Genomic DNA, 116,194 nt, shown 5'->3' on the forward strand with positions numbered 1-116,194 from the left:
CCTATTTCAGTTTTGCCCCAATTGAGCCGTATAATTTAAAAGTTAACTAATAATAGACTTTATTAACATCCTGAGAAATTTAATACACCCTAATCAGTTACGGTTTAGGAAAGAAAGGAATAGAGACAGGCAATAATATATTTAACTAGTTATATAAATCAAGCTCTTGATAAAGGTTACCAAGTTGCAACAATATTTTTAGACATTATTAAAGCTTTCGATACAGTTGATCACTTTGTACTTGTTGAAAAATTGAAGAATTCTCAATTTGATTATTAGTTTCCGTTGTGGTCATTTAAAACGAACAAAAATATATGTCTCACTAGATGTGATGTACCCTCAAGGGTCTATTTCAGCCTCTCCATTATTGTTGATTTACGTCAATGATCTTCCTTTTTCACTTCGGTCACTTGCAAATAAGGTTGCAGACTTCACGAAAAAAGAGATAAATATTTTTCTCCCTGTGTTTGCTGATGACGCAACTGAAGTTGTGTTTATGAAAACGAATTAATTATTGGTTACTTCGTTGTTTAATACAATCCAATGCATCATCTGACTCAATTACCCGACAAAGGATGACTGAATTTTTGGTTACTTCGTTGCTTGATAGAATTCAAAGGATTACCTGGGATGTTGCCAAGAAAGATTTAAGGGAAATCGTAACTTCCTGGGAAGCTCTAAAGGCGGAGGCTTTGGATAGATTGGGATGGAGGAGTGTACGTAGCTATGGCGGCCTGGTGCTGCGTGAATTTTACTAATAGTAATAGCATTCAAAGGAATTCCACCTGGATAAGGTGCAATAAGATCGCTATTAATTATAATAAATCTAATTTTGTAGTTTTTGACGGACTGGTAATTTTCAGGGTCCCCAATCTTTTTCTGAAATGATTTTCCAGGACATTTTAAAGACATTTTCTGCTGCTAACTGGCTGCAATACCAGTCAAGCTATTACAAATAGGGCTGGACGACAAACCAATATTAATGGCATAAATTAACTTTCTAAGTTATTTTGATTTGTCACATCTTTGTAACAGGTATTTTGCTGAAAAATTTTAAAGCTAAACGTTAAATGCTAAATTTTTGGGTTTAAAAAGCCTCTATACATTTAGTATATTCAAAAAAGGGAACATCTGGCTCTGTCTGGAGACATGTAAATTTTACTCAGAGTTTACTCAAACATGTCTCCTAACTTTAGTACGTTTAAACAATCCTCTTGATCATTAAAATTGAATTTCATAATTAATCTATAATTGAATTACATAATTACATTAATTATAATCAATCTCCCTTTAACAAGTATCAGTAGTAGCCTATCTGGATCAGGGGCGGATACAGAATTTTTTTTAGGGGAGGGGGCGCATAATAGGTTGATCCGAAAAAATAAATTTAGGGGGGGTGGAGGCAATATAGGTTGATCCGATAAACTTGCGTTAGGAGCAAGTTTAATTAACGCCAACTTGAGTTAATTAAGTAAATTACACTACTTTAGACTACGCTGGGGGAGGGGGGGGGGGCTCCCCCTCGTTTCCCCTCTGGATCCACCACTGACCTGGATAAATGAAATAAGGATCTGGAATTAAATTATCAAAGAAAAAATATTATTTCTGGAATAGAAAATCGATTCAGAGATTTAACAGCAGGATTATTTTTTGTTCTTCATCTATTTCTCCCAAATTTGATCTGTTTTAGGATTTACCATCTAGGTAAAATACAGGACTGCCAGAGAGGGTCATTTTGACCCTCTCCTACCACAGCAGAAACATAATAAAGATGTCCTTTACAGAAGCTGATCCTTTATCCACCAAAGCTTTTTTGATCATTCAGAAGTAGACAAAGGCTAAATAAATAATTAGATGGTCTAATTAATTATAGTTTGTGATTATTTCAAGCTCATATTTCAAATAAAAACAAATTATACAAGATAGCATCTTACAACATTCACAACTCAGCTAACAAACAAAGTGAAATATATTTTTGATTTAGGTATATTTTTTCAATCAATTATTTTGGGGTAAAAATTAAGAAGAAAAAAGTATAATACAATGCCAGGGTAAAAAAATAGCGCTTTAGATATCAGCTGATACTTATTTATTTGCTGATAGACAGCTGATTCATGTAAACAGCCAGGTAAATGCTAGAAAATACAATAAAAATATTAAAATATTTGTTAAATGATCAGACATTTACGCGTTAAATATTTAATTCGTTTGCATTCATCCACAAGGAGGGAAGATTATTTTCCAGGACAATTGAAACGTTTCCAGGACATTTTTCCCCATTTTCCAGGAACCCTGAATTGTTGTCCATACATTGAGGATGGGGGCCTTTCAACATGGAGGGTGTTCAATATCTTGGCATTATTGCGGATGAATCAATTTCATTTAAAGGTCATATTAACAAAATTTCAAATATTATAGCTAAAAATGTTGATATAATTTCAAACTTAAACACTGATTCCTGAAGGATGTAGTCCGTGTAATATAATTTAGTTTGCTCCACCCCTATATTTTGTATTTTAGGTCACTATGGCTAGGGACTTTCTCCTCAATCCTTCGGCCGGTCTGAATTTTGCAAAGCATTGTTATTAGAATACTTTTTAATATAAACCCTTCTGAATCGTATAGTGAGGCTTATGTTAAATTAAAAATAGTAGCAGCGGCTGCTCGCCGTGATTTTTATACTGATGTATGTATGACTGTGTCAGAGGTAAGTCCGCCTCTTTTCTAGATGTGTTCACACATGTTAATGAAGCTTATTCCCTTGGTACAAGGTCGACGAATAAAACTTACGTTTATAATTTGGTTACGGCTAAGGTTGGGGGTTTCTCTTGGTTTCATAGAGGCTACGTTATGGTATTCGTTACATAGGGATATTAAAAGATGTTGTGGCGTAAGTGAATTTCAAAGGCTGTTGAAAAATGGATTGTTTTCAGAATATTTTAATGATTAAATTTATTGATAGAATAAAATGATATTAAATCATTAATATTAGCATTTTTATTTTGATTAATCTGTGTAAATGAAGGAGTTGAGCGTTAAGTTAATGATAGCAGAATAGATGATGTTGTACTTATGTTTTGTTTTTAAAACCCCTTCTGAGGTTACTGTAATTTTTTTGTGGATTTGTTTGATTATCCCTCCTCCATATCAAGTCGTGGCAAGTATGTTTTTGATAATAATTGGTATTAAATAAATATACAAGTCCTGTCGGAAACCAAATTTACTGGAGTAGTTTTTTAATGGATTTCCAAGGTGCATGCAATGAGAAATTGACCACTAAAAACAATTAATATAACAGCTTTTTTATTCTCTTACAAAAATCCACCATGGGTAATATTACTAAGCAACACATAACCAACAGACTACAGAATTTTCGTTTTCTTTGTATATGAAATCAGATTTCCCCTGGAAAGCGAATAGAAATTCACTGGAAAGAGAATAAAAATTTATAATTTGAGATTGACTTAAATCTACCAAAGACTAGAATTCCAACTGCTATCTAGTAAGCAAATCTAAGTTTCACGTGATAATTCAACTTGTCAAGGTTTGGAGTGCAAGCAAAGTTGATCATTGGGGGTGGTCCACACATCAAAACTAAAGTGTCACTGTATGGAGGGTACAAATGCTCAGCAATCATTTCAGCGTTGACAAAACCAGAGCTGAATTTCCAGCCTAAAATATAACAAATATTATGATAATGAAAGTGAATTTGTCACAGGTATATTTGTCACAGACATTGGAGAAAACACCATACGTTTCTGCCACTCAGAAAACAATCTCTGCAATGGAGGTTTCCAAGATGGTAGATAAAAAAGAAAATCCAAGTTCAAAAGTATTTATTTGTTTGTCTATATGATCATTAGATGTATAAACTATTATAGACTATTATAGAAGAGTGAGGAGGATTAGCTAAATTACAAATCAGATTAGAAAAGAGCAGTAACACCAATGGGGCAGGAAAGGGGGATTTTGAAAAATAGCTCTTTTTGGTATTTTCATTATAAAAGTTAATATGCCAATAATTCCCTCCCACCACCCTCTCTTGTACTTTGAAAAATATATGTTTTTATATCTTCATGTAAAAACTTGAAGAAAATCCATGCCATGTTTTCGTGCACCGACCCGTCCTGGAGAGGAGGATTAGATGCAAAACTTTACCCGAGTTTCCCTGGGGAAGCCGTCCACTGGGTCAATATTTGAGAAGAGTTTCTCCTTTTTTTAAGGCACGGAATGTTGATTTATGATGACATATAAAATTCAATAAGCCAAAAATCACCTACACTACGCCTAAATTTTGACAAATTAGAAAAAAAGAGAAAAATACTTGATTTTCAACCAACTAATAGTAGTAAAATCTAAAATAAAAGATAGAATATACAAAAGACGGAAGTAAAAAGTATAAATAGGCCTACATTTGCTGCTTAGCTAAAACGAAGAACTTTAATAAACTCAATTTTGAGCAATCGGCTATTTAATGAAGTCATCTATCTTATCTATCAAATAAGTTTTATTTTCGTTTCGCAATCTAAAGCCATTTAAAGTCACTAATTATCAGATAGTTACTGTCACAGATTTCTATCAAGTGACAGGATTGATTGGGTCCTTCGCGACCCATCACATGTCTAAATAGCGCATGTGCAGAAGCAGCAAATTCTGGCAATAAACATTCAATGAAGTCATCTCCCCCTCCCCCCCGGCTTAAAAAACGTCGGTAAGTAGTTTTTGACAACTTCTAAGTGAGGTATTGCTCCTCTATTCAGGAATGTGGTCGATTAAATATTCGATATTAATAAGATAGAGACACTATGAAAAAAAATTAAATAAAAAAAGAGACGTCTTTAAAATTCATAAGTTCTTAACTTGACATAATTCTACGAACAGAAAATTATAAATAAAAGGAACCCAATTTTAACAATTTCTCCTATATTATGTAATTGAGGAAGTTTGGTTCAATTTCGCATTTTAATACCATTTTTAATTGTGGTACGTCTTTTTTCTAGAGCAACAGAATTGATTGAATACTTCGCGACCCACACCTTCCTAAGCCTAAAAAGTGCTTTTCAAGAAGTGGTAACTTTTTGTGACAACAACTCAAATGAAGTCCCCTTCTGGACCAACTAAGGTTTAAGTCCCATATATGTATATACGTATATATATATATATATATATATATATATATATATATATATATATATATATATATATATATATATATATATATATATATATATATATATATATATATATATATATATACATATACATATACATATACATATATATATATATATATATATATATATATATATATATATATATATATATATATATATATATATATATATATATATATATATATATATATATATATATGTATATATATGTATATATATATATATATATATATATATATATATATATATATATATATATATATATATATATATATATATATATATATATATATATATATATATATATATATATAATTCTATAATTCTATTCTATATAGCTGTAATTTGTGTAATTCGATTCATTATGTTTGAATCAAAACCTTAAACTTTTTCTTAGAGACTGATATAAGTGAGCATAAAAATTATACTATTTTTGCATACTTCTGAAAGCTTTTCAACGTAGCTTTCATTGTAAAAACAATATAAAGCAAATTTCAAAACCTAATTATTTGAATTACTTCAAATACTGAAGTTATTGAATGATAGTAAAATTGTCAGGTTACAATTTTAATTAAAATTAAAATCATAAGATTGCGGCAAAATACCATACCACAAATTTTTGGAATGAGCATAAACTCTAAGAGGCGTTTTATTTGGGTAGTAGTTTAAAGAATTTCTAAAACCAAAGTGTTTTTTCTATTCAGATGCATGGTTAACTGACTCCTTGATATTTATATCAAGGAAAACTACATAAAAAGACTGAGAAATTTTTTATGGTAAGGATGGCAGTAAGGATCCCAAAATTAAAAGGGTTTAGCATTTGCGAATACTTCGATGTGTTGTCAATTTAAAATAGTTTAGAAATAAAAAATTTAACAAGAAATGGCTGAAAAACGTTTTGGGGGAGATGGGATGACTGTGTACTGTATAATACATAAGTGATGTTTGGATAGTGTTGTCAATTTAAAATAGTCTAACGTTATACTATACAAAGAAGTTGATACTAAGAGGGATGTAGATGATAGGAAAGGAATTGCAATAACAGATAGCTTTACTTCTTCGATGGGTTCCGTATAATACATATGTGGTGTTTGAACAGTGTTGTCAGTTTAAAGGTCTTAGTTTTTAATGATGCTCCTTATTTCTAGTTGAAAATGCTTATTTTTTAATTTAAGGGGGCAGCTCACTTCATTTACGGGATAATTTGCATTCGTCTTAGTTTTTAACGATGCTCCTTATTTCTAGTTGAAAATGCTTATTTTTTAATTTAATTGGGATGAAAATTCAAAGTCTAACATAAAGAACAAGGTATTTCGGAGGGGGTAGCTCACTTGATATACGGGATAATTTCCATTCGTCTTAGTTTTTGACGATGCTCCTTATTTCTAATTGAAAATGCTTATTTTTTAATTTAATTGGGATGAAAATTCAAAGTCTAACATAAAGAACAAGGTATTTCGGAGGGGGTAGCTCACTTCATAAACGGGATAATTTCCATTCGTCTTAGTTTTTAACGATGCTCCTTATTTCTGGTTGAAAATGCTTATTTTTTAATTTAATTTGGATGAAAAGTTAAAGTCTAACATCAAGAACAAGGTATTTTGGATGGGGGAGCTCACTTCATATACGGGATAATTTCCATTCGTCTTAGTTTTTAACGATGCTCCTTATTTCTGGTTGAAAATGCTTATTTTTTAATTTAATTGGGATGAAAAGTCAAAGTCTAACATAAAGAACAAGGTATTTCGGAGGGGTTAGTTCACTTCATATACGGGACAATTTCCATTCGTCGTAGTTTTTAACGATGCTCCTTATTTCTAGTTGAAAATGCTTATTTTTTAATTTAATTGGGATGAAAAGTCAAAGTCTAACATAAAGAAAAAGGTATTTCGGAGGGGATAGCTCACTTCATATACGGTATAATTTCCATTCGTCTTAGTTTTTAACGATGCTCCTTATTTCTGGTTGAAAAGGCTTATTTTTTAATTTAATTGGGATGAAAAGTCAAAGTCTAACATAAAAAACAAGGTATTTTGGAGGGGGCTCGTTACTGATTTTGATATTAGTGCGTAAACTACAAACTGACAAAAATATCCAGAACTTTTTTTTCTTATAGCCTTGACTTTGAAGACATTTCTTTAAAAACCCTTATTAGATCAGATTTTTACGGCTAAAAACCCTTATTAGCTCAGATTTTATAGAAATAGTTTTATTTTTCGATCCGAAAATAGACTAAAGTTTCAGATTTGAACCAGAGAATTGTATTTTCCATAATTTTCTTACAAGAAAAAACTAGTTTACGGTCAAAAACCCTTTTTAGCTCATATTTTATATAAATAGTTTTATTTTTCGATCCGAAAATAGACTAAAGTTTCAGGTTTGAACCAGAGAATTGTATTTTACATAATTTTCTTACAAAAAACTATATTTTATTATTATAAACTTTTAGTAGCTCAGATTTTATAGATATAGTTTTATTTTTCGATCAGGAAATAGACTAAAGTTTCAGATTTGAGCCAGAGAATTGTATTTTCCATAATTTTCTTACAAAAAAACTCTAGTTTACGGTCAAAAACCCTTATTAGCTCAGATTTTAAGCTCAGATAGAAAATACAGTGGCGCGCCACTCTAAGTGAACCTAGATCAACCCAACTTTTTGGATATATCTCTCACTATGACTCTGTTTGTGTGTCGTGTCTGTGCGTGTGTCGTCTCAATGTGTGTGTCATCTCTGTGGGTGTGTCGTCTCTGTTTTTGTGTCTTCTCTGTATGTTTGTCGTCTGTGTGTGTGTGTCGTCTCTGTGTATGTGTTGTCTCTGTGTGTGTTTTGTCTCCGTGTGTGTGTCGTCTCTGTGTCTGTGTTGTCTCTATGTGTGTTTCATCTCTGTGTGTGTGCGTGTCGTTTATGTGTGTTTGTCCTCTCTGTGTGTGAGTCGTCTCTTTGTGTCTGTCATCTCTGTGTGTTTGTGTCTGTCGTCTCTGTGTGTTTGTCCTCTCTATGTGTGAGTCGGCTCTATGTGTGTGTGCGTGTTGTCCCTCTATGTATATCGTCTCTGTGTGTTTTTCGTCGCTGTGCGTGTGTAGTCTCTATGTGTAAGTCGTCACTTTGTGTGTGTCATCTCTGTGTGTGTGTGTGTCGTCTCTGTGTGGTTGTCGTCTCTGTGTGTGTGTGCTTTCTCTATGTTTGTGTGTTGTCTCTATGTGTGTTTCGTATCTGTGTGTGTGTCGTCTCTGTGGGTATGTCGTCTATGTTTTTGTGTCTTCTCTGTATGTTTGTCCTCTGTGTGTGTGTGTGTCGCCTCTGTGTATGTCTCGTCTCTATGTGTGTGTCGTCTCTGCGTGTGTGTGTGTCGTTTCTGTGTGTTTGTCCTCTCTGTGTGTGAGTCGTCTCTTTGTGTCTGTCGTCTCTGTGTGTTTGTCCTCTCTGTGTGTGAGTCGGCACTCTGTGTGTGTGTAGTCTCTGTGTGTGTGTCGTCTCTTTGTGTGTTTAGTATCTGTGTGTGTTTTGTCTCTGTGTGTGTGTCGTCTCTGTGTCTGTGTTGTCTCTATGTGTGTGCGTCGTCTCTGTGTGTGTGTGTTGTCTCTGTGTGCGTGTTGTCTCTGTGCTTGTTGTCTTTGTGTGTGTGTGTCGTCTCTGTGCGTGTTTTGTCTCTATGTGTGTTTCGTATCTGTGTGTGTGTTGTCCCTTTGTTTGTGTCGTCTCTATGTGTGTTTGCCGTCTCTGTGTGTGTGTCCTCTCTGTGTGTGTGTCGTCTGTGTGTGTGTATCGTCTCTGTGTGTGTATGTGTGTCGTCTCTGTGCGTGTGTCTTCTCTCTCTGTGTGTGTGTGTGTGTGGTCTCTGTGTGTGTGTGTTGTCTCTGTGTGTGTGTGTGTGTTGTCTCTGTGTGTGCATTGTCTGTGTGTGTGGGTTGTCTCTATGTCTGTTTCGTCTCTGTGTGTGTGTGTGTCATCTCTGTGTGTGTGTGTGTCGTCTCTGTGTGTGTGTGTGTAAGTGTGTGTGTGTGTTTGTGAATATCGATGCTCAAGGTAAAAGTTTGAATCAAACACTTTTAGCATATCGAGTGTCCTTACTGAAAAACTACTGTATTAAAAAATAAATTAAATTTATCATACGATCTAAATTATTTAATTAGATACGCCAGCACTCATAAATGATCCTTTTGAAATTCTGCTAACAACATCGATTCTCAAGGTAAAAGTTTGAATCAAATACTTTTAGTATATCGAGTGTCCTTACTGAAAAACTACTGCATTAAAAAAAAAAAAAATTTATCATACGACCTAAATTATTTCATCAGATATGCCAGCACTCATGAACGATCCTTTTGAAATTCTTCTAACAACATCGATTCTCAAGGTAAAAGTTTGAATCAAGTGCTCTAAGACACCCCGCTCCCCTCCCACCTATTTTTAAGAGCTAGGATCGCAATGAATGGTACCAGTTATCAGACAAAAATGTCAATTGCCAAAAAAAAAATAGCGCACGCCCTGCTGAATGTGCTTTCAAAAACCCATCTGGTCGAAAACACGTTTGTTATCGTTAACCATTTTCAAAGATGTAAAAAAAACTACGGAAAATACAATTCTCTGGTTCAAATCTGAAACTTCAGTCTATTTTCGGATCGAAAAATAAAACTATTTGTATAAAATCTGAGCTAATAAGGGTTTTTGGCCGTAAACTCTAGATTTTTGTGAGAAAATTATGGAAAATACAATTCTCTGGTTCAAATCTGAAACTTTAGTCTATTTTTGGATCGAAAAATAAAACTATTTCTATAAAATCTGAGCTAATAAGGGTTTTTGTCCGTAAACTCTAGTTTTTTGTAAGAAAATTATGGAAAATACAATTCTCTGGTTCAAATCTGAAACTTCAGTCTATTTTCGGATCGAAAAATAAAACTATTTCTATAAAATCTGAGCCAATAAGGGTTTTTGGCCGTAAACTCTAGTTTTTTGTAAGAAAATTATGGAAAATACAATTCTCTGATTCAAATCTGAAACTTTAGTCTATTTTCGGATCGAAAAATAAAACTTTCTATAAAATCTGAGCTAATAAGGGTTTTTGGCCGTAAACTCTAGTTTTTTGTAAGAAAATTATGGAAAATACAATTCTCTGGTTCAAATCTGAAACTTCAGTCTATTTTCGGATCGAAAAATAAAACTATTTCTATAAAATCTGAGCCAATAAGGGTTTTTGGCCGTAAACTCTAGTTTTTTGTAAGAAAATTATGGAAAATACAATTCTCTGATTCAAATCTGAAACTTTAGTCTATTTTCGGATCGAAAAATAAAACTATTTCTGAATCATCTGAGATAATAAGGGCTTTTGGTCTTAAACCCTAGTTTCTTGTAAGAAAATTATGGAAAAATACAATTCTCTGGTTCAAATCTGAAACTTTAGTCTATATTTACATTGTAAAATTAAACTATTAATATAAAATCTGAGCTAACACAGGTTTTTGGCCGTAAACTCTAGTTTTTTGTAAGAAATTATGGAAAATACAATTCTCTGGTTCAAATCTGAAACTTTAGTCTATTTCCGGATCGAAAAATAAAACTATTTCTATAAAATCTGAGCTAATAAGGGTTTTTGACCGTAAATTATAGTTTTTTTTGTAAAAAAATTATGGAAAATACATTTCTCTGGTTCAAATCTGAAACTTTAGTCTATTTTCGGATCTAAAAATAAAACTATTTCTATAAAATTGAGCTAATAAGGGTTTTTGGCCGTAAACTCTAGTTTTGTGTAAGAAAATTATGGAAAATACAATTCTCTGGTTCAAATCTGAAACTTTAGTCCATTTTCAGATCGAAAAAAAAACTATTTCTATAAAATCTGAGCTAATAAGGGTTTTTAAAGAAATGTCTTCAAAGTCAAGGCTATATGAAAAAAAAAGTTCTGGATACTTTTGTCAGTTTGTAGTTTACGCACTAATATCAATATCAGTAACGAGCCCCCTCCGAAATACCTTGTTCTTTATGTTAGACTTTGACTTTTCATCCCAATTATATTAAAAAATAAGCATTTTCAACCAGATATAAGGAGCATCGTTAAAAACTAAGACGAATGAAAATTATCCCGTATATGAAGTGAGCTACCCCCTCAGAAATACCTTGTTCTTGAAGTTAGACTTTGACTTTTCATCACAATTAAATTAAAAAATAAGCATTTTTAACTAGAAATAAGGAGTATCGTTAAAAACTAAGAAGAATGGAAATTATCCCGTATATGAAATGAGCTGCCCCCTTAAATTAAAAAATAAGCATTTTCAACTAGAAATAAGGAGCATCATTAAAAACTAAGACCTTTAAACTGACAACACTGTTCAAACACCACTTATTTATTATTCGGAACCCATCGAAGAAGTAAAGCTATCCGTTATTACAATTCCTTTCTTGTCATCTACATCCCTCTTAGTATCAACTTCTTTGTATAGTATAACGTTAAACTATTTTAAATTGACAACACTGTCCAAACGTCACTTGTGTATTATACAGTAATCAATCAACCCATCTCCCCCAAAACACTTTTCAGCCATTTCTTGTTAAATTTTTTTATTTATAAACTATTTTAAATTGACAACACATCGAAGTATTCGCAAATACTAAACCCTTTTCTTTTTTTTTCCCCACCTTAATAGGATCAAATTCTCAAATCCTATCTACCGACACATTTATATCAAACTATTGTTGGCTAAAGGCAATTCTCCAAAACAAATCAGAAACTACTCTTGATAGCACAGACTTCAAAAATGGAACTGTGGATAACACATGGGCGATAGACAGCTTTCCCTGCAAAACCATTCCTAAATACGCAATTTGACAATTTCTAGTTTTCGATTAAAAAAAAAAAAAAAAAAAAAAAAAAAAATAATAGCCTTATCTATAGTTAAGCATTTTTTATAATCGTATGTTTACCCGAATATTTAACACGTACCATTTTTCCGTACCACACACAAAACTCAATTCCTCCTTGAATTATTTAAACATTAATTAATATCGTTCATAGTGTCCAATTTGCGAATTCTTTATCCCTTTTTGCAAATGTCAATCAAATAATTCCGATTGTAAAAGCATGTTTTATCACGTTGCTCTGGAAAGGTGCCTTAATCCTTGCCAACTAAAAAAAAAAAAAAAAAAAATGTAAACGTCAAACTGTGTGAGGGAATTCTGACTCTCTTTGAAAAGGTGTAGAGCTTCTATAGAAGTATTACCTATATGCATGGGGCTACTCACTCTCTTTGAAAAGGTGTAGAGCTTCTATAGAATAACATGGTAATTCGTATAGCTTCTATAGAAATGGTAGGTACTACTCTACTGGTTTTTCTATTTTAAGTTAATTTGTTGTTGTTTCTCTTCCCTTTTCTTCCCATAAATAGAGGCTTCCAGGCGCAAAGCTGAAATATTCGAACTTTTATCGCTACTAGCAAAAGAAAAGTTTTTTATGACAATTCTCAATTGTCTTACTATTAAACCCATTTTTTATATTTTTATTTAGTTTTACTTGTAAATGAAAAGGAAGTGTGGTCCAAGAAACCATGTTTGTCCTAACAATGAAATGAAATGAAACCTTTTAAATTCAAATACTTTAAGTTAAAGCGCTGGAATCTTTCCACGAGGGGGAAAAAGGAGAATTTCTAAGAGGAGACAAGGCGCAAATGAATTACAAAACACCGTAAAAATATTGATATTTCTGAATAGAAAGAGAGAGGGGGAGGGGTCAGGCCCGAGCTCCACCCCTTTTGCAGGTTAGTATGCTAACCTGAAATTAATATAAAAATTATCTATAATAATTCTTCCAACCGCTTTATTGCATTACAATTTTATTATTTTTATTCCATTTTTCGCAAAGACGCATCTGAATTTAACTCATATAAATAGACGTTCTTGTTGTATTTTTATTCACAGTGGCTAAAAAAAAAAAAAAAAAAAAAAAAAAAAAAAAAAAAAAAAAAAAAAAAAAAAACCCTCCAGATGTAAACTGTTTAGAAATTACCTTCAGTAGGCCTATTGACGGTGCACCATACATTATTAATATAATAATAAATATTTTTATTTATGGGTAAAAACAAAAGAAAAACAACAACAATTTAACTTAAAATAAACAGAACATATAAAGAAAAGGGGGAGACACAAATTCTTTACAAAACAAAATGGAAACCAAACAGTTTGATAGTTCTGATTGTTTTTTGGACAAATTCTGACAGTTTGATTATTTGATATTTCTGAATAGAAAGTGAAAGGCGGGTTCAGGACCGAGCTCCATCCCCTTTGCAGGTCAGTATGCTAACCTAAAATCAACATAAAATAATCTAATAGTAATTCTTACAGCCACTTTATTGCTATTTAATTTTATTCTTTTTATTCTATCTTTTGCAAAAAGACTTCTGAATCTAACTAAAAAAAAAAAAAAAAAAAAAAAAAATTTAAACAGCTGAGGGATTACCTTCAGTAGGCCTGTCGACGGTGTACCATACTCTTAGCCTGTCGGGATTCTCCTTTTGAAGTTTCTCAAGTTCCTCTTTAAGAAGGATATCTTGTTCAGATTGATTTGCAAAGAGCAAGGCCATTTTTAGGTCATCTTCAGGATCTTTCAAAACTTCTGTGATAAGCTGAAGCATAGGAGTTATCCCCGTGCCACCTATAAAAAATTATATAAATCTAATCTGAATTATATAAAACCTAATGTAAAATTAACATAGATCTTAGTACAAAAATGATAGTTAATTAATTATTTATTTCGTATTAATAATGTTAATATTTGATTATATTAGTTTATAAAATATAAGACTTATAAAATTAATAATATTTTACATATAAACTCTTATAGAATTATACAGGAGAGGAGGCTTGCCTTGTGTCAAAAGAAAATTTTAAAACATTCTCTAATTCTCATATTCTCAAGGTAATTCACGCACTTTGTGCTATTTGGACTTTGTAAAAAAAATAATAATAATAAAATATTTTACAGACCATTTAAAAAAGGATTTGAATTAATTTCCCTTTGAGAATTTTTTCCTAGAAACTTTTTCAGGACTAAGAAATTAAAATATAAAAAAACTCTTGATATCAAAATGCATTCTTAGGACAATAAACAAGTAGAAAAACAGCCTCCAGAGCAATATTTTACATCTTCTTTTAGACTTAAAACAAAAAAGCCAAAAACGCACTTTCTGTCAGAACTCAGTACAAAGATTTATTTTAATAAGGTTTCAACATCATTCATAAGGAGTTTTATCAGAAAAACAAAATGCTGCTCATATCTTCGGTTAACCGAACATGACGTTTTATCATATTCGGTTAACGGTGAACCAAATTGTACTTAATCGGTTAACTATAAAAACTCGTTTAACCGATTAACTGAATATGGCATTTTTACCAGTTTCCAAGGTCTTTTCCTATTTTAGATAAAGTTTAATTTTACCACCCTCCTCCCCCCCCCTTTAATAATGCTGTGTAAGGCAAAACTTTACCATGAGCAAAAGAATATTCTACTAAGTAGCTAAATACTTGTGAACTATTCAGTAATTCAAGAGCCCCCCCCCCAGGGCAGTATCCAGGATTCTTTTGGAGGGTTCTTTACGAAATATTTTTTTCGGGGGGGGGGGGGTTACACAAAAACCCTCAAAAACACATAAAAAATTTGTTTATATCCATTTTTGTTACGTTTTTACCAGTTAAACAAACATTTCGGGGAGTGGGGGGGTCCAAACCCTTAAACCTCTAGCCTAGACTCGTACAAGATATTTTTGCTTTGGATTCTTCTGTGACCAGATTCGTTCATCAGATTTTTATAACAAGGACGGATCGAAAAATACAGTTTCAAAGGTAGAGCAAAAAAAAAAACGAAAATTTTCCTCCGTTATAATTTTGTCCTTATTTATAAATCTGCCAACTGGTAGACTTTCCTCGGCCTAAAAATTGTTGTCTTGTCACAATCTTAATCGAGTTCTTTTTACTCTGTTCCCGAACAGGTAAACCTTCCTCAATATTTCTTCTCCAGAGACCCTTTTGAGAGCTTCCATTAGAAGTCTCATTACTGCTCTTGATATGAAACTCTACCACATCTACATCCACACTAAAAAAGAAACTTTGAACCAAGGGAAAGAATATTCTTATCTATCCTAATTGCTTAAATCTTTTCAGCACGGTATAAAAAGATCTATTCCACGGAGAAAATTTAGAAGAAAAAAGAAATAAAAGGACTGAGCTTTTTGGAATGAACCAAAAAACATTACCTGAATATCCCTTAAATGGCTTAAACCTATTTGTGTCCAACAATTAAAAATTTTGTTTTAAAAGATTTGTTGGGAGGTCCTTTAACTTGAAGCTTGGATTGTAAATTCATCTGTTTATAACAAGGAAACAATACGAACGCGGTTTTTAACCTTTATTTTTATTTTTTTTAACACGTGGGATTTTTCAAACATCTGCATTCAATTTCTTTTTAATTTGCGTCGAATCCCCTTGTGTATTAGTTTTTACTACTACTACTACTACTAACAACTCACCGCAGCACCAAGCCACCTGAGGCCAACACAGCTACGCACGCTCTTCCTCCATCCCAATCTATTTAAAGCCTCACTTTTTACATCCGCCCACGAAGTTCCCATTTCCTTTAAATCTTTCTTTCTGACGTCCTCCCACCCCAGACGAGGACGACCTGCTTTCAGGTTAGCCCTATACGGTTGGCCAAAAAGAACTATCTTCAGCAATGTGTCATCCTTCATCCGCAGAACGTGCCCTACCCACCTCAACCTTTATTTCATTATATCCCAAGAGAGCGGTATTGAACCCCATTTTTCGTATAGCCTATTATTTTAAATACGGTCAGTCAGCCGGGTTCCCAGAACAATCCCTATGCAATTTCTCTGGAAAACATCTAGCATTTTGCTCACACTTTCATCTAGGATGCTTAAATCATCAGCATAATCTAAGTCCAGGGGACTTTTTCCTCCCCATTTGATTCCGTGGTCTCCCATTACCTTTCCTGTGCTCTTTAAGACCAAATCTATCAAAATAATCCATATAAAGGGGGATAGAACACAACCCTGCTTAACTCCTGATTTAATACGAAACCAGCTGCTAACCTCATTTCCTACCTTAACCGCAGCAGTGTTATTCTCGTACATAGCACTAATCAATTTAATGTATTTGTCTGGTATACCAAACAAGGATAAAACCTTTGCTAAAGCTCTTCTATCAACGGAATCGAACGCTTGCTCATAATCTATAAAAATGAGGACCAAAGGTGTTTGACAACTCAGGCACTTCTCAATTATTAGCCTAAGAGTTAAAATTTAGTCGACACATCCTCAACCTTTTCTAAAACCGCACTGCTCTTCTCTTATAACTTTGTCTACGGCATCTCTCAGTCTAAAAAGTATCTTATTACTAAGTAATTTGCTACCTACAGTGACCAGACTGATACCTCGACAATTACCACACTCACTCTTATCACCTTTCTTATACAGTGGCTTAATTAAGTTTTTCACAAAATCACTAGGTACTTCCTCTTTTCCAAAAATCATATTCATAATATTCAGCAACTTATTTCTAACCTCAGAACCACCATATTTAATAAACTCATTTACCACCCTATCAGCACATGGAGCCTTATTATTTTTTAATCTCTTTAGTACTGTCGCTAATTCCTCCACACAAAACAAACTTCCTTCACATCCAAGGTATCACAATTTTTTTCGTTTTCTTCTATATCTTTTACTGCAATACTATCTCGGTTAAGCAAATTCTCAAAATGTTCGGCCCATCACTCTTTAGTTCTTTCCTTATCGCTAATTGTGGCCCTATTCCTATCTTTTACTGGGCCAAGTCAGGATTGATTACTCCCTCTCAATTTAATAACATGCCAGTACAATATTTTTCTATTATGCCGTCTAGCTACATCTTCTACGTCCTCGGCAATTTTATCCAAGACCTCCACTCCACATCACCTTTGTTCATATTTTACTGCTTTCTGCACTTTCTTTATGTTCTCTTTATTCTTGTATGATCTATCACTAGGATAATTCTTATGAAAGCCCCTTCTCCTCTCTATTAAAAATAAAGCCTTTTCTCTAATATTCTTAGCTGCAGTTTTGGCTTTCTTCCCTAAGACACCTTCAGCAACTTCACAAATTGTTTTTCTAAAATTATTCCAACCATCTTCCACATTATCAAATTTCAAACTCTCAAGTTTAGTATTCAACTGTTCCTCTCAAATTCTCGTCCTGGAGTCTTCCAACATCATAACTTCCCGGGAGGTAGTTACCCTTCCGATATTTCAGCTTTAAATTAACCCTTGAAACTACTGGATGATGATCTTTACTTTTAACATCAATAACAGCACTCCTATATACCCTAGTATCTTGTATTGATCCTGCTAGTCTTCGATTTACTATAACATAGTCAATCAGGTTTGCTATCTTACCATCACGTGAGTACCATGTTAACTTATGAGCCATTTTATGATAACACGGGGTTTATAACAATAATAATAATAATAATAAAAAAACAAAAAAAAACGATGAACTCTCCTTAAGCTTTCGCTTGTTTGGAGTCAGGGAGTCAGAGTATATAAACCCCTTAAACATACATAATGTCATTAAATAAGGCAACACATTAAGCGGGAGAAAAACAGAAAGCTGAAATCAGTACCAGTTTTTTTTCGTAAGATCTAAATGAGTAAGATCTAGCATAGATTACAATTGCTGCGTCCGCTTTGGTCATTTTTGCTAGAATTCTTCTCTTTAAGCGGACTTGATACTTCCAGATGCTAACTTACCAGCAATCATGTTGACTTTCTGAACAAACACCGTATCTGGTGCAGCTTTCTTTTCACGTTTAATAGCAAAAGTTCCTTTTCCTTTGTATTCCAATAGTCCAGAAGGACCTCTCACATCGATTGTTTCCCCAATTTTCATATTTTCAAGGTACTGACTCATCTTGCCCCCTTCGGGAAATTTGGGATGAACATTTTTGAAATATACCTAAAAGATAGTCATGTGAGAAAAAGTACTAGAGGTATAATAAACAACCGGAATTATACTTTAAGATGTTCAAAATTATTTGACAAGATGTGTTAGACTCAAAAACAGACTTTCCTGGAGCTCACGTCACGAAGGTGAAACTCTCCCTGTTGGAACCCTTGGTCCCAGTTTGTTTTGATAAATGTCCCTCCCAGATTCCTTTCTTTTGGCCCCTTAATTATTTTCCTTCCCCGAGTAATAAATATTAATTTTCTTTTTTGTGACGCCAATTTGGGTCCTCTTAATTGCGTAGTTGCTTAATAGACCACGAAGTAAGAAATTGCGCAGTTAGGGAGGTTGACCGGTAAGTTAGTAAGTCCTAGGATTGACTGGAAAAATTCATTTACCACCCCGTACCCCATGTCACAGACACGCGGCTAGCGGAGCGGGCTGGGAGAAAGAATTCCCTTTTTAAGTTCAGTCTTGTATAGCGTGAATTGAATACAGTAAGACTTTTTCTTATACTATGTACTCTTTTAACTTTTCAGCCTAGGTCGAGTCTAAAGAGATAGTTAGAAATCTTATCGGTAAACCTTGGCTTTTAAAAGTGATCCTGGACCATCCGATCACGCGAGTAGATACAGAACCGTTGAAGTAACCGCAAAATCCCACTTTTTGGGCCGACGAGGGATCTCCCCCTCCAGTAAGTGGCATAGCAACTCTTTGCGCCATTTTTGCCTTTAAAAGTGGTGACCCCCGTACGATAAACCACCAATAAGTGGTGGCAGCGGTATAAGTTACTCTCCAATAAGTGGTGGCAGCAATTTAAGGTCCTATCAGTAAATCTGATAATAAAAGAATTCCGCGTTTTCGAAGAGACAAGTAATTTAGCCTACAAAAGTAGCCTATTGTGGTTACATATATAAAAAAAAATCGCAAAGAGAAATTTTTATCGTAGTTGTGCCTAGTCGGATACCAATAAGTAATAAAATTTAAAAATCAATAAATCACGCGAATAATTAACTTGTAAGACAAGGAAGGCTGCGCCACCCACGTAGAATCAGCAAATTAAAAGGAAATAATTTTTCACGAAAGGATAAAAAGAGATATTGATAAAAGGACTTTTATTTGGACGGAAGACCTTAAGTAAACCTTGAAATAATGGTGGACAAACGAAGAATTCAGACAAGATCTACCGCAGTAAAACAAAAATCGGATTTAGACACACAAATGTATGCGACTCCCGCTTGAAATACCCTAAGAAAAACACCATCAAATAGAACCATATATCACTCAACAGTTGAAATAGACATTTCTGGGACGTGTGAAGAGGAAATCTTCAAAACAAAATCAGTAATAGAGCGATCCCCAGTACGAACTAGAGAAGAAGAGAAAAGTCTAAGACAAATGCAGAAAGAATTATTCGCAGATAAAGAAACCCGAAAAAAAGAAACAGTGGCGATAATACATGAGGAAAAATCATTACATGAAATAACGGGTAAAACAAAACAAACTCACCCTTCAGAGAAGGTACAAAAAGTAGGGGAGTTGCGGGGAGAAGAAAATATCATACAACGAGCAGACTCAGAAAACGAATTAAGAGAATATAAAGGCAGTGAGATTCAGAGTAGGTCAAGTAGCAGGAGTAGTAGAATTTCAATTTCTAGCAGGATCTCGATAAAAATCACTCAAAGACACAAAAACTTTTAAATTACATGGAGAAGGAAAGATTAGCCAGAGAACGAAAAGAGGAGAACGATAGGAAAGAATGAGAGAAAGATAGAGAAGAAAGAGAACGAAAGGAAGAGTCTGATAGGATAGCCAGAGAAAAAAAGGAGGAGGCAGACAGAGAGGAAAGAAAATATAGTATGGAAATGATTGCAGGGAGAAATTACCAAGAGCCTGAGAAATCGTCTACAATAGAGGAAATGCAGACAATAAACCTTCAACAATGAAAGAAATGAAGATGTCATTTTCATATACAATTTGAAAAACGGCGGAATTAAGCGGGTTGCAGAGAATTGGGTGACAAGTCGTCCTTAACTCGCACAAATTGCATATAAATTTTATAATTTATAATTTAAATTTATAATTTATAATTTTAAATTTTATAATTTAAGCGTCTACAATAGAGGAAATGCAGGCAATAAACCTTCAACCAATGAAAGAAAATGAAGATGTACATTTTTATATATACAATTTTGAAAAAACGGCGGAATTAAGCGGGTTGCCGAGAGAAAATTGGGTGACAAGAATACAGTCCCTCCTTAACTACAAAGCACAAATTGCATATAAAAAAACGGCGGAATTAAGCGGGTTGCCGAGAGAAAATTGGGTGACAAGAATACAGCCCCTCCTTAACTACAAAGCACAAATTGCATATAAAGTATTACCAATGGAGTACTCAAAAGATTTTGAAAAACTAAAGCAAGCCATTTTTGAAAAATTTCAACTCTTCCCCGAGCACTTTCAAAGAAGGTTTAGAAGCGAAAGAAAACGAGACAACGAAACTTATAAAGAACACGGGTACAAATTGAAAGATATGTGCTAAAAATGGCTAGAGATAGAAAACTATACAATATTAGAAGACCCAGAAGAAATAAAAGATAAGATAACGGGAATAGTGAATAAAACAGCGATGGAACAATTCTTAGAAAATACCCATCCAAATATGAGAATGTACTTAAAAGAGAAAAACCCACAAACAATTGAAGAAATGTCCGAATTAGCAGACAGGCACACTGAAATTAGGAGGGAGGCATTCCCACAAAGAACAAGGTTAGGAGGAAATGGTAGAAAAGAATACCCGTACACAGAAAATAAAAAGAATGCTAGCCAAATATGGGAAAAACACGGATAAGTAACATGCTACCACTGTAACTTAGGCGGCCACTATAGCACCAATTGCCCAAATAAAGACGGTAGAAAATACGGCCAAAAACAGGAACAGTATGACGTTACCTGTTATAACTGTAATAAACGAGGACATTATGCCTCAGACTGCCGAAGCGCGAAAAAGAATTACGACAATAATTAGAGAAGAAGGGAAGAGGGAGCAAAGGGAAGAGAGGAAAATCCGAGAAACGATCCATCCCGAGACAATTGGAAAAAGTCTCAAACGTATAAGAGAACCGCATGGGTTAAAAGCCCGGAGAATATGAAAACTTGCGCAGGTGCAGAATCACACAAAGTATGTGGCGAACTAAATGGTAAATCGGTAGAAATAGCTGTTAATTTCTGCAGCAACCAAACCTATGTACGGGAAGACTTGATTAAGAAAACCGACATAAATTACAAAAATAAAGTGGAATCGCTATGCTACTATGGAGCAGAACATAAATGTCCGACAGCTCAGGTCATAATATAATTAGCCAATAAAGAGGGAAATACGGTTAAAAAGGAATTAAAAGTAGGGTTTGTACCTACTCTTGCAGTAGATGTTTTATTAGGGGGAGATTTTGGAAATATCGAAAACTTTCTTGCACTGAAAGCAACCTCCATGATAAAAAGAGTAAATGCGGTGACACGAAGTCAAGAAAAAAATATAAGGGAGGCTGTGCCGCCCACTAATGAAAATGATGATCAGAATATAAAAAACCCATTTCAATTCAACGACGAGATGTTCATAAAAAATGCAAAACTAAGAAAACCGAAAAGCCAAAAAAGGGCAGATAAAAAGGAATATAACCAAAAACAAGAGAAATTATTGACCATAGAAAAAGAACCAGAAAAGACCAAAGAGGAAACCAAAGATGAACTAACAGAAATACTCGGGGTAACCGCCGAAAAATTCACAGAATTACAAACAAATGATAGAGATTGCGAAAAAATAAAAGTCACACTAACGAATCAAAAGAACCCACAATCTAAACAGTTTTCCAGTAATGGAAATCTACTTTACAAAATAATGGAGACTGGGGAAAACCCTAAAAAATTACAACTTTTGGTACCACATAAACTAAGGAAAGCGGTAATAAAGTTGGCTCACTCAAGCCCAACGGGGGGACACATGGGATCCCAAAGAACAAGAGATAGAGTCTTGCAGTGTTTTTGGTGGAAAGGTTTAAAAAAGATATTATCAACTTTTGTAAACGATGCAAAGATTGTCAATTAGTCGCATACAAAAAAACAAATGAAAAAGTTCCAATGAAAAAAATGCCCATTTTCGGCAAACCATTTGAGAGAATTTCAACGGACATTGTAGGTCCACTTCCGAAATCTAGCGCGGGAAACAGATTCATTTTAGTTATCAATGATCTGGCCACGAGATACCCAAAAGCTCTCCCAATGCGAACAGTAAAATCACCGAAAATCGCAGAAGAATTAGCTAAATATGTCTCGCGTCACGGAATCCCGAAGGAAATTTTAACAGATAATGGAACCAATTTTATATCGACATACATCCGAAAATTATACGAAATTCTCGGTATTAAAGGTGTTAACTACTCCATTCCATCCTCAAACAAATGGAGTGACAGAAAGATTTAACGGAACCCTAATTAGTATGTTGAGACGTTTTGTAAGAGATGATGTAAACCAATGAGACAAAATGCTTCCTTATGTCCTTTTGCATACAGAGAAACTCCACACCAAGCTACAGGGTGCTCGCCATTTGAATTACTATATGGGACAAACCCGAGGGGGGTGTTAGACATTTTAAAGGAATCATGGGAGAACGAGGAGCAAAATGAAGAAACAGTGATAACCCACTTGCCATTACTATAAGAAAAACTGCATAAATACCATGAAATTGCAAAGCAAGCACAGGGGGGATATGCAGAAAAAAAGAAAACATGGTACGATAAATCCGCCCGAATGCGCGAATTCAAAGAAGGGGAGGAAATCCTCATTTTATTACCAGATGGAAATAATAAATTGGAAGTAAGATGGAAGGGACCGTTTAAGGTGAAAAAGAAAAACAAATTATGTAAATTATATGATAGAATTAGAGGGGGCAAGAAAAAAGGAAGAAGTTTACCATGTGAATTTATTGAGGAAATTTAACAAGGAAAATGAAAAAGAAAACCTCAAGGATCCGCAAAAGCGCTGTCTCATGATTTCGACTTCAGAACATGACGAGGAAAGTACCCCTTTAGGTACAATGAACCCGGCAGAAACACATATAAATGCCATTGAAAGAGTTTCGGCCGAAATACATCTGAGCCAGGCTCAGAAATCTCAATTGAATAAGTTATTCACGGAATTTGCACACGTATTAACAGACCAAATCGGAAAAACAGAAAATGTAGTACATACGATACTATTAAAGGTCAAGAAACCAATAAAACAATACCCGTACCGAATACCGGAAGCAAAAAGGAAAGAAATGAAAAAAGAAATTGACCGAATGCTCGAGTTAGGGGTGATAGAACCATCAAATTCAGAATATGCAGCACCAGTCGTATTAGTCTCGAAGAAACATGGATCAATTCGGTTTTACGTAGACTGCAGAAAACTGAATAATATTTCCGAATCAGACGCGTACCCAATACCAAGAATGGATGAAATTCTAGAGTCAGTTGGCTCCGCAAAATTTATATCAATTTTAGACTTGAGAAGGGGATATTGGCAAGTGAAAATGGACCCAGATGATTCAGCCAAAACTGCCTTTATTACTCCATTTGGGTTGTACCAATTTAGATACATGCCATTTGGACTAAAAGGGGCACCAGCAACATTCCAAAGGCTATTAGATTATATTTTAAATTCCTTACCATATACAAGAGCCTACTTGGATGATATTATAGTATTTTCGAACTCGTTCAATGAACAGCTAATCTAAATGGAACAAGTATTAACCAGGCTGAGGAGAGCAGGACTAACTTTGAATGTAGAAAAATGTAAATTAGTACAGACACAGACAAAATACCTGGGACACAAAATAGGAAACGGTATAATAGCCCCATTAAGGGAAAAAACAGAAAAAATTAGAAACGCAGCACTTCCGACCACAAAGAAAAAAGTTCGGTTATTTTTGGGGTTGCCACGTTACTATGGAAAATTCATACCAAATTTTGCAACGATTGCTACACATTTGACGGAGTTAACAAGAAAGGGGGCCGTATACCCCATTAAATGGTCAGAAATTGAACAAAATGCATTCAATAGACTGAAAGATGCTCTTTGTAGCGAAAGAACACTGAGAAATCCAGATTTTTACTTACCATTTGTGCTACAAACTGGAAGTTCAGATTATGGATTAAGGGCAGTTTTATCCCAAAATTTTGAAGATGGGGAACATCCAATCATATTTATATCCAGAAAATTATCAAAAGCAGAATTAAATTATAGCACAATTGAAAAAGAATTTCTTGCGATAATTTATGCGGTCAAAAAACTGGACTATTGTGTATATGGACGAAAATTTACAATAGTGACAGATCACAACCCATTGAAATGGCTAAATATAATGAAGCCAGATAACCGACGATTAGCACGGTGGGCCCTGTGCTTACAGGAATATGATTTCGAAATAAAATCAAGACCGGGGACAGATAACAGAAATGCTGACGGCATGTCCCGATTGTTAAAAAAAAAGAAAGAATAATATAAGTTAAATTAGACGGGTTGTGGCTACCTAATACCATGTATATATATATGAAAAAGATAATAATTGTATATTTTCTCCATTGAATAGATGTCGATATTTTGGGGTAGGCCTAAACGTCTGCCGACGGAGAAGGAGGTAAAAGAAGCCTTTATGGCACAGGACATAGGATGTCTCAAAAATCGGACAAAACCGCAAATGATCCCTATGGTAGAAATGAAACAAAAGCAACCAGTAATAATGCCAGACCGAGTAGTGATGGGGGGACCCCTTGTAGGGTACACAATATTTAAAGCAGACATCGTCGCATGGAAAATTACCCCTCCAGAGGGAAGGCTTGTGGAACTGGCAAAACACCTTCACCGGAGCAGAAATCATCTTGCGGTGAAGGAGATGTTTCACCGCATAAAAGAATATGTGCATGTTCCCAGCCTCAATCAAATTTTAAAGGAATCGGTGGAGGGGTTTGGCTGTTCGGCGTGGAAGGAAGAGTCCCTTCGAAAACGCCAGCTGCCGTCCCATCACAAAGGTAAAAGAGAGGTAGGGACCCACGCCAGAGCAGAAACAAGTAGATCCCAAAACCCTCCACCGCATTCACGGGGAATGAAGACACGTCTGACTGGACGGGGGGCTGTGCCTGAACGTCCATCGTTATTAGGAATAGACCACCCAATATTCAACTACCAAATCCCCCGAAGGCCGCAGGCTGAGCCCGCGCGCCCTTACGTCAACCCTCTTCTTCCCCCTCCAAATCGTAACACCCGTCCGCCCACCACACACATTCACCCAAGCACCACTCCTTATTTACACCCCTCCCCAAATCGTCACTACCAACCGCATTCTGCATCCATTCGCGCCCTAATAAAACCCCACCACAATCCCAACACATCACCAGCCTTATCTGGAGTGGCCCTACAAAGGCAAGCTTCGAAAGGAACGACTGTTACAACCCTAAAACCAAAGTTACCTCCTATATCAGCCACGCCAAAGATTCATTACCCCGCTATGGATATTCGGTATCCTGCTACTGCAACTACAAGCAGTGCAGAGATTAATTATCCCGCCACGGATATTTGATATCCGGCCGAAGAAATGAAACCTCTGCTCCCTGTATCAACCCCCCTAATCCCCCCAGAAAAATTAACTGATAGGGTTCTCCTCGAAATGTTCGTTGACCGTCAGGAGAGTCCCGAGGACGACATCCTGCAACTATTCCCAACGGAGGAGGAAGAGAAACTGCTAAAAATGAAGAAAACTTCATAGTACCCCACACTACTCGGCAAGGCAGAAACCCCCGCATGGTAGGAGCTCTAAGGAAGAAATAAACAGGAAAACCAGAGCAAGATGAAGAAGAAATTTAGTCTTTATTTTAATTTGATTTTATGTCTGAATTTCCAGCCAATCCACCGGAGATGTGGGCCATTTATCTTAGGAGGGAGGTGTTGGAACCCTTGGTCCCAGTTTGTTTAGATAAATGTCCCTCCCTGATTCCTTTCTTTTGGCCCCTTAATTATTTTCCTTCCCCGAGTAATAAATATTAATTTTCCTTTTAATTTGTGACGCCATTTTGGGTCCTCTTAATTGCGTAGTTGCTTAATAGAGCACGAGGTAAGAAATTGCGCAGTTAGGGAGGTTGACCAGTAAGTTAGTAAGTCCTAGGATTGGCTGGAAAAATTCATTTACCACCCCGTACCCCATGTCGCAGACACGCGGCTAGCGGAGCGGGCTGGGAGAAAGAATTCCCTTTTTAAGTTCAGTTCTTGTATAGCGTGAATTGAATACAGTAAGACTTTTTCTTATACTATGTACTCTTTTAACTTTTCAGCCTAGGTCGAGTCTAGAGATAGTTAAGAAATAGTTAGAAATCTTATCGGCAAACCTTGGCTTTTAAAAGTGGCCCTGGACCATCCGATCACGCTAGTAGATACGGAACCGTTGGAGTAACCGCGGAAATCCCACTATTCTGGGCCGACGAGGGATCTCCCCCTCCAGTATATGGCATAACAACTCTTTGCGCCATTTTTGCCTTTAAAAGTGGTGACCCCCGTACATCCTCCAATAAGTGGTGCCAGCGGTATAAGTTACTCTCCAATACTCCCATTGAAGATATCTGGCGCAAAAGGTTGTTTGCAATTTTAGTTCCTTTTTCATCTGCGAATATTTGTTTTTCTCTTTTAAGAATATTGACCTAACTGAAATATAACTCAGGCTAACCTACCACACCATTTAGATGTGGCAAAACCGTGTAAATACCCAAACTGAAAACGATTTTGAAGAAGGGAAAAAATGATTTCAATAGAAGGTTTCATAAGTAATTAGTCGCCGAATTCATGATCACTACTGAATTTCTTTTGGGTAAAAAAATTCGAATTCTCAATAAGCAAGTTAAAACAAGGAAAAATTTACTCAAATAAGAATTCAAACTTAAGACAAACAAAAATTATAGCGAATGAAAATATCAAGCATAAAAAAAACTCGGCTGTTTAAATTGGACACGTGTTAAATTGTATTCAAAAATTAGAAGCGATAATAAAGGTTTAAACAATAATTAATTGAATTTGATAGTGAATTAAAAACAGTAACAGCAGTTAGCATTTATTTCTACGGTTGCTTCTTCATATGGTTCACTTTGACACTGAACACGCCAAAAATTAGCGGAATTCTAATTTGGTCTTAGCACAATTCCGGTGCTGCACATCTCTATAATTTTTCGTCAAAAGCTCCAACAAATTATTTCATTTAGTGCCTCGTGATTCATTTTTAAATGAATCACTTTGACACTGAACACGCAAAAAAATTAGCGGAATTCTAATTTGGTCTTAGCATCATCCTGGTGCTGCACAACTCTATAATTTTTCGTCAAGAGCTCTAACAAATTATTTCATTTAGTGCCTCGTGATTCATTTTTAAATGAATCACTTTGACACTGAACACGCAAAAAAATTAGCGGAATTCTAATTTGGTCTTAGCATCATCCTGGTGCTGCACAACTCTATAATTTTTCGTCAAGAGCTCCAACAAATTATTTCATTTAGTGCCTCGTGATTCATTTTGAAATGAATCACTTTGACACTGAACACGCAAAAAAATTAGCGGAATTCTAATTTGGTCTTAGCATCATCCTGGTGCTGCACAACTCTATAATTTTTCGTCAAGAGCTCTAACAAATTATTTCATTTAGTGCCTCGTGATTCATTTTTAAATGAATCACTTTGACACTGAACACGCAAAAAAATTAGCGGAATTCTAATTTGGTCTTAGCATCATCCTGGTGCTGCACAACTCTATAATTTTTCGTCAAGAGCTCCAACCAATTATTTCATTTAGTGCCTCGTGATTCATTTTGAAATGAATCACTTTGACACTGAACACGCAAAAAAATTAGCGGAATTCTAATTTGGTCTTAGCATCATCCTGGTGCTGCACAACTCTATAATTTTTCGTCAAGAGCTCCAACAAATTATTTCATTTAGTTCCTCGTGATTCATTTTGAAAACACTTGCCAAGATTCCAAATCCAATTTCGGTGATGACTTATAACTACTTGAATTCTTTTCATTCCAGCTAAACTATTTTGATCTTTCAATAGAAACAATTTCCCTTTCCGATTGCTTTAAGGCAAAAAAAGAAAAAAAAGGCAATTGGCACCAGGGCGTCAGTGAAATTGAATTGGAATAGGGCCAATTACCGTCACATGTTATCGTTATCATTATCTGATGCTGTAACATACATGTGTCAGATTTGATCTTTCAATACAAAATTCATCAAAACAAGAACAGAAACAGGTTGGACTGACGAACATTTTGACAACTACGTTCGAATGGCCGTTACTATTTCTTTCGGGGATGTCTTATTTAACTTAGCAGATTAACACTAACTTCCCAAAATATAGACCAACTAGCACACAAATACTACAACAATCACTATTTTTTGGTACCCCCGCTCTCCTGGACAAAAATTCTGGATATGGTCCTAGTTTTGAGCTTGACATTAAAAAATTCTGGGATATAAAAAAAGAATTTCATCCATCATATCGAACTTCGATTTCCTGACGAAAATATTGTTAACTTGTTAAAATCAGAAGCATACAAACAAAGGTAGCAAACATCCCTCTGATTTAAACGAAAGGATGTATGATTTGACAAACCTGTCAAGTAGCTCACAGCAAAGTTTGTGAGCAAAAGGTAACTCAGTTGCTTAAACGCTTGACAACCACTGGTCTATCACTTCAACCTAAATTTTTTTTGTATTTATCCTCGTCGTTTCTTGGTCAACAGGATATATCCACACTAATCCGGAAAAATACCCCGGGAAATCTGGTAAAATTCTTACGCAATCAAAGCGTAAGACAACTTGTCCTAACTTTTATTTTCCCAAAAACTTTTGATAAATAGCCCTGGGCTAAATACACGCATAGTTACGTGAAATTTTAGGATTTTGTACCAGGCCCCAACATGGCTCAACGAGCAGCATATTTTGGAAGTGACGTTGACTCCTGCCTGGTGAGCAGAAACTTTCAATATGGCTGACAAAATTTAGCTGACATAGCAACGTAAAACATACAGAAGTTTAATTTACTGAGAAACAAATATTAGCCAATCTTTGCAAATAATTCATTTCCATTAAGATCAATACCCTGGTCTTTTCGGCTTTCGAGCCCGTTTGACAGTTAAATTTTTTAAGCTTTTATACAATTCAATCAACTTCGTCAAGCAAACTTCGTCAACTGATGATGAAAAACAGAACATTTTTGACACAGCCAACACCCAACAGGGACGCATGCAGTACAGCCCCCGACCTGTCATTGTGACCTTAGTTTGCCCTAGACAAGCAGTCGGGTGTGGAGAAATAAATCTACTTAATATACCACTGAAATGAAGGATAGAGTAAAACAACGCTGTAGCAGCTACCTGCTATAGTACGCAGCATATGCTTTCTTAAGAACAGATTAGTAAGTAATTTTTTTATAAATTATTTCTTTGTCATTTACTTGCAAAGCCTCATTTATAACTCAATACTAATCATTAACGACATTAATACATCTTTGGAGTGCATTGTTGACTCCTGGTAACACATATTTTCTTTATTAGCGGTTCAATTTCGAATATAGACCTTCCTCTCATAGATCACCATATTTTGTTTTTAAGCCTTATGGAACAGTTTAAGAGTCAAAGACAACCACCAAATAGCTATATATTGCCGTTTTCTATACAACAAATTAGAATTGGCTGGACCAAGAGAGCAAAACTTTCCCCAAAAAGGAAACATGCCTACAGTCAAGGCCGTATCCAGGATCTTTTTTCGGGGGGGGGGGGGTACATAAAAAACCTCAAAAAACGCATAAAAATTTGTTTATATCCGTTTTTGTTATGTTTTTACGAGTCAGACAAACATTTAGGAGGGGGGAGGTTCAACCCCCCCCCCCCTGGGTACGGTCTTGCTTACAGTAACAAAAAATTACATCAAAAGCACAATGTAGAAAACAGATTGTCAGTAAAGATTCAGTTTTCCAATATTAGGGACTAAATCCTTTCTAGAACCAAGTTTCTTTTCACTCCAGTTTGGATTTAATTGTTTTAGCCAATCCAGTGCTCTCTTTGCTCGAACTTTTAAATAAATCCAAGTGCCCTAGACATATTTTGCCCGTGTGTACCTGTCCTTTAGGATATACCTATCGAGTCGGGTATCCCAATGTTTACAAAGAACTTGTTATTCGAAAGCCTCTCGTACAATCAAAAACAATGGGTATAAGCACAGAGTCTATTCTTATGACCAGTACATTCCCATTCCCATACATATTTTGCCCGTGTGTACCTGTCCTTTAGGATATACCTATCGAGTCGGGTATCCCAATGTTTACAAAGAACTTGTTATTCGAAAGCCTCTCGTACAATCAAAAACAATGGGTATAAGCACAGAGTCTATTCTTATGACCAGTACATTCCCCGCTTAATCTCAAAAGTTCAAATTTATGCACCAATATGTACCTTTATTGAGACATACCAGAGCAGCTTCATTCCTTTTGTCTACAAGTGCCTCAACAACCGATTTCTCATCTTCGTGGCATCCCCCCTCCCTGGTTCCAAATATTTAATTTTCACATGTGCCTACTATTTTCTATTCGTATGTGTGTATGCTTAAACATGTTTCTGTTCCTTTTTTCCTTTTTTTTACTGGAAATTTGCAATTAGCTGGAAATACAAATCCTGCTCATTGCAGCTTCACTTCTGAAACTTTAACTCATTGTTGGATGCATGATTATCTTATCTTGATCCACTTCGGCCAATAGTATAATATGAACTGTTTGAATGCGACTAATTACATACATAATTATGCAATCTTAAAAAAACGTGAAGAGTTCTGAAAAATAGTCCTTTTCCAATTCCCTCCCTTTCCAGAAAAATTTGTAGGGTGGACCCCGTTCCCCTAAAACATTTATAATGTTGATAGTGGCGGACACCGCTACCCGTGTTTCTGCTATAGTCTCTTGAACGAGGGAACACAAAATCCAAACTGCACCACCCCTTATTTAGATTCGATTTCATGAAAGTTTTAACTGTCCCAATTTTCGTAACAGAATTCAGCTCCTCCTAGTGGCCACCTAGAATTCAGCTCCTCTCTAACAGAACCTCTGGTCTAGGGCATGACGTATCCGGTTTAAAAATCCACTATGCATTCACGTTCGATCCTTTAGTTGGTGACTGGATTATTTCTGTAGAGGTTAACAGAGTGAACTCTTAACCGGGGCTCTTTACCCCACTCGTCGTTATTTGAAATTGTACGTGCCCAAATATCAAAATAGACTAAGCTGGAGGATTGACTATAACCAATAGGGATCTGGGATAACCTATAGGAGTAACCAGTCTGGAAGATGGAGCCGCACGGCATAATAGTAAAATATTCTACTGGCATGTTAACAAATTGAGACGGAATAATCAATCTGAACTTGTCCAAGTTAGTGAGAAGGAAAGAGTTAAAAAGAGGTGGGCAGAACATTTTGAGAATGGTCTAACCTGTGATGGAGTTACGCGAAAACATAGGGAAAAGAATGAAAAAGTTTGTTACTCTGAATGTGAAGAAAGACTTAGATGAGGAAGAATTAGTGACGGTACTTAAATAATTGAAAAATAATAAGGCTCCGGGTGCTGATATTGTAATAATCGAGTTTTTCAATTATGGCGGTTAGAAGTTAGAGATGAGTTACTGAGGATTACGAATTTGGTTTTTGAAAAAAGCGAAGTACCTAGCAATTTTAGGAACACTCTAATAAAACCACTCTATGAGAAAGATAATAGCGTGGTGTGGTAAGATAAAGTGAGTCAGATAATTATAGAGGCATTGGCTTGGTTTCTTTAGGAAACAACTTAGTATGAAGATACCTTTTAGACTTAGAAATGCTGTAGATAAACTTTTAAGAGAAGAGCAGTGTGCTTTTAGTAAGGGAAGAGGAAGCGTCAACCAAATCTTCACTATTAGATTAAAGCAGTCCCTGAGTCTTCAAACCCCTTTAGTCCGGCGTTTTACAAATTATGAGCAAGCGTTTGATTCAGCTGACAGAACAGCTTTAGAGAAGGTCCTATCCTTGTATGGTATACCAGATAATTACATTCAAGGGGTTAGTGCTATGTACGAGAATAACATTGCTGTGGTTAAGGTAGGAAATACAGTTAGTGTCTAGAGTCGAATTAAATCAAGAGTTAAGTAGGGTTGCGTCCTATCCCCATTTATTTGGATCATTTGGTGAAGTTTAAAGAGACTCCTAAAGAGAACAGCAAAGGCAATGGTATAGCACGGAATCAATTGGGGAAGTAAAACTCCTAGACTTATATTATGCTGATGATTGAACCTCTCAGATGAAAATTATAGCATAATGAGTAAATGTTTTGATGTTTTGTGAATTCAAGGTTCAAGAATAGGTTTGAAAATTAATTTTCAGAAGACAAAGGGGTTAAGACTAGGGATAACTGGATGTAGGCACCTTCACTTACCTAAGTAGTAATATTAGTAAAGACAGTGGGTACCTGAAAATGTTAGAAGTAAAGTAGCCAAAGCCCAGGGTATTTTTCACAGTTGAGGATTTGCTAGGTGTTTTCAAGAGAAATTGCCTACGGACTGCTTGGGGTATCTGACTGAATGACCGTAACTCAAACAGTAACTTGTATAAAAAATGTGGTTCAATCCCGCTTTCTAAGGCTATAATGAGAGAAAAGTTAAGATTGCTAGGACACATTCTGCAGATGAAGGATATGGCAGATTTCTAAAGATTGTCGTTCTTGGCCAACCATCTAGGGCCATACGAAAAGCAGGTTGTCCCCGAATGGAGTGGGAGCATGTCATAATGGGAACGTATTGGGAGGATGTAAAAGAGGGAGGCTTTGAATAGATTGTGATGAAGGAGGAGCGTGCGTAGCTGTGTTGGCCTCAGGCGGCTTGGTACTGCGGTGAGTTGTTAGTAATAGTGTTAGCAGCGGTAATAAATTACATGCAATCAACATATTCTAAGCGAATCTTGATGAAAATGCAGCATATAATCATTTGCCTCCATAACTCAGAGGCTGCATACATTTTAATTTCTTCCGCAGCCATTTAAATCAAAAATAATACAAGGACCGTTCAGAAACACGACATACTAAAAGAATTAGAGGAAGTTATGCCACAGTTTTCTTAAAGAAATTTGTTAAGTAAAATCCGAGGCAAAAAGATTTACAGTTAGGGCCAAACGCTACTCTTTGTGAACAGCGATTCAACCCCAACGAATATTTATAGTTAAAGGATAATTTAGGTGGCTGTCATGGGCTTAAGGATGGACAGAGGTTAGATTTCTAAAAAAGAAAAGAAATATATAGCCCGAGAGGTTAAAAAACATTGGGCACTTCAATTTAAAATGAAATAACACTAAAAAATGGAGGACCTGCAGGGACGTTTCTACTTTTAATTATAATACAAGATTGAAAAAAATATATTGGAATCAGTTAGGCTATCTAGTGGTAAATATAGCATGAAATTTGAATTTTTGCTGCAGTAACAATTAGACAGTTCAGTCACTGCTAGTTCTAGTCCGCTCAGTAAATCAACTTTCATTACTTCAAATCTAAAAAAAAAGTTAAGAGTTAATCAAGGAAATTGTTGCAGAGACGAAAGAATAAGACAAAGACATACCTTTACAACCAGATCCATATAGCCTTTGGAGTCATCGCTAGAAACAGGGGTGTATGGGCGAACAATAAGTTGATCGTTGACACGAGCCGAAAGATAAACATGGGCACCAACAGGCAGTCCTATTAAAAAATCACATTCATTATCATAGCCCTACCCGGGGATATTGCCACTCTCCTCCTTTAGTCAATATACAAAACAAAAGAAAAAATTGAGAAAGTACGGATTTCATCGTGAAGAAAGCACACAAAATAACATTTCAGAAAACTTTCAAGCAACCTCCACCTTGAGGAATTTGGAAGTTTCCTTATTAATAAATATTTATTGATTTAGAATCTATAGAAACTCACGATTTTTCCTCTTTGTTACTTCGTTGTTTTTATCTATTCGTCATGTTTACAGATCATGGAAAGATAGTAAATGCTAACAGAGAAAGGCATCAAATTAGCCCAGTTGCCTCCTTGGCTAAAACATGAAATATGGCAAATGTTAAATAGAGAAGGCACGAAGCTCTCAGGAAAAGAGCCGCATCCAAGATTTTTTTCGGGCGGGGGGGCTACAAAAACTTTAAAAAACGGATTCAAAATTGGTTTATATGCATTTTCGTTATATTTTTACGAGTCGGACAAACATGTCGAGGGAGGGGGGTTGAAACCCTCAACCCTCCTCCTGGATACGGCCTTGTTCAGGATATTCATGAATGGCTTAAAGGGAAAATACTTATTGATTGGCTCTAAATATAGCTTAGAAACTCAAAAACTCAATAATTGAGGAATTTCCATAGTTGAAGAATTGCCAGACTTCAAAAATTCCAAACTGGAAAAGAATTTCAACTCCACAAGTCAAATTGCAGTACAGAATTTAAGACTTTAAACCTGCGACATTAGAAGGTTCAATTCGTGATGATTTTTTTATTAAATAAAATAATTCATTACGACTTTATTAATGTATCAGTTTATATATGACTATGTGACAAAATCGACTAAAATACTTTTTAGCAGAAAGCAAAGAGGGGTATTGACAATAGAGCAAAAATTAGCCCTGTACCAAGTAAATTTTAAAATCAATGGAAATAAGTTAGAACTATCGAATTAGAAATTGCCTAGAATTACCGAAAGGATATTAAAATAGCACCCTAAATTCAGAAGACATGCTGATGAACGGTATCACATTCTCCCCCAAACATATATGCAGCATATATAAAGTAAACCACATATACATAATAAACCACTTTTGGGGATTTAGGTACCCCTTCTCCCCCACAAAAAATCCACTGACCTTCCCCCTAACAACTGGTTACCGCACAATGAGTCATTAATAAACGTTATCTTTGTATGGAATGCATATTTGTTGAGAGATGAATGCAGCAGGGCAGTATGGCCTACTTAGATCACTTTCCGATAGTTTTAACCGATTGGCCGTCTCATATTTTCAATCGATAGTGTATTGGCCTTATTTGGGCCAGTATTGATGTTTCGCAGGAAACATGACAAACATCGGTTCTTTGCTGTGATTTCTTCCCATTTAAAAAGGGCAGGAAATAACAACAACATATCAGTGACTATCATTCTCGGGAGAAATATGAAATTTTCTATTTTGTAAATAGGGGATTTTGTAGACAGAGGGCATCCTATCGAGTGCTGTCAGATATTTGATCGTGCAATTTTTATTGAGACTACGCTACTTTTGGGTTTGTTTTCTATAAGTATGCACTTCCTTATTCTAATGCAATTTTGGTGGTTAATCAGAAATTATATAATTTTCAATATTTGAAATTAGCATTTAAAGATGATTTTTTTGAAGCAGATAGTGCTATCACATTCAGTTTGTTGAAGCTTCAGTTTATATTGACGACAATTCCTTTTTGCCTCTTTACACGTTCATTTGCCTCTTTACACGAACAGCTTCATATGCAGCCTCTTTGGATGATTTCCTTGAAAAGCAGTTCCTTAAACCTCCTTATATCCTTCAAATAAGTATAAAGGTACCTCTACAAAAGTCGAACAAGCTCAAGAATAATTCTCAAATTGTACAATAATTAAAGTTCCATAATCACCAACGAAACAAGCTATGGAACTGTTAGTTTCCCTTTGTTCTAAGAAAATACCATAATTACCCATGTACCAAAAATTCCACAATTACCAGCGAAACAAGCAATGGAACTGTTGGTTGTCCTTTGTTTTCAAAAGGAACCATAATTACCCGTAAACCAAAAGTTCCATAATTACCAGCGAAACAAGCAATGGAACTGTTGGTTGTCCTTTGTTTTCAAAAGGAACCATAATTACCCGTAAACCAAAAATTCCATAATTACCAGCGAAACAAGCAATGGAACTGTTGGTTGTCCTTTGTTTTCAAAAGGAACCATAATTATCCATAAACCAAAAATTCCACAATTACCAGCGAAACAAGCAATGGAACTGTTGGTTGTCCTTTGTTTTCAAAAGGAACCATAATTATCCGTAAACCAAAAGTTCCATAATTACCAGCGAAACAAGCTATAGAGCTGTCGGGTGTCCTTTGTTCATATAGTGATAAAATGTGAAACTAGACTAAGAAACTCTTTTTAAGCCAATTGCTTTGGTGAGAAAATGCCGGCTACAAATAAGATTGTAGCTACAACTAGGGATGCTTACTTACAAACCACCACTTGGAATAGTAACTCTCTATTTAAGTGAATACATATACTAGTGTAGATTATGCGTAACACTTGAATGAGAATATAACTGAGTGACGTGAATATTTTTCGCGATCAAGGGTAGGGAAGAACGGTCAAACTGCGAAACACTTTTTATGCCTATAACTCAGATATGGAACATACTAGAAAAGAAAACTCACCAAGAATGTGATTAGTAGATGGCAGTGCAAAACGAAATCTCCGAGTGTCGGGACTGATTTCTTCTTTTTCAATAAGCTTCAATGGATATTTGGCAGTGGGGTCTAACAAGGTCTTGGGCGGCTGGGGTTTTTCATCTTTCTTTCCCCTTGATAACAGAAGCTTTGCTATCACAGCAGTTACAACTACTACAGCTAGGCTTACGGCAAGGGGTAAAGTCTGCAAATTGGATTTAGAATTTACTTTAACGAAAAACGACTGCAAGCGAGTAAACAACGATTAAAAGGGAGAAAATATTCCCTTCAACGGCCCAACTTTTTTTATGGGGGAAGCAAGAAAACAACAATCGCGTATTTTTTACAGATTAATAGCCTTAATAAATGCCAAATAATATGGAAAAAGGCCTTGCAATAAGCGAGCGACTAAACAGCCACCACGCTTCCAACAATAAAGACTGAAATAATTTCAATCAAGCAATCCCTTTAGAGAAGCAAACTTGAAAAAAAGGCTTTGTCTTCTTCAAACCCTTTAGGAGTCTTTGCTAGAAAGATGCTAGATTTTGCAAAAAAGATGAAGCGCAAGGAGATCAACAAGAAAAAAACAAAGCAGAAAAAAATTATTTTCTAATTTAATTTTTATTTGTTAAAGAAAGCCAATAGAGAATAGGTCACGCAAAAAGGAAAAGGCCACGCAAAAAGGAAAAGGCCACCCAAAGTCATTTCTCCTAAGGAGATACAGCAGGAAACAAATAATATTAATCTTTGTCCTCTATCCTTATTTACTGGCTCTCAGCCATGGAGACTTTAATCAAGCTCTTTACAATAGTAGAAGATTGGAAACTCCCAACACCGCAATATATTGCATTTATTATTTAGTTTTGGAGGAAATGTAGCTACTTAGACTAAGCGGGGTCTGTTAACTCTCAACTTCTAATTTGCCTCAAAGTCGGTTTTGGGATTATTCTCATACTGTTTAAAACCCGAAACGATCAATATTCTCTTCTGCGAAGAAATAATTTTTCTGCAATTTAGCATTTTATGAATCGTGGATACAGATTATCAGAGTTATTTCAAGGCTTTCTTGGATCCAAGATTTTGTATGTTAGGTTCTAATATTGAAGGCAGAATTTTAGTCCAAGTTTTTATAAGCTTTTCAATTTTACTGGTAGAGTAGAGAGCTATATCTGAAAGCACTATAATGCGAAAGAACTAACCACGTTGTTTCTTGTGATAGCTAACTTTTGTCTGCTAAAATATGCTGCAAGAGTGGAGAAAAGAACCCACTAGCATAGATCACATTCTAAACAATTTTTGGATTATGCTTCTGACTCTAACTGTAATTAGCATTCTGATGAAGGGCCTTTCATCCCTCTCGCCCGAACATCAATTTTAATATGATTAAAGTTATAAAGAAAAAGAAATCAGGCGGATCAGCTAAACTTTCAACACATGGAACACAACAAGAGGTTCCAAAACTAGCGTATGCGCTGGGGAAAGTCTGGGAGGGGGAAGTTCCCCCCCCCAGAATGTCAAGATCAATGTTTCCCCTCTCCCGTCAAGAACAAAAATAATAACTAAGAATAAAAGGTGGCAAATATAATAAACTATATGATTTACTATATCTTACTAATATAATCATACCTGAGCATCCAGCATTTTGTGCACACGGAGCCTGACTATCAATAAACAATCATAGAAAACACTTTTAGTGGTATCTTATCAAAGGTAATTAAATATGATAAGGAAGGACTACTTGGCACACACGCGATACTCTTAATGAACTTTAGCTATTCAACCGGCCAGAGACTATTACAGTCAAGATCCTTTCTATTAATTACAAAAATATCGACTCGTCTTCAGTAACCAGAAGAAAAAAAACTGGCAACTGGTAAGAATATACTTGTGTCGTCACGGATCAAGTACTTTCTCAGATTAAAAGCCGCAAAAATACTTCTCAGCACTAAAACATGCCGAAAATTACAGGACTTTGTTGTGACAAAATTCTAACTTTTATTGCGGAAAACTGAACTTTTCAGTTTTTTTTAGATAAGTTACATCATGGATGGGTAGTAGATCCCTGCTTCATGAGGGGTTAGTCCAAATTCTGGCATCCAAATTAAGCCTTTCTCAGTGTCTGTCTAGAAAATCGAGCGATTATCAAAGGAAATAATATTTTAGCATTGTAACAATGTCTCTTTTTTTAGCGCTGGCAAATTATTGGATTATCCTAAAATGATGATTAAGGACTAATTTACCCAATAACATATTATTTAGATACTTTGGGCAAGTTCTATATGGCAGGATGTCGGCCATTCCAGAAATATCTGGGGTAATTAGGAAAGTGCTTTTACTAGTAATTTACCGAAAGCATTTTTCAGTGCAACAAATCCAGTTAATGTGTAATAGCAAGTTTTTATTGATCAACCACTTTTCAAAACATCTGAAGGACAAAGACGCACCTTAAACCCTTCCATTCTTTATTCATTGCTAAAAATAATTCTGTCCCCTATCAACTGCCCTTGTATTTGAGAATTCGTTCTTGAAGCATTTAGGACATAGTTCAAACTTCATCGGTAAGAACGGAGTTCTAAGGAAGGCGGCAGCCTCCTCATACACAGAATAACATTTTTCTTCGTTATTAAGTTTTAACGTCGCTCTTTACTTTCGTTCGAAAATAATGTGTTTTTTGATGCTCAGTCTCTTGTCGTTTTTTACCATATCCAGGGTTACTTTGAGTACAGGGAGGGCTGCCGACCTCTAAACTTCTGATTCTTACATTATATATATATATATATATATATATATATATATATATATATATATATATATATATATATATATATATATATATATATATATATATATATATATATATATATATATATATATATATATATATATATATATATATATATATATATATATATATATATATTTAACGTTTTGGAGACGGCTTTGAGTCCTGGTGTCGCTGGTTATTTGGTTTGGAATGGAGATCAGTGGCGAGAGTCCGTAAGTTCGGCCAGAGTCGACCCAGCTCTTAATGGGTACCAGGAGAAATCTGAAGAAGGTAAGCAGAAAGGGTGTGCGAAACCACCAGATGCTGGCCCGCAGCCCCCTATTGCACTTCCCGGATAAATGGCTATAAGACACGTTCGCTACCCGCACACTATCGCTACCCGTCATAACATCGACACGTCATAACATCAATTTTTTTTTCATAACGAAAATCCGTCAGAACCACTAACCGTCAGAACGCCGACAGTCATAACATAGATAGGCTACGTCATAACATCTAAAAACATTTTCATAACGAAAATCCATCAGAACCACTAACCGTCAGAACGTCGACAGTCATAACATCGACACGTCATAACATTTAAAATTTTTTTAGATCTTATGCCGTGACGATGTTATGACTGTCGACGTTCTGACGGGTAGCGGCGATTGTGACTGCCGATGTCCTGACATGTAGATGTTATGACTGTCGATATCCTGACGGCTATGACTGTCGATGTTCTGACGGATTTTCCTAGTCGACGAAATGACGTTTAGTGCACGTGACGGTTAGATGAAATGGTAGCATCCATCTTTTCTGGGTATAGCCTTGGAGTTGTTTTTGTTTGTATCAATTAATTCATGTTAAACATGTACCAGGTGTAAACAATATTGTAAACGAGGTACGCAAAGGATTAGGAAAGAGGAGTTGGTGTTGGTAGCTTGGCCTAGATATGAGTACAAATAAATTATTCCCTCTCAGTCTCGGAATGTAAACTTGGTTTCTACAGTGTTACATGAGTCTCGCTGCAATAATTGAGATACTCTAGAACATTTTGTTTTACTCACGTATTAGGTATTAGTTAGTTTGTTTTTAATAGCTTTAATTCTTATTTCAGTACGAAGATTATACAAACATTGTACTGATATTACAAGTTATAATTTTTTTTGAATTTCTTTTAAAACGATAGAATTAAAAACCATAATTCATTTAAAATAAAATCATGCTCTTTTTTAACCCTTGTATTGTGTTCACTTTGTCTTAAGTATTAGGTACAGGTTATTTTTAGCACTTTTTCCTACATTCACTTATTTTTTTTTATATACATATTTATTAACCGGCAGAGTTTGATGTCTGCACGCTACTCCAACTCTTTTTTATTCACCAGACTCGGTTTAAACCGGTTACACGACGGAATCAAACAGTTCGTGGTAACGTTTAACGTTAACGTTTTCGTGGTAAGTTTCATCAAGTTTAATCTTACCCATCACAAGTTACGCTCCTGAGAAAATTCAGCTGATTTTCCAAAAAAGGGGGGAAGACCCCCTAAAAGTTATAGAACCCTAATGAAAATCACACCATCATATTCAGCGTATCAGAGAACCCTACTGTAGAGTTTTCAAGCTCCTATCTACGAAAATGTGGAATTTTCCATTTTTTTGCCAGAAGAAAGATCACGGATCTTTCCAGTGATCTTGAAAGATCACCCAGTGGTCCTAGAATATCGTAGCAGGGCTCATTGGAACGTAAATTAAAAGTTCTAGTCCCTTTTTAAGTGACCAAAAAAATGGAGGGCAACTAGGCCCCCTCCCACGCTCAGTTTTTCTCAAAGTCATCCAATTAAAATTTTGAGATAGCCATTTTGTTCAGCATAGTCGAAAATATAATAAATATGTCTTTTAGGATGACTTAATCCCCCCCAGCTCCCAGGGGAAGGGCTGCAAGTTATGAACTTTGCTCATGGCTTACATATTGTATTGGTTATTGGGGAGTATACAGAAATTTTCAGGAAGAATTTTTTTCTGGTGGAGGGGGGGGGGGCTAGAGGAGGGGGTGACTCGGGAGAATCTTTCCATGGAGGATGTTTCCTGGGGGTAAGGGACATTTCTATGAAGGGGGCGGCGGATTTCCCAGCATTATTTAAAAGACGATAAGAAATTAAATTGAAAAAACAAGTTTTTTCAACTAAAAGTAAGAAGCAACATTAGAACTTAAAACGAACAGAAATTATTACGTATATGAGGGGGCTCTCCCCCATGTCAATACCTCGCTCTTTACGCTACAGTTTTTTTAGTGCTTTCAAAAGAGCTATCTATTCTAATTAAACAGCCTTTGTGATTCAGGGGTTTGTGAATTAAAAATGTTTTTAACTTTTAATGTAAAGAGCGTGGTATTGACTAAGGGTTTATTGAGCGTGGTATTGACGTGGTATTGACCCCATCATATACGTAATAACATATACGTAATAAAAAAAAAAAAAAAAAAAACAAGCGATACGGCTCAATAGTAATCGAAACTTTTAAAAACGGAATTTTGATGTCAATAAATGTATCAAAAGAATGGGCTTATAATGCTGATTCTGAATATATAAATTTTATTAAGTTTAGTATTACTCATCAAAGGCTACGAGCCTGAGAAAATTTACCTGATTTTTGAAAGAGGGGAGAAACATCCCCTACAAGTGAAATAATTTTAATGAGAATCACATCGTCAGATTCAGCGTATCAGAAAACCCTATTACATAGGTTTCAAGCTCATATTTGCAAAAATCTGCAACTTTGTATTTTTTGCCAGAAGAAAAATACACGAATATAGAAGTTGGTTACGTAAGTTAATTTGTAAATTACGTCAGAACCAAATTTAGAGACAGCCATTTAGCAAAAAAAAACTAAACTTTTTATACAATTTTTTTTTACTTATTCAATGACGGTGAGCCAAAATAAAAGCTGCATTAACTAAAAAACGATCAGAAATTAAATAAAAAAAACAAGTTTTTTAAACTGAAAGTAAGGAGCAACATTAAAACGAACTGAAACTATTCCGTATATGAAAGGGGCTGTCCCTTCCTCAACGCCTCGCTCTTTATGCTAAAGTTTGACTCTGTCTCACAACTCTATTTTTTATAACAATAAAAAACTTTAGCGTAAAGAGCGAGGCGTTGAGGAGGGGATAGCCCCTTTCATATACGGAATAATTTCTGTTCGTTTTAAGTTTTAATGTCGCTCCTTACTTTCAGTTTAAAAAACTTGTTTTTTTTTATTTAATAAAGTTAAGAGCCGTATTCATTTATCTTACCTTAAACCCAAAATAAGGGTGTATTTAGTTCTTTTTTTAGACATTTTTAGTTACAGTGAAACTAAAAAATTAGTAGATGACACAAATAATTAGAAAAAGCAAATTGTCATATTTAATTGTTGCTAAAGACTAATGTCACTAAAAAACTGACATAAATCTAAATCATACGCCAACAATGACTTTTAGACCAACGTCGTAATCAGTAATTCTGTCGACAAAAAATAGTCGACTATAATAATCAGTACTGCGAAAAATAAATGTTTGAAAATCATACTACTTGTTACATGGGTTCCAAGTGTACAGCAATTGCGAAACGTACCTCCAAGAACAACCGTTAATTTTCAAAGGGATTTAAAAAAATTTGAGACAAAAAGGGATCCCTCTCCCAAAAGAAACATAATATGAACTCTGATTATTTTGATTTTGACGTACATCAAAATCAGTCTTGAATTAACGAATCCTAAAGAAAAACGATCAACAATGGGTTTTTTTAAGGCCAACCATTGGAAAACAAAGCGAATACTTCGAGAGGACAACCGTCTCCCTTCTTCGGCGCGAACAGAAAATTTCAAGGAAAATGCCAAAAAATGTGCAAAGACAGACATCTTATTTTATTTCATTAGCATTAACCGAACTTGACTTTTTAGAGAGACCCATAAAATGGGATTGTAACAACAATTTTTTGGTCCCTAACCAGGTTGCAAAAGACAACACCTTAATGAATTACATTGCTTTAAGGAGTATTCAAAGACTAATTTGAAGAGTATTCTACCAAACAGAGTAATTACATTTTGAGTCTGGACAAGAGCCCAAAACCAAAAAAAATCAGAGAATCAACGTGAATAACAAACCCATATAAGCCAAAAATTAGAAGATAAATAAAATTCAATAAAAAAAAATTAAAAGAACAAAAAGCCAAAAACCTAACAAAAAAGAGGAGTCACTCACCAATACCTACGACTAGCAAATAAAATTCAAAAAAGTTTCACTGCTCTCGTTGGATACTAGTGAATGACAAGTATTTTTGATATTTTCGCTGGCCTTAAAAAAAACCGTTTTTGATCTTTTTTTAGGATTTTTATTATGACAGGTCAGTGTGGTTTAAGAAATTATCTAAATCCTGAGTTAACTCAATTTTGTTTTTTCGAGCTTAGCTGTACTCCAGGATGAGGTCAGTAGCTATCCCTGCGTTCAATACCGCTTATTACAATCCACTGCGTCACTGACAGCCAATGGAAACCAATTTCTTTTAAAGAAAATGCTTTTCATTGGGCGTCAGTGGTAAAAATCAATTGCAATAACCTACTTTGAACACGGGGCATATCTTCAGAGCTTACGTCAAAGTATCAGTAGGTCAATATATGGTAACTCGAGGCACATTTCACATTCTTCACTGGATACCTTGTTGTATCTTTTGCTTGTATTATTGAGCCTTCTTAATATTGCCCTTTCGATTATATGGAGAGGGTAGCCATTTCTAAATAAAATATCTTAAACGCGATCTACTTCAGGCTTCAGTTCCAGTTCTAAAGAGAAAACTCCTGTAACTTTGTGAATCAAAGAGGTTATCACAGAATACTTAATAGAGGGGTATATGCGATATTTCGATTAGCACAAAACCATACCCTTTCAAACTACCATCCTACTGTTCATGATAATGAACAAAAGTAAAGAGTGACACTCGTTAGAGTAAGCAGTACTCCGAAAAATAAATGTTTGGAAATCATACTATCTGTCATATAGATTCCGAGTTACAAAGATTGTACAAAGTATCACAAAAAACAACTGTTATTTTTGGAAGGGATCTAAAATTTTTTGAGACAAAAAAAAACGGCCCTGCCCAAAACCATAAAAGGAATTTTAATACGTGTTACGGGGCTTTATTAATACACACGCTTTTCTTTCACTAGACAGCATATTCGACTCTTTTTTCAGTCATATGTCTTAAACAAGACGACACTTCTTTAGTTGAAAACTTAAAAAAAAAGGAAATTGAAACAGGCCTTCAGGAGAAACGTAGCTGGATAATCGAGTAACAATAAAATTAGCCTGAGCACGATATAACAGGTAAAGCATAAGAAAATCATTCCATTTAAATGTTTAATTTCACGCAGGATAAGAACAAGCAATTATAACATATGTTGTTATTGCATAGTTTACATTGGTATTAAATACTGGCAATGGAAATAACATAAAATCGACAATCACAACATTCAGCAAAGTTATCATAAATCAAGGAAAACAAGTGTTTTCCTAATACGGATCATCGTATTCAAGATGTTGTCTGTTTTTTTAAGTGAATTTTGCAATGTTGGACAACTACCCATACACCTGGTAATTATCTGCAATAATTGCCAAGAATAAGGTATATAGTAAATTTATTGATGACACCAGAAAGTTTACAATGAAAAAGAGGTTGGTGAAAGATAATCTACACTAACAAAGCTTTTAACATTTGGTTGTAGTATCTGAGGTCCTAAACAAATAAATTGCCAATACAACAAAATATTCAAACATCGAAATGCGAAGTTGACATATTTAGTTGAATATACAAACACATAGACTTGTGTGGCTGTAATCAGAAGTGGCTCGTGAGTTTTGCTAGCAGTAAAAAAATAAAAAAGATAACATTGATTTATAAGTTTTCTCAGCTAGAGTCTTACCTCGTGAAGCTTACTGAATAATTTGAACAGTAAAACACACAGCAATGAAAGACAATACTGATTACAAGAGGGAGTTAAAAGTTTATCATTTGTATTAGATCTGACGCATTACCACTTGTGGGGGAATGAAAAAGGATTTGGTTCACTTTGTTGGGGTTAAGGTTCGGGAGGATGAGGAGATGATAAATTTAATATCATACAAAGATATGGCAGGCATAAAGATGGGTGTGAGTGCCTGACGATGGGTGTGGAACATAGAGAAAGATTCTTAGAACACTAGGGATAAGGTCCCCAGTTAAATTCGGTTAATTTTACCTTAGCGTCGATTTATTGTTATATGGACGTCTTTGTTTTTGTGACCACGACCTTTGGATTTTTGTGTCAATAAACTATATTCTATACGATAATTATCGTCAACTATGTCTATTATAGATAGAAGTTTCTCTAGCGTCAGAGCCTACACACGAGCCCCGATTTACTATAATATGTTCAGTGCAATCAATACTACCACAACTTCACATTTATACTTGAAGACTTCCCCAACGTATTTATGATCAATTATTTATGACAGGTCAATAGAGCCTCAAGTGAAAATGTGAAGTCACCATTGCCCTTGTTCATAACAGTCACATTGTATCTTCTGACTGACTAGTGGTAAGAACGTTTCTATTTTGGACGGTTAACAAACGCCATAGATATCATAGGCAAAATGGGATACGGAGAAACAGCCTACTTTTTATTGCGAGAAAGTAGAGGAAGAAACTTTGTATTTTCACAAGCAGTTTTGATTTACCTAAAGGACAATACACCACCCATTGAATAAGTCCAAGATAGGGAAAGTCACGTAAGCGATCTTCTTTGTGAATAAAATCAGTCACCAAATAAATTTGATAATAGCTTGAGTAAACATCAAAGCTAAGTCAGAGCTACTTGACCCTAAAAAAACCTTAACAACTTCATAAAAAAGAGACGACTAGAAAATTACAGTATCTGTAACTATATAACCATTCCCATGCTTTAACATGTGTAATATATAAAACAACACTAAGGTGTAGTTAATTTTAATATATTTTTTTTCCTTTATTTCACAATTTGATCGTCGTGGGGATACGATTTTTGCGTTCAAAACACACAATTAAACATTTAATAAACTACCAATTGTTTGATTTAAGAAAAATTTACATATATTCTGAGAATTGGGCGGATTTTATTAACTAAACAGAATTTATTAGGAAACGGAATGGGTATTTTATTTATTAATTAAATTGATATTTGACTTTCAAATGAATGACTAGTAGCGAGGGCAATGAAACAAAAATCAAAAGCAGAACATCTAGGGCACAAAGCCCCAAGAATGGCTATCAAAGAAGAGGACGGTGGCGTAAGGCTAAGTAAGAATATCACCCTTCCAACCAATATTTTGCTAATTTTTATCGTGGGGGGAAATATTGTCCTAGTCCTCTCTGATAAATTATATTCCAGACAGAATATAATAGAGGTGGGAAACGAACACAAATGGACATGAAATTGTTTAAGTCAAGTGAAGGTCAGGGCACCTAACGAGCGAACTAGGGAGTCAGGGTCCTCATCTAATTTCCAAATGACAAAAAAACTTCTTTGAAAGGACTATTCCCAGAAACAATGGAACGATCGCCATGTTTCTGGAGATAACAATTTTGATGCTACCATAACCATTACAATACTACACAGTAGAAATCACAAGAAACAGAAAAACAAAATAGCACAGCATATACGAAAACGACACGCAAAAGACATTAAATACAAGTGTTAACGACAATATGAGAATAATAAAAGACTGCAAGTAAAATAAATCTAAACTACCAACGACCACGAATCTACCAACGAGGTGCTTTCCCTGACAATAAAGAATAAAACAATGTAATTGGCAATGTTCAGGTCTAAGAAAAAATGAATGAAATGGCGCCAGAATATGAAAGTCAATCTAAATAAGTTACAACAATACAGGCATGCTACATATTGAGAGACAACTGGAATGACGTATTTGGGGGGAGGGGGTATAGGCGTTTTTACTTTCTATTGCAAAATTTTCGAAAACAGTTAGAGTTTTTTTGTTGTTGTTGTCGAGCCCCTGACCATTATTCATAAAACACATGATGCGTATCCTTATTATTTGCCCTGCAGGTACTTATTCTGTCAAAATTGATGATTGGAGTAGACATCACATAACAGATGCCTTTTTAAAGTTAGCCCGCATCAAACACTGCTGAAACACCCGACAAGTGGAATAAGTAATCAAAAAGCCACAGCTTGTACCTTTTTTTTAAGGATCGCAGAGTCCCTCTGACCAATCTCAGGGGCCCCTGCCCTTCTCCTCCCTCCTATGTGCAGGCATACACATTGTGCTTGAAAATTTACTACATCATAACCAATAAAAGATCTAAAGCCGGAATGGCCTACCATGACAAGACAAAGAAAGGAAAATCCCAAGAGAAAACAAAACAACAGTTTAATAAAAAAAAAACAATGTTTGAAATTTTTACTGTTTTAGATTTTATCTCTTTTTACTTTCAGTTGGTTATATTTTAAATTATTTCTGTTTTAAGCGCTGAAGACGCCTATACAGGCGAAATGTCCATCGTGATTGACGTCCTTTCTTTTCTTTCTACTGGTCATAGACCCGTTGTTTCGTTTTTTCTTGGAGTTTTTCTCTCTTTGTCCTACATCATAGCCCCAAACTGTAATTCATTGTCTGGAAGAGTCTGCACCTTTAAATGGCAATTGTTTACTTAAGCGTGGATGAAAATTAGTCAACGCGCGACCTGTGCATTACGATGTTTAGCTCTCATAGAATCGAATTTCAGTTTAACACGTTGTTCCTCTTGGAGAAGATGGTCTAGTTCAGGACTACCCTATTTAAAAAACTCATTAGCTGAACAAATTATATGAAGCATGCCTGTATATCATTTACTCTATCAGGAAGAAAACAAACCAAACAAAAAAGTGCACGTTAACAATTCAAAAAGGGGACCAAATTCCAAAAATTGTATTTTCTCCTCTAAAGAACTGATGAACTTTTCAAGGGAAAATAGAGAGGATAAAGACACTCGTTTCTCCCTTCAACACTTTATGCTTAGTTTCTGTTCAACTTACTTCCTGTAAATTATATCTTTCCGTTTGTTTTAAAAGCAAGCTTCCCCTAATTTAAAGATTAAATCTTAGGTTTGAAATCAAGGGGCAAAAATTAAATATGAGAAAAGGCTTTGCTTTCATAAAAAGAAATTAAAAATAATTAGACTATAAAACTTGGTTGAGCATGAACAACAGTTTAAGAACAGTTGAATCCTCAAACAATTTATATTGGTTAATTTATATACTAAAATTTACGCTAAAATTACGTTAATTTACATTAATTATATACGTTAATTTATTAAAATTAATACATTAATTTAAAATTAACATGGAAAATTTCCATGAGGATTTTTCTTCTTTTTTTTTTTACTTAAGACCACAATAAAAAAGGGGCAAACTATTTTGGAATTGGACAACTGAGTAAACATATTATGATGGCCAGCACAAATTTGACATTTTCGATTTAGGCACTAATTTATCACTACACTAACCGATAAAACTCAGCGTATTGCTTCAACCAGTAATGCATTAAGCAATTTCGAGAAATTTCAAGTCATTTTTGTTGTGACCGTGAAAAAGAATACAAATAAAGTAAAAACAAGAGGAAAAAGAGTATATTTCAAAATGATTATTTTCGTTGGGAGAATAAAACATAGGTATGTTCTCTAAAAACATTAATTCTACCATTTCAACTTTTCCAACAAAAATGACTTATATTACAGAATACATGCTCAGTTGAAGCAAGAGGAATTCAAATCTTAATTGTATAATTGTTCTAAAATAAAACTAAAGCTTAAATATTGACAGAGGTGTCATTTCACTAAACAGAACAGAACAGACTGCTTTCTTAAATATTCTAGCTCACTCCAGAGCTAAACCGAAATTCTAAATTTACATTGGTGCCACATCTGTCAATAAACGTAAATGTTACTAATTTCAAATCAACATATAAAATAAGAGACAAAGAGAATATTTCCCGAATGACACCTCTGAATATTGGCACCCACAAAATAGATAAAAACAGGCACAAATTTACGATTTTTGATGGTAATGAATGCCATTTGTCCTGATATCATGCTCAGTGATAAAAGTGGGTATGACTAGCTCGTCCGGATCAATGAATTCGTGAAGATATTCCAGGCCATAGACAGGAACAACTTTCTGTTTGATTGCTGGTGCCATAAACGTAAGAAACCACCATGTCATGACCCTTGTCCAAAAAGTTGGGTGGACTATATAGAAGGACTTCAAGTTCTTTTTATGCCTATACTGGAGGGTGTTGTAGACGTCCTTTATCCAATTCATGGGAGGATGATTATTCATGCCTGTTTGGGAATGGAAATAAACAACAACATAATCACCTCGTACAATCGGCTCCAATAAGTTAATAAGGTACAATAGTGTCTTTTCTAAGTCCAATTCTTCATAATTCATCCACTTACCAACGCATACAATAACTGGTCTTCCACATTTGTCATAACCAGATTGATAAAGAGAGCCTATTCCCTGTATTTCAGATAAGTCTTCCAAATTTGACTGACGGAGAAGACGCTCATAGCGTTCCCTGTGCTGGAGTTCTGCAGTTAATCCCTCTGGAATAATACGCTGCTCAGGATTAAGCAAACACTGACGGTCGAAGTCTTCATTCATTTGTGAAAAGGAGTGTTGCCCAACACTTACTGATATATCATAATTGTTTTCTTCATCTGCAATTGAATCATGATTGTATGAATCCTGCGGATTATCAGTAATTCTTATAATTTTGCCGTTTGAAATCCACCCTGACTTCTGTTGTTCTGCACTATAGCGTTCCTCAGCAGCGCTACGGGGAAAATATAACGGCAGCACTGCTTCATACGTAGACAGTTCATTTTGAGTGACAACCAAAACAATTGTCTTTATTCTTTCTCCTTCAAACTCCAAAAGCTTTCGAATACATTGCATAGTGATATTGCATCCTTGAGCAACAGAAAAATCATTTTCGCTGCTGAAAAGAGAAACCATAGCCAAAGTTGATATGTTATTCTGAAGCATTAAATCAAATACATTAGTGCAAGTTGTTGTTAGTGCACTTTCTGCAGCGCTTTTATACCTGTTATCATAGGCGTTGGCCTGCACATGGATTACATATCTGCATGGTAAGCTGTACCCACTTGAAATAACTGCTTCACCGGGACGACAAGCTTTGATTTCACTCATAACAGCATTGACTGTGCTTGCATCAGCACCTTTAAACATTTGATTCAGGAGGCAATTATTCTTCACATTTCCAACAATATTTACAATTGCATAAGCATTAAGAAGCGTAATATCTCCTGTCCATATTGCAATTTTCTCATTCAAGTCTGGGCGAATCGCATAAGGTGACGATTTTTTTGTTTTATCAGTCTCGCACTCCCATTTGGCAAGTGAATTAGACCATAAAGGCAGTGTCTTTATATCAATAAAATCTTTCTCTGACTGACTTTCTTCTATTCCCTAAAAGAAAAAAAAGCCTTGAATGAGAAAATTACAATATACAGTACTGTATTTCCTAAATGGTGAATAAAATACTTTTAAACCTAAGATTATTTGATATAAAGAGAAAAAAAATTACCCTTAAAAACTGTGAAACTTTTTTTTTATTTCTTCCTACCTCTTCTCCTGTTTTTTGACATAAAAGACAAATAATACATATAAACTGATACAGGAAATTTAATATATTTTTTCTTAATCTTTGATGCTCTATTTGTAGCCCGCAATACGTGCAACAAAAAGCATAAGCAAAAGGCATCCTGTTGGTATCCTATATACATGGTCTAGTATAACGCTGAAATAGGAGCATATTTAGCCTGAATTATCTGAATTGTTTTGCTGCTAAATATTTCATGCATCCACAAAAACGCGTATACAATCGTTTGTGAAAATACATTAGCAAGATAAAATCGAGCAACCCTGTATGTAGTTGAGGAAAAATTCTTCAACCACATACAGGGTGTTCCATTTATTTTGACAATACTAAGTATTTAGAAAACCAAGAGATCAATTCAGAATCGGTTCTTATGCATGTTCAATGCGATTAAAAAGTGGGGGGAGGGGTATTTGACTGCATAAGCTTTAGATAACAGAGGCACTCTTTTCATTGGGATGTATGGGGGTGAGGAAGACTTCAAAAATTTTTCAAATAGCAGCCCCTAGAAGTGGCCCTATACTTGGATTCTTCATAAAAAATAAAGCAGATCTCGTCTGAAAGTCTTTTCGAGAAATGTCTGAGCTAGAAGTTACAATATAGAAAGCAGTCAAAATAAGCCTAGGTTGTGAAAGGCTTGGTTTATATACATAGCCTTGGGCTAAATATTTGAAAAACCTGTGATTAGTCTTTTTTTGAAATTTTTTTGTTACTTTCAATAAGCTAAAAAAGAGGATCCGTAAGGATGCAGAGGGTAACTCATGGACTTAAAATTTCAACCCCTAGAAAGCTATGTGTAGTTACATTTCATGTAAAAAATTCAGCGAATTTTGTATTTTAAAGTTTCTTATATTCCTAATCAAAAATTTTCAGACAGTAGAAATGACACGTGAAAAACCATTAAAACGGCTTAATGCAACTGTCAAGTGTGAGTAACTTTTGAATGGAGCATTTTCAAAAAAAAAAATTTTGTCCTAAACATGCTTCATTTTTGTCACAGAAAATCCTGGAAAAACCAGGAAATCCTGAAAACTAATTAAAGCAATCACCAATATTTTCTTATCTCATTCCTAAAGGTAAATTGCTTCACTTTACCCCATCCCCCTGAAGGATAACTATACAGCAAACTTTGTACATTCCGATTGCATTTTACAATAGTGCATTACAAACTAACATTTTAGAACTGCGGACGCTGCTCAAGCGGCAGAAAAAAGAGTAGCGCTATCGTAAAACACAATGGGGATATATAAAGTGGGCTGCATATTTATCCACCAGGGAGAGAGTAGGATGAGCTGGCGGGGGGGGGGGTGTTGGTAAAGTGAAGCAATACAACCTTAGGAATGAAATAAGCAAGTATTTATGATTGTTTTAAATAGTTCTCAGAATTTTTCAAGACTTCCTTTAAATGGCCGAATGGTCTTAATGAAACCCTTTTTTATTTCACTTAGTAAAGAAATCCCCCTTTCCTGATTGCATCACCTAAGTTAGGTTAGTTTAACCTGTATTCAGTTTTCTCGTAAAATCTTTTTCTTCAATGATGTTTTCAAATGTATCCAAAATGTTAGTAAAAAGAAAATTACTAACTACAACAAGAGACATAAGCTGGATTGGATCTCTGAAGGAACACAGCTTTAAAAATAGGCAAGTTACACAAGAAATATAATATTTCTGAAAACAGCAGAAATCTCAGTATTCTTGGGCCCTTTATCTCAGCATCCCCTTCCCCTTTAATTATTTCACATCAATGAGCCAGCTTATAGAGGAGAAAAAACAATTATTGCAGAATTTCTGCCCTTTGTATATAAAACAAAGCTATGACAGGACAAAACCTGGGTGTCTTCATTTTCCATTTATTTGCATCCTCTTAACGACATGGAAATATTTTTCACTTTTGAGTTTGGCTTTATTTCTGTCATTTGGAAAACAACCTGACATAGAACGCTAGCAAATGAAACCATTGTATCATCATAATAGCATTGATTCCTCTCTTTCATTACTATTTAATCAAGACGAGATGTTTGCACAGGAGTCTGTTGGAATAGGTTCCCAAGAAATCTCGGAAATACATCTAATTTGCCTCTAGTTCCACATATTTATAGCGTTTTATATTTCGCATTTGCCTCCTATGAACAAAGTCTTACATATATCTCTGGCTGCAATCAAAGCCTTCAGAGGTTGAAGGGCCTATTATTGTAAAATAAATAGACTAATATATCAAGCAGTTCGTGGTGTCAAACAGTTTGTGGTAACCAACTGTAAGTAAGGAGCGACTTGGCTCAATAGTAACCGAAACCCTACAGACGAACTTTTAATATTAATAGACACATAAAAAAAATCAGTTTTGGAACTATGCTGATTCCAAATATATAAGATTCATTAAGTTTAATGTTACTCATCAAAAGTTACAAGACTGAGAAAATTTGTCTGACTTTTGAAATAGGGGGAAAACGCCCCCAAAAATACAAGGAATCTTAATAAAAATCACACCATCATATTCAGCGTATCAGAGAACCCTACAGTGGAAGTTTCAAGCTCCTATACAGGAAAATATGGAATTTTGCATTTTTTTTTTTTTGTGGCAGAAGACAGATTGCGGATGCGTGTTTATTATTATTTATTTTTTTCAGGGATGATTGTATTCAAATAATGGTTCTAGAAGATCGAGAAAGGGTGCATTTGACTGGAAATTAAAAGTTCTAGTGGCCTTTTTAAGTGACCAAAAAGATTGAAGGACAACTGGGTCCCTCCCATGCCCATTTCCCCCCAAAGTTATCTGATCAAAATTTTGAGATAGCCGTTTAGTTCAGTATAGTTGAAAGATCAAATAAATGTGTCTTTAGGTGTAACATGACCCCCCCCCCTCCCGCAGTCCGCGGTGAGAGGCCTGTAAGCTATGAAATTTGCCTATTGTTTATGTATAGTGTTTGTTATTGGGAAGTACACAGACATTTTTTGGGGGGTGGACTTGGGGTGGATTTCTATAGGGAGAATCTTCCTTGGGGAGGGAAATCTCCAGGGGAAATGTTACACTGAGGGGACTCGACAGAATTACTTAACGAAATTCTTTTTAATTGTCTTGCCGTCTATTTACGATATTTTACAGTTGGAGATATTCCGGAGTAATTATTCGGGTGCTTTTTTCCGCGCAATTTCCGGGAAATGATTTCCACGGAATGGGGCATTTCGGGAGTTATCGAGAAACCGATTAGAGATTAAAGTCTTATTCAAATGAAAAAATGTTAATGATAATTTTTCAGGCTGAACTGTCTGCAAGCAATTTTACAGGGGGTGGGAATTCTCAGCGACGGCGGAACTGTTGGGAGGGAATTTGACGGGGGGGGGGGGTTGCACTTTACGTTGGATGAAATTTTCACGGAGGAGTTTTCCGTGAGGGGGAGGGGTATATTTCATAGAGGATGGACCAGATTTACCAGCATTATTTGAAAAACCATGGGGAGAGGTATATTTCATGGAGGTTTGGGCCAGATTTACTGGCATTATTTGAAAAACAAACAGAAATTATTCCATATATGAAGGGTTGCCCCCTCCTCAATACCTTGCTCTTTATCCTAAGCTTGACTGTTTTGTCCCAATTTTTTAAGAATGGCTACTGAAACACAAGGGCTGTTTAATTAGAATAGGAAGCTTTTTTAAATGTGCAAAAAGCTTTAGCACAGAGCAAGGCATTGGGGAGGGTGCAACTCTTCATATACGCCAATACGGAATAAATCCGCCAAAATTAATATCCAAATTTTGTTTTAATTTTTCACATATGGTGAGCCAAATTTGGACCTGAATTAGTTGAAAAACATTCCGAAATTAAACAAAAAAAAAGTTTTTTTTTACTGAAAGTAAGGAGTGACAGTAAAACGGAAAACGAACAGAAATTATTCCTTATATGAAAAGGGCTGTCCCCTCCTCAACGCCTCACTCTTTATGTGAAAGTTTGACTCTTTGTCACAACTCTACTTTTTAAAACAGTAAAAACTTTAGTATAAAGAGCAAGGTGCTGAGGAGGGGACAGCCCCTTTCATATACAGAATACTTTCTGTTTGTTTGAGTTTCTAATGCTGCTCCTTACTTTCAGTTAAGAAAAAACATGTTTTTTTTTTATTTAATCCTTTCATAATACAGTACTGATCTACTTCCTCCAATCGCATGGACTGTAAATCCTTAGAAGATTTGGATCAAACACACCACCACATGCTCATATTTCTGCTTTGTAGCTGTTGGGGGGGGGGGGGGTGAGAGGACTCTGGTGAGTTTTGGTGCTTTAACCATACTGATTTGAAAATCTTTGCATCATTATAGTTGCACAACACTGAGGGCTTATGAGCTCATTTTGCACCTCCAATCAAACAGATTGAAAATTACTGTAAATTTCCAATTCTGTTATCCCTTAAACAAGGTGCCATTTGCCTACATAATCTGGCACTGGGAGAAGATTGAGTCCAGCTTGGACATAGCTCGTTTTTACATCAAGTAAGGATTTAGCTCACTTCTGCAAAGAATTTAGCTTTTTTTATCCTTACTCAATGTAATCAAGGATACATTCGAAAACAACACTGCCTTTCCATGAAGATAAATAAAAGTTCAAATAGGGATAAATCCATTTATTAGACTAGGACAACTCACAAAAAATATTGGATGTTTTGGTCACTGCACATGTGACCAAATCCAGTATTTTTTTTGTGAATTATCACTGTCTAATAAAAGGTTGCACCTTTATTTGAACTTTTATTTATGAAAATTTGTTCTAATTGAGAAAGACTCAGTCAAAATTAAAATTTTGAACTCAATAGCTGAGAAATTAATAGAAGCGGAGGAGCAGTTTTTGCTAACTAGGAAAGTTGTTGATGCAGATAAAATTAGATTTCCACAATGAATGAACAGCCACATCAGGGTAGAGGATGTTGTTTTTGGCTTCAAACTATCACTTCCTTCCCCTTCCAGAAAACGTATTGTTTGTGACCTGAGAAACCTTTGCTGCTCTGTGAATTAAACCCCCAGGAATGGCTTTAAAGCCCAAGTTAGGGCATGGGGGAGATTTCTTCCAATTCCCACCCCTGCTTGTTCCTTATCTGTAAAGCTTCAAATATGTTATAAAGATAGGTTCTTTAAATTCTTACAACTAGGGATGGCATCAAACAATGGACAAAAGAGGAGTTTTTTTTACTCCTGAGATAATAATTTAATGTTGGTCCTGCAACTTGTATCTTTTGTCCCTAGTCACTATCCCATTCATTAGATAAAAGGTTTGAAATTAAACTCTCAGTTAGGCCACTTAATTTACCTTTATTTTTAGTCCCTTGCTTGATGCTGTCCATTAGTTGTAAAGATTTAGAGTTCTACCTTCAAAACATTTCAAAATTGGCTTAAAATCTAGCTCAAATGCTGAGAACTGCCATGCCAGGGACTACAGTTAATATCATATGTGGATAAATAGACTTGTTGTTTTCTTCTTCAAATCTTACATATTTATTACATGTCTATTAGCAGTAAGGACAAACCTTATGGACGCCACTCAGAGACAAATGTGGCCCAACTTAGCAGGTGTGTCCCAAGCTGTACACTATAGCTTGCTGCACTAGTCCTTATTGACTGATAATTTGAAGGCTTCAACACTAGGAGACAAGACCATCTTCTGGCTGAGAGAATTCTTAAAGCTAACTGCCCAGTTGGAGGAGAATATCTTTTGCAGTCTAGTGGTGGCAGCCCACCTGTAGAGTATCATGAAGTCAGGCACATATACAGAAATTTCTTTTTTGGAACTGATCCAATAATATTTTTTTCAGGGGGGGATGAAAAATTATCTAATAGTGTGAATCAGAAGTGCTCAAAAATTCAACAAAAATAGCATAGAATGACCTTGTGTTCTTCAGGAGCTGTCCAACTGGAATATAATTGGGATGAAATCCTATTTGCAGAGCAGTTTGTGCATAATTAATGAATTGCCTGGCTTACGTCAATATATGAGACTTGGTAATTCCAGCTTACTGAGTTGGGATGAATGTGGCTTGAAAATCCTTTTAGCATTTTGTGACTTGCTACTGGACTGTTTCCAAAGTTTATCTGACTAGTTTGTTTGACTGGTCAAATCAGTCTCCAATTTTGGTCAAATCAAGCCCTTTAGGAGCTTAGTGATTGTAGCTGGTGATCAACTGCAGAATACTCTCTATACTATACCAAAGGTCTGGTTAGATTTTTCTTCAACAACTCATGCATCCAAGTTGAATCAAAAGTCAAACAATGCTCTCAAATTTTATTCAACTTAGCCATTACCAAGGGGATGCTTTGAGCTGTCTTTTGATTTCATGAGGTTCTAGCACTGGGAATAATTTATTATTAGGTGAATGGTTGTACACTTTTGGGAGTTGAATTAAAATCTCTAAAATTATTTCCACTTAATAAATGCATCAAAGCCAGCTTGGACAAATTTGGTGCATTGAGGGCTGTCAATGGTTCCATTGTAACTGAACCACTGTGTAACTGAACCCCTGTGCAACTGAACCCTCATGCAACTGAACTCCCTATAACTGAAACCCCATGCAACTCAACCCCATTTAACTAAACCCCTGTGTAACTGAACCCCATGCAAGTGAACTATACAACTGAACCACTGTGCAACTGGACCACCATGCAACTGAACCACCATGCAACTGAACCCTTGTGTAGGTATATATTTGCACATTAGGGGGTGGGGGTAAATTTTATTTCTGATGTAAATGAGAGGTAAGTTTAAACTATACCCAGCCCCTGCCCCTATTGTGCAAATATATACCCAGAATTGATATATATATAGGGGTGGGGTAAAATTTATTTCTGACAAAAATAATTATTATATTTGGAAAGAGCATAAAAAAAGGCATCAAGTGGTATGTTTACTTTATTCATAAGTCAATAATATGAACTGCAAAAAATTTTGGGCCATATAATTTAGCTAGGATGAAAGTGAAAACATCATTTGATGCTTTTTTATGGTCTTTCATAATTCATACAAAATACCTTCAGGGCCCCTTTAAGGGCTCAAGATGCAATTTGCACCAGAAACAATTATTGAATTATGAAGGAGCATAAAAAAGGCATCAAATGATGTTTTTATAGCGCCACCTAGCTAAATTAGTGCCACCTAGAAATTTACTGACCGGTAATATAAACTGCCCCAAAATTTGCTTTAGGCCCACGTTAAAAGAACCTATTCTAACTCAGGACGCACTGAAGTTCAATTTTGACTTATAAGCTAGGCATCTTTGGACCCTGTATGTTAGGCCAGCATTCATGATAGAGCCTCCTATCCACAGACCTAGGCTGCAGTAGATCTATACTCTAGGCTACAGTTCTATATACAAATTTAAATAATTTAAAAGTAACCCATAGCCTAGTATATTGACAGCAAAGCTGCCTTTCCCAAATTCCAAGAGAAGATAAATGCTACTGCCCATTCCTCTAATAAGCCAAACTCTAATAACTTACTTTTCATAATTTAAATCCCAAAGTACAGCCAGATAGGCTACTAGTACTAAGTTGTTAAATAACTTACTTTTCCAAGGGAATCAATTTCTATAATTTACTCGTTTCCTTTGGTTATTGGTTAATGTGAAAGTAACATTATTTTGGCCTATTTCGATTTATTCAAGGGCTATACAAAATTGCCATCTATCTTGATAATATAAATAATACATCTACAAGCAATTTTTGACATTTTGCGACCTGGGTTCCCATTGATGTGATTTCATGCAAAGACGGTCATTTTTGCGTGATCCTTCAAATTTCCTACATTGATGCTGCAAGTTTATGCGTCAAAATGGTTCAATGGCTACATTGAAATATTTCTACTGAACTTTTGAAAATCACGTCCATTATTAGAACAGAACAGAATATGGGTTATTGGCTAAAATAGCACTAAAGCTAGCATGAGCATGTCAGAACAATTACAATGATAAAATAGATGTTAGGGGATAACACAAAATAAAAAAATAAATCAATTATTAAAAGGGGAAACAAAATAGGGAACAGAAGAGTTTTTGTATCTTGTGGTCAAAATTTGGGGACACAAGTCAAGTTGGGTATTTGGAACTCTACAAGCATTGAGTCTTGTATTTGGAAGGATTAGAGGATTTTCTTTAAAGGGGGGGGGGGGGGGGGGTAATGCCAATGATAGTCAGAACTAAGGCACTTGTGACCAAACTTCATGGTAAGGATATGATGTAGTGATCCCAATGTAGTAAGTTCAAGTCTAGGCAAAACTTCATTGGATTCAGTGTAGGACCTCCCCAGTATAGTTTTTATTACTCTTTTTTGAATACCTTCAATTTTAGAACACTGGTGTTGGTCAACCAAGGATGCCAAACAGGACAAGCATATTCAAGACAAAGTCTTATATAAGAACAATATTATTTATTTTCAAGTTCTGGATTGATATGGAGAACTGCTTGAGAAGGGAGAAAGATTTAAGGGGAAAACTACCAGATTTCAATAACTGGGAAGCGTAGGACTTCCATTTAAGGTCATTGTCCAATTGCACACCAGGCAGTTGAACTATATTTAAATTTGGTATGCAAAGGTCATTATTTATAGGGGGTATATCATAGGTAGCGCAATTGCGCTGCCTAAGTAAAGAACAATGTTAGCACAATGTATTTTTTTTTTCCTTTAGACCAGGCACTTTGTATCAAAGGAGTTGTCGTAGAAACTTTGAAAAGGGCTCATTCAAGATTGGAAATTGGAGTGGCTTGTGCTATTTTTAATTGTTGAAAGTGATTGGAAGGCAACTAACAGTCCTACCACACCCATCATTTACCCAAACACATCCAATCCAAATTTTGAGATAGCTATTTTGTTCAGCATAGTTGATTTAACAGATAGTAATTATGTTTTTGAGAAGGACACTCCTCCACAGCCCTCAGGGAACTAACACCCCTCCCATGCCCACCATTTCCCCAAACACATCCAATCAAAGTCTTAAGATAGCCATTTTGTTCAACACAGTAGGAAGTTCTAGAAATTCTAGTCTTCAGGGCAAGGGTTATAAGTTTTTCTCTGGCGGTATAAGTTCTATAAGTGGGGGTATAAGGGGATATAAGGTATAAGTGGGGGTATAGTGGGGGCGGGGGGAAGTTCTAGTCTTCAGGGCAAGGGTTATAAGTTTTTCTCTGGGGGTATATAAGGTTTTTATTGAAATCTTTGTAGTAGAAACTTGAAAAAGGGCTCATTCAATTGGAAATTCAAAGGGCTAGTGCCCTTTCTAATAGTCGAAATTGAGTTGAGGGCAACTAATCCCCCTCTCATGCCCACCTTTTCCCCAAATACATCCAATCAAAATTTTTAAATAGCCATTTTGTTCAACATAGTTAAAAGTTTTAGGAATTAAGTTTTTGAGGATGATAACCCTGTCAGAGCCCTTGGGGCCAGGGTTGAAAGTTATTCCCTAGGGGCATGTGAGGTTTTTATAGATAGTGATGTTATAGAAACTTCAAAAAGGGCTGATTCGATTGGAAATTAGAAAGGCTTGTGCCCTTTTTAATAGTCAAAAGTGATTGGAGGATAAACTAACACCCCTCTCACACCCACCATGTCCCCAAACACATCCAATCAAAATTTTGAGAGAACTATTTTGTTTGACATAGTTATAAACTCTGGAAATTATATTTTTGAGGAAGATACTCTCCCCACAGCCCTGAGGGCACGGGTTGTAATTTATACCCTGGGGGCATATAAGGTTTTTTTATAGAAAGCATTGTTGCAGAAACTTCGAAAAGGAATCATTCAATTGGAATGGATAGTGCCCTTTTTAATAGTTGGAAGTGATTGGAGGGCAAGTAACCCCCGCTCATGCACACCATTTCCCCAAACACATCCAATCAAAATTTTGAGATAGCAATTTTGTTCAACGTAGTTGGGAAGTTCTGGAAATTAGGTCTTTGAGGATGACAACCCCCCCTCCCTCAGCCCTCAGGGCAAGGATTGTAAGTTATGCCCTGGGGGCATATAAGGTTTTATTGAAAGCATTGTTGTAGAAACTTCAAAATGGCTCATTTGATTAGAAATTGAAAGGGCTAGTGCAATTTTTAATAGTTGAAAGTGATTGGAGAGCAACTAACGCCCCTCTCGCGCCCACCATTTCTCCTAACACATCCAATCAAAATTTTGTGATAATCAGTTTGTTTAGCGTAGTAGAAAGTTCTGGAAATTAGGTCTTTGAGGATGACAACCCCCTCACAGCCCTCAGGGCAAGGGTTGTAATTTATGCCCAGGGGGTATAGAAGGTTTTATAGTACAGATTGAACAAATAAACTTTCAAATGGGGATAAATCCATTTATTTAGACAGTGAAAAAATAGGTACAAAAGTCCAGAAATTTTGGTCACATATACAGCAACCATCTTCAGTAGAAATACTAACATAATACAATTGAAAATAGCATATTTATATACAACAAAATAAATAACTTTTCAGCTCATTCACAAAATATTGAACTTCTGGATTATTCACTAGATTATTTTCAGAGAGAGTTCAATGAGAAAGTTCAGTCAAACTTTTTGATGTAAGTTTTCATCTTCAATCGTGCCCAAATGTAAAAACAAATTTCCAACGAAGTGGCAAAGCTTTCCGTGATTTCTAATTGCAAACCAAATGTTGAGTTTATAGATGTTTACTGGGTTGGTCTTGTTTCCACATATATACAATGTATTTTCAACATAACACCTTTAAATTAGGTGTTGTTTTCTTAGACCACACTACTGTTCTAAGGCAAACAAATAAACTTTCAAATGCGGATAAATCCATTTATTTAGACAGTGAAAAAACAGGTACAAAAGTCCAGTTTGTCTTAGAACATTAGCTATTTGTTTGTCTTAGAATGGCAGTGTGGTCTTGGACAAATTTGGTGCATTTAGGGCTGTCAATGGTTCCATTGTAACTGAACCACTGTGTAACTGAGCCCCTGCAACTGAACCACTGTGCAACTGAACCCTTGTGCTACTGAACCCTCATGCAACTGAACTCCCTTTAATTGAACCCTCATGCAACTCAACCCTATTTAACTAAACCCCTGTGTGACTGAACCCCATGTAAGTGAACTATACAACTGAAACACTGTGCAACTGAACCACCATGCAACTGGACAACCATGCAACTGGACAACCATGCAACTGGATCACCATGCAACTGAACCACCATGCAAGTGAACCCTTGTGTAGGTATATATTTGCACATTAGGGGGTGGGGGTAAATTTTTATTTCTGATGTAAATGAGAGGTAAGTTTAAACTATACCCAGCCCCTGCCCCTATTGTGCAAATATATACCCTGAATTGATATATATAGGGGTTAGGTTAAAATTCATTTCTGACAAAAATAGGCTAATTATTATATTTGGAAAGAGCATAAAAAAAGGCATCAAGTGTTATGTTTACTATATTCATAAGTCAATAATATGAACTGCAAAAAATTTTGGGCCATATAATTTAGCCAGGATGAAAGTGAAAACATCATTTGATGTTTTTTTATACTCTTTCATAATTCATACAAAACACCTTCAGGCCTCCTTTAAGACCTCAAGATGCATTTAGCCTCAGAAGCAATTATTGGATTATGAAATAGCATAAAAAAGGCATCAAATGATGTTTTTATAGCGCCACCTAGCTAAATTAGTGCCACCTAGAAATTTACAGATCAGTAATATCAACTGCACCAAAATTTGCCTTAGGCCTACTTTAAAAGAACCTATTCTAACTCAGGAAGCACTGAAGTTCAAGTTTTGACTTATAGGCTAGGCATCTTGGTAAAGTTCTACCAAATCATATTATTGAGTTAGGAATAAAGTGAATATACCATTCGATGCCTTTTTTTATGCTGATTACAAATATAATAATCATTTCTATCGGAAATGAGTTTCAGCCCCCCCCCCTATGTATGCCAATTCAGGGTATATATTTCTACATTAGGGGGGTGGGGGTAAAGTTTAAACTTACCTCCCATTTACATCAGAAACAAAATTTGCCGGTCAATATATACGAAATCATATTATTGAGTTAGGACTAAAGTGAATACACCATTTGATACCTTTTTTTATGCTGATTACGAATATAATAAGCATTTCTATTGGAAATTAATTTCAGTCCCCCCCTCTATATCCCAATTCAGGCTTAGATTAAGTTCTATATTGCCTATATAAGGAGGGGGGGCGGAAATTAATTTCCGAATGAAATGCTTAATATTTTTATAATCAGCATAAAAAAAAGGTATCGAATACTTTATTCAGTTCATTCCTAACTCAATAATATGATTTGGTAGATATTGACCAATTTGCCCCCCCCCCTCCTAATGTAGAAATATATACCCTGAATTTGTATATAGGCCTATAGGGGGGGGCTGAAATTCATTTCCAATAGAAATTATTACTATATTTGTAATCAGCATAAAAAAAGGCGGTCAATATCTACGAAATCATATTATTGAGTTAGGACTAAAGTGAATACACCATTCGATGGCTTTTTTTATGCTGATTACGAATATAATAAGCATTTCTATCGGAAATGAATTTCAGCCCCCCTATATATGCAAATTCAGGGTAGGGTAAGACACCCAGTAGTCGGCCACCTGCCTATTCTGGGACAGAATCGTTTATACTATTTTAATAACCAATTTACAATGAGCCGTTTGTATGTCCAAATTTAGGCAGAATTGTCACTTGTTATTAAACTCAAAAATAGGAGGCGCTGTACAAGTGAAACTATTTGAATTAGTAACCTACTTGTTCAGAAATTCTTCAGAAATTTTTTGATACAAAAATTAAGTTTCTAGGTAGTATAATACAGTAATTAGAGTAGTTGGTAAAATTCTACTTTAGCTACTTTTGGCTATCTTGGGAAGGGGTTAGGTTAAGAAAATGAGACTTTCTGGGATGGGTCTACAGGCTAAAGTATGTCCCGGGAAGGTATTTTGAAGTACCTACCTCCACTCCTTCTCCCTCTAAAGGGTCATGAAATTTGCCTACATGACAGGTCTATACCCATTGAAATTATGACAAAACAAAATTTTACCTTAATTTTCAGTTATCAGTTTCTTTTTCTCTGGTTTTAGCTCTGAAAATGCACTTTCAAATATTTGATCAGAATTTTAAGAGATATAAATAGTTTATTTCCAAAATTTAGGAAGTTTATTTGCATATCTTTAAAACCTTATAAATTGGGATTGAGAAAAGTTGTGAAGCTGAAAACAGTTTTGTTGTACTTCATTTAAGGAGAAGATCTATTTTGCAAGGTTACACTTCTATAACTCACATATTTTTAAAGGTCATCAAAGGTCAGGACCGTCTAGAGGGAGAAGGAGTGGAGGTGGGTACTTCAAAATATCTTCCCAGGACATACTTAAGCCTGTAGACCTATCCCTGAAAGTTTCATTTTCTTAACCTAACCCCTTTCCAAGATAGTCAAAAGTAGCTAAAGTAGAATTTTACCGAGTAGTTTAAATGTCAAAAAGTTTTCAAAGTGATTAAAGTGTCCAACTACTGGGTGTCTTACCCTATATAGGCTATTTCTACATTAGGGGGGGTGGGGGCAAATTTAGTTTCTGATGTAAATGGGAGGTAAGTTTAAACTTTACCCCCACCCCCCCTAATATAGAAATATATAGGCCTACCCTCAATTTGCATATATAGGGATGGGGGGCTGAAATTCATTTCCAATAGAAATACTTATTATATTCGTAATTAGCATAAAAAAAGGCATCAAATGGTGTATTCACTTTATTCCTAACTCAATAATATGATTTCGTAGATATTGACCAAAAAGGCATCGAGTGGTATATTCACTTTATTCCTAACTCAATAATATGATTTGGTAGAACTTTACCGGCATCTTTGGACCCTGTATGTTAGGCCAGCATTCATGATTGAGCCTCCTATCCACAGACCTAGGCTGCTGTAGGTCTATACTCTAGGCTACAGTTCTATATGCAAATTTAAATAATTTAAAAGTAGCCCATAGCCTAGCCTAGTATATTGACAGCAAAGCTGCCTTCCCCAAATTCCAAGAGAAGATAAATGCTACTGCCCATTCCTCTAATAACTTACTTTTCATATTTAAATCAAAAAGTACAGCCAGATACAAGTACTAAGTAGTTAAATAACTTACTTTTCCAAGGGAATCCATTTCTACAATTTACTCTTTTCCTTTGGTTATTGGTTAATGCGAAAGTATTACGCTATTTTGGCCTATTTCGATTTATTCAAGGGCTATACAAAATTGCCATCTATCTTGATAATATAAATAATACATCTACAAGCAATTTTTGACATTTTGCGACCTGGGTTCCCATTGATGTGATTTCATGCAAAGACGGTCATTTTTGCGTGATCCTTCAAATTTCCTACATTGATGCTGCAAGTTTATGCGTCAAAACGGTTCAATGGCTACATTGAAATATTTCTACTGAACTTTTGAAAATCACGTCCATTATTAGAACAGAACAGAATATGGGTTATTGGCTAAAATAGCGCTAAAGCTAAAATGAGCACGTCAGAACAATTACAATCATAAAATAGATATTAGGGGATAACACAAAATAAAAAGTTAAATCAATTATTAAAAGGGGAAACAAAATAGGGAACAGAAGAGTTTTTGTACCTTGTGGTCAACATTTGGGGACACAAGTCAAGTTGGGTATTTGGAACTCTACGAGCATTGAGTCTTGTATTTGGAAGGATTAAAGGATTTTTTTTAAACGGGGGGGGGGGGGGGTAGCGCCAAGAATAGTCAGAACTAAGGAACTTTTGACCAAACTTCATGGTAAGGATATGACGTAGTGATCCCAATGTAGTAAGTTCAAGTCTAGCCAAAACTTCAACGGATGCAGTGTAGGACGTCCCCAGTATAGTTTTTATTGCTCTTTTTTGAATACCTTCAATTTTAGAACACTGGTCTTTGGTCAACCCAGGATGCCAAACAGAACAAGCATATTCAAGACAAAGTCTTATATAAGAACAATATATTATTTTAAGGTTTTGGATTGATATGGAGAACCGCTTGAGAAGGGAGAAAGATTTAAGGAGGAAACTACAGAATTTCAATAACTGGGAAGTGTAGGACTTTCATTTAAGGTCATTGTCCAATTGCACACCAAGCAGTTGAACCGTATTTAAATTTGGTATGCAAAGGTAATTATTGATAGGGGGTATATCATATGTAGCACAATCGCGCTGCCTAAGTGAATAACGATGTTGGCACAATGTATTTTTTTTTTCCTTTAGACCCGGCACATCCTATCGAAGGAGTTGTCGTAGAAACTTTGAAAAGGGCTCATTCGATTGGAAATTGGAGTGGCTTGTGCCATTTTTAATAGTCGAAAGTGATTGAAAGGCAACTAACACTCCTTCCACACCTAACATTTACCCAACCAAATCCAATCAAAATTTTGAGATAGCCATTTTGTTCAGCTTAGTTGATTTCCAGATAGAAATTATGTTTTTGAGAAGGACACTCCTCCACAGACCTCAGAGCAAGGGTTGTAAGTTATGCCCTGGGGGCATATATGGTTTTTATAGAAAGGTTTTTATCAAAAAGGCTCATTCGATTGGAAATTCAAAGGGATAATGCGCTTTTTCATAGTCAAAAGTGATTGGAGGGCAACTAACCCCCCTCTCACGCCCGCCTTTTCCCAAACACATCCAATCAAAATCATGAGATAGCCATTTTGTTCAACGTAGTTGAAAGTTCTGGAATTTAGGTCTTTAAGGATTACAACCCCCCATACAGCTTTCAGGGCAAGGGTTGTAAGTTATGCCCGGGGGCATCTAAGGATTTCATAGAAAGCATTGTCGTAGAAACTTCAGAATGGGCTCATTCGATTGGAATTTGAAATGGCTAGTGCCCTTTTTTAATAGTCGAAAGTGATTGGAAGGCAACTAACACCCCTCCCACGCCCACCATTTCCCCAAACACATCCAATCAAAATCTTAAGATAGCCATTTTGTTCAACGCAGTTGAAAGCTCTAGAAATTATACCTCTGGGCAGGACACTCCCCCCACAGTCTTCAGGGCAAGGGTTATAAGTTTTTCTCTGGGGGTATATAAGGTTTTTATTGAAATCTTTGTCGTAGAAACTTGAAACAGGGCTCATTCAATTGAAAAGTCAAAGGGCTAGTGCCCTTTTTAATAGTCGAAAGTGAGTTGAGGGTAACTAATCCCCCTCTAACGCCCACCTTTTCCCCAAATAAATCCAATCGAAATTTTTAGATAGCCATTTTGTTCAACGTAGTTAAAAGTTTTAGGAATTAGGTCTTTGAGGATAATAACCCCGTCAGAGCCCTCGGTGCCAGGGTTGAAAGTTATGCCCTAGGGGCATGTGAGGTTTTTATAGATAGTGATGTTATAGAAACTTCAAAAAGGGCACATTCGATTGGAAATTAGAAAGGCTTGTGCCCTTTTTAATAGTCAAAAGTGATTGGAGGATAACTAACACCCCTCTCACTCCAACCATTACTCCAAGCGCTTCCCGTCAAAATTTTCAGATATCAGTTTTGTTTGACATAGTTATAAAGTCCGGAAATTATGTTTTTGACGTTGGCACACACCCAACAATCTTCAGGGAAGGTCTTGAATTTGTTGCCTGGGGGCATATAAGGCTTTTTTCTTATAGAAAGCGTTGTCGCAGAAACTTCAAAAAGGAATAATTCGATTGGAAATTGGAACGGCTAGTGCCCTTTTTAATAGTTGGAAGTGATTGGAGGGCAAGTAACCCCCCGCTCACGCGTACCATTTCCCCAAACCCATCCAACCAAAATTTTGAGATAGCAATTTTGTTCAACATAGTCGAAAGTTTTAGAAATTAGGTCTTTGAGAATGACAACCCCCCCCCCCCCAAAAAAAAGCCCTCAGGGCAAGGGTTGTAATTTATGCCCTGGGGGCATATAAGGTTTTATTGAAAGCATTGTCGGATTATTCACTAGATTATTTTCAGAGAGAGTTCATTGACAAAGTTCATTCAAATTCTTGATGTAAATTTCCTTCTTTAATCTTGCCCAAATGTAAAACAAATTTTCAATGAAGGTGGCAAACCCTTCCGTGTCTTCTAATTGCAAACTAAATGTTGAGTTTACAGATTTTTTGCGAATGGAATTAAGTTTTCTATTTCAGGTCAACTAGAGGAGGTATGAAACTAAATTAAACACTACTATTTGTGTCCAAATATTTAAAAGGGTGTATATTGTTAAAAATTGCTGAAAATTTTTCTCCAGCATACAGATAGCAGGCCAAACTATAAAGTCTTAAAAAAAAACAAAAAGATTTAAAGTATTATTTTCTTTTACCCTGAAAAGAGTATGTCAATATAAAACGAACAGAAATTAAATAAAAAAAGTTTTTCCATAAAATAAGTTTTCCAATGAAAAGTAAAGAACACCATTAAATCAAAAATGAGCAAAAATAAAACCAAATAAGCTACCATGCGTGAAACTAGCACAGATCAGCATCGATAAATAAATGAAAACCAAAACGAACAGAAATTACAATAAATAAGCGAGTCAAACTCAAAACGAGCAGAAGTTAAAATGAGTAGGGATCAAAACCCCTATGCCTTACCAAGGCCAGAACATAATTTGCAATTTACTAAAAAAAACAAATGAATGTGCATTGTCAGTTTAATATACATATACTGATATTCAGTAATACAAATTTTAATATTATTTGATTGATTAAAGTCATAAAAGTAAAAACATTTATACTTTTTCAGTAAAGTGCAAACGTTTTGGCCTTGGAAATTCATAGGGGTTTTGAGCCCAACTTATGTTAATTTCTGCTCGTTTTGAGTTTGACTCGGTTATTTATTGTAATTTCTGTTCGTTTTGGGTTTCATTTATTTATCGATGCTGATCTGTGCTAGTTTCACGCATGGTAGCTTATCTGGTTTTATTTTTGCTCATTTTTGGTTTACTGGTGTTCTTTACTTTTCTTTGAAAAATCTTATTTTTTTGAAAAAGTTTTTTTAATTAGTTTCTTAAAAAGGAGAATAGCATGAAACTGTTTTTGGGTATGCTTAAGTTGAGTTTATAATTGTCAAGATCAATCTTTAAATTATAATGAGTGAGTCAAGTGTAACGTCTGAAGTAGTTGAGGTTTGACGAAGGTTTATTTCTGAATTAAAAGATTTTTAAGACGATAAAATGCAAGTAACTGAGAAACTAAGCATGTTTATGAGAATTTTTCCATTAATATTTGACAAATAGCATGAATATCGTGTCCTTTTAGTACACAACTTTAATACTCGAAGCCTGGGAGGATATTTCCAGGGAAATGGTCATAAAAGACAGGAATTATATTTTCCATTAGGCATAGCTCCAATAATGTTTAGTTATAGCTACTAAACACGTATTGCAACAAAGGGTACTTAAGTTTTAGCTTTTTTCAAGCATAGAAAAACATAAAAAGAAGATTCAAGTCAAAAACAAAAAAGGCTTGGAAAAAATAAAAAATGGAAAAGGACGTTATAAGAAAATCTTTTTTATATATTATTATTTGAAGATTACACCTTCGCTGTTTTGAAGATTACACTACCTTAAAAGGTGATATATAAAAAAAATTATATGAATAAAAAGAATAAATTATATATGAATAAAAAAGAAAATTATATATATAAAAATGAATAAAAAGAGAAAAACGAGAAACTTTCCCATTTCAACCTTTTATTCCATTTAAGTAATCTATTAATCCCATTTAAATAAATAATCCTATGGTAAAAATAAAGCTCCTAGAGGCAATTCCCATTATTATTAATTATTACCGTTACTGCTATTATTGATAACAGAGAAAAAAAATTGGTAGTTAATTAATTTTAGATAGCTAACTAGAGAATCTTTTTATTTTGTTTGGTTAGATGGCTCTTCTGATCAAGGTAGGTATTTTTACACAGAATTAAAATGGATAATCTGATGAAGAGTAGCTTTTCTTGGCAAATGACCAAATTCGGGTGATTGACAATTAAATTTGGCATTTGGAAATATTTTGCACTTTTTCGATACCCAGCTGACGATATGCCTGACAGACGGAAGAACTGGAAAATACGACGTTGAGCCTTTTCAGGAAACGAAGTCAGAACAGTTCAGGCAGTTGACAAAATTCAGTTGAAGAACTATGGCACAAAAATAAAACAAAAATACAGGTTCTTCAGGATTACACTTGGGGCATTTAAAACAACCCTTTCTTCTTTTTTTTTGTTTTCCTTTCCATTCACTTGCCTGAAATCAAGGAAATGATTAAATATTCTGCCTAAATTTTTCATGAGCATAATCAAACATCATAAATACATAAATCAGGTTTGACATATATGACAATACTGTAGTATAAAATCTGAGTTTAGGGATAATTTTAAATTTTAATGTCAATAAATAATTTCTAAGACCACACTGCCTTTCCATTTACAAAAAACTAAGCAAGAAAAAAAACGGGTTTTAATTTCAACAAAGCAGTGAAACAAAATTAAATAAAAACAAAACAAAACTTTAATTAAAAAATATTCCGAATATTTCGGCCCCAAGTCTGGAAGCCTTTCTCAACGGGAAAAAACCCGAAAAGAACGAAAAAAAAATTGCTTTAAAAAATAGCACACATAGAAAAAAAACATGAAAACTAAACGTGACATCTAATTATGAATGGAAAGGCAGCACCACCTAACAATTAAGGATAAATCTATAATTGAAGGCAAAAGTTATTTAACAGACAGAATGAGTTTATTTGATATGAGTAATTCTGAGTTCCTCTTAAATCTGCGGTGTGTAAGGTGTTTAGCTTAAAAAATACGGCTGTCTAAAGTAATGCTTACACTACCACAGGTTATTTGAAACAAAAGAGCTTATTTAATTATACTCCAAATGCAAAATATATGTTCCCTATATTTTGCCATGCGTCATACTTTTCTTCAAATTGATTTAGCGTCAAAGAAGCTACTTTTTCAAAATGAAGAAACGGAAAAATACATGAAAAATATATAAATTGGGCTATGTATTTGTACATTATAGAGGGGGGGGGGGGGGGTAAGTAAAATGAAGCACTTTTTGGAATAACATAAGTATGTTAGTATTTTCTAAAGAAATGAATCGAACTGTCAGATATATCGTGGTCACCATGCATATACGCCTATCTCCATACAGCCTATCAAGGAGATACAGCCTATCTCCTTGTAGACATACTTGTTTGTCCCAATGCCAAACCATGCCAACTAATCTTTTTACTCTTACAGTAATCAGCCCCAAATCGCCCCTATGTTTAAGAGGAAGAGGCGTAAAAGCTTAAAAAGGTGCCAACAATAATGGTTACAGGCCGTTATAGAATAATTGTGAGAAATTAATTAATTAAAAATGAAGAATCAAGTAGAGAAAGAATCAATAACTAATCAATTATGAACGAGATATATTATTATTATTATATTATTATTATAATGTATATTATTATATATTACTATTTGTACGTAAATTTCGTTTTATCGACATCTATAACTATAATGTGGCTTTGACATAACTGAGATCAATTCAGGTAGGGTGGCGTTTATCTGAAGTTCAAGGGGCGGCTGTGTTTGACCTTCTGTCATTTAACCTTATAATATTTAAGATCAGGAAAGGAAAGTTTTGTTTCACCTAACGCAACAATTTCCCGAACTTCTAAAATAAATCTCCTCTCCAAATTGACAAAAAATTCAAGTCTCTTTCGTGCATTTTAGGTCAAAGTTTAAGTATTGCATCATCAGCCAAATGTAAAGAAAATTGAATAAAAAAAGTAATTGTGACAGATAAAAACAGATGAGAGAAAATGATTCAAGCATCAAAAATTTCCTCACAACATTCGTTCTTAGAAGAACTGTTTAATTATTTGCGACAGCAGGGACTAAACCTGCTGACCTCAGAATCATGGATCTCAGCCTTATCCATCACGCTGTTCAGAGGCACTCTGATATACGATTTTTCTAAGATGCTCTTCACATACTTTTCATAGAATGATCATAATTGCTGCTTTGTCTTTTTTTTTAGGGGGGGGGGGGTTCAGCAAAAACGGAGTTCAAACAATAAAGTCAGAAAAAGGTTACGGTAAATGTATACGAGATTCTGTAATTGAAATATATATCTCCTCTCCACGTAAAAAATAAAATAGTTTCTTTGGAAAATGTGGAACATAATTTCCACTTTACTGGAAAAAGAAAAAATGTTTTTACTTTCATAACTTTAATAAGTAAAATAATATTAACATTTTGATTACTAAATATCTGTATATGTACATTAAACTGACAATGCACATTCATTTGTATTTTTTTCAGTAAAGTGCAAATTATGTTCTGGCCTTGGGAAGACAGAGGGGTTTTGAGCCCTACTCATGTTAAATTATGCTCGTTTTGAGTTGGACTCGGTTATTTATTGTAATTTCTGTTCGTTTTGGATTTCATTTATTATCGATGCTTATTTGTGCTAATTTCACGCTTGGTAGATCATTTGATTTTATTTTTGCTCATTCTTGGTTTAATGGAGTTCTTTACTTTTCTTTGAAAAACTTATTTTGTGGAAAGTTTTTTTTAATTAATTCTGAAAGGAATAGAAAATTTTCTATTCTAAACAGAAAATTACAATCTTACTAGTTTCAGTAATCTCCGGCTTGGACTTTTTTTCTTACCGCTAAAGTTATTCAGACTTTCAACCTAGCCTTACAGTAAAAGAACCAAATACAAAACAATTACTTTATTTATACCTTTGCAGTTTCGTTACATAATAAATTGCACAAGTGAGATGAGTTATCTAAAAATAAAAATTGCACCATAAATCGAATTTAGTTATCTAATACGTTCACAATAGCGCCTATACCACTTGGTAAGAAAAAACAAAATAATTGTGCATAAAGCCTCATCACCGGTAGGTTTCAAATACATACTCAACTAAAGAATGATACAAAATAAACATATGAAGATGGGTGGTGGTAGACTGAAGCCAAAACAGAAAAATAAAAAAGGAAAAATAGGATTAATAATGATTTGGGCCGTCCAGGAAAAAAACTGAAAAAAGGGACAGCTATAACAGATTTTGGGAAATCTTCCTTAGCCACAAAATAATGTTGATGATGGATTTTCTTTTGTATATGTAAATATATACAAGATTAAATAAAATAAATTTCGGACAAAAAACCTGATCACCGGTAAGTTTAAGAAACATCTCCATCTATATTCATATAGAAATTTAACATATGTGGGATAAAAGGGTTTGGGATTTCAGCAAAAAAAAAAGAAAAAAAAAGAAAAAAGAAAGAGCCATTCGGGACATCGACAGTCCGATTTCCTAGCCCCAAAACACCCTGAACCCGAATTGTTTTTTGATATATATATATATATATATATATATATATATATATATATATATATATATATATATATATATATATATATATATATATATATATATATATATATATATATATATATATATATATATATATATATATATATATATATATATATATATATATATATATATATATATATATATATAAAAATATATATATATATATATAAATATATATATATATATATATATATATATATATATATATATATATATATATATATATATATATATATATATATATATAGATATATATATATATATATATATATATATATATATATATATATATATATATATATATATATATATATATATATATATATATATATATATATATATATATATATATATATATATATATATATATATATATATATATATATATATATATATATATATATATACATATACATATATATAAAGAGAGAGACATACATAGATAGATATATATATATATATATATATATATATATATATATATATATATATATATATATATATATATATATATATATATATATATATATATATATATATATATATATATATATATATATATATATATATATATATATATATATATATATATATATATATATATATATATATATATATATATATATATATATATATATATATATATTACAGGCACAGTCAGAGCCCAATTGAACAGTTGTCACAATAGAACGGAAGATAGCCGAATAGTCATTTCAGTTAATATTATCCTTTATGCATTTTACCATCAGGGTACCGAATACTTCATAAATAACAAAAAAATATATAGCCTATCTAAGATATTATAGCAATTAGATACTTTAAAATAGAAGAATAACGGTAAACTTACTACTAATTATGTAAAAGAAAAACAATCCAAGAACGGAAACAGAAGATAAGGCTTAAAAAAGATAAAAAAAAAGCAAAGAAAAGCTGCTATGCAACCAAGTATCTACCTTCTAGCACAAGTTATCACTTTCATAATCCCTACATCAAATTACGAAGCATTTTTAAGGAACGATTTGCTTAGTACAGTAACTTTTGTTCAATACAATGGCCAATTTCATTAATATTACGGTATAGTAGGGGACTAAAATAGTAGAGAAAAAGCTGACTTTAATGTTAAGATATTCGTTTATATATTCGCTTTTACAAATAAACTTTACAAACGAAAATTCATCCCAAATTTATTCGACTAACATTTTTCTTCATCCAAGAGATACTGTCTTGACAGAACTGATATTTCGAAATGTTAACTGGGCTAGGTAGCTCCTTGCTACCAAAGAAGCTTTTTGTCTATACTCAGTTTAATAACTGATTAAGAGCTGAATAATATTTTAAAGAAAAAAAAAGTTTTGCGACAAATTAATTAAGTTAATTGAATTTGATTCACCATGGTAACAATCCTTTAGCCAAAAGCAAGAAATTCCATAACCGTATTTGTAGACATTTTCTCAATATTGTGTCAATAAGATCTATATCGGTAGTCCAAGGAACGATTAATTTAGTTACGAAGTGCCAAACAGGAATTCCACAAGAATCAATAGATTTTTTTCTCAATCCCGATAAAAATACCAAGAATAATGGGATTAACCGTCAAATAAAAAGAAAAACTTATTGTTCTAATCTTTGGGAAACGTCCCTCATTACAATATAGATGTTTTAGGGAATGGGCAGCCATATCCACATCTATTTTAGAGAGATATAAATTATTGTTGCTTGGGTCAAAAAGGATCGTTTTCTCTTTTCCTTAAACCAGAGCCTACACAGGGGGATCTGAAATAGCTAATAGTCTATTTCAGGGCTGGAAGAATTTTTTGAAGGGATACGAGGGGGGGGGGGGTAGAATGCGACTTGACGAATTGCATAGACCTAGATACTTAAGAACAGAATAGCATTAGTAATCAGTACTGGGACCAGGGTTGCCACACTATGAAAAAAGAAATCACTAGATTTTAGCGATATTTTGGTTGATTTATTGATTTTCTTCACTTATTTTTTTTTCAATTTATATACTGATCTAGTGATTTTTTTTTGTTTAGGCAATATAAAAAATCACTCGAAATAGTGATAAATCACTAGGGGTGGCAACCTTGACTGGGGCATATGTACAACTCTTTGCCGACAAGGGCACAATTTACGAAAGCAGAGAAAAACAACATAATTTCTGAAATATTTAAAAGTAAGAATATATTTCAGGAGCAAGAAAACGTACATGAGATTACCGTTTTGTTTAGACAAGAGAAACCGTAAAAATATTCATCCTATATAACCGTGCCTAACCATAAAATCCATCAAAAATCGGTTTTATTTTTTATAAACCTGCTTTATTTTTTCGGTTATCTATTTTTCTAAAAGATTTTATTCCTTTCTATTTTTTTTATTTACAATTTTCCTATATATTTTAGCATCAGAGGCTTGATTACCCCATCACTTTCTGGCTTTATTAGAACAGTCCCTAAAAGCTGAAAAAAAACTTTGGTTATTGTGTAATAGCAATTTTTAAAGTCAGTTTTCTGTAAGTTCATATTACAACACGCTTACAAAAATTCGCTATACTCAGAGGTGTAGTGAGAAATACATGCAAAAGACAAAAAAAACAGTTATTTATTTACTGTTTTTTCATATTTATTTATTCGCATTATTATTTTTTTTTTGCATTGGCTCACTCATATCCTGAAAAAATCTAATATGTTTCCGTTACTTTTGTTGCCAAGTCGGAACATTAGTCCGTAAATTTTGCAAGAATAGCAAGAACTTTTTTTTCGATTCTAATAAGAATATATTGAAAAATTACAAAAAAACTGTCCAATAAAAGCACAAAATTATCCTTGTAAGCATCGTAAAATACTGAAAATACCAACTAGTTTCAACAGAGATATATAGCTTTCAAAGAAAGTCTCATTATATATTATGACAAAGACAGTTCTAACATTACTTGGAAAATATATTGATGCAACAGCCTCTGTCCTAATTTCTCTTATTATTTTTACCTTTACTTAAATTGACGAAGATTTTCGAAATCCAATATATATATATACATATATATATATATATAGTATATATATATATATATATATATATATATATATATATATATATATATATATATATATATATATATATATATATATATATATATATATATATATATATATATTACGGTATGTTATGGTGAATGTCCGAAATCTAGTTTTTGTCGACATTCACCGGTGAATGTTCAAAATTCCCTTTTCTCTGCTTCGATTCAATTAGCTTTGCGAGTCAGTTTTTTTTAGTCTTATGCATCCTATGATGATAAAAGTTAAAGTTAGATGATGTTAGTTAAGATTAGGTTAAGTTTGGTTCTAAATATCAGAAATGGGTTAAAAACCTAACTTAAGCTAACCTAAACCAACCTAACCTCCCATCTTTAAACATTGCATTAAATTGAAAAAATTGACTGGCAATGGTGACTAAATCTAAGGAAAAAAAGAAGGTATTTCGGGCATTCACCGGTGAATGTCGACAGTAAACAATTTGCGGTCAATATATATATATATATATATATATATACATATATATATATATATATATATATATATATATATATATATATATATATATATATATATATATACACCCCTCCCCCTCTATTAAAATAAAGGATAAGAAATAAACCATGAACGCTACATAGGAGACATATTCATAAAGAGATATGCGCAGGGAAGGGTTTTCTTCCACTTAAACTTTTCATGAGCCCTCTTCCCTCCAACCCCTTTCTGTAATGAATCTTACAAATACAAATTAAGGTGGTGTTCGGACCAAAAACACATTTCAAAAGGAATTAGCCCACCAAAGAAGTTTTGCTTAATCCTTCCAAGGCTCTGACTTAGAGTCCACTGAAATTAAAAGATCAAAATTCTTACATTATTTGTTGAAGAAATAATGAATTTTTCAAGTTTTATAAGGGTAGCCTGGATTGACTGTTTAGATCCCTATCTCCCTTGTTTATTGTTCTCCCTATCTCCCTGTCCGTGCATCTCCCTATCTCCCTTGTTTATTGTTCTCCCTATTTCCCTATCCTTGTATCTCCCTATCTCCCTTGTTTCTTTTGCACCAGACGCATCGGCTGTAATTACGCAAAAAGTGTTATGGGTAATTTGTTTGTCAAACTGAAGATGCATACCCTATCCGTTTGAAGTAATAGTGGTTTCACATTCATGGGCGTAGGCAGCATATTGTCTAGGGGGGGGGCAGTCGATAGTGTGATGGAGTTTTATCAACTGCTTTTTCCAAACCATCTGCTTTTTCAGCCATATCTAATGTAAATTTGAAAGTCTAGGGGGGCAGCTGCCCCCCTCCCTACGCCCATGTTCACATTACCACTTAGATTAAGTAGCTTTCTTTACAGAGTACTTAAAAGGATATATAACTGTTCCGCTGAAACATTTCACCAATTAAAAACAAACTTATATTTTGGCGGAACGTACGTAAGCCAATGCGAAACGCCTCTAAATACGCTTTACTGATTAGTTCAATTTGTCGGCTCATACGCAAGGCAGTACCCACGGAGGGGGGAGGGGTATAAACCCCTCCCCCCAGAGTGCACTTGTCCGCCGCCTCGAAAAAACGTAAAAATACACATAAATATTTGATGCGTTTTTAAAAGTTTTCTTTGCAACCTACTACCCCCCCCCCCAACTAATATCTTGTCTGGTTTTCTATAAAATTCGATTTGTGTCCTTTTCCCGCTTTCAAAAGCAGCTTTTGCGTGTTTCAGAGGCCTATGACAACATTCGTATTGCAAGCAACTGGTCGCTCACAAGTGTTAAAAGACTAAATAATTTCCGAGACCACACTGGCTAATCATGAAAAAACGAAAATAACAGCAAAGAAGAAAGAAACGAGGATAATACAAGCCAGTGAAAAACGTACACTATAATGCAAATGTTTAGGTCAAGACCTCCGCTTGACCATCCTCAGTGCACGATAATAAAATAAAAATTACTAATAAAAATCGAAGGATAATATAAAAAATTAAACCTTAAAACTAACACAAGAACTAAAATATGACGACCCTTTCAATGTAACGATTTTTTTTACTACTTTTTATTTTATTATCGCGCACCGAGGACGGCCAAGCGGAGGTTTTGACCGAAATATTTGCATTATAGTCTACGTTTTTCACTGGCTCGTATTATTCTCGTTTCTCTTTTCTTTACTTCTCAGCAAAATTTAGCTTTTTGTAACGTGACACCAAAGATAAAAAGAGATATAACTTTCCTATAATTAGGTGGCAGAAAGTGTTTCAATTTTATTTTTTTACATCTGCGACGGCCTTTCGTAAGCTAACCACCCTATTCCTTAATTATTTGAAAAAAACTACGTTTTCTAAAGAGTTAAAGAGGCTGAGTTACAAGGTCGAACCTTAAAACGTACAGGGATTAGGAGGCACAGTCGGGGGGCTGCCGCCCCCAAACCCCCTGCTTTTGCAGCCTCTTTTGTTAAGGTTTTTTTAAGGTCACCCCCCGCTTATGCTCTGGCGAAGAACTGGTTTGCAACACAAACGAAGTCAGGTATAGTTTTTTACAACACTATTTCATCTTTTATCAAGAAGGGCTACCACACCCCGATTTGGCCCTTGCAAAACGCTATTTTACAACAAAATCAAAGTTTGCTTGAATCTTTTACCATTAAAAAACCCTATTGTATTTATTTGATTAAAAACCCTACTGAGAATTATTATTTTCCGTTTCCTCAGGAGAATTTTCCCTAACCAATAACAAGCTATACTGTGATGAACTTTAACAATTTTGAACAGAAAAACAGGGAGCAGAAGAAGGGCTCAGAATAAACTAGCAGTTCAGGTTCATTTATTTTACACTATTTATTACATAAGGTTCATTTATTACACTACCTGGCACAGAGACAAGTTTGTAGTTATAACTGTATCAGACTGAGTAGTCATTGCCAAATCCTCAGAAGATATTAAAAAAATGCCATTGAAACAGTTTCATTCGTATTGGTACGACCAATTGATTGCAGGGTACAGGACTTAAAAACCTTAACAAAAGTGGCTGCAAGAGCGGGGGGCTTGGAGGGCAGAGGCCCCCAACTGTGCCTCCTAATTCCTGTACGGTTTAAGGTTCGACCTTGTACTCAGCCTCTTTAACTCTTTAGAAAACGTAGTTTTTTCAAATAATTTCTGCACGTTTTTGTACAGTTTATTACTTATTATTCAACAATTAACATGGGCTCTTATAGGAAAACGAGGTTTTTCGTAAATGTAAATTCGGGGGATAATTTTTTCGGTCTGAAAATATCAAAAGGCCCTGCTGGGTCGAATTCCGGTTCTAATGAGTCCTCATTCACCCGGATCCGTTGCCAATTGTGGCCTGTAGGCGTGGCTGAGAAAAAAAAGAAGAGAAATGAACATTAAGTGGCTACATTTGTTTTTTGGAAAACAGGGAAGGAGTGATCGGATTGAGCTGAAATTTCGAGGATAAGCGGATTTAAAAAAGAAACTGAGTTTCTTTTTTAAACTTTAAATTCAATATATAAAAAATTTTCTCTGACAGGATTTTCTCTGACCTGTTATATTATTTTAGTCTCTAGTATCTATTTTTGACGCAAGTAAATCCCCACAAAACTTGATATTTGGTTTTTGGAAAATAGGGAAGGAAGGATCGGATTGAGCTGAAATTTTGAGGATAAGCTCCCAGGCCCCAGGAAAGCTTATCCTTTAAATTTCAGCCCGATCGGACAACGTTAAAGGGGGCTGTGGTGGGAAAAATTAACATGGGCTCTTATAGGAAAACGAGGTTTTTCGTAAATGTAAATTGGGGGATAACTTTTTCGGTCTGAAAATATCAAAAGGCCCTAATAGGTCGAATTCCGCTTCGATTGAGTCCTTATTCACCCGGATCCGTTGCGAACTGTGGCCTGTAGGCGTGGCTGATAAAAAAGAAAGAAAGAGAAATGAACATTAAGTGGCTATATTTGTTTTTTGGAAAACCGGGAAGAAGTGATCGGATTGAGCTGAAATTTCGAGGATAAGGTCCCGGGCCCTAGGAAAGCTTAACCTTCTCAATTTCAGCCCAATCGGACAACGTTAAAGGGGGACTGTGGTCGGAGGGTCGAAACTTCCGGCCCACTTTTACCCATGAAGATAAAGTCGGAGGGGGGTGAAATTTTGTACGTTTCTTAGTTGGAGCTTGGGCTACAAAATGCGATCACCACTGTCTCTCTGCGACCGCTAGGACCGAAAATCACTTAACATTGTGGTGGGTCGCCTCTTTAAAGAGGCACAAGTGTGCCTCCTTGATTTCTACAATTTCCGTCGAGAGAAGTACAACTGCCTTTTTAAAACCTGACGTGCTTTTCAGTATGAAGTTTACTCAATAAAAAAAACAAAGTTAGATTAGACTGATGGTTGTTCTGTGTGAAATTTTAAGCCAATAAAAAGAATAAGAAGTGTTCAATATACAAGATTTTTCACGAGCTGTTTCTCTGTTTTTGGGTGAAAACACCTTTGAAGTTACCACTGCCTATATTATATTCGAATATTAAATTACAGCTCTAATGGTGATATTTAGCGAAGTCCATGAATATTGAAAGTACTAAATTTCTTTTTTCCTTTATTTTACCTTTCTCGAAGACAAAATTTATATAGCTAAGAAGCTCTAAGAATACACTTTTTTTACATTTACACAAGTGTTTCTTCAAATTTTACCCTACAAAAAATCCCTCCTCCAAATTAAATTAAGCCATCAGCTGTTTCTGGTTATAAAACAATTATGTTGCTTCTTTTTCCTGGATTCAAATGCCGTACGACAAAAGATACGTGGTAAAAAAAAGACTTTGTCACTGGGATCAGACGACGAGCCAAATGGCTGAGAACCATTTCAACAAATTGAACAAACAGCTTCCAAAATATGCAATATCAATGGAGATGAAAGCCTTTATGTAATGATTTATATTACATAAAAAACTTATACTATAACAAGCAGGGATTTTGAATGCATTCATAGAAAGTTTGGGGAGGGATATAATCTTACATTTTAATTTCTTTTTTCTTTATTTTCCTTTTCTGAAAGACAATATCTATCTAAAAAACCCTGCGAAGCCACTTCATTATTACGTTAACCTGAAACTTCATGAATTTTCGAAAGTATCCTCCAAAATTTGCAACCTCAATAGAGATCAGTGGTTCTTAAACCGATTTTGGGCCAAGTCCCACCTAAGAATTTCCAAAATCCTTATGCCCTCCCTGTAATATTTTAATTTTGTTATTTAAAATTTTACGTATTTAATTTTACGTAATTTTACCTGAAGGAAGCTTAAAAGGCCATTAACTTTGTATTTTTTTTCGGGTCTTCTTGTGATTTCTTTTTTTTTAAATGTAATTTTTTTTCCAAAATTAAAGATCTAAAGTATAGTCAGCCAAAGGGTGCACGTCTTCCCCATGACCCACCAAAATATTGCTATACCCCACCGGTGGGGCTTGCGCCGCAATTGAGAACTACGGATATAGATGAAAGCCTTTATGTCACGATTTAAATTAAGTACAAATTTATATTATAGCAAGCAGGGTTTTTTAACATATTCATAAAGAGCGTTGAGAGGAATATAATCATTCCCTCACTTAAGTCAAAACAAGAATATTTCAAAAGCAAAATTTTACCCCATATAAAGTATTTTAGATTATTAGACAGGTATGAAAACGGTGTTCAACCAAATTTTAACATGACCTTTTTTTACTGAGTGTATGACTAAAAAATGAGAAGAAAAAGTCAATACAAAATTTTTTACCTTTAAGCAAAACATTCAAAAGAATTCAAAATAATCAAGAGTATAATATTCTTTCCAAATTCATTGGCAAATAAGAAGAAAAGAAGTCTAGAAAGCTTTAGTAATGATAATTATAATTAACTTAATTAATCTTCCAAATATTTTTTTATACCATTATTTAATACGTATAAAAAACAATCTACTCCCTACTTAAGATCACACAATTCTATATACCTAAAACTACTATACCTAAAGCCTCTTTACAATAAAGTTAGGAACCTAAACGACAAAATTGATTAAAAGATAAAACATAGCACAACTGAACAAAAGCAAGTACATGTAAAAACAATCCGGTATATCACAAAAGCACAATTTGGCGGCGTATGAACTATATAGGAATACAGATGAGATGCAACAGTTTAAATCTTTCCTTAAAACACGTTATGATACATAGGATTCTAAATACGAATACATTCTTTATTGTAATAAACTCATTCCATTCATTTGGTGTTAACCGTCTAGGGCTAAACGCAAAACAGGTCGTCCGCCGTTGGGTGGGAGGATGTCATAAAGAAAGATTTGAGGGAAATGGGAACTTTCTGAGTGGGTGTAATGAGGGAGGCTTTGAATAGATTGGGAAGGAGGAGGAACGTGCGTAGCTGTGCTTTGCCTCAGGCAGCTTAGTGCTGCGGTGAGTTGTTAGTAGTAGTAGTAGTATTTATTATAACCAATCAGAGACTACATTCAAAGAGCATCACGTGAAAATGGTGAATAAAAAGGAAATGAACCCAAATTATTCCAAGACAGAGGAACAGAAGAAAATGAAACACAATTTGAAATATTTAGATCGTGCATTCAGCAATCGTTTGTGTGGACATAATGCCAAAATTTGAAATAAATACAAATGCTGAATAAAAATAAATAAGTTACGAGTCCGACCTTCAGAATTCGGTAGGAATGAACTGAAGCTCCATGTTCCAGATGTGCCCTTGACTTAATACACATGTCCACTAGCCAGCTACACAGGTAAGGAAATTGCATGAAAATATTTTTTGGATCTAGATGGCGTTACTTTTTATATTTTCTTCTTCATGGAGATCAACACTTTTAAAAATACCACTTAGATGCGACGATCCTAAATATATTCAGTATATCACTTTAACGGCGGAAATAATTATCATTTCTCATCGATTAAATTAGGTTTCTTAAAAAAAGGCAAAAATGCCTCATCAAAATGACCCAACAAGCAAACAAAACTATTTAAGTACCATCCATGCTGGCGCCAGGTTATTACAACTGCTCAAAATTGCTCGTTCACCCCACCCTATTACGGTGTTGTATACGGCAGTTGGCATGCTTTTAGCAAGAAAGGCGGGAGAGGCAGCCGGAGAGAGAGAGAGAGGGGGGCGGGGTAGGTCTTAAACTTTATAACCTAAGTTATAATAGATACTTCTCTGAATTTTAAGTTTCGATGGGAGGCACTCTAACTTTGAAAATAATTCAAGTATCAGATTCATGCGTGACCTTAAACAAATGTGGTACAGCCACCAGTCTCATGAGTATGACCTCCGAACATGCGGGATGTTCCAAAGCTATCTCCAGGCTTTCAAGAAATCAATGGAAAGACGTTACTGCTAATCAATTGTTTTAAGAAATATACACTTGATAAGCATTAAACAGAAAACTTTCTATAAATTTTCTGTGCTTTCATTTCTCGAAGTGTAAAGCTACGGTTTATTTGGCTTTACCTTCCAACAACGTTTCTTAATTTTTTTCCCAGGATAGTAAAATAAAACGTAACTTACAGTCAAAACCCTGCTATTGTGATAAACAGACATATTTTGTTCTACTGAAAATCTTTGTTAAGAAAAAAGCTAAAAATACTATTTTATTTTCAAGCTTCAGTTTAAGCTTTCAATTCTTTCTCATAAATAAAATATTTAGATTGTGTCTCCTCTTCACGAAGCAAAAAAACTCAACAAAAAATTAGAAGAATACAAGCACCAAGTGCAGTTATATGAAGAAACAGAAGGCAACTAGGTTTTTGAAGGATTACAAGCAGCCATCCAGAAAATACTACTAAAATACGGCTACCACAATTCAAGGTGTCCGGGTGCGGATGAAGGATGACAGGTGGCCAAAAAATTTCCTTGTCGGCCAACGTCTAGGGCCAAACGAAAAGCAGGTCGTCCGCGAATGAGGTGGGAGGATGTCTTAAGGGAAGATTTAAGGGAAATGGAAACTTCTAGGGAGGATGTAAAAAGGGAGGCTTTGAACAGATTGGGATGGAGGATGAGGAGTGTGAGAGGCTGTGTTGACCTCGCGAGGCTTAGTGCTGCAGTTAGTTTTAGGTGATGGCGATTGGGACCTACAGGACAAAGAGAAGGCAGGCGATAGATTAGATGTATCAAAGGTCCAGTTACTGGCGACAGATACCTGTGTCTGAGTTACATCAGGGCAATTTGAGCCTATAATACCAGAAAACTACTGGGTTAATTTTATTCTTTCTCCCTTCTGCTGTTGATAAAGTCCAGAGAAGCGAAACGACCAGTTTCAGAAAGGTATCATATTTATAGCTTACTTACGATGAAAGAACTTTTGTTAGTTACATATGCTGTTAATGTTCAGAGAATTAGATACCTTTAATGGTTAATTTAGAGTAGGGGCTAGTACCCAAGTTACTATAAAACCATTGAAGAAGTAGATACTTTTAGTTACTTGAGCAGAATACAGATGGAGGTTGCATGAATGACATAGTAAGTAAAATAACAAAAACCCAAGGTTTTTTTTCAACTTAGAATGTGTTCATATGATAAAATAAAAGGACCAGGGGAAGTTCAAAACTTACTTTAGCTGACGCGACGGTGATGAGTGCAGGTGAGTACATTAAACAAGAATGGATACCAAAGAACGAAGAGGAAGATACACAAGAAGTTTTCACATTTAAAGATGTTTTAAGGAATAAAGCTTGCCGGTAAGGTGCCAAATGCGACGGGAATGACATGGTACTAGTCCACTTAGTCTACGCATCATTAAAGAGTATTCTCTGGGGGGACGTTAAGGAGTGTCTTGGGCATGTTCTCTGGGTGAAAAAGTATATAAAGCCGGAAAGTTACTCCAAGTAGCCTGTAACGTTGCAAGAAAGGCTATAAGTCCCAGATTAGGGAGGAGCAAGAACTGTAAAAAAAACTGCTGGAAGTATTTGGGAATTCCTTGTGAGCGTGCTCAAAGGCAAACTTCAGGGCGGAGGAGGAGCTTGCCCAGTATGTCAGCCTAAGTCAGCCCAATGCTGCAAATAGTTTGTAGCAGTAGTACCGCTTCATCTCTAATTTCCTTTGAAAAACGAGAAATGATGGCACCTTACCGGCTGCACCTTACCTTCAAAGGCTGCTCTTTGAAGCTGTTCACTTAACAAAGGGTTGATTCTTAAACAAAGGGTTAAGGGTTAACAAAGGGTTAAGCTCGAAAACTGGGGTTTTCAGAATAGAATGATGTTAGTTAGAAGGGGATAGTTGCCCCGTTTTGAAAAGGTTTAAATATAATGGCAAAGCTTATGAAATTTTTTATGCTTGCAATATCGAATGAGGTTAAAAAAGTACAATATTTATGAAAACACAAAAAAATAACGAAAATGTATTTTCTGTTTCTGCATAAAAAAAAATATACTTGAGGACGTTTTAGATATTTAAACACTGGCATGGCATTTCAACAAAACTCTATGAAAAGAAAGGCACGTGCCATATTATCTTGGGAAGTCTGTCTTAGAAAACAATAGGTCATTTTCCTAAGACCATTGAAGGTCAAAGGGCCCTTTCTATCCCTTCAAATGTCATCTATGTTTATGATTATTAGAAAAATTGGCTCTTATTTTCCAGAAAACACACAAATAAAGCAGAATTTTAGTCGTCTTCTTTGGAAAAACGAAAAAAATAAAAAAAAACTTATGAGTACCGAGGAACAAAGAACAAAGGTTGTAAACGAACAAAAATTCCAATGGATAATGGTGATATTCCCAAAATGATGCACTTTTTCGATTCAAAATCTTTGTTTCAACTCAAAACGATCTAAGTATTTAAATTACTCAAGAAACTAATTTTATATATGCTAAAGATTTAAAATTGAATCTGAATAAATGCTTAAAATATAACCATATTAAGATACTTGCTTTTACAAAAAAGAAAATGGAAGAGATCTGGCTCGTTCACAAAACATAGGTACAACTGTCAATATTCCATGCAACAAAACACAACCAATAATTACCAATAATTGGTAATAATTAAGAAATTACCAATAATTAAGAGAAATTCGACGAGGAACTCAAACAACAAAAACTATACCATGCACTACCAACACTATCACTGAGAAGACATAAATGAAATGAATAAGTATTAAACCCATTGCAGTGGTGTTTCTGGCCCTTTTTTTAAACCCGAGGCGAAATATTTATTAGCCCCCCCCCCTGTCTCCACTTTAATAAAAACAAAATTTCAAAAAATTGCGAAATAATTATAATTGTTGGATTATTTATTTGAAAGTTTGTATCCCTAATATTTTTGCGCCCATACCAAGTTCCACTCCCCCCTAAATTACCAAGAATTAAACTGATTTGCCAGGTAAGTCTTATTTTAAAACATAGAAGCTCACTTCATTCTTTGAATGGTGTAAACATAATATTATAACTACATAGTTGATAATAAAATGCGGAACTAGAATCCTTTTCTTAGTTCTTAACATGCAAATTTAAAAGAAAATAAATAAAATAACAAATAGATTTGGAGATATTAAAGTCTTGGAGGTCTAATAGCTCAGGAGCCATATCCCCATACCAAAACAAAAGGACGTACATTACACCACTTTCGAAAGATGGAAAGCAAAAATAATTAGTTCTAACGGGTCTCTACCCACTAGTTGAATTAATAGGGATAAAATTGTATATTAGGGTTATATTTGTATGAACTAGGTATATTATTAGGGGTATATTAAATACAATTGTAAACGTTGTATACTAAAATGAAATTGTATTATCAGCTACCCGATTGGATTTTTTTTGGATATTTTCTAGTTTAAAGTATTTTCTTCAAAAGCTTAAAAATCCCTATAATTGCTCTCCTAAAAAAAAATTACAAAAATGTTGGATACGTCCTTTTTTGGAGGAGTGATAGGGTCTATTTTAATCAAGTGTTGAAAAAGCATTGGGGAATATTAGAACTCTGCATCTCATTGTTTTAGTTTCAGGTTAAAGCTATGGGAACTTGATATATAAAACTATGTAGTTTGATATAGTTTCTTCATTTCAAAATTTAAAAATGGCTATCAACTTCTTCTTGTCGAATTAATGGCGACTCAATAGGAGATCGATTCGGCTCAGTTTTGGCAATAAAATTTGAATTGAGTAAAACACTGTCAATTTTCCCATCATAATCACTAGTGTTGTGTATCTCCTTATGCTCATCCATTATCACTGGAGATACTATTGGTAAGTGCAATGGGAATGAAAACTCTCGTAAATAATTTAAGTAGTTAAATCCTGGTGGAAGAGGTGTCAGATTCTGAAATGCACTAAAATCAGTTCTTGGTATCTTAGATTCTCTTAAATCCACTTCCTTTTTCACCCCTCCCTTACCACTACCTCTTGTGGAAGCAGCCACAGCCATTGCTTCACCTTCTAAAGTCTCTTTTCTTAGAGCATCCAGTCTTAAGGACTTGCCGTACTTACCACGAACATACATTAAAAGACTGTTGTACGGAATTCCAAAGACTCGAGATGCCTGAGATGTTGTCATTTTTCGGTTCCAAACCTGATTTAAAGCGTCAGTGAGATCAGTGTTTGTCCAGGCTCGGGGTGGACCTCCTCTAGGGGCACTGTGTTGACCTTTACGGCGATCTGTAAAGGATAGAATTAGATTGGCAAGAGGAAAAGAGAAAAGAGAGAGAGAGAGATAATTTTCTGTTTTTTTTTTCTGGTTTTTGCCACTCTCCCAAACTAAATTCCTACGCACGCGCATAATAACAGCATTGAAAAATATATTCTGTTTCTTGAAATGCCTATTCCTAAAAGAAAGAAAAAAAATCTCTTACTACTTAATTCTATCTTGGTATGTATACAGTACCTTTATATAGCTTATGAAACAAGAGGGAATTAACTTGATGGATTTTACATATGAAAGGGCCAATTATACCTCCGTTGAGAACCAGGAAGAGTTGCAGATCAAGTCTCTTAGTACCAAACCTACATTTTATTCAATTTCGATTTTTGTAATGTTTACTGTATAAACATCGTTTCTCCAAATACATCAATTCAGCACCAATATCATTAAGGCGCGCAGGAGTTTACTAAGGGGAGGAAAAAACTATAACAAAAAACTACCCCAAACAGTCAAATTATACGGATTATTTTAGAAATAGAGTAAAATTAAAAAAAATTCAAGAACTTAAGGAGAGGAGGCATAGGACCAACGGTTGCCATCATAAAAAAGTATAGCCAATACCAATAGAAATACTTGGGAAATCCCAATTGTTTTCATTTTACTTTGAATGAACGTGCTAGGTGTCTTAAAAGACAGCATGCCCATAGATATCATACCCATACCACTTTTTTAATATTTCACTTTGGATGAATGGTGTTGACTTAGAAACACAGGATAGAAACAGTTAATCAAAAAGTTCATGATAACGAACTGTAAGGAAGGAACATTTTGACCCAATGATAACCGAAAGTCTAAGAAAAAATTTTTATAGCTGTTAATATTTCAAAAGAATCGACTTTGTATGTTGATTCCAAATATTTAAAATTAATTTAGTTTAACGTTACCCATTAAAAGTTATAAACGAGAGGAAACTTTCAAAAAAGGGTATAAAAAAAAAACCAAGGTCAAGCAATCTTAACTAAAATCACAACATCAGATTCAGAGTACCAGAGAACACTGCTATAGGGGTTTGAAGCTCCTACCAACAAAAAATGTGGAATTTTGTAATTTTTGTCAAAAGAAAGACCATAGATGCGTGTTTATTGGTGTTTGTATATTTTTTTCCCAGTGGTGATTGTATCAATCCCATGGTCTTAGAATATCAGGATAGGGCTCATTCGAACATAAATCAAAAGTTCTAGTGACCTTTCTGTGTGACCGAAACGATTGGACTTCCGATACAAATTTGATTAAACACAGTCGAAAGGTCTGAAAACTGTGCCTCTGGGGATAAGATGACCCTCCATAGACTCTGGAAAAACGGCTGTAAGTGACACAATTTGTCCATTGTTAATATATAGCATTTGTCACTGGGAAATATATAAATATTTTTTGGGGGAATTTTCTGCGGGGGTTGGGAGGAATTTTTCGCGGGAAAGTTTTCCATGGGAAATAGTATTCCCGTGAGGAGTTCCATTGGGAAACTTTTATAGGGGCGGTTGAAGAGTGGATTTCCTGGCATGATATACAAAAGTTCAGAAACCATATAAAAATAACAGGGTTTTTCAACTGAAAGTAAGGGCTTAAATTAAAACTTAAAACATACAAAAATTATTCCATATATAAGGGGGGGCTGTCCCTCCCTCAAACCTCGCCCTTCACGCTTAACTTTGACTTTTTGTCGCAATTCCAAGAAAGACTGCTCAAACGCAAGGCCGTTGAAATTAATAAATAACTTTATCTTATTTGAATATTAACAAAGAGCCAGCCAGTGCTAATATAGATAAAATTTTAATTTGACGGAAAATAATTTTGGAACCATGAGAATGTAGAATGAGAATGACATGGGAGTGAGAATGCTTACTTATCTCATTCCTGAAAGCAGATTTCTTCACTTCGGTTATTGTTATCAGGACTATTTTTTTTAGAGTTTGGGATACTATTTGCTCAGGTCACTTTTTAATTACAGTCTGTTATACAAAAGTGTTTGATCTGCACCAGACATGTTCAGCCTAATTTGAATAAAAAAAATAAAAAAGATAAAACTGTGGCGTACAGAAAGTCGTTTTATGTTATATTTACTTAGAAGAGAAAATTGCATTACAAATTAGATATAAAAAGTTGCATGAAGAAACTGACGCGGAAAAAAATAGTATTATTTATTGTCGAAGGTGTCTTCCCTGTGACACGAGGGATTGAATCTGGAAACCTTTACTCAGGATACACAGTTTCCAGGATAGTTTCATCCTCTACGCTCTCACAAGGTGTTGGAACGTTTTTTGTTTTTTTTTTACAAACCTGCCGACATACTTTTGACTAAAAGATTATAGCCATTTTTTAGTCTAGAGCAGGTTTGACGATTTATTTATATTGATGGACAATTCAGAACATGGAAATGCAGTATTGCGATATAACACAATAATCAGAAAAATAAGAACAGTACAATTTAGTTCCCCATTCAGCATTCTATCAAAATATGAGTACAGTTTTCGTTATAGTATTTGTTAAGTACCCCTCCACTCCCCAAATTCCTGTATATGTCTCTAGGCAATACAAAAATTTCCTGATTTTTTTTTTTTTTTACAATATGTATATGAAACAATTGCTGATAAGAAATATGTATAAAAAGTAATAAAAAACTCCAAAATTGAGGAATTCTTGTGAATTATTCATGGCTATATCCAGCTATAGCCGAGAGAAGGATGAGGCGGCTGCAAAAAAAAAAAAAAATTAAAACTTTAGTTTCTTACTATTTTGAAAAGATTCACTCTATTGATTTTTAAAAAAAATATTAATTTAAATATTTTACTTTTGGATTATGTACAGATTGACGCTAGAAAAATTGAAAACTTACAAAATTACGATAAACAGGGTGAAGTCAAATTTTTGTTGCACTTGAGGACAACATCAAAATTAGGCTTGACTACAACGATTTAAGATGTTAGCTTTTTCATTTAATGATGATTGATTATAGCAAAATTTGACACAAACCAGAAAAATTGACAATTTTTTAATCGTTCCCTAGGCTATATCAGAGTCTAGGGAGGCGTTAGGGAGATGGGAACAAATTATAAAGGTAGCGGTTATTGTAGTAGACAATTACAGATTACAATAGGTTACGAACCCTACTAGGAGCTTTTTTTAAACTGAGAAAGAAACGGCAATATATCTCGTTTTCCTATCTATATACAATATTTCATGTCTTCTTGTTTCTCTGACAAAAATTTGTTTACAAAATTTGCCTTTAAAACTGCGGAAATGATGAACCTACATGAGTGCCCATAAGGGGGGGGGGGGGCACCTGCCCCCTGGCTGAATAGCGGTGTCATATATTTGTATTAATTAAAAAAAAAACTTTCCACAAAATAAGTTTTCAAAGAAAAGTAAAGAGCTCTATTAAGCCAAAAATGGGCAGAAATAAAGTCAAATAATGTTCTAGGCGTAGAACTACCACAAATGACTATCAACAATTAAATGAAACTCAAAACGAACAGAAATTATTATAAATTACGGAGTAACTCAAAACGAGCAAAAATTAACATTACTAGGGCTGACAACCCCCGTGCCTTCTCAAGGCCAGAACATAACTTAGGCTTTACTGAAAAAAAAAGACCGTGGATTGTCAGTTTAAATTTAAATATACTGATATTTATTTCTTAAAATAAAAAATGGACAAAAAAAAGTGAGGAAATTTTTTTTTTTTACTTATTTAAGTAAAAAAAGTGAAAACATTAAAACATATTTGATTCTCAATAAAGCACAAATTATGTTTTGGTATTAAGAAAGCATGGGGGTGATCAGCGCTACTAATGATAGAGTTTCCTTGTTTCGAGGTTGACTCAGCTATTTATTCTAATTTCTGTTCATTTCGAGTTTCATTTATTTATTGATAGTGATTTGTGGTAGTTCTACACTTGGATGATTACTTTCCTTTATTTCTGCCCATTTTTTGCTTAATGGAGCTCTTTACTTTTCTTTGAAAAGTTTTTTTGTGGAAAGTTTTTTTTAGTTGTCACCTTTTTAGAAGTTCCCATGTTAATAGTTTGTTTTGATTCAACGTCCGCCTAAATATTTCTTATATTTGATTACTCTGCTGTTCCACAATTTCGATCGAATATGTTTGGGGAAAAGAGGATATCAGGGAGAGGGGGGGAGGCTATTTTCGCTCAATCACGCTTGAATCTTAAAATTAAACTAGAAGCATGCATTTCCAATCAAATGAGCCTCCTCTAAAGTTCACAAGACCACCTCTTCATAAAACCTTAAATCCCCCAGGACATAACTTAAAACCCTTACCCCCATACTCTGAGGGGCTGTATCAACCCCAAAGGCCGTGTTATTAGATCTTAGGACTATTTCTGAACAAATGGCTATCTTAAAATTTCTATCGGATTCATTGGGGGAGAATATGACGTGGGGAGGGATATGGCTGCCAACCAATAAATTTGACTCTTAAAAATGGCTCTTCAACGTCCCCTTTCCAATCCAATGAGCCCCCTCCGAAGTGTATACGACCCCTGTTTGCAAAAAACCTTAAATGCCCTCGGGGCATACCTTACAACCCTTTCCCTGTGCACCTTGAGGGGGTTATCATCCTCAAAGAAATATTTTCTGGACTTTTAAACTACATAAAAGAAAATAAACATATCAAGTCTTTGACTGGAGGTGTTCTGGAAGATGATGGCTGTGGGGGGGGGGTTGGCCTCTAACCAATTTTGACTATTCAAGAAGGTACTAGCCCCTTTCAATTACCAACCGACTGAGCGCTTTCCGAAGTTTATACGACAAACAAATGGCCATCTTAAAATTTCTATCAGATGCGTTTCTAGAAAACACGACGTGTGTGTGTGTGTGGGGGAGGGGGGGGAGGGCTTTTTGCCTTCTGATCATTTTGACTCTTAAAAAGAGCACTATAAATTCTGATTACCAATCCAATGAGCCCTCTCTGAAGTTTATACGACCCCCATTTCTATAAAAACGTTATAGGCCCCCAGGGCGTAACTTACAACCCTTGACCTGAGGGCTATATGGGGGGGGGGGGGAGTTATGCTCAAATACATAATTTCTGGACCTTTCAACTACACTGAACAATATGGCTATCTAAAAAATTATGATTGAATATGTTTGGGGAAATGATCGGTGCATGGGGAGGGGACTGGATGATCTCCAATCACTTTTGACTGTTAAAAAGGCCAGTAGAACTTCTGATTACCAATCGAATGAGTCCCCTTCCTATAAAAAACCTTATATACCCATGGGGCACAACTTGAAACCCTTGCTCTGAGAGTTGGGGGGGGGGGGGGTGTCATTCTCAAAGTCAAAATTTCCAGACCTTAAAACAACACTGAACAAAATGGCTATCTCAAATTTTGATTGGATGTGTTTGGGGAAGGGTTTGACGTGGGGGAGAGGGAGCTGGCTGTCCTCCATGAGCTCTTTTAAAGTTCCAATGACATTTCTTTCTACAAGAAGTTCCCTGATCTAAAAAACAACAACAATATATTGTGCCCACATCGCTCTTTACTTAGGCAGCGCTATCGCACTGCCCATGATATTTTGTCTTGAGGTTTCAATTATACAGCACTGGAAGTGCTGATTAGACCAGGTAAGCCGCCCCCCCCTAAAATTCAGTCTATGGGCGCCCATGTGAATCTACAATTAATTTTTTATATTTCAGACTGCCCCTTCAAATAAGTATATAGAGGGGGTATGTTTTTTTTTTCAGGATAGTGGTCAATGACAAAGAATTGATTTCCAAGGATAAAACTTCAACGTAATAAAACCGTGATTGAAGAAGGAAGTAGAAAAGATCTTTTATATCTAAGAGGTCTTTGGATCAAACAGCCAGCAGTAGCAAATTGTATGTACAGAGTTCCCTTGTCAATCGAAACCAAAACTCTAAAAATCAAAGTTTTAAGCATCAAATAAGCAACGATGAAATCTATTGTTCATGCTGATTCTTAATATGCAAGGAGATCAATTACAAAGTTTTTCATTAGAATGTATTAGCACATAAAATTCATAATATTAGGAATGAATATGAAGCTCCACAACACGGTATGCAACTTGAAGACATTGTGTTTTCAGTTCACACACATCAACCATGTTTTGTGAAGCAAAGCTGATTTTGGATGATCTTCAAAAAAATCTTTCTAGAGTGACCATCAATCACAGTCAATTCAATACACTAGTTTTTGATTGTTATTTAAGACAAAGATTTGGTTAGTTTTGGCTTCGATTAACAAGGAAACTCTTTACTTGCAATTTGTTACTCCTAGCTGTTTGATCCAAAGACTTCTTAAATATAAAAGAGCTTTACTACTCTCTTCAATCACCGTTTTATTACATTCAAGTTTAATCCACGCATGCTTGTGGAATTGCGAGACATCTCCTCTACAAGCTTGTCCCAGTCAGTTCTCCGATTCGCAATCCTTTAAAGGATCGGAATCTGCTCAATGCGACATATACTCGACCTTCTATAAAAAGTTCCTTCACGAGTTTAATTGGCTCCGGAACCGATGAGAGCAGGGTTGCCAACAGGCGACTTCTAAAAAGAGTACAAATCAAGGTCAAATAAGAGCGATTTTTGCTCAAAATAAGTGCAAGTCAAAAAAATTGTGCATGCCCTCTTCTGAATCCAGTCTGAGGTGAAAAAGAGTGCATTTAACATGAAAAGTGAGCAAGTTATCAACCCTGTTTCTTCGATTAAATGCACTTTTGAGGAATATACCAACTACTGACGTTTAAAGCGAATGAAAACTGACACCCAAAAAGAGCGAATTTCCTTCTTCCATATCCTCTCTGAGATAAAAAAAAGAGTACACTTAACACGAGAAGTGTGCAAGTTTGCAACCCTGTTTCTTTGGTTAAATGCACTTTTGACGAATATGCCAACTACTGACGTTTAAAACGAATCAAAACTTACACTTAAAAAGAGTGAATTTTACTCTTCCGTATCCTCTTTGAGTTAAAAAGAGTGTATTTAACACAAAAAGTATGCAAATAGGCAACCCTGTTTCTTTGGTTAAATGCACTTCTGCCGAACATGCCAGCTAGTTTAAAGTGAATGAAAACTGACACCTAAAAAGAGTGAATTTCACTCTTCCGTACCCTCTCTGAGGTAAAAAAAACACGCATTTAACACGAAAAGTGCGCAAGTTGGCAACCCTGTTTCTTTGGTTAAATGCACTTTCGATGAAAATGCTAACTACTGACGTTCAAAGCGAATGAAAACTGACACCTAAAATGATAGTTTAACTCTTCCGTTTCTTCTCTGAGGTAAAAAAAAGGGCATTTAACACGAAAAGCCTGCAAGTTGGGAACCCTGTTTCTTTGGTTAAATACACTTTTGACGAATATGCCAACTACTAACGTTTAAAGTGAATGAAAGCTGCACCCAAAAAGAGTGAATTTCACTCTTCCTTATCCTCTCTGATGTGAAAGAGCGCATTTCACATGAAAAGTGTGCAAGTTGGCAACCCTGGATGAGAGACTTTTTAGTATTCCGATTTTATTGCACAAGCAGTACTCAGGCGCCACATTCCGCTCTCCATATTGCAAAGTATCTTTACTGTAATCTTGTCATAATCCAGTTCTCCGATTCACAATCTTTTTAAAGATTCCAACCTGCTCTGTGCGACGATATAAGCTTGACCTTTTACAAAAAGTTCCTTACCCAGATAGACAACCGCTTGATCGACCATACATCCTTGCATTTTATGCAAGGATAAATATAATGCAGGAAATAAAATATTGAAGGAAATAAAGAGAATTAGTGGAAACTGTCTTCTCTCAAAGGTTCCATAGTTTCTTTTCGCAGGAAATTAAAAACAGATTCTAGTTCTATTGGCTGAATTCCGTCCTTTCCAAAATCTATGCACATTTGTGCTCAACATCAATTCTGCCAAATTATTTCTATTATTTTTTCGATTGCAATGTAAAACAAAACCCATCTCGATGTTGATATTTGACCTAAGCACGACTTTTTCTCCTTTAAATATTTTAAGAAATGAATGCAAACCCAGTTTTGTAGGAAATAAAACAGATTCCAGTTCTTTAGATGAATTCCGTCTTTCCCAAAATCTATGAAAACACTTTGTACATCTTTCACGCACATTTCTGCTCTATGGAAATTCGGCTAAATTATTTCTAGGATTTTTCCGATACTGTCCCTTCTCAATGGTGATATTTGACCTAGCCATGACCTTTGCTCCTTGAAATCCAAGCAATTATGGCACACCCCCCAGTTCTATTTATGCCATTTGAGACACTTTCACTGATATCAGCGTTGGCAACACTTTTCAAAGCTTCAACTAGCCGGTCTTGCGCCTTGATTTTGCTTAAACTAAAGAGAGCAAGTTTTATGAACTGAAAGTAAGGAGCAACATGCAAACTTAAAACAAGCAGAAATTATTCCGTATTTGAGGGGAACTGTTCCTTCCTGAATCCGTTGCTCGTTACGCTAAAGATTTAGTGCTTTAAAAGACTTTCTTATTCCAATTCAATGGCCCGTGTGTTTCGGGAGCCGTTCTTAAAGAATTGGAGCAAAAAGTCGAACTTTTTGCCAGTAAAGAGCTAGAGATTGAGGAGCAAGCGAAATAATTTCTCTCTGTTTTAAGCTTCAATGCTGATCCTTAGTTTTAGTTGAAAAAACTTGTTTTTTATGTATCTAATTTCTGATCCTATTTCAAATCATGCCCAGGCCCAACCTAAATATGATTTGGGCTACCGGCCCCATAAAGCCCACCCCGATTTCTTGCTTCTGAATTCTATGAACCAATAATTGCTAATTGATTGGTATCATTCTGCCTTTTCACGTTTTTCTGCTTAAGAATTAAAATATTGGATCATAACTAACATTTTGGACAAAATTTAAATTTTTAGTCAAAATATTCCATGAACAGAAGATTTGTTGATATGGATGAATACTGCGTAGTAGATCAAAAGTCACACAGGATTATCATCCATATGAAATTCTGCGTGACTGTTGATCTACTACTCAGCTGAAGCCATCGCAACCTCTAAATATGGTTATTTGATGGCTAAATACATAGTATATATATGATTAAATACACTGTAGGCTATATAAAAAGGAAAAAAGAAATATTACCAATTCAAATTACTGAAAACAAAGCTCCTAGTAGCATTAGCCAGACCCCAAGATATTTTTTGGTGAGACTAATGATGCATCACCTCCCCCTTTCCACATGTGTGACGTTAGGTATGTCATTATTATATTTAATGCTACATAGAAAATATTTTCGCAATAGGGGAGGAACTATTATCCCTCCCTCCTGACTATCACCAATAATAAAGGCACAAACCAAAATTTTCCATGGATCAAGAGGGGTTAGACATAAAAAAACATAAAATAAAAGTTCAAAATAGGGATAAAATCCTTTTTAATAGACAGTGTATAATAAATTTCACAAAAAATACCAGATATTTCGGTCACATATACAGTGACCGTCATCAGTAGTAAAACTAAACTCAGTTTAATTTACTACTGATGACGGTCACTGTATATGTGATCAAAATATCTGGTATTTTTTGTGAAATTTATTATACACTGTCTATTAAAAAGGATTTTATCCCTATTTTGAACTTATATTTTATCGTCATGGAAAGGCAATGTGGTCTCCGAGATTATCTATGGGTTAGACATCAATTCCAATCCCCTTCTCCAAAATCAATTCTATATTTGTTATTGTGAGATTATCAACGAGAGTTGGGATATTTGGGCATTAAAATGGACTTTGAGGCGTCTGCCCATCCCCCACATCTGCAAAATGAACCACCACACCTCCGTCATAATAACTGATGCATACCTACACATCAGTGTGTATAATTTTATTTACAAAATATGAACCCAATCAGGAGGGGGGGATATGACCCAGCAGTGCTCTTATTCAGGCTTAGTCTAAATGAAGGGAGATGAAAAATTAAGTCTTACTCCTCACCATACCCCTTCTATATTTATCTGAAGACTCGTGTAGAGCTAGACAATTTGGGTGTTGAAATGCGCTCTTTTGAGCATCTGGCCCCCCGTCAACACAACAAACCACCGCCTTTTCTTCAGAATAGATGATGTGCAATTATACATCACCAAACATAATTTCATAAACAATCAAATAAAGCAACTTAAATTAAGCACTAAGATAAATTAACCATTTACCTTGAATGGACTACGCAATTTTTTAGGAACAAACGCACCATCGTGTGGCATTACTTCCTCTACAACTGGGAAGCTCAGCATATAGTTTTTATGATACTTTTAAATCACTTGACAGTCTCAGAATTTTAAGTCAATAACAATTTGGTCCTCTTTGGGTCAAAATCGTAGCTTGGTGCCACAAAATAGCTGAAAGCGCCACTTTCTCGTGGCAAAATCTTACTGGTTACTTAAAAAGAGCACTAGAATTTAAATTTATGTTCCAATGAGGCCTCCCCCGATCTTCTAGGACCACTGGTTCCATAGAATCCCCCCTGGGAAAAAATAAATGAATGCATCTGTGATCTTTCTTCTTACAAAAAATACAAAATTCCACAAATGACTTGTGAAATAAAAAAAGAGAATTTTAACAATACATATGATAGAGCATACTTGGAACTAATTCATATTTCTTGAAGTATTCCTTCTTCGTAGGAGAATAAGTTACTCAAAACATTGACACCCGACCTAAGGTTAACTCTAATTGTCTCCGAAGAACGTTTTATTTTTTGAATAATCTTTCTTCGTTTTTCGGCGGATATTTATTACAGGTTTTAAGAACATGCTGAAAACCAGAGTATAATATTTCAGCAAGGGTTTTAAGCTACTTAAGACTAAGTGTACATATCTTATTTAAAGTCTTTGATACAAAATACAGTTGGTACTTTTTTTCAAAAGATTTATGGATTGGATTGCTTTTAACTACTTCATTTGCTCAGAAAATTTTCCAAATAAAAGTTTTGTCTTCCGGTAATTTTTCACCCTAAGTACTCTCCCATTCGAGCTCCCAAGCTCAAATGACTTCTCCCATTTTTGTCCGAAGAATTTCTTTGTTCTTCCGCAAAAGACTTGATAATGACAATACAGAGGTAAATCCAATCGTACAATACTCAAAAACAAAATACTACAAAAAAGCACATGACAAAATAAAAGGGATATTTACAAAAGAATCATCTAACATTTTTGAAAAGATACGCATATGGTTTCTTGAAAACTTATTATACCCCGTATAGTGACCCCGTACGCGGGGTCACTTTTGAAGAGTTTTGTCAGTACTTGTTCCGTAGGTGATTATACTTTGGTGGAATCATGGGTTTCCAGCGAAACCCAAGTAATCATACTACAGAAATAATCCCGTAAAGTATGATATTAACATTTGATAAGTCCGGTCTTGTCTTTATATAGTGAAGGTAAAAAAAGATTGTTTCTCTTTCATTAATATACTGTAACTATTCCATAAGCCATTAATAATTAAAAAATTCATATGATATTCTTCCATTTCTCCAAAATATTAATTATAAGCTAAAAATGTTTGTACATAAAGTTATGCATTTTCATAAGAACATTTGTACAGAAATTCACTTTAAATGGTTCCATAGTCAAATCGAATATGATATTCTAGAGATTTCAATCTACTATTGAAGTCCAAACCATTTTGATTAATATAGGCTAACCAATTTGCGTCGAAAATTACATTTTTTTCTACTGAAAAGTACATAAATATCAATAATTTCAATGTCAGAGTTTCCACAGAAAAAATTTGATTTTCTTTTGACGTGTTTGAATTCAATAAGCAAGTCACAATTCCAACAGAAAAATTGGATTTTTTTTGGGACTTTTTTTAATTCGAGCAAAACATTGTTTTGGAAATCAATTTTTTTTTTACAGTGTAGGGTCTCTAAATTGTTATTGGAGTTATAACCTTACTTCGAAGAAATACGTTCCGAATGGGTATAATATATTTGCTGATAGAGAAGCACTGACGAATATACACATATGACACTGACAAGAACGGATTGTCGAATCTAAACAAAAATAAATTGGGGATAAGAAATAATAGGCTAGTTAAAAGTAAGTATCCCAGTTAGTCCTTTGAGGGGCTAAAATCCAGTTTAACCTCTGCGAGGGAGAGGGGCTGTACCAGAATTATTCTCATCAAAACAATAGCAAAAGGGTTGTCGGATCTTAAAGAAGCTTGGTAAGATTTAAAGAAAGGGAGCTCGCACGAGGAGTAGTTTTCAGTTGCAACGAGTAAAGTTTGAAGCAAAATCAGCAATTTTAGAGGAGCGAAAGAAGAGACACCCTTAAAGTATCTCCACCAGGAGAAGGGGTTATAGGATCTCATCCAAATTTGGTGGGATTAAAATGAGTTCCAGTTGTTTCCTATGAGGGTTCTTACCCATTTTTGAACCCTGTCAGGTGAGGGTCCTCAAACTTCTTGCAATCACGACGAACAGATCGGAAAATCTCAATAAAGCTTCATGAGAAGTAAAAGTAAATGTCAAAAAAGTAGTTACTAAAAAGTAAAAGTAGTTACCAAAAGGGTAACTAAAAAATAATGTAAAATAATTTCTCTTTGTTTTATGTTTTAATGTCAATTCGTACTTTTATTAAAAAAAGAAACTTCCTTTTTCTGCTCCATTTGCCAGTTATTATCTCTTTGTTTGATGCTTGATTTACCCGAAATTCCCCTTTATATTTTCAATATGCTTCCTAGTATTTACTTTAGTTTATCCGGTCACGTCCTTTGCACAAAATTTCTTTATCATTTTTTTTTCTATGGAGAGGAAAAAATCAAACGTCATAACAAATTAAGGAAGATTAACTATAATATGTAAGACAAAAGTAGAAATTATTAGCTGATTAGAGGATCCTATACGCGAATAACTATTGTAGAGAGCAACGGTTTTTTTTTTCAAGTGCCCTACTAGGACACCTTTGGGCTAGTAAACTTCACGCTGTTCATGAGTTTTTCCTAACTAGTTTTCATATAATTCACCTGTTTTAAAGACTTTCTGCTCCCCTAAAAATATTCTCTCTTCCGTAAAGTTCCAGCGTACGTGCCTGTTCTATTTAGGGCCAATAATGGATGCCTCTAACTAATGTGTTTCATTAGTAAGACTTTAAGTAAAGTCTAATGAGTATATAATATAATTGCTACATTATCTGCTTCTCTTGTATTTCCAGGGTAATGTAATTGAGCAGATCGATCATTTGTCCGTAACTTACTTTTACACTGAAACTTTTAACAATAGACTAATTAATAGTTTTTTGCTAAGGACTCATACTTTAGTACGATATAACATGAAAAAAATATTAGAAATTAGGGTAATTGTGTTTTGATTTACGGAAATCTAGCGAATTGAAAATGTGAAATCACGAGAGAGAAATTTAACAAGTTAACCTCATATAGCTTGTCCGGCAAACTTTTTTTGTAACTAACCTGAATATAAGAAATGTTTATATTAAATTATGCACTTGCCAACAAGAGGTAATTTTGTTTACACTAAATTTTCATATTGATACTTGTAGCGTGAGCCGTCACGTCGCGTCGGGTAGCAGAAAACTCTTGTAACTACTACGAGACTTAGGAAGGAAAGAACTGAAGGATTTTAGCTTCAGCCTTGCCCAACTACGTCAACTTGTTAACTACGAGGTATTAAAATTGTTTTTGCCCTATTTTTTTCTCCCATTTTAATAATGATTGACGTATTCCTTTTCCCTTTTTATCCTGGCATGCTTCTAGTTATTGCTATAGGGTCTTCCTTCATCCTATTTTAGTTCTGACAATACTTTTACATTTTTAACATTGATATACTAATATGGACACATACCAAACAACACTGTGTTACATGATGTACATATATTTTTTCTTTCCGTTCAGATACTAAAACCTACCAGTTGCAAAATTATATCCAAATAAATTTTTTTACCCACGAAAATTCAGCAGCATCCAGCACATAAAGAACTCAAATCGTCTCTGTGTAAAATTTCAGGCTATTTTTCGAAATTTTCTTAAAAAAAAGACATTTCACTATTATGACTAATTTAGATAATAGTTATCATCCCCGAATCAGCTAGAAATGGCAATCTTTTCTCACTTGCCAGTTTTTTTAAATGCATTTTTAAATTTTAGTTACTATGGGCCGTGGTCCGTATTTTGCTAGGTTGTAGCTACCGCTGCAAGCAGGATTTATTAAAATTTAGAGTCTACTAATTTAAGATATCCGGGTTGCAGCGGTAGCTAGCAACCTAGTAAGAGACGATCACGTCCAATGTTAAGAAATATAAAAACCCATAGCTCCTAAAAAAGGAGTCAGATCAAAACAAAAAGTACACCATTAGAACCGCCTTGTCCGAAACCCCTGTATATTAAACTTTCTGTCCATTGGCTTGAACGGCAAGGGAAATATATTGGCTTGAAAATCAAGAAAATTGGCAGCTACTACAAGATTCTGCCTAACCGGGATATTTTTTTTTCTTGTTTTCCAGAGATAGCTTGGCACTGGAACATCGTAGAGAGTTTTTAAATGGCTCATTTTAAAAGAAATTAATTGGGTTAAAAATCTTTTGTAACTCAAATAAATTATTTCTAAGAGAGAATAAACTTTTCAATTAAAAACCGCATTTTTGATGTCTTTTCATACTGCAGTCTTTCAAAGATATTTGATTTTTGTACATAAATCATAATCGTATACCAGCGGTAAGATTTGAACCCACGCATCTGAAGAGACTGGTGGTTATAATAAAGAACGACCTCTTACCTATGCTAAATTTTATACGCCACTTAATTATAGTATAGGTTAGTAATTCAACAGATAGCATGGCACTGGAACATTGTAGAGAGTTGTTCAATGGCTCATTTTGAATGAAATGAATGGGGTTAAATTATAATAAAGAACGACCTCTTGCCTATGCTATATTATATAGGCCACTTAATTATTACATTAAAAGACGATTATTGGAATAACGAACAATTGTATACATTGGAATTTACAATAAAGAACGACACCTAGCCCATGTTAACTGAAAGCTTTTTCTTTCTCCTCAGCTAGCTGGGCACTGGAAAATCATAGAGAGCTGTATAATAGCTCATTTTAAAGGAAATTGCTACATCTAGTGCTTTTTGTAATTAAAAATAAAATAGTTTTTAAAGTAGAATCAATTTTGCCAAAAAACTGCATTTTTGATGTATTTTCATGCTGCATTGTTTTCAAAGATATTTGAATTTTGAAGTTACATTATTACATTAAAAGACGATCATTGGAATAACAAACAATTGCATACATTGGAATTAGTTAGCTACTTGATTGTTTGAGGTTCGTCTCTTACTATTTCAAGGAAGAAAAAACCGTAGGCTCTTTCTTGTTTGTAATCAGTTTATTATCCTGATTGCAGCGGTAGCTAGCAACTTATATAACGGACCGATATAGTTCATCCTAAATGGTATATGTCAGTTAGTTTTGTTTTTTTTATAAAATCCGGGTTGTAGCGGTAGCTAGTAACCTAGTAAAAGACGATCACTCCCCTTAGTAAAAACTAAAGTAACCCATAACTCTTGAGAAAAGATTCAGATTAAAATTACATTAAAGAACAAACTATAGTCCATAGTAACTGAAGTATTATAGAACGTCACATAAGTATTCTAAAATCCGGGTTGCAGTGGTAGCTCACAACCTAGTAAGAGACGATTACGCCCCATAGTAAAAACTAAAGTAACCCATAACTCCTGAAAAAAAAATTCAGATCAAAACAAGAAGCACACTATTAGAACCGCCTTGTCCAAAACTTATATATATATTACATAAAGGATCGACGTGGTTCATTATAAATTATATCCGGGTTGCAGCGGTAGCTAGCAAACTAGTAAGAGACGATCACGTCCAATGTTAAGAAATATAAAAACCTATAGCTCCAAAAAAAGGAGTCAGATCAAAACAAAAAGTACACCATTAGTCCGGGTTGCAGCGGTAGCTAGCAACCTAGTAAGAGACGATCACGTCCAATGTTAAGAAATATAAAAACTCATAGCTCCTAAAAAAGGAGTCAGGTCAAAACAAAAAGTACACCATTAGAACCGCCTTATCCGAAACCCCTGTATAGTAAACTTTCTATCCCTTGGCTTTAACAGCAAGGGAAATATATTGGCTTGAAAATAAAGAAAAGTGGCAGCTACTACAACATTCTGCCTAAACGGGATATTTTTTTTTCTTTTGTTTCCAGAGATAGCTTGGCACTGGATCATCGTAGAGAGTTGTTCAATAGCTCATGTTAAATGAAATTAATTGGGTTAGAAATCTGTAGTAACTAAAATAAATTAGTTCTAAGAGAGAATAAATTTTTCTACCAAAAACTGCATTTTTGATGTCTTTTCACACTGCAGTCTTTCAAACATAATCGTATACCAGCGGTAAGATTTGAACCTACGCCTCCGAAGAGACTGGTGGCTAACACCAGTGCCTTGGACCACTCGGCCAGGCTGACCTCTCATATTCCGGGTTGCAGCGGTAGCTAGCATCCATTAAAAGATGATCATTGGAATAAAAACCCATTAAATACATTTGATTTAGTTAGCTACTTGATTGTTTGAGGTTAGTCTCTTACTATTTCAAAGAAGAAAAAGTCTTAGGCTTTTTCCTGTTTGTAATCAATTAGAAAGAGTTCTATCTTTAAAATGAGTTACGTAGTGTTTTGAGTCACTTGAAAACTTATATAGATATTTTTGCAGTTTACATTATAACCTTAGCAAATCTGAACTGAAAACTAAAAAAAGATAGAATTTTTTCTTTGGAAATATAGGCCAACACTACAGAGATGTGTACTATATAGGTTAAGCCAAACTATTATTATCTTGCAGAAAGATAAGCGTGTATAAATATTACATTCCCTTATTATATTACTATCTTTACATGTGAGCAATAATTTTATACATGTGTCAGTTCTCGAAAACAGCTCCATATTTTTTCGAGAATCCGGGTTGCAGCGGTAGCTAGCAACCTAGTAAGAGACGATCACGTCCAATGTTAAGAAATATAAAAACTCATAGTTCCTAAAAAAGAAGTCGGATCAAAACAAAAAGTACACCATTAGAACCGCCTTGTCCGAAACCCCTGTATAGGAAACTTTCTGTCCCTTGGCTTGAACAGCAAGGGAAATACATTGGCTTGAAAATCAAGAAAAGTGGCAGCTACTACAACATTCTGCCTAAACGGGATATTTTTTTTTCTTTCTTCTTTTTTTGTTTAAGACCAAAGAATGTAACAGACAACATACAACTTCCTTGGAGTCAGCTGTCAGGATTGCAGCAGAATTATTAACATTGGAGCAGGATTAGAGCAGATTTACCAATGTTTAGAGTCTACTAATTTAAGATCTCTGATTAATAACAAAGAAAGTAACAGACAACACATAACGTCCTTGGAATCAGCTGTCAGGTTTACAGCAGAATTATTAGCATTAGAGCAGATTTACCAATGTTTAGAGTCTTCTAATTTAAGATCTCTTAAGACCAAATTAAGTAACAGACAACACATAGCTTCCTTTGAGTCAGCTGTCAGGATCAGAGCAGAATTATTAACATAAGAGCAGATTAGAGCAGGATTAGAGCAGGTTTACCAATGTTTAGAGTCTACTATTTTAAGATCTTTGATTACGACCAAAGAAAGTAACAGACAACACATAACTTCCTTGGAGTCAGCTGACAGGATTAGAGCAGAATTATTAGCATTAGAGAAGATTAGAGCAGATTTACCAATGTTTACATTCTACTAATTTAAGATCTTTGATTAAGGCAAAAGAATGTAACAGACAACACATAGCTTCAATTGGAGTCAGCTGTCAGGTTTACAGCAGAATTATTAGCATTAGAGCAGGATTAGAGCAGATTTAGCAATATTTAGAGTTAGGATTATAGCAGCATCATTGTATTCTAACAAATAATTCAAGGCTTCTGCTCCATCTCCAAACAGGTGTAAGAAATTTAAAACTGAGGTATAACATAGAAACTGAAAAAAAACGTTTCTTCTTTCTGCGGGTTATAAACAAGCAGTTGCCTATACAAGGAAGCCTTTTTTACATTACAGAAGAAATGGAAAACAATTTTGATATAAAAATCTCTGATTTCAAACAATTTTTGCAAGTGAGAAAAAGAGATAACATATATTACTAAATAAAAACCTTTAAATATCTTAAAAAGGAAACAACATAGGGGAAAACAGATTGTAGCAATTGATTAAATCTTCTGAACATTAACGTATAGGTTACATATCTCAATTTGGCCCAACATGACCCTTTGCGTTTTTTTTTGTAGTACTACAGTTGATATACATAAAAATTATAAATTTTCTTAATGGTGAAGAGAAAAAGTTTTTTGACGAAGGTCTTTTATATACTGCACCTTAGTTGAAAACATACCCTTTCAACCAGACAATGTTGACCCCACTGAAGGGGGGAAGGACGGAGGGATGTCAAAGTTTAGAGGCTCATGATGATTGTATACTATATACCCTTTACCCTTTCAGCATTATATACCCAATATACATATCCTTTCAACATGACCATGCTGCTTAATTCCTAATACCAATACCAATAAAACTGTTGTTTTAAATAAGACAACACAATAGCGTTGACTAAGTAAAGACCAGTGTCTTCCTCGTCTATTATTTATTCATTATTTTTCACTTTTACATTTATTGGCCCCTGCTCTTTTATCCATTTTTTCCCCTTTTGCTACCTCTTTTTTGATTTTTCTCATATTTGTCTGAAGAAGTTAGTATAACTTTCTGTTGCGCATCTTATGTGCTACATATTAAGCTGACACATCAAGCTCAGCTTTCCGTTGGCTAGAGCTGTAATTCTGTTGTAACTATTTCTATTGTATTAGGACATATTTGATCTAGGTCTATTCAAAAGCTTTTGACAGGTTATTTCAAAGATAAAACATATTTATAACTAAGCAAAACACAAAAACCAAAAAAAAACACGTGTCAAAATTTTATACAATTTTTTCTGTGAAACAAAAACAACATAACAAAAAAAAAGACTATTTTTCCTCAAGCTTTACTTTTTAGAATTCTGCTATTTAAGGACAAGAAAAGCTCTTTCCATATTCTATCATTAACAGTTTGATAACTGCAATTCAGGTATTTTTGTCGATAATACAGAAAAAAAAAATTAAATACACTAATTCTGCAGACACTGAAACCGTCTTCACGAAGGTTCACACCCAACCAAAATGTTGCCTAAGAAATCGTAGCAAATCTAAATTTATCTTGAAGAATATACAACTGCAATAGTACCAAGGACTTGCTATTAAACTATCTATTAAGTTGAAGTTAGTGTAAAACTTTCTTTTTAATTCCTGCTGTGGAATGAAATCTATACGAACTTTTTTTTTCTCCGAGTCGACATAGATCTACTTCCGTATGACCCAATGAAAGGGGGAAGGAAGAGGGGACGTCAAAGTTTAGAAGAGTTCAAATGCTCCATATTATATGTCAAACAAAAGGAAAACTTTATTTGAAGTTAAATAGGATCCTTATATTTGAATCACATACTTCTGTAAAAGGCATTTATTTCTTACCATGGATGTCTACATTCACCGGTGAATCCCCGAAATACCTTTTTTTCTCCTTGAATTTAATCAGCGTTGCCAATCAACTTTTTTAATTTAATGCAAGGTTTGATAAGGACAGGTTAGGTTAGATTAGTTTTGGTTAGCTTAGATTTTTAACCCATTTCTGATAAACTAACATAATCTAACCTAACCTAACTTTAACTTTAACCAAAATAGCTTGCCTAAGACTGAAAAAGCTGACTCGCAAAGCTAAATGAATCCAAGCAGAGAAAAAGGACTTTCGGACATTCACCGGTGACTATCGACATCAACCAGATTTTGGACATTGACGGTAACATATACATTCAAACACGAGGGGAATAGGAGAGACAAGGAGGGGGAGGGGGCTTCTGCCAAAACCTGCATAAAGACTTGAGAAATGCCAAGAAAAACGCTGAAGTGTGAAATCAGTATATTCGAGGATATATAATTCTTTTTTCTGCATCAGACTCCACCTCGTCAGAAAGCAGTGTTTATTAGCTTAAGAATATATGGGCAATTGCTTTAGGTTTTAATGAGACCCGATACCAATAACGGTTACAGTGTGTTATGCATATCTATGCATGTACAATGTTAAATGGGTCCAGCGCAGTGCCAAGGGATCGCAATATCAGAGTAACGATGCCATATCAAAAAGGCCTTCTGATTCTCCATGCTTTAATTCTATGACTATCTACCTTACTTCTGCCCTAGGAATGACATATGGACGGATGATAGATAGAATTATCTATCCGCAAGTGAAATGACATAATTTGTATACAATCTTAAAAATGACTTATGCCTGATTTGCCTCTCACTCCCTCGGACTATCTGACTTTGCTTTTTCTACAATTAGCCATGGCTTGACGCACACAACTACTTGATTTTAGTTCAAAATCAACGGACGCCCTGCCCAAAAAGAGCAAAACATCAACTAAGTTACTGTTTCCTACAGGTAATCATTCAAATGCAAAGGAACTTTACAAGGCTCACATTTCCCTGATGGTTTTCATTTCCCGTCTCGCAAACGGCATGTAAATAGAATTTCCAAGAACAATCAAAGAACAAAGACATGAAAATCTTTAAGAATTGAGAGAAGTCAGGGAATTGTTCGACAGAGAACCCTCGGCTTTCTCTTCATTTCAGTAATTGAAGTAGTGGATGTGCGGTTTTTTTACGCAGACATGAAAGCACTTTTGTGTGAATTTATCACCGAATAAAGAAAAAGATCCATGCTAGTTGATAAAACGATCTAGTAGAGTTTCTTGCAATCGTAAGTGATTTACAATGACACAGGAAAAAAACTAATTTTTTCCGTAGAAGAGAAGAAAGTGAGGACTTGCCTTTCAATAAAATGAAACATACTAAATTTGTCTACCTAGAAATGAAAAATCTTAGTCTTCATTTCGAAAACGAAGATCTGTAAGTTAAAATCAGCATCAAAGAAGAAGAAGAGGAGATAGAGGAGAGAGAAGAGAGAGGGAGAGAGAAGAGGCAAAGATGGATAGATATATACACAAAAATATGATCTATATATATATATATATATATATATATATATATATATATATATATATATATATATATATATATATATATATATATATATATATATATATATATATATATATATATATATATATATATATATATATATATATATATATATATATATATATATATATATATATATATATATATAGGGGAGACCGGCCATAACTAGGACAAAAATCTTCTTTCGTATATTGCTCGAGTCTCGATGAAGCTATCTAAACGCTTCAAAGACCAGCCAATAGCCTAAACATTCTAGTTTCTCCAGAAATTTTACCCATTTTTAGAGGTTACTTTTTTTTGAAACTGGCAAAATTCTAGTCAGTCATTTTGCCCCAGCTATCACGATACCTTCCAAAACTGGGACATAACGATGGGGTTAACAGGGACATAATGTTATACCAAGGGTAGGTGCATATTTTCTTACTTTTTTTCCTAACTTTCGAATGTAAACATATAAAAGTAAGCAATATTCAAAAACGACATAAAACTACGGCGATATTCAATTAGATATTCCATAAAAGACATCACTGAAAGACTCTTTCGGCAGAACTATGGAAAATATTCACGCAAATCTTCCTGAAAAGAGACTGATGTCATCTGTGTGTTGAACAGGTGATATAATTTGAACTACCTTGTTTTGGATGATTTGAACTCTTTTATAACAAGAAATGAATTTACTTGCACAAATGGGGATGAAAAATAGAATGATGTCATTTTCAGGATTTTGTTAGGGAAATGAAATTTAAGACGGCAGATGACTCCAAGGGACCTTGAAAGTTTATTACCTACTAATTTTGCATGGTCTTTCCACGAAAGATTCTCATCAACTACAAATTCAAGATATCTACCGATTTTTACTCTATTTATAATATTATTAGCTACTTTTAATTTTAGATGAGTTTGAATTGACGATATTCTAGAAAATAATACACAATTTGTCTTACTGTAATTCAATGTTAAAAAGTTCGAATCAGTACATGAGACAAATTCAGTGAGAGCTGTTTTCATTTTAGTAGGCAAAGAGGGTATATTTTACATGCAACAAAAAGAAGTGTATCGTCTGCAAAAATATTATGTTGACTTCAGACAAATAATATTTTACCTGGTCAACATAAATAAGAAAAAGTAGGAATCCCAGTATTGACCCTTGTGGCACTCCACAGAATATAAAATGGCGCTCAGATGTTAAGTTTACATTATACAGAACTTGAGCTCTTTTACTAAATTACGAATGAAATGATTTTAAAGGTACGTTGTGTATCCCTATTGATTTGAGAATCTGAAGCAATTTGTCAGGATCAATAGTATCAAATGCTTTTTTATTGTCTAACAATAATCTTGCCGCTATTAGGCCATTATCAAATGCATCATTCACCCAATCCACCAATTTTAAAATGGCAAGATCCGTTGAAAGCCGTTTTTGCAAAGTATGTCCTGCTCCTGGAGGTAATTATATATTCTTTTATGAACCACTTTCTCCTAAATCTTGGAAAAAAAGCAGAATGGTTATGGGCTTGTCATTGCTTGGGTTATTTTTTTACTTTTCCTTCTGAATGGGTGATTCATATGCCACTTTAAGCCTTTATGGGAAAGTTCCCTTTTAAGTCAAAGATTTGTTAAATAAGTTAAAATAGGGATTACAACTTTTTTAGTTGCTTTAACTATTTTTAAAGTACCAAGGACACCTAAAATGAAAACTAATTCATTAAATTGGTCAAGTGCAATCTTACACAGCCATATACGTCTTAAATTAGCGTGAAAAACCGATAATTCATTTTTTAGGGAGAAGGATCGCCCGTTTACATAATATATTCAAATGCGAAAGTTCGTGGCCATTTTCAAAAATAAAGAACATGCGGTGTTAAAAAAGCAGAAGAACAGTAGAAAATGACCCAAAAATAAAAAAATGAGCATATAGCCTCAGAAAGTGTTGTTTTCTTCTATGTTCTAGTAAAACAAAAATCGGAACCTAGTTCAGCAAAGCTTTTTTCTTGGAAAAATACTTTTAAGGAATGCTTCTTGAAAAGAGCTTGGCTAGACTAGGCCTATCTTGATGTTACTAGGATTTTTGGCATTCCTGGATCTTATAACCATGAAGCAGTGTAAAGGTAAAAATTAATGATTCTAAAAGAAAGTATCAATATATAGGCAACCCTTTTGGTAGTTTTGCAGACCTAAGGACTTCCACTGATAGCCTACCTTATGTAGGCTAAGGTAAGACACCTAGTAGGCTGTGTGATTTGCTTGAATATTTTGATATAAATCTACCTCATAGTTACTATATAATAGTAGCATATACCTTTTATGCTTTTTTTTTATATTAGAAATACAAATTACTTGGGTGAGCACTGTTTGACTAGGCCTATTAAAGTCATTGGTTCTTTATACTCTAAGCAACAAATATTGTCATTTACTCTTATATACAAAGCACTATAAAATCAAAAAAATAGGCAATATTGTGTTTCCTTTAAACATGGAGAATGATATAAAGTCTTCTGTATGACTTTTTAAACATCAAATTATTATAGAGAAACAAGAATAAAGTTATACAGAATGCTTTTTGGTTTTCTTATTTAATATATGATCCACTAAAATGTCATACAAAAGAAATTAAAATACCCCAGTGATACATAGAGAAAACAACAAAGTCATACAGATGGCTTTTCATAGTTCGAATTGCAGTTCAGGCAACTTGGTGGTCACATATCAATCCTAAAACTTAGTCAACCTTGAGAATTTATGTGGCCAGGAAAATTAGGCTTAGGATGCTTCTTCATCAGCAAGTTCCATAGACATTGTCTGTTGTGAGTCAGCTCAAAAATCTTAAGTCATCTCTCTTGTAATTCAAGTAGACTTTCCAAGTAGGCCTGTCCGCCTAGAGTCTAAGGCATTTTGACCAAGTTTTAGGATTAACATGACCACTAAGTCACCTGGACTTGCAGTCCTCAGTCAGAAAACCCAATCTATAAGCCAAGACAGTTACACTAAAACAGAATTAATTGGAAATTGGTTGACTGAAAATTTGCCTGGCCTTATGTGCAAACAAGTGCCATAGGGTCCACCCGCCTAAAGTCTTAGACAGGCAACCCAGTTTATAAGCTCCGACAGTTACACTAACACAAAATTCATTCAAAATTGGTTGACCCAACAAGTTGCCTGGATTTGCAGGTGAACCAGTGACATAAGGTCAGCCTGCCTATAGTCTCAGGCAAGGGCAGCTGAGTTTTAGGACTAACATATGAACATCAAATTGCCTAGACTCACAGGCAAACCAGCAACAATAATAATAATCAATTGAATTTTCAGAACATATATCCTATAGGCCTTCAAAAAATTATGGGTATTTATTAGTGAAAAGGATGTCACGGTGTTATACTAAAGCAATGCAGGAATAAAAGGCACTGTTCTAATATCTGGGGAACATGCAAGAAGTTAAGTTTGGTTAATGCTAGTGAAATAAAACAAAATGGGATAAAAATATAATAGTTTAGGAACAAATTTTGGCTGTATATTTGCACATTAGGAGGGTGGGGGGTAAAGCATAGCATATAATAAATACATAACCTAAACTAACCTATGTACCTTTTTTCCTCCTAAACTCCAAAAAACTAAAGCTTGAATATAGTTCCTGGAGTGAGAAACCCCTTGTTTATAGAGCATAAGATAGGAAATTACTGGGTAATGTTATCTGTTCTTGACTTTTCTCAAGTTGCATTCTTGCATGTAGTGGAACAAAACAGGAATTATATTAAGAACAAAATTAGAGAGTCATGGCTTCTCTGAATGACAAATGTTGATTAAATAAAGCAATACTATTAGATCATTATCTGTCATTGTTATTATGTAATATATATTATTGTTTGTACTTGCCATTGTACACTGTTTATTCTAATTCAGCATTAGGCCACATAATTTTGGGGTGCCAATTATGTGAGGGGGGAGCAGTTGCCTCAGTTAGACTTTGAAAAAAACCTTCTTATATCTATTTTGCTACTTTTTATTTTATCATGGCTAAATGGTTATTTTTGCCCAATTTACATTTCGAGGATTGGAATCACTGACATAATTACCAGATACAAATCATAAGCACAACTGGGTTATATTTTGTTTATTGATGAGCCTGAATAAAAGACTCTTACTTAGTTACTTCATAATAAATAAATTATAATGGTTAATAGACTTTGAAGTTGATACCAATAGCCAATGCTTTACTCCTCCCCTTCTCGTATTTACATATAGACCCTGAGTCGTTTTAAATGATTAGTCAGCTACATATGAACTATTTTTCTATTTAGCCGGTTATTTCAAGAAGAAAATTTTTTAGAATAGGGCTATTAGTTTTATATGGCTGTTCTGAATCTTCTAGCCCCTTCATGGCTCAAAATTAATAGTCCCAGTAAGGTGATTATTTAATTATAAAAGAGCATGAAAAATGCTCATTATTTTGGCTGAAACGCTAAATTTTGTTGAAAACTGCAGTCTAGGCTATGTACCAAAAATATGGTGTTGATTTATAATACAGGGTATATTTTTCACCATTATAGAGGGGGGAGTCTTGATAAATTTAGCTATATATGGATTTACAATGGAGTTCTGACTATACGTGTGTCTTATTTTTTAGGACAGACCATCTTAATATTAAATTAGGCTAATCAGAAAACTTTGAATATAGCTTTGAACTTGGAAGCTTATTTTTTTTATAATGCCCTTTGCCTATCACATTTAAAACAGTTGAAATGGGTGACTTTGATATTGATTGTTTTTTTTTTGCTCTTTTGGATTCTTAAAAAGATATCTTGTATTAAAAAAGTACTATCAGGTACTATCACTTAATTATAATAGCTCCCTATGCCCCCCCCTCTGGATACTATCTTGATAGGATACCGTCTGTGCTTTAAATAACAAAAATATTTAACTTATTGGAACCCCTTCTTTAAAAAAAATCGAGGTATTATGATTTAAATATTATAGCTCACTACTCCCACCCCCTTTCTGGATACCACCTTGACAAAATACCGTCTCTGCTTTAAATTAGAAAAAAAAAAATTTGGGGATACCTGCTTTAAATAAAAAAAATTTCTAGATATTATCATTTAAATGTAATACTTCCCTCCCCCCCTCTAGATACCACACTGAAAGGATACCGTCTCAGCTTTCCTTAGAAAAATAAGTTACTTAATAATTAACTAGATCACAATATGGTTCAAACAAACACGCAAAATAACGGTAGAAAGCTTAGTGTTCATTGAAAAAAATTGAGGGTATGAGTAAGGGGGTACAAAGACAACAATAAAAATGTAGAAATTACTCAGATATACCTCAAATTATTGGAAAACTGAGTCATAGATAAACTGAGTCATAGATTTGCCGTTGCATTCAATAAGATCCAAAGAATTCAATTAAAAGGGGACACGCACAAAAACCAAATTAGGTCAGTAGCCTATGAGAAATCGCAAAATACCCAAGATAATGAATTAGTCCTAATGGGGGGCCTTGGGTATATCAAAATATTTCAATGGTTTCCCAGGGAATTTAGTATAATTTTCTTTTGTGGGCATTTTAAATTAAAAAAATAATCAACCTTTTAGCGTCCCCGCTTTCAATAAAAAAATTAGGTATTATCATTTAAAAATTATAGCCCCCTACCCCCCCACCGATAGGCTATAATTTACAATTTATTTTCGTATCATATTTGTGAGGTAAATTCCAGTTCAATCTTTAATTCCTAAATCTTGTTCAAGCCTATTCTGTAGCTAAATTTGTCACAATGGAAGGTTATTTTTTGGGATCCAACTTGAAAATAAAATTCTTGACTACAAACGATGTAAGAAATAACGATTGGGAAACTGCATTCGAAATGATCTGAACTTATTTCATAAATACGATCCTGTTTTTGTCAACATACGTGGATCTGTGTATATTGCAATATTTGCAATTGCATCTGTCTCTTTTTTATGCAAAGTAACAAAAGAGACAAAAATTAATGAACCAGAGAGTAGTGAAGAATTATGGTATGTCAAGTAATATTTGGCAGGGAAAGTCACTGCTGATAAATCGCTAGGGGTGGCACCGTGATTGCGTGGTTTTTGGGGATTCGGGCAACCAAATTTTTTTTTGGGGTGACGCATTGATTTTCGGGGAAATACCCAAAAATTCGGAGATAGTGCAAGCCCTGCTTGATTTCTAATCAGGAAAATCGAAATACTAAACCACACAAGAAGGAAAAGCTCCAAATTTGCGGTTGACGCAATAAAGAATTACCGCAAAATTAATTTGAAATCAACCGAACGCCGCCGCCTCAGTCGGCGGCGGCGTGCCTGTGGCGCGCTGGTGGCGTTACGACACTTCGGTGGCGCCAGGCCTCTCGTCGGCGGCGTTTGGTCAATCTCCCGGCGCGGCGTCAGGGTCTAGCTGGAACAAGTATCCTGAAATGGTATCTTGCATACCATCTAGCGCTTGGTCATCATCAAAATATTTTCTGACACATCAGAATAGTCGATTTCTGAACTTGAGGTCATATTTTTTCACAAAATGTATTTTCACTAATTTATACATATAACACTCAACAGATTTTGTAAATTTAAATTTTCATAAATGAAAAACAGTGTCAGATTCGTAGGAAATAGTTTTCGCTAATGTTATTCAGCTCCGAAGTTTATCGTTGTTTTATTATTGACAACACTGTTTTGCGAAGTTATTCAAACTAAAAATGCTAATAGCAGCTAAACAAAAACTCGTAGGAAACCCGGATTTTCAGGTATGAATAGACCTAAAATAGATTAAGAGGGCTAAATGTGTTTTCATTTTGGTGTCCTTGGTA

The 116,194-nt window shown here is 34.7% G+C and overlaps 3 protein-coding genes across 4 annotated transcripts in view; all 3 read right to left on the minus strand.

Annotated features, from left to right (window-relative positions):
- Positions 1-3,286: 3,286 nt before the first annotated feature.
- LOC148951949 (NADH-cytochrome b5 reductase 3) lies at positions 3,287-65,414 on the minus strand. Of its 2 annotated transcripts, none has more exons than XM_089089436.1 (6): positions 65,329-65,414; positions 36,684-36,900; positions 33,849-33,967; positions 17,960-18,164; positions 13,622-13,816; positions 3,287-3,672 (listed from the first exon to the last, which is right to left on the minus strand). In XM_089089436.1, the coding sequence occupies exons 1-6, from the start codon at positions 65,344-65,346 to the stop codon at positions 3,500-3,502; spliced, it is 927 nt and encodes a 308-aa protein (XP_088945562.1). In that variant the 5' UTR covers positions 65,347-65,414; the 3' UTR covers positions 3,287-3,499. The 2 variants fall into 2 exon arrangements, with proteins under 2 accessions (XP_088945562.1, XP_088945563.1); XM_089089437.1 differs by lacking the exon at positions 65,329-65,414 and adding an exon at positions 38,322-38,456.
- Positions 44,840-65,413, minus strand: LOC148951950 (protein GDAP2 homolog). Its single transcript, XM_089089435.1, has 2 exons — positions 65,329-65,413; positions 44,840-51,005 (listed from the first exon to the last, which is right to left on the minus strand). Exons 1-2 carry the CDS (start codon positions 65,344-65,346, stop codon positions 49,560-49,562), a joined length of 1,464 nt encoding a protein of 487 aa, XP_088945561.1. The 5' UTR covers positions 65,347-65,413; the 3' UTR covers positions 44,840-49,559.
- A 21,349-nt stretch (positions 65,415-86,763) lies between the features above and the next one.
- LOC148951951 (uncharacterized) overlaps positions 86,764-116,194 on the minus strand; it is a 181,467-nt gene continuing 152,036 nt past the window's right edge. The window contains exon 6 of the mRNA XM_089089106.1: positions 86,764-88,215. Coding sequence (XP_088945232.1) covers positions 87,632-88,215 — 584 coding nt within the window. The 3' untranslated portion in view covers positions 86,764-87,631. The remainder of the gene's footprint in view (positions 88,216-116,194) is intronic.

Source organism: Artemia sp. Qi Xiang Cuo, chromosome 5 (assembly GCF_049724085.1).
Source record: "Artemia sp. Qi Xiang Cuo chromosome 5, ASM4972408v1, whole genome shotgun sequence".
Classification (NCBI taxonomy): Eukaryota; Metazoa; Arthropoda; class Branchiopoda; order Anostraca; family Artemiidae; genus Artemia; species Artemia sp. Qi Xiang Cuo.

Excerpts from the sequence above, each read along its gene's own strand:
- LOC148951949 (XM_089089436.1), bottom strand. Across the intron at positions 33,968-36,683 it reads ATCTACTAATCACATTCTTG|GACTGCCTGTTGGTGCCCAT; the intron begins GTGAGTTTTCTT and ends ATTTTTTAATAG. Across the intron at positions 3,673-13,621 it reads CGTCGACAGGCCTACTGAAG|GCTGGAAATTCAGCTCTGGT; the intron begins GTAATCCCTCAG and ends GTTATATTTTAG.